Source organism: Salmo salar, chromosome 07 (assembly GCF_965601325.2).
Source record: "Salmo salar chromosome 07, fSalSal1, whole genome shotgun sequence".
In the NCBI taxonomy this organism is placed as follows: domain Eukaryota; kingdom Metazoa; phylum Chordata; class Actinopteri; order Salmoniformes; family Salmonidae; genus Salmo; species Salmo salar.
This window is the reverse complement of record NC_138297.1, coordinates 33,877,015-34,021,193: the sequence shown is the minus strand read 5'-3', so window position 1 is coordinate 34,021,193 and position 144,179 is coordinate 33,877,015. Positions and strand designations below refer to the sequence as shown.

Below are 144,179 nucleotides of genomic sequence, written 5' to 3'. Positions count from 1 at the left end.
ATTACACACACCTGGTTCCAATCCCCACTCTATCACTGTATATATACTCCCTCTGCCATTTGTCTTTGTCGGTCATTGTAGATGTTACTTGTTTTTCTGAGAGGAAGCTTGTTTACTAGTTCCTGAGTACTTTATATTTTGCACTTTGGGTTCGCCCTGTGCTTTTTTCAAAATGAAGATACATTTTGAGCACAACAGCGTTTGGGTTTCGTCGCGCTTTGATTTATGGTGCTTAAAGAAATTCAGTAGTTCTAAACCTGCGACTGCCTCCTGCCTACTCCTCTCTACACCAGTGACATTCTCTGCCCAGAGGCCTACTAGGCTTTCATGGCAATGGCCGTTAGCGCTCACTTTGCCACTTATGAGTCCTGGTTAGAGTCCCTGTTGCGGCTTTCACTTTCTTACACTACATTGGTGGCAGCTTTGGGATCACGTCTAGTTATGTGATCTAGTAGTGGAAAGCACTCTGTTTTTCAACATTATGTTGGGTGTAATTACTTTGATATATCTAGTGAACAATGGATGAGCAACAATGGGTGTGATGGATAGAAGTAGTCACTACAGGTGTGATCAAGCCTTATATCAAAGTTGCCTGAAGCGGAATGAAAAGTGCAATGCCCTGACCACTTATTCAGAATAAAGTCCTCTGTGACTAGACATTTACATAAGTTAACTTAACAATGTGGACCCAAAACAAACACATTCTACAAATTTACAAACTACCTGTTTAAAGTGTTATTACAACCATGGTGTTATTTTGTTACTGAAGATTATATATCAAATAACCTCACAATGATCCACATCATATGGGTAGACAAATAATGTAAGTGTGTTATGCAGCAAAACACATCTATCCTTTTTTTAGTAATAGGAATCACTGTAGATCCATCCTCTTCTGATCTAATGAGATGGATGTAGGATTTCTTACGGCTTAGAATCGAGGCCTTTCCCAGTCATGAACGACGAAGCTAGGCCCCTCTTGGTTGTCATTGGTGAAGACTAGAATTATATGTCAGACTCTCCTATACCACTGTGCTCAATATGTTATACTCCAGAGGTTGTAAATAAACCCTTTTTAAGGGGAAATAACTTGTATCATTATTATAGGGCTGTGAAACCCATAGCTGAATGTCTTCAGACTGAGCATTTGTCACCATTTATTTACGGAGAGCCATTTCCATTTTATAGTAGGTAGTGTCAATTTATTTACAGTAGTGTGTTGATTAATTATTGCTTTCTTCAGTGGAAATACAGAACATGTACAAAAATGCCAAATATACCAAAAGCTAAATTAGGCAGAGATTTACGACTATTTAACCATGTTAATCATTACTGAAACATGCAAACTACAAACATTTAACCAGTTAAAGGTAGATACATATATTTTCCCAAAAATATTTCATGCAAAATTCAGGGATTGGCTATAACATGAGTATAAGCAAAGTGAGTGTGTGTGTGTGTGTGTGTGTGTGTGTGTGTGTGTGTGTGTGTGTGTGTGTGTGTGTGTGTGTGTGTGTGTGTGTGTTATGGTGTGTATAGAAATTTCCCATCATTAAAATAATATATAAGAAGTCTGGATTTTTTTAAATCTGACAACCTTCATAAAATTCAACATAGCCTTGTATAAAATGCATTATCAAAGAACACGTTTGTATTTCTACATAAATAAATGTGGGACACAAAAAAGGCAGCGCAGAACACCATTGCCCATCATGTCTAATAACTTTCAAAAGATTGTTCCAATGAATGATCTCTCTGAACTTTGCTCCATTCATCTTTCCCTCGATCCTGACTAGTCTCCCAGTCCCTGCCGCTGAAAAACTTCCCCACAGCATGATGCTGCCACCACCATGCTTCACCGTAGGGATGGTGCCAGGTTTCCTCCAGATGTGACACTTGGCATTCAGGCCAAAGTGTCATCAGACCAGTTATCTTGTTTCTCATGGTCTGATAGTCTGTAAGTGCCTTTTGGCAAACTCCAAGCGGGCTGACATGTGCCTTTTACTGAGGAGTGACTTCCGTCTGGCCAATTTACAATAAATGCCTGATTGGTGTAGTTTTGCAGAGATTGTTATCCTTCTGGAAGGTTCTCCGATCTCCACAGAGGAACTCTGGAGCTCTGTCAGAGTGACCATCGGGTTCATGGTCACCTCCCTGACCAAGGCCCTTCTCCCCAGATTTCTCAGTTTGGCCGGGCAGCCAGGTCTAAGAAGAGTCTTGGTGGTTACAAACTTTTTTGGTACCCTTACCTTGATCTGTGCCTCGACACATTCCTGTCTCGGAGCAATTTCTTCGACTACATTGGTTGGTTTTTGCTCTGACATGCACTGTCAACTGTGGGACATTGTATAGACAGGTGTGTGCCTTTCCAAATCATGCCCAATCAATTTAATTTACCACAGGTGGACTCCAATCAAGTTGTAGAAACATCTCATGGATGATCAATGGAAACAGGATGCAGTGGAGCTCAATTTCGAGTCTCATAGCAAAAGGTCTGAATTCTTATGTAAATAAGGTATTTCTGTGTGGAAAAGGTCAAGCGGTCTGAAAACTTTCCGAATGCACTGTATGTATGTTGTCCATTAGTTTACTCCAATTAAGGGGAGGGGTGATAGGCTTAGTGGAAAATAATAAAGGAAAATATATGAATATATATATATTAATATATATATTAGTTTATGGGTGCATGTGTTTGTCTATATATATATATATTTATAAAAAAAATTAAAAATGGTATTGGAAATGATGCAGATAATTACATTGATAGATGCCACAATCTATTTGCAATATTAAAGCTGATCCACCCCCTAAAAAAAATATTAAAAAACAATAATTTCCTTGGTTTGCCAAAAGTATTAAAAATTATACTTTTAGTTGTATAGTAGAGGGAGGTTTTCAGTGAACTCCACCTATTTCCACTCTCTCTCTCTCACTCCCTCTCTCTTTCTTTCTCCCTCTCTCTATCTCTCTCACATTCATCTTTGAAAGCTATAAATCCACAACAGGAAACCTTTTAAATATTTATTTTCTCAGAAAGCAGGGATTCAATGAAAGAGAGAGAGAAAGGGAAGGAGAGGGCGAGATTACACATTAACGAAGAAGCGAGGGGAAGACAGGAAGAAGGGGAATAAAACAGGGAGGCAAAAAGAGGAGGGAGGGAGGAAGAGAGAGAGGGGAGAAGGAAAGGGGTGAGATGACTTAGTCAGTGTGTACTGCCACTAGAACACTTCGCCCACTCACACACAAATACACACACCCATAGCATCTTCCAATCCTTGTGTTGTAACAAGGGGGGGGGGGGGGGGGGGGGGGGGCAGTTGAAAGACCGATTGCTGGGCTGGGGACACAAGAGAGGAACGCTCCAGGCGAACATTTGGGAAGATTAGGGATTGTTATGTAGTTTTCTGGGAACGTTCCCTCCCCACCCCCCTCCTGTTCTATTGGACTTTTCCATTTTAGTTCTCCTCCGGTATGGAACAAGGACAAAAACGTTGTTTAAGGAAAAGAAAGGGTAGGTTTGAGGGTTTGCGTTATGATATGCTGCTGAAATTTCATTTGGGAACTTCTTACTGCTGACTCAGTTGTGGGTGCATTGTGTGTTAGTGTTTTAGTTTATGGGTGCATGTGTTTGTCTATGTTTTATCGGTGTGTGTTTATAGACTTTGTTCATAGCATGGGAAATGTGAAAAAGCCAGGGGCATCTTAGAACAGCCCCCTATGCAATGGTTAGGTAGAAGCTTTTGGGGGAGGTTGATTGTGGTTGGGGGGTTGGAGGGTTGGTCAGGGTGTCACTCATGTTCACCTGAGTTACCCCTGTATCACGCCCTGACCATAGAGAGCCTTTTTATTCTCTATTTTGGTTGGGTCGGGGTGTGACTAGGGTGGGTGATCTAGTGTGTTTATTTCTATGTTGGCCTGGTATGGTTCCCAATCAGAGGCAGCTGTTTATCGTTGTCTCTGATTGGGGATCATATTTAGGCAGCCATTTCCCCACTGTGTTTTGTGAGATCTTGTTTTGAGTTAGTGCATGTAGCACCTCTGATGTTACGGTTAGGTGTTTGTTTCCTTTTGTTTATGTAAGTTTCACTAAATAAAATATGTGGAACTCAGAGCACGCTGCGCCTTGGTCCATCTCTCCACACAATCATGACAGAAGATCCCACCACAATCTAGAAAAAAGAAACGCACACCTTTAAAGGCGAGGTGCTGGCTAGCGGAGTAGAACACTAGAAAATAAAGGAAAGCCGCACACTCTAAGAGCTCAGATGCAAAAATTTAATCACCAACGTTTCGACAGCGAAGCTGTCTTCATCAGGGTATCATCAAACACTGCGAGATGAGTCATTTATATAGTGTCAAGAGACACACAGGTGTTTGTAATCATGGCCAAGTATGGCCTAATATCATTGGTTAACTCAAATATTAAAAAAAATGGCATACAAAGAACATACAAAAAGACAAACAAATGGATAGCATACGATCATAGCATTTGTAGTCTAAAATGTATCTAACAAACAATTACAATGGCAAAATCACAATTATCACAAGAATGGCTTCAGATCAAAGTCTATGTTGAGACCGAAGGGAGCAAGGGTCTTTAAATTAAAGATCCAGGCAGCCTCTCGTTTCAACAATAAATTATCAAGGTCACCCCCTCTCCTCGGGAGGGTGACATGTTCGATACCAATATAACGCAGAGACGAAATCGGATGGTTTGCTTCCAAAAAGTGGGCCGCAACTGGGTAAGTTAAGTTTTTGCACCTAATGGTGCTACGATGCTCTGAGATACGTACTTTTAATTCACGCTTTGTTTTACCCACATAATTTTTACCACAAGGACAAGTTATAAGATAAATAACTGCCTTAGTGGAACACGTAATAACACCTTTAATTGGGATAGATTTCCCTGTTTGGGGGTGTTTGAAGGATCTACATTTATAAGTGCCATTGCATTGAGCACAGCCATTACACTTGTAATTTCCATCCAGTATGGGCGCAAATAGACATTGTTCAGGAATATCTTGGGGTGGTAAATCAGAGTGTACCAATTGGTCTCTGAGATTTCTTCCCCGCGAGAATACGACCAGGGGAAGATCAGAAAACACATTAACGAGACTATCATCATATTTCAGAATGTGCCAATGTTTGTGAACGATTCCTTTAATTTGTTCAGAGGATCCCACCACAACAGGACCAAGCAGCGTGCCCAGGAGGAGATGGCATCCTGGACTTACGAGGAGAGAATATCCTGGACTTGGGAGGAAATCTTGGCAAGATACGAAAGCCTGCCGTTGCAGCGGACGCAAGGAGAGAAGGGAGGACAGCGACGATGCCGGGGTTCGCGGCCACAAAGACAGCCCAAAAGACAGCCCGGATTTTGTTTGGGGGAGGGGCACACGGTGTGGTCGGCAGAGCCGAGGAATGAGCCAGAGACTGTCAGGGAGTTGAAGGAGAAACTCGATGAAAGATTCTGGAGAGAGGTGGTGGCGATGAGAGAGCTGCAGCGTGGGCGTGCTGAGGAGCATGACACCAGTCCGGTGTCATCTGCACCGGTTTCACGCATCTGGCCTCCAGTGCGCCTCCCCAGTCCGGTACGTCCTGTGTCTCCTCCACTCACTCGCCCTGAGGTGTGTCACCGTTCCGGTACAATTTGTGCCGGTTCTATGCACCAGGTCTCCAGTGCGCCTCCACAGCCCAGTACGTTCTGTGCCAGCTCCCCGCACTCGCCGTGTGGAGTGTGTCATCTGTCCGGGACAATTTGTGCCGGCTCTACGCACCAGACCTTCAGTAAGCCTCCACAGTCCGGTACGGCCTGTGCCTGCTCCTCGCACTCGCCCTGAAGAGCGTGTCACCAGTCCGGTGTAACCTGTGCCGGCTCCACGCATCAGGCCTCCAGTGCGCCTCCCCAGTCCGGTACGTCATGTGCCTGCTCCTCGCACTCGTCTTGAAGAACGTGTCACCAGTCCGGTGCAACCTGTACCAGCCCCACACATCAGGCCTCCAGTGTGCCTCCCCAGTCCGGTACGTTCTGTGCCTGCTCCTCGCACTCGCCCTGAAGTGCGTGTCCCCAGTCCAGAGCCTCCGGCGACGGTCAATGTTCCACAAGCATTGCCTTTTTCACCTCTTAGCTGTGTAACCCAAAACCTAAGTTGCATTGTGATTGGACAAAAGCAATGACTGTACAGCCCCTCCCTAGAACTTACTGTACAGCCCCTCCCTAGAACTTAAACCTAAGTTGCATTGTGATTGGACAAAAGCAATGACTGTACAGCCCCTCCCTAGAACTTAGAGCCTTCCTCTGCGCCGATGCCCAGTCCAAGCACGGCGTCCAGTCCAGCTCCAAGGCCAGTGTCTTCATCTGCGCCGGTGCCATGTCCAGGCATGGCGTCCAGTCCCGCTCCAAGGTCGGAGCCTTCCTCTGCGCCGGTGCCCAGTCCAGGCACGGCGTCCGGTCCTGCTCCATGGCTGGAGCCTTCCTCTGCGCCGGTATCCAGTCCAGGCATGGCGGCCATCTCGGCTCCATGGCTGGAGCCTTCCTTGGCGCCGGTGCCCAGTCCGGGTACGGTGTCCTACCCAGCTCCATGGCCGGATCCGTGGTCTGGGCGGGGGCAAAGTCCCGCACCAGAGCCGCCACCGATGCTGGCGGATCCACGAGCGGAGTGGGTACTTCGCCTCGCACCGGAGCCACCACCGACGCTAGACGCCCACCCGGACCCTCCCCTATTGAGTCAGGTTTTGCGGCCGGAGTCCGCACCTTTGGGGGGGTACTGTCACGCCCTGACCATAGAGAGCCTTTTTATTCTCTATTTTGGTTAGGTCGGGGTGTGACTAGGGTGGGTGATCTAGTGTGTTTATTTCTATGTTGGCCTGGTATGGTTCCCAATCAGAGGCAGCTGTTTATCATTGTCTCTGATTGGGGATCATATTTAGGCAGACATTTCCCCTCTGTGTTTTGTGGGATCTTGTTTTGAGTTAGTGCATGTAGCACCTCTGATGTTACGGTTAGTTGTTTGTTTCCTTTTGTTTTTGTAAATTTCACTAAATAAAATATGTGTAACTCAGAGCACGCTCCGCCTTGGTCCGTCTCTCCACACAATCCTGACACCCTGTCTGTCAGGGGTTAGAGATCAGGAGTCTGGAGAATTGTGGGATGTTACCATGTCCTACACCTCTCTCTATCACACTCTATCCTTGTCCATCACTTTATATTTTAAAGAAGCGTAGTCAAACCACCATTTGGCTTCTTAGGGATCTGAGCCCACATGAAAAAAATACTATAGTATACTATGGTCTAAATAATATAGTTTTACTATATTTATTCACTGTAGTGTTTCTGCAGACATGACTGTAGTAAACTATAGTATTGAATGTAGTATTTTTGAGGGCATGACTGTAGTATACTATAGTATTCATTGTAGTGTTTTGCGGACTTTGCTGTAGTATTTACTGTAGTGTTTTTGTGGAAATGACAGTAGTATACTATATTACTCACTGTAGTGTTTTTGCAGACTTTACTGTAGTATTCATTGTATTGTTTTTGTGGAACTTATCTGTAGTATTTACTGTAGTGTTTTGCAGACATGACTGTAGTATACTGCTCTATTTGACTGTAGTATTTACTGTAGTGTTTTTGCGCACGACTGTAGTATATTGTTTGTTTGATAGATAAATAACACACAATAACAAGTGTACAAAAAATTACTTTGTTTCTTCCACTAGATAGCTTTCTGAAATATAGTGCATTCACAGAGATTCAAGATGACCAAAAACAGTGGCAAACAATACTGTACATCTGATAGTAATAAATAACAGTTAACCAAATGCATTTACATAAACAGCAGATATTTTAGAAAAACAAAAGAGTTTACTTAAAGACCGCCACCTTACTGGAGGGCGCTGACAATTACTGGAAGGTGCTGCCAATAAACCGCCTGGACCTCAAACCAGCAAAGCCTCTTCAAACAAACCAACTGAAAACATAAAAGGACATTATTGCAGTGGCTTTACATAATGAACATCTTTAATATATACACTGAACAAAAATATAAACGCAACATGTAAAGTGTTGGTCCCATGTTTCCTGAGGTGAAATAAAAGGTCCCAGAAATGTTCCATACACACTAAAAGCTTATTTCTCTTAAATGTTGTTTTGAGAGAAAAAACTGTTTACACAAAAAAAGTTTAAAAAAGAAAAAAAACTGGAATGCGTAGGTGTGTCGAAACTTTTGACTGGTACCGTATGTATACACTACCGGTCAAAATTTTAGAACACCTAGTCTTAAGGGTTTTTCTTTATTTTTACTATTTTCTACATTGTAGAATAATAGTGAAGACACCAAAACTATGAAATGACACATATGGGATCATGTAGTAACCAAAAAAGTGTTAAACAAATGAATATATATTTTATATTGCGATTCTTCAAAATAGCCAACCTTTACCTTGATGACAGCTTTGCACACTCTTGGCATTCTCTCAACCAGATTCATGAAGTTTGTGGAATTTCTTTCCTTCTTAATGCGTTTGAGCCAATCAGTTGTGTTGTGACAAGGTAGGTATACAGAAGATAGCCCTATTTGGTAAAAGACCAAGTCCACATTATGGCAAGAGCAGTTCAAATAAGCAAAGAGAAACGACAGTCTATCATTACTTTAAGACATGAAGGTCAGTCAATACGGAAAAGTGTGTAACAGACACATCTCAACATCAACTGTTCAGAGGAGACTGTGTGAATCAAGCCTTCATGGTCGAATTGCTGCTACCCTCAACCCCTCCCATCTATTCTATTTGCCATATATTTTCCATCTGTGCTGTTTCACAAAAGTTCTGAAACGTTCTATTCTAAACGTTTCTAAAGATTGTAAATTAAAGATTAACATTTTTGCTAAGAGTATTATTATATTATTGATCGATTGGCTATGACTTTTCAGATCACACAGCAGGTAAAATGTTGTAGGTAATTTGGAGTTTATTTAATTTTCAAATAACCAAAGGTGTGAGAGGTTGTAATCTGAATAAATGGAAAAAGGTCATTCTTGGACATGGGGTGAGACATTACTAATCTGCTAGAGAAGCAGTTTGGATTCAAGTATGACTTTTGTATGTCTGAATTCTTTAGTGAGAGGTCTAATGCTTTAATATTTAATTATTTCTGCCCTCCGAATTCTAGTCCTTTCATGCGTGAGTTCCAAATATCTCTAACGGTCGTGATGTTAGAATGTTCTCTCCATTCCAGAATGTGATTGTTACGCAACAGTACATTTAATCCGCACTGCCCTCAAACCAAGGCACGCAGCCTGTTTTTATTTATAGGCTGTTTTCAATTGGTCACTTTCAAATTATTTTCTAACAAGTTTTTTTATTTTCTAAGAACAGTTTGAATTGAAATGTGTTCCGCCTCATTCATTCACATAAAAGTAGTCATTTTTACTTTTGCGGCCCAATTTATTTTTTGTCTGCTAAATGACTTAAATGTAAATGTAATGTAATGTATTTTTTTGACATTTCTGACCCAGACAAAATTCCCCAAACACTTCTCAATTGTTTGTGCAGTTCAAGTCTGCAGACATTTGCTCATCTCTCATCCTACACACACGTGTTCACATTTTCGGTCTGTTGCCTGCGTCGCAGTCATAGTGGTTTTCGTTACCAATAATAACTTTGGAAATGTGTGCGTTTCTATCAAAGTAAGTGCCTTATGTCGTTTCTACTGTAGCATAATATTTTTGTGTATATTCCTTACAACGGTGGACACGCGATGTAACGTTACTCATTTCATAACCTTTAAGGTGTTATACTCAATGCTTAGGTAGCTAGACCGAGGTAAAGACAGTTTCAGGTTGGATATTCGCCTGTAGTTTTCCTTACATCCACCAACAGCAGTTAGGGACCTTCAACATAGTGACAAAGCACATTTCAAATTTCAATAGCTCTTTAACCATTACTCCTAAAACTTTCTAAACTGGTTGTAGCTAACTTGACGGCATAGACACACATTGCACACACTTTTTTTTTGTCGATTTACATCTTGCACTATTTGAAATTATTTACATTTTTGAATTTCAATAGCTCATTGGTCATGTGACCTAATGATGTCAAACAAGGTTCAGCATGTCCACTGATTACCCTTCTATATTGCACACCCTTTAGTTTGTCCATTTTCATCTCATAGGAGTTTACATGAATTTTTCTACATTTAGAATTTCAATAGCTCCTTGGTCATGTGACCTACTGACTCCAAACAAGGTTCAGAATGTCCACTGAGTGGGCCTACACGTTGCACACCCTTTAGTTTGTCCATTTTCATCTCACATGATTTTACATGATTTTACATGAATTTTTCAAAATGTAAAATGTCAATAGCTCCTTGATCATGTGACCTACTGACTTCAAACATGTGCAGAATGTACACTGACTACCCTTCTATATTGCACACTCTTGTTTGTGTACTGTAAAATCACACGGTGTAATGTACATTTCATAGTTTTAAATTTCAATAGCTCCTTGGTCATGTCAATGTCACCTAAGAAGCGTGCAGTGGATATACAGATATACAGAGACAGATCAACCATAAAGGAAAAGGGCAAAGTACGAGAGTCATGCTATTAATTGTCCAAAGCAGGGATGGAGAGTGAGCTAGTGAGGTAGGCTGCAGTGGGTTTGCTGGTCAATATACTGAACATGTAACCACAATGGTGGCCAGTAAATCAATGAATAAACATGTTATATTGACAAATTAAACAGAAATTGTAGACCTTTAATCTTTAATCTTTTCCAACATGTCAACAGACACTTAACACTGTGAAATGTTTCATACTTATTTGAAGTTAACTTTCTCTTTATCCCTGGTTGATGTACATTTCAGAGCCTCTTCAGTGTGGATGGGGTATAGCATACATGTTTAACAACAAAGACTGCACTTCCAGTTTGTGTTCTTCACTCTGTTGAACTCTTTTGTCTTCATTCTTAGGCACAGCACATGGAACCACCGTTGGCATGCAAAACATTCAATCTAAAACAAAACAAAGCGTAACACATTATAAATAATCAATGCCATATGACGAATGACGAATTAGCCATCCATTGTGTTATATCATAAATTGTCTTACATGCCGTCACTGTTGTCAGAAGATTATAAACATGTTAAATAAAGTTACTAACCCAGTCAGTCTTTGGGCCACATCCAGGTTCTTTATCAGTGGCACACATGAAGCAGTTGTTGGCTTTGTTGAACTCTGAAATCATAGGCATAAACTGAACATATGGCTGTCCCACACAACTACATAAAAATAAAGAATTTACATTTACTTTGAATTAAATGTCATTACATACCAGACATTTTTAGAATATATTCAGTCATTTCTTTTCTCAGTTGCTCCATGTGTTTTTTGAAGGTTCCATATCAATTTGGGAGGGGATGTTGGGGAAGTTCTGTGCAACTTCCTTGGCCATCTTCACCATAAAATAGAGTTTTTGACCTAATTGTCACATAACAGCTAACCATTCATTACTGAAAATATAACTATCAAACCTGCATTACAAAGACCCCGCAGCTGAAGGTGTCCTGCTGCATGGTGTGAGTTATTTCCCCTCCTTTCCACTTTATGTCCACCCAGTTGTCTTTTCAATGACAGGATCTTCTCATTTTGAAGTATTCTCTTTTTTTATGTAAACATAATGGAATTCTGATTATAGGCAAATGAATACACAAGCCAAATTTGTATGCTGTTTTCCTTATTACTATCATCTAGTAGTAATTTAGTTGTAGAGGTAATTTCATTTATGCCCCATTCTACACACAGCCTAAATTATAGGCACTGAACTATTTACAGGACAATAATAAAAGTAGCATATATGATCCAACCCTATCACAGAGGGAATGAATGTAGAGCATCTGTAGACTTTAAGAAAAAAATATGAAGTGACAGTTTCATCAGTACGTGCTTAAAGAAAGTCATACCACAAAGATCACAGATGACAGTGCCCACCAACTCTATGACAATAGAGAATGAATTTTAAGCACCAAAGTTAGTTTGTCAAAATAATATCTGAAAATGTCAGTTGTTGAACATAATACTTCTATTTGCAATAGCAATTTATGATATATGCAGTTGAGGAATATTCCATGTACCAACACTACATGTAGGACGGACATAAGATATTCCCACATACAGTATTTTTTTATTCAACCAGGTAAGCCAGTTGAGAACAAGTTCTCATTTACAACTGCAACCTGGCCAAGATAAAGCAAAGCAGTGTGACACAAACAACAACAACACAGAGTTACACATGGAATAAACAAATGTACAGTCAATAACCCTTACAACAATCAACTTTTTGATCTTCTTGACTTCTTATCTGGTAAACTGCTACTGTGTGTCAAGAAAAGATCCCCAATTAGGGGTTAGTGTACTCCAGTAAAAAAGGGCTGGTTTAGATTAAAAACTATTGCCCTGTGTACCCGTTCATAGGGGCATGAGAGACTAGTCAGTGGTAGAATTGAGTTGCCATTTTATTGGCCCAAACACCCACAGACCCACAAGGTTGAGGTTACTCATGGACAGTAATTAGTAAAAAAAAAAAAAAATGTTGCATTGTCATCTAACTGTCCAAGAATAGGATCCAAAGTGTTAGGAAATATTTGTTCCCATAAATACAAAGGAGGATGTCTCTCCTCATACCTCTGGCACTTTAGTCAGACTGTGCACCACAGAGCCAATCAGGAGAGAATACGTACAGGTCAACGGTGCCAATTGAAAGTCAAGGGGTGTGTCTGTGACTTTTGGATTACTCTCTCTTTACAGAGAACCCCTGTGGTTCAAGTCAAGAGCTACCCTTCCCCTTTCAGTCTGCTCTGCGCATGTCTGAAAGTGACAGAGCCAGCAGCCAAGAGTGTTTTTCACAGTATGTCATAATAAGTTATTGCACTTATGAATGTATGTAAAATGCTAATATGATTAGATCCAGTACAATGGAATAACTAAGACCTGAATTTGAATGCAGCGTGTTCCGATTCATCCTTCTCTTTCTGTCCAGCAGGGTCAACCAAAAACACTTGGCCTGATGGTTCATGCAGATACTGGGGAAGCAATATAGAAATGTATTGATCCCTTAAATGATTTGACTATTAAATGACCCATATCACAACCCTCATACTGCTTCGCAAAAATGTACTTAAATCAATTTTGGAAAAAGGATTTTACTCACAAAAGACATAGGAATTAATTCTTCCAGTTAGAAATAGTAGTCCATGCATCAAATAACTATTTTCATCAGAAAAACGAACCCTCAAATGCACTATTGCATTTTGTAAGTTCTCTGCAGGTGGCTTGTTGTGAACGCACACAAATATCAAGTGATTATCAGGTTATGTAACTGTGTTCTAATTCTCAACGTAGAAGGATTTGTCTTAATGTACAGTATATGAAAGTGATGCTAGGAAAATTATTATTTTACGTTATTAAGCTCACTCTGACTGACAAATCACTGCCTATTACTGTGATTAAAAAGAGCATATGAAACATTGTTTTTCATGAGGCCTACCTGTGCGCCTTCCTTTAAGCACCTTTGTTCGAACACCTCTCCTGTCCTTGATCCATACCACATACAGCCGTTTGCAGATCTTTTCAGTGTCCATGTGAAAGATAGTTATTGCGCCAAAAAAAATGTAACAACCATGTAAAATGAAGGCCTGCAAAGCTTACAGATTTAACCTGTTTGGGATAGGGGGCAGTATTTTCACGGCCGAATAAAAAAACGTACCTGATTTAATCTGGTTACTACTCCTGCCCAGAAACTAGAATATGCATATAATTAGTAGATTTGGATAGAAAACACTCTAAAGTTTCTAAAACTGTTTGAATGGTGTCTGTGAGTATAACGGAACTCATATGGCAGGCCAAAACCTGAGAAGATTCTATACAGGAATTGCCCTGTCTGACCATTTGTTCTACTTCTAGGGCATCTCTATCAAAAATACAGCATCTCTGCTATAACGTGATATTTTCTAAGGCTTTCATTGGCTCTCAGAAGGCGCCAGAAAGTTGAATGAGAGCTCTCCAGTCTCTGGGCGAAAAACAGCAGGGTTTTTTGTGAGTGGTCCTTCTGGGAACAATGACACTGGTGCGCGAGTGCACGAGACGACTCCATTTTTTTCTTTCAGTGTTTGAACGAATACAACGTCGCGCGGTTGGAATATTATTGCTATTTTACGAGAAAAATCGCATACAAATGTATTTTAAACAGCGTTTGACATGCTTCGAAGTACGGTAATGGAATATTTAGAATTTTTTTGTCACGAAATGCGCCGGCGCGTCACCCTTCGGATAGTGACTTGAATGCACGAACAAAACGGAGCTATTTGGATATCACTATGGATTACTTGGAACCAAAACAACATTTGTTGTTGAAGTAGAAGTCCTGGGAGTGCATTCTGACGAAGAACAGCAAAGGTAATCCAATTTTTCTTATAGTAAATCTGAGTTTGGTGAGGGCCAAACTTGGTGGGTGTCAAATTAGCTAGCCGTGATGGCCGGGCTATCTACTCAGAATATTGCAAAATGTGCTTTCACCGAAAAGCTATTTTAAAATCTGACACCGCGATTGCATAAAGGAGTTCTTTATCTATAATTCTTAAAATAATTGTTATGTATTTTGTGAACGTTAACCTCTATGGGCTAGGTGGGACGCTAGCGTGCCACCCGTGGTGCACTCCATCAACAGCAGGTGCATTTCAAGAGCGGCAAATTTGAATCCAAATAAATGTCAAAATTCAAATTTTTCAAAAATACAACTATTTTACACCATTTGAAAGATAAACATCTCCTTAATCTAACCACATTTTACGATTTCAAAAAGGTTTTACGGCGAAAGCATAAATTTAGAGTATGTTAGGACAGTACATTTACAAGAGTTGTGTGTAATGTTTTGTCAAGTCAAAGACAGGGTCACCAAAACCATAAAACCAGCTAAAATGATGCACTAACCTTTTACAATCTCCATCAGATGACACTCCTAGGACATTATGTTAGACAATGCATGCATTTTTAGTTCTATCAAGTTCATATTTATATCCAAAAACAGCGTTTTACTATGGCATTGATGTTGAGGAAATCGTTTCCCTCCAATAACCGGCAGTCAAGTCAACACCACAAATTAAATAATTAAAATTAGAAAACATTGGTAAAATATTATATTGTCATTTAAAGAATTATAGATTTACATCTCTTGAACGCAATCAACTTGCCAGATTTAAAAATAACCTTACTGGGAAATCACACTTTGCAATAATCTGAGCACTGCGCCCAGAAAAATACGCGTTGCGATACAGACTAGACGTCATGTTGGGGAGATCTAAAATCGAAAATACAATGTAAATAATCCATTACCTTTGATTCTCTTCATCAGATGTCACTTCCAGGTATCACAGGTCCATAACGAATGTAGTTTTGTTCAAAAAAGCTCATCATTTATGTCCAAAAATCTCCGTCTTGTTAGCACATGATCTAAGCCAGCCGGACTTCTCGTCATGAACGAGGGGAAAAAATATATTTACGTTCGTTCAAACATGTCAAACGTTGTATAGCATAAATCATTAGGGCCTTTTTTAACCAGAACATGAATAATATTCAAGGTGGACGAATGCATACTCTTTTATAACGTATTGGAACGAGGGTACCCAACATGAACTCGCGCGCCAGGTGTCTAATGGGACATCATCGTTCCATGGCTCTTGTTCGGTCAGATCTCCCTCCAGAAGACTCAAAACACTTTGTAAAGGCTGGTGACATCTAGTGGAAGCAATAGGAAGTGCCAAAATATTCCTCAGCCCCTGTGTTTTTCAATGGGATAGGTTTAAAGTCAATACAACACATCAGGTATCCACTTCCTGTCAGAAAATGTCTCAGGGTTTTGCCTGCCAAATGAGTTCTGTTATACTCACAGACACCATTCAAACAGTTTTAGAAACTTTAGAGTGTTTTCTATCCATATATAATAAGTATATGCATATTCTAGTTACTGGGTAGGATTAGTAACCAGATTAAATCGGGTACATTTTTTTTATCCAGACGTGCAAATGCTGCCCCCTAGCCCTAACAGGTTAATCGTGAGTAATTTAGTAAATTCACCGGAAGTTTGCGGTGGGTATGCTAGTTCTGAACAAAACATGCTAATGTAAAAAGCTGTTTTTTGATATAAATATGAACTTGATTGAACAAAACATGCATGTATTGTATAACATAATGTCCTAGGAGTGTCATCTGATGAAGATCATCAAAGGTTAGTGCTGCATTTAGCTGTGGTTTTGGTTTTTGTGACATATATGCATGCTTTGAAAATGGCTGTGTGATTATTTTTGGGAGGGTACTCTCCTGACATAATCTAATGTTATGCTTTCGTTGTAAATCCTTTTTGAAATTGGACAATGGGGTTAAATAAAGGAGAGTCTTATCTTTCAAATGGTGTAAAATAGTCATATGTTTGAGAAATTGAAATTATAGCATTTTTAAGGTTTTTCGTATTTCGCGCCAGGCGCTACCATTGGATATTGGTGAGGCGTTCCGCTCGCGGAACGTCTGTGTTAAGTTTAATAGCATGAGATGAAAGTAGACAGACATCAGAGTGTGCGTTATGAAGGTATAGTCAGTGGACATTCTGAACCTTGTTTGAAGTCACTAGGTCACATGACCAAGGAGCTATGGAAATTTTACATTTTGAAAATTCATGTAAAATCTTGTGAGATGAAAATTGACAAACTAAAGGGTGTGCAATATAGAAGGGTAGTCAGTGGACATTCTGAACCTTGTTTGAAGTCATTAGGTCACATGACCAAGGAGCTATTGAAATTTTACATTTTGAAAATTTCATGTAAAACTATGTGAGATGAAAATGGACAAACTAAAGGGTGTGCAATGTGTAGGCCCACTCAGTGGACATTCTGAAACTTGTTTGAAGTCAGTAGGTCACATGACCAAGGAGCTATTGAAATTTGAAGGTAAAAAAAGTTTGTACTTCGTTTACGCTCCCTAACTAATTCAACTAGGAATACAAAATGCTGCTCACATTTCCAGATGTTTATTAGCTTTGGAAAGTGAATTAATGTCCACATCGAGAAAATAAGACCTGTGCAATGTTGTGCGCAATTTTTCCAACATCATGACACTTATTTTGAGTTTGTGGCTCAAGTGGTTTTAAAGCTATTGAGGTTTGAAAGCGTGAATATCCGTCAAATATCTTTACCTCGGTGGTAGCTAGCTACATTATTCTATTAGCGCTGGAAAACAATGCTAATTGCATCAGAGAATTATTAGCATGTGTTGTGTTTTGAAGCTACCCTGGCCTTATGACTCCCAAGTGGCGCAGCTGTCTATGGCACTGCATCTCAGTGCTAGAGGCGTCACAACAGACACCCTGGCTTGAATCCAGGCTGTATCACAACCGGCTGTGATTGGGAGTCCCATAGGGCGGCACACAATTGGCCTAGCGTTGTCCGAGTTTGGCCGGTGTAGGCCGTCATTGTAAATAATAATTTGTTGTTAAATGACTTTTCTAGTTAAATAAATAAAAAATATGACCTTGGTTTGTTTATTTGGTCTATTTAGCATAGCTCTGTTCTGCCCTGCCTTGCCCCTTTGTGGAGCTCAAAAGTTTGTTTCTTACTGTTATAACTCAAATTTGTGAGTTTTGTCAATGCAATATACTATTTTTATAGCAGTGTTTATTGTTACTTCTTTATAATATTGTTTTATTGCTATATCCTTATATTGTATTCTAATTAATAATTCCTCTTTATTATGTACTTTCAGAAACCACAGACAGTATTTGCCAATATCATAACTGGAACTGGAGCTGGACATCTTTCGAGCTGAAGATTGAGGCCAGCTTTTGCATGCTAGTGTACACTCCTTAACAGTTTTACTGGATGAAAACACAGCAAGAAAACACATAGGCCAATATGTAATAGTTGTCTATTTTATTGCAGTATTGGTGGTTGGTTCAACAACTTGTTTAACTAGAGGAAAAAAAACGGAACATGCATAACCCGTATTTAATATTCATGCAGCGACTGAACAACAACTGCATTTCCACCCCCACCTCTAAAGGCATAGTATCATGGCAGGTCACCAGTCAGGTCAGTCAGTCGCTAATTGCTGCAGATGTGCTCAATAGTGCTTGAGCATATGATACTCCTCAAAGCAAGGTGAAACACATAGAGGTGTATCACAAGCTAAACACATGTATTTTGTCAACTTCCTCTGCTTACTTTTCCTGGTGCCAGACAGGCTGATTTTGCAGTGCCTCTGTGTGCGACTACCTTGAGCAGCAGTTTGAGGGACTTTGCAGGGAAAATGCCATGCAGTGAGGCGTAGGGGATTGTCTGCAGCAGGACGACCCCCCAGTGGATGGGCACCGAGGGTTGTGGTGCTCCTGTACTTCATCCACTGTCGGTCTGCCTCCATCACCACCAGCATCTTCAAAGGGATCTGGGACTTCTTCAGTGGACAAGGCGATCCTCAGATTCAGGGTTCTCAATGGCTACAAGGTTGGGGGCAGCTCCTCACTGTCAGAATCTGATTCCTGACTTTCATACTCAGACTCATTGTCAGAATTTTAAAAAATCTCCAGAATTTCCACATTTGTGAGTTGTCTCCTTTTGAAAGACATTGCAATGCTACATCTTAGCTCACTAGCTATATACATAAACAACAACACTGAATGGCTCAGTGGGAGTAAGAGGTTACGCGATTGACTGCCTGCACGCGCCATTTGTATCAATAAATCACTATCAGAAAATGTTTTGTGTGGTAATTATTTATATATTCACTGTTTTATTCACATGTTTTCAATTTCCGGTGACAAATCATGCATTCCGATTCTTGCATAGATTGTAATGGGCACATATTATGTGTGTAAAATACTTTTTTGAAGGTTGTACTGATTATGATGAGCTAAGCTCATTCCAGCTGCCTGTAGCCATGTTTGTTGACATAATGCATTCTGGGTTTCACGTAATTGTCTGTTGGACCAAAGATGTTATAACACAATGAGGTGAGTAAGGGTTCACTATTTTCTTGGAGGACTCCCGGAAATGAATGATGGGATGTGAACGATGGTAGACGAACCCCCCCTTGAACATGCGTACTATAAACAGACCAAACTCATCTTGTCTTATTATCTTTGGTTTCTGTGGGGGGAAAAAAGGCATGGCAGCGCGTAGAAACTACCAATCTTCGGATTACTTTCGATTTCTAGAGAGTGTTTTACTAAATTATTTCAATCAATGGTGAGCTCTCCCGTGATGTGATTAATTATAAATAGTCATTTCTATTAGCTAATTCATATTGTAGTTTGTCAGCGAGAGTTATACAAATATGACCGCTTGTGTTATGTCAATCTTTCCTCAGCGGTAGGACAAATGTAGCCTACATTTGCGGTTTGGATGTAGCCTACATTTGCGATTTTCCGGTTTGGATGATTGTGTTATGCTGTAGATACTTCTATGAATGTCTGAACATTGCATCCAGAAATAAACGTCTCACATTCTTGACATAACTTTGTAAGGACTGTGTTTGTGCAAAATGTTTCTTAAAAAAGTGTGGACAGTTCAAATGCTGATTGGTGCGTCATTCGAAACTGGTCGTTCTAAATAAGCGTTCTAATCACACCGGTTTGATCATACACTACAGGGACCACTGTAGAATTATCACACCCGTGTGTTGGTACATGTGAAAGTGTAGATGTAGACAAGGCCATAAGCAAATAGGTAAACTGGGATATGACTAAAGAGTTAATCAGGGTGATTTGTCCACAGATAGACAGGTATTTTCCTTTCCATGTTAGCAAGATCTTATGTATTTTTGCTAACTTTCTATTAAAATGTATTGTAGTGAGATCAATTATTTATTTAGGGATATGAGATATGTCCATTTATCATAATTTGGTTGTAATCCAGAGAGGTTATAAAAATCATCAATATCCTCTATGAGAATGTGGAGGTATCCAAATTGTGGATTTACTGTTAAAAAAAACAAAAAAAAAAAACATGGATCATCAGCGTACAGTGAAATCCTTTCGAGAGACCTGAATGAACCCTAGCAACATAATTTTGAGGAAGGAGGGTTGAAGGAAGGCGGACAAGGAAAAAAAGTTGAACATATTATGAATGAATATGGAGTGGGGGATCGCAAAAGCCTTCTGGAAGATCTGGTGAAGGAGAAGCTGGGTAGTTGGGCACAACAAACAACTCACACACACAACAACCAGTATGCATCATTGAAATGTGAGTACAAGCGTTTCATCTTATAGAAGAGGACTCACTCACCATTGTTTTTGTATAGTTGATATCGGCTGCGAAATGCTAATGGTTCACTCAAACAGACATTTTTGTCTATTGTGTGTTCTCTTTTTGGTACTTGTAGCATAGAGTTTTTAAACTCAGAGGCGCAACATCGCAAGACCTCCGGGAACGCTTGCGAAACAGACCAAACAGACCAGGCCGGGGTTTGAGAAGTAATTGATGGAAGTGAAAAATCTTTAGTTTTTCTCGAAGTTTTAAGGCACAACCTAGATCCTAGCCAATGTCTTAAGTAGTTCAACTTGTTATTACTCCAACCTTGTGAGAGTGACAAACTGACACGTTTTAATTTTGTGAAAATCTACTTTATATCTAAGCCTTTGATTTGATGGCCTGCACAGGCGCAGTTCGGCACGAGACGACTGTTAGACCCGATGTGTTTCTATGCATGAGCTTTGCTAGCCAACATTGCCATAATTGGGGATTTCTATTGGAGAAGCAGTTTTAGTTTTATCCTGTACTGTCTTTGCTGGTAGTGTTAATTAATGGACACATTAATAATTGTTGCGCTTTTTGTGCATTTCCTTTGTTATGCTAACTAGGACTGCTTTATGGCTATGCTTACTATTTTTGTTAGCTTAATATTGTTTATTTATTTGTTTGCTTGCCATGCTATGTAGCCATTGATAAATTGGCCTGCTATAGCTTCAGCATACCATGTTGCATGCTACTGCACCCTCTTTCTGGTCATTGATTGTTAACTGTGGCTATATTTCTATATAACCTTAACCAATTGATATGCTTATTGTGTTTGCATAATATTGTCATTGATTATTTCCATTGACAGACGATTCATTATGTATGTTAATTGCTGTTATTGCCTGTTATTTGCACCTTTCTGTCTTCTTTTAGATAAACCATACTCCATACAAAAGCTAACCAACTGAACTGCATCTCTGCTTCCGCCGGCTCTTAACTGGAGTCCTGGGCATCACCATAAACCTCAATCAGTTAGTTTTGTATTTTAAGAAAATTGTGAGGAACCAAAGTTTTTTTATTAACAGTAACATGCAAAACATAAACATAACAGCCAGAGGGATTCCAAAAAAATGAGAAAAAAATTAAATAAAACTATTCCACATTATATCAAATCAAATACAGACATATAGCGAATGCATTTTTTTTACATTTTGTTTTGTATATGTTTTAAAGACTCTAAATAGTTTTCCACATCAGATAAAAAAAATAAGAAAAGGGGCTTTTTCTTCATAAATTTTGATTTGTGTATGAAACATTTTCCTAATAAAATAAAGAGATTTATGACATACGTTCAATTGTGGAATCAGTGTAGTAAAATAATATGTCAAACTTAGAAATGTCAATGGTTGTATGCAATTTGTGGCCAAGATATAGTTTTACATCAGTCCAGAACACTTCACTATATAAACAATTACAGAATAAGTGTTCAATGGATTCAGTTTCTAGTTCACAAAAACTGCATTCACTGGTAACATCAAGTATGTATTTAGAAATCAAGCTATTACACGGATAGAATCTATGGATTATCTTAAAGGAGATCTCCTTCACTTTATTGGTCACCATAAATTTGTGTGGAGTGAGCCAAGCACGGCGCCAGTTTACATCAAACGATGAAGCCCAACAAAATTTCGCAGAGGGAATAGACTTCCTGTAGAAAATATCCCTTAATAAACGATTGTTGAATTTTGTATCTAGTAGACCAATGCCATTCACCTGAATATTGCTTATAATCGGAGATATTCCAAAATATGTATTATTCTGAAGTAAAGTTTTTATCCCACTAGGTATAGCTTTAATAACAGTGTCATATTCCTTGCTTGAAACCTCAAAGTTGTATCTTTCCATAAATTCTCTCCATGTAAATAGATTCCCACTATTATCAACTAATTGGCTGACAAGAACAATGTTTTTTGAGAACCATTTATGGTTAAATAACATCTTGTCTCTATGTAATATCGACCCATTGTTCGATATAAAACATTTATGAGGTGAAAAGTTGTGTTTATACAACAAGCCCAGCACATTAAAGCCTGCTTGTGAAAATCCGCCAGTTTCACAGGAAGTTTACCCACAATATATGGACATTGTAGTAAAAAATTAAGCCCTCCGAACTTCTGAAAAACAAAATGAGGTATAATATTCCAGAAACTATGAGGATTTTTTATGTACCTTTTAATCCAGTTAACCTTTGATATCTGATTAAAGAGAGTGAAATCTAAGACATTTAGACCACCATCACAAACCCTGTTGGTGATAACATCTCTTTTTATCTTATGTGGCTTGTTTTTCCATATGAAGTTGTACAAAAGCCTATCTAAGGTACAGCAAGTGGATTTGGGAATGTCAATAGATGAGAAAAGATAGGATGCACGAGATAGCCCCTCAGCTTTGGATAAAAGCACCCTTCCTTGAAGACTTAAATCCCTCCCTAACCATGAGGATAATTTGTTTTTGACAGATTCAGTTACCGGGTTCAAATTAAGATCATTCACAGCCTTAAGATTTTTGGTGATCTTTACACCGAGGTAGGTTACAGTATCTTTTTCAGAGATGTTACAATCTGCTGGATTGACAGCTCATTTCAAAACAAACATCTCACATTTGGAAAGATTTAATGCCAAACCTGAGATTTTGGAGAACTGCTTCACGATATCCAACGCTAATCTAGCTTGAGACACATTTTTCACAAAAAGTGAGGTGTCATTCGCCAGTTGGGATATCTTGATCTCTCTGGCCTGGAATGTAATGCCTTCAAATGGACTTTTATGAACTAATGAGCATAACATTTGAGATACTAACAAAAACAAAAAAAGGTGAAATTGGACAACCTTGTCGTATTCCTTTGTAAATGTTAAACCTTGAGGATGTTCCACGACAGAGTTTGATACAGCTATTGCCACCATTATACAGAGTTCTGATAGCATCAACAAAAAAACGACCAAATTTCAAATGCTTAAGACAATCAAAGATAAAATTGTGACTTACTGTATCAAATGCTTTCTGAAAATCCAAAAATAGGATAACAGGGAAGTCATCTAATAGATCACAATACTCAACCAAGTCTAACACCAGCCTCAGATTATTAGATATGTGGCGCCCTTTCATAAACCCTGATTGACATTCATCAACCAGATCATTTAAGCAAGACTTTAACCTTTTTGCAAAGATTAAGGCTATAATTTTGTAGTCGTTATTTAGGAGTGTGATTGGACGCCAATTATCAATATTTAAGAGATCCTTGTGTGGTTTAGGTATAAGAGTAATAGCCCCTTGCTTCAGAGAGGCAGGTAGTTCTCCCTTCTTTATAGACTCCTTAAAGATTTAAAGTAAAAAAGGTGCTATTTCTTCAGAGAAGGTTTTGTAAAATTCAGAGGTTAATCCATCACAACCTGGAGATTTGTTCTTTTTTAACTGAGCAACCCCGTACTGGATGTCCATAATGGATAAATCTTGGCAACAAGACTGATTGAATTCTTCACTAACCGAATTAACATTCTCTATAGAATCAAGGAGATCCTTAGAGTCACTCAAATTGTTATCTAAGGAGTAAAGATTCCCATAATACTTAGTGGTAAAGTCTGATAACAACTCTCTATCCTCAGTAGTAACCCCATTAATCTTAAGTTTCCGAAGTGTGTTGTGTTCCCCTCTCCTCTTTTCCAAATTAAAAAAGTATCTACTGTTCTTTTCGCCTTTTTCAAGCCATTGTTTTCTAGATCTTATGAAAGCTCCTCTAGCCTTTTCCTCATACAATGTATCTAGTTGATTCTGTAAATCATTCAATTTAGCTTTCTCATTAAGATCAAGATGCTCAATCTCTGTGATATCGGCAATTGTTTTAGAGAGTTCAGCTACCTCACATCTCCTTCTTAAAGCAAGCCGTTTTCCATAAGTAATACAGGCTGAGCAGATTTAAAATTTCAGCAGTTCCAAATATTTCCCATATTCTGCATTAGATGTAGCTAAACTCCAGTAAACAGAGATTAGATTCTTAATCACATTTTTTTAAATCATCATGCAATAACAATGAGTTATTTAATTTCCAATAACCACCAGAGTATTTCTTATCATCATTACTGCACATTATTACAGTCAACCATATGACTTTATGATCCGTCAGGACTGCAGGCAGTATTTTTACCTCTACAGTGTTGGGCTCAAGACTAGAGGTTATCACCCACAAATCAATTCTTGATTGTAAAGAACGATCTCTATTACTCCATGTGTATTGTATCTCTCCAGGGTTTTTTACTCTCCATATGTCAATTAAGTCCAAGCTTTGGCAGGAATTCACCAACTTGTTCACAACAATGTTAGGCCTATGGGGCAATCTATCAGTCTCATTAGAATAAACCATATTAAAATCTCCACCAACTATAATCTGACTGGATGGATATTTTCTCAGAAGACTTTTAAGAATTTCTTCAATTTCCTCTAGAAGTAAGTTATTTGGAGGACTAAAACAGTATCCATATACATTACACAACACAAATAATCTGTCCATGTGGTTGATGACCGCTACTAGCCAATGTCCATTGGAGTCCATTTGAGTAAACAAAAATTTCCCTTTGAAATGATGTGCTAAAATTGCAACCCCAGCTGAATGATTAGTCCAGTGGGCCAAAACAATTACATTGCCCCACTGATTTTTCAAATAATTATAGTCCTCTTTGCATGAATGTGTTTCTTGAACGAATACAAGATCTGCGTTGCAGTCCTTACAAAAAAAAAAAAAAAGCTTTTCTCTTCAGGTTACGTATCCCCCTGGCATTGATTGACATAAACTTCAAGTCCATATCTATAGAATAGAAAGAAAAATCCTATGCAATCTCAACTTTACCCTCTCTATAAAAAGTTGCTTCATATATGTATTAACAGAAGTCTTAACCTGTAAAACAGTAACACCAAATTTCAAAACTAGAACGTTCAGTTTGCAGTGGGGAAGGAGCTACCTTGTAAACCTACCGACAGAATAAATCACCCCGGTCGTATTTATTTTCTGTTGGCGAAAAAGGCTTTGATTCCCCTGTAGTATCCACCCTTTCCTTGATTTCGGGCCTGTTGTACAAGAGGCCACAATTTTACCTTTGCTGCCTTGTCTGCTGCAGTCAAGTCCTCACCGAATCTAAGTTCTCTCTCTTTCAGAAAGGTGCTTTCCTTTGCTTTCTTCCAAACTGCATCTCTCGTTGTGCGAAAAGCAAACTGGATGATGATCGAGCGGCTGACGAAGGCATCTTGTTTCTTCCCAATACGATGAGCGACATCCACAGCCATATCCATCGGGGAAGTCCGGTGCCACACGGTTACAGATGTCTCTTACTAAGCGCTTCACATTCTCATCCTGGTCCTCGAGGACACCGTAAAGCCGTAGCCCCCACCTTCTCCGGTATCGCTCTGCTTCTGATAAGCGCTCTTGCATGTCTGCGATGGTCTTCTCAGTGCATTTCTCAGATGTAGCAGTGTTTGCAAGTTTAAGCTCTTCGATACTTTTGTATGCATGATTCAGAGAGGTCTCGAGGTCAACTATTTTTGATGTGTTTTTGCGTATCATTTTCTACAGACCATCGGCTCTTTCGTTTAACTTTGCAGAGACAGCGTCGATTATGTTGACCTGTAGTTCGCGCAAAGACAAATCTTTCTGTGTCTTTTTGGATGCAGGACTATTGACTGCATTTTCAGAATCAACCAAATGTCCAGAATCCTCCATTTCTTCTCCCGAGGAGTCAGGTGGCGGTTTTTCTCCAATGTATGAGTGCTCAGCTAGCAACTGCCTTCTCCTCCCTTTGCTCTTTCGCACATTTTTTTCTTCCATTTCTCAAAGTTTCAGATCAAATTAGCGGTCAACTAAGCGTTGTTCTCTATTGTGTTTACTATAAGCCAAGTTCTGTTACATTTAAGTAAGTTTGAGAGGGATAAAAGTTAAGGTTACTCTTAGCAAGCTGAAATCTCGTCTGCACTCACCGCCATCTTCAGCGCCTCCGAAATGTATAAAAGTACCCCTTGGTCATGTTCAGGTGAGTGCTTTGTACCTGGAAGGTCCTTTGTGTGTATAGACTTTCCGTTGTTGCTGATGGTTTATTTGTGAACAACCATTTTGTGACCATGCGGTCTTGAAGAAATGTTTGGGGTATGGTCGTTTTTTTTCTGAATGGTACAGTATGTGTTTGGCCATCAGTGAGTTTATTCTTATGACAATATTCAAGATGTTCATTATGTAAAGCCACTCCAATAATGTCCTTTTTGTTTAAGTTAGTTTATTGGCATTGCCCTCCAATAAGCGACTGTCTTTAAGTAAAATAATTTGTATTTCTAACGTAAATGCAGTGGTTAACTACAGTATTGTTTGTCACTGTTTTTGGTCTTGTGAACTTGGTCAGTGCAATATTTGTGAAAGCACTGTTGTATTTCAGAAAGCTATCTAGTGGAAGTAATAGATCTAAGATGTAATTTTCGTGTACTCTTGTTAATGTTTATGTGTCAAACAACCAAACCTTATCCTCTAAGCTTTAATAAACTTAGCTTGTTCTTTATCTACCTCTGTACTGTTTCCCTTTAATGGGCCTAGAACCTGTCCAAAGTGTAAATGTTACAATTGCAATAAAAAATGTGTATATTCTTGCAATCTGAATCTAGTGTAGGATTATACAGTATACTACCATTTACTATATAATTATATAGTAAGTACTACAGGGATTTATAGTAAACTACATTTTTTTTTTTATGTTGGAGGGTGTGGCTGTGTTACATGGCTTGAACTGTACTGTGTGTGTGTGTGTGTGTGTGTGTGTGTGTGTGTGTGTGTGTGTGTGTGTGTGTGTGTGTGTGTGTGTGTGCAATGTACTGCAATGCTCTACTTTCCGGCTACCCGGATAAAGCACTAAACAAACTTCAGTTAGTGCTAAATACGGCTGCTAGAATCCTGACTAGAACCCCAAAAAATGTGATCATATTACTCCAGTGCTAGCCTCCCTACACTGGCTTCCTGTTAAGGCAAGGGCTGATTTCAAGGTTTTACTGCTAACCTACAAAGCATTACATGGGCTTGCTCCTACCTATCTTTCCGATTTGGTCCTGCCGTACATACCTACACGTACGCTACGGTCCCTAGAATTTCTAAGCAAACGGCTGGAGGTAGGGCTTTCTCTTTTTATGGAATGGTCTGCCTACCCATGTGAGAGACGCAGACTCAGTCTCAACCTTTAAGTCTTTACTGAAGACTTATCTCTTCAGTAGGTCCTATGATTAAGTATAGTCTGGCCCAGGCGTGTGAAGGTGAACGGAAAGGCTGGAGCAACGAACCGCCCTTGCTGTCTCTGCCTTGCCGGTTCCCCTCTCTCCACTGGGATTCTCTGCCTCTAACCCTATTACAGGGGCTGAGTCACTGGCGTACTGGTGTTCTTCCATGCCGTCCATGGGAGGGGTGCGTCACTTGAGTGGGCTGAGTCACTGACGTGGTCTTCCTGTCTGGGTTGGCGCCCCCCCCCTTGGGTTGTGCCGTGGCGGAGATCTTTGTGGGCTATACTCGGCCTTGTCTTAGGACGGTAAGTTGGTGGTTGGAGACATCCCTCTAGTGGTGTGGGGGCTGTGCTTTGGCAAAGTGGGTGGGGTTATATCCTGCCTGTTTGGCCCTGTCCGGGGGTTTCATCGGATGGGGCCACAGTGTCTCCTGATCCCTCCTGTCTCAGCCTCCAGTATTTATGCTGCAGTAGTTTATGTGTCGGGGGGCTAGGGTCAGTCTGTTACATCTGGAGTATTTCTCATGTCTTATCCGGTGTCCTGTGTGAATTTAAATATGCTAATAAAATACTTATTTCCCTCATTAAAATGCAAATCAATTTATAACATTTTTGACATGCGTTTTTCTGGATTATTTTGGTGTTATTCTGTCTCTCATTGTTCAAATAAACCTACCATTAAAATTATAGACTGATCATTTCTTTGTCAGTGGGCAAACGTACAAAATCAGCAGGGGATCAAATACTTTTTTCCCTCACTGTAGCTCATGAGAGCTTTCTAGCCCATTTCCTGGTTTCTAATCTACACCTACAGTACATGGTCATCTGTGGCTGTGAAACACTAGCATTAGCTTTACCAGTTAAGAACTGGTGGCACACACTCTCTCAACAAACACACACCCTCTCTAACAACATACAGTTGAAGTTGGAAGTTTACATACACCTTAGCCAAATACATTTAAACTCAGTTTTTCACAATTCCTGACATTTAATCCTAGTAAAAATTCCGTTTTAAGTCAATTAGGATTTATTTTCTTATACACTTTATTTTAAGTATGTGAAATGTCAGAACAATAGTAGAGAAAATTATTTCTTTCAGTTTTTATTTCTTTCATCACTTTCCCAGTAGGTCAGAAGTTTACATGCACTCAGTTAGTATTTGGTAGCATTGCCTTTAAATTGTTTAACTTGGGTCAAACGTTTCAGGTAGCCTTCCACAAGCTTCCCACAATAAGTTGGGTAAATATTGGCCCATTCCTCCTGACAGAGCTGGGGTAACTGAATCAGTATTTTTAGGCCTCCTTGCTCGCACACACTTTCAGTTCTGCCCACAAATGTTCTATGGGATTGAGGTCAGGGCTTTGTGATGCCCACTCCTGTCACGTTCTTCGTAGGAAGGAGACCAAGACGCAGCGTGGGTATCGTTCCACATCATTTATTTTAATGTGAAAATTTGCCAGACAAACAATAAACTATAAACAAAACACAAACCGTGACGACAGAAGTGCTACATGCACTAACTCAAAAAAATCTCCCACAAACACAGGTGGGAAAAACAACAACTTAAATATGATCCCCAATTAGACACAACGATGACCAGCTGCCTCTAATTGGGGATCATACAAAAACCCCAATATAGAAAAAAGAAACTAGAACCAAAAAACATAGAACTAAATGAACTAGATAAACCCCCTCAGTCACACCCTGACCTACTCTACCATAGAAAATAAGAGCTCTCTATGGTCAGGATGTGACAACTCCAATACCTTGACTTTGTTGTCCTTAAGCCATTTTGCCACAACTTTGGAAGTATGCTTGGGGTCATTGTCCATTTGGAAGTCCCATTTGCACCAAGCTTTCACTTCCTGACTGATGTCTTGAGATGTTGCTTCAATATATCCACATCATTTTCCTGCCTCATGATGCCATCTATTTTGTGAAGTTCACCAGTCCCTCTTTCAGCAAAGCACCCCCACAACATGATGCTGCCACCCACGTGCTTCACGGTTGGGATGGTGTTCTTCAGCTTGCAAGCATCCCCCTTTTTCCTCCAAACATAACGATGGTCATTATGGCCAAACAGTTCTATTTTGTTTCATCAGACCAGAGGACTTTTCTCCAAAAAGTACGATCTTTGTCCCCATGTGCAGTTCCAAACCATAGTCTGGCTTTTTCATGGCGGTTTTGGAGCAGTGGCTTCTTCCTTGCTGAGCGGCTTTTCAGGTTATGTCGATATAGGACTCATTTTACTCTGGATATAGATACTTTTGTACCTGTTTCCAACAGCATCTTCACAAGGTCCTTTGCTGTTTATTCTGGGATTGATTTGCACTTTTCGCACCAAAGTACGTTCATCTCTTGGAGACAGAACGCGTATCCTCCCTGAGCGGTAGCACGGCTGCATGGTCCCATGGTGTTTATACTTGCGTACTATTGTTTGTACAGATGAACATGGTACCTTCAGGCATTTGGAAATTGAGGTCTTGGCTGATTTCTTTTGATTTTCCCATCATATATCAAGCAAAGAGGCACTGCGTTTGAAGGTAGACCTTGAAATAGATCCACAGGCACAACTCCAATTGATTTAAATGATGTCAATTAGCCTATCAGAAGCTTCTAAAGCCATGACATCATTTTCTGGAATTTTCCAAGCTGTTAAAGGCACAGTCAACTTAGTGTATGTAAACTTCTGACCACCTGGAATTGTGATACAGTGAATTATAAGTAAAATAATCTGTCTGTAAACAGTTGTTGGAAAAATGTATTTGTGTCATGCACAAAGTATATTTTATTTTACCTTTATTTAACTAGGCAAGTCAGTTAAGAACAAATTCTTATTTTCAATGACGGCCTAGGAACAGTGGGTTAACTGCCTTGTTCAGGGGCAGAATGACAGATTTGTACCTTCTCAGCTCGAGGATTCCTAAAAATCAGAGCGCCACATTCAAAACCACAAATCTAATCATTTCAATTTCTCAAACATAGGACTATGTTACACCATTTTATAGATACACTTCTCCTGAATCGAACCATGTTGTCCGATTTCAAAAAGCCTTTACAGCGAAAGCAAAACATTACATTATGTTAGGAGAGTACATCGACACAAATAACCACACAGCCATTTTCAAAGCAACTACATGCAATACAAATACCCAAAACACAGCTAAATGAAGCACTAACCTTTGACGATCTTCATCAGATGACACTCCTAGGACATCATGTTACACAATACATGCATTTTTTGTTCGATAAAGTTCATATTTATATATAAAAATAGCATTTTACATTGGCGCGTGACGTTCAGAAAATATTTTGCCTCCAATACTGCCGGTGAATCAGCACTACAATTTACAAAAATACTCGTCATAAACGTTGATAAAATATTAAACTGTCATTCAAAGAATTATAGATGAACACCTCCTTTATGCAACTGCATTGACAAATTTCCAAATAACTTTACTGGGAAAGCACACTTTGCAATAATCTGAGTACTGCGCTCAGAAAAATACACTAGGCAATACAGATAGCTGCCATTTTGGAGTCATCTAAAATATGAAATAGCATTAGAAATATTCACTTATCTTTGATGATCTTCATCAGAAGGCACTTCCAGGAATCCCAGGTCGACAATAAATGTTGTTTTGTTCGATAAACTCCATAATTTATGTGCGTTCAGTTCAGCTACTCCAAATGTAGGAAGCGCGCCAAAAATTTCACGACGAAAAGTTAAAAAAATATCTATTTACGTTCGTTCAAACATGTCAAACGTTGTAAAGCATCAATCTTTAGGGCCTTTAGAACGTTAAAATTCAGTAATATTCCAACCGGACGGTTCCAGTGTCTTGAAAAACGTTTTGGAACAGAGCTACCTCCTCACGTGAATGCGCGCCAATGAACTGATGTCCTTCCCTGGGTCTACAACTTCCCAGCCTTCTCATTTGGTCTCTGTTCATCGTAGACGCCTCAAACAACTTTCTAAAGACTGTTGACATCTAGTGGAAGCCTTAGGAAGTGCACAATGATTACCATGTCACTGTGTGTTCGATAGGCAATGACTTGAAGAGAGTCCACGCATCAGATTTCCACCTCCTGGTAGGATTTTTCGTCAGGTTTTGCCTGCCATATGAGTTCTGTTATACTCACAGACATCATTCAAACAGTTTTAGAAACTTCAGAGTGTTTCCTATCCAAATCTAATAATAATATGCATATCCTAGCTTCTGAGTTTGAGTAGGAGGCAGTTTAATATGGGCACGTATTTCATCCAAACGTGAAAATACTGCCCCCTATCCTGAAGGGGTCAGTAAGAGGTTAACAAGAAATTTGTGGAGTGGTTGAAAAACGAGTTTTAATGACTCCAACCTAAGTGTAACTTTCAACTTCAACTGTACTTTGAGGCTGGGTCAGCGCAGTGGATATTTCTAGATTCCTTCTCATTGCAAAGTTCATGAAAATTATAGGCCTAGATTTGGCAAAATCAGAGAAATCACACAGAACTATTTAATCTGAAATTCCAATGCCTCCTTACCAGCTATTCAATCAATTTAGTATTCGTAGAGAAATTAAGATGTTATAATATGATGATAGGAAGGTGTTTCGGATCTATCAGTACCAGCATACCTCACACACAATCTCCTGCTCCTCTCTCTACCCCGCTACTCTCCCTTCTCTCTCTCTATTCAGAGCCCCCCCCCCACACACACACACACACCATCATTAGTGTCTCTCTCCTTCCTCTCTCTCTCTCCAGAGACCAGAAGCCAGACTGAGGATGGCTCGTTCGTTCTCTGTAGTGGTGCCTGTAGACTTTGGAACCACCTCCAGTGGCTATCCATTCAGCTTCACTCAGGACCCAAAGGCCATTCTCATCCTCTTATCCCATCCCATCCCAAACACCTCACAACCCCCAACACTCTTCCTCCCATGACCCACGGCTGTTTCATCTACTCTCTACAGGTGCTGGGAGGGCAGGGACCTGGGCATAGCCAACCAGAAGAGCCCTACGAGCCCTACGAGCCTGTTGACCCGAGCTTAAGTTCCATAGTTTTGGGTTTGCAGTCAGAGACCGCTATCATGATCTGGACCCTGAGGAGGCTCAGCATTGGCTCTACTTTGACAAGTTTAAAATGAAGAGCCATAGTCAAAGTGTAAGAGAAGGGGAGGGAGGGAGTGATGCAGGGGGAAGGGAGGGAGCGAGGGAGTGAGTAAGGGAGGGAAAATGGGTTCATTATGAAGGAATAAAAAAAAGACAGGGAGAGATGAGATAACGTGAGGAATTTAGCAGTTGGGAATAACTGTTCCGACCTTGAGCGGGATACCAAGCCTCCAAAAAGTAAATCTGATTCTTCTAGCTTCCCAAGGCAGCCAAGGCCCCTATGGCTCAAAATTTAACACAAGAGTATCTCCAACCCACACAAGACTCAAAATGTTACAGAGTGGACTATCCAATGAAAATGACACACACGCACACACACACATTGAACAAAAATATAAACTCAACATGCAACAATTTAGAAGATTTTACCGACTTACAGTTCATATAAGGAAATTCGTGAATTGAAATACATTCATTAGGCCCTAATCTATGGATTTCACATGACTGGGAATACATATATTCATTCATCTTTTGGTCAAAGATCCCTTTAAAAAAAGGTAGGGGTGTGGATCAGAAAACCAGTCAGTATCTGGTGTGACCACTTGCTTCAGGTAGCGTGACACATCTCCTTCGCATAGAGTTGATCAGGCTGTTGATTGTGGCCTGTGGAATGTCCCAACCCTGTTCTGCCCCTCTCTTCCTTATGTTCTCTCTCTGGGCCTGTCCAGCCCTGCTGGCTGGGTTGTATATTTCCTGGTGATGATGATGTCATCACAGTGAACAATGAGGGAGACCATACAAACACAGGAAACATTCCATGTACATTTTAGTCATTTAGCAGACACACTTATCCAGAGCAACTTACAGTAGTGAATGCATACATTTCATACTTTTTAAAATGTTATTTAATTTTTTTTTGTACTGGCCCCCCGTGGGAATCGAACCCACAACCCTGGCGTTGCAAACACCATGCTCTACCAACTGAGCCACACGGGACCACTCCTGTAGCCTCAGCCCTCCCCTCTCTTGTAGCCAGCAGCAGCCCTCCCCTCAGCTATTCTCCTCTATTCTCCCAACCCACAGTCAGGCCCCCATCAGGACCCCTTCGCCCTCTTTCCATCACCTAACCAACAGTCTCATCTCCAATCTCAGCTTTCTCCCTCTCCCTTCACCAAACCCTCATTTCAGACACTTTTGCCCCAAACCCAACAATTATTGATGCTGCAACAACTTTATTTGAATCTGCAAATCACATTTCATTTATACACTACAAAGAGTACACACACTGTCAACAATTGTTTATCTAATTCTAAATGTTTGTGTTTAGCAGCTGGCTTTCTACCCCCATTAAATCTTCACTCTCCCCTCCTCTCTGCCTCTGTCCTTCCCTCTTTCTCTAGACTGGTCTGGTATCTCCTGACTCTCCAGAACAGCTCTAGACCCTGAAGCAGTTTTCATCTACTGTCAAGCTCTGCCTACACTGAGCTTCTAACCAATGAGCAACGGCCTCAATCTGGAGACCGACAGGTCCTGCCCCTTTGACTCAGGCTTCAGACAAGATAGTGGATCTAAGAGAGGGAGAGAAAGAGTGTGTGTGTGTGTGAGATCAGATGTAGGGAGATCAGATAAAGTACAGTGCCTTCAGAAAGTATTCACACCCCTTGACATTTTCCACATTTTTTGGGGTTACAGCCTGAATTTAAAATGTATTCAATTGAGATTTTGTGTCACTGGCCTACACACAATACCCATAATGTCAAAAGTGGATTTATGTTTACTAATTAATAAAAAATGAAAAGGTGAAATGTCTTGAGTCAATAAGTATTCAGCCCCTAAATAAGTTCAGGAGTGCTTAACAAGTCACATAATAAGTTGCATGGACACACTCTGTGTGCAATAATAGTGGTTAACATGATTTTTTTACGACTACCTCTCTGTACTCCACACATATCTGTAAGGTCCCTCAGTCGAGCAGTGAATTTCATACCAGAGTCAACCACAAAGACCAGGGAGGTTTTCCAATGCCTCACAAAGAAGGGCACCTAAAAAAAGCAGACATTGAATATCCCTTTGAGGATGGTGAAGTTATTAACTACACTTTGGATAGTGTATTAATACACCCAGTCACTACAAAGATACAGGCATCCTTCCTAACTCAGTTGCCGGAGAGGAAGGAAACCGCTATGGGATTTCCCCATGAGGCCAATGATGACTAAAACAGTTACATAGTTTAATGGCTGTGATAGGAAAAAACTGAGAATGGATCAACAACATTGTAGTTACTCCACAATATTAACCTAAATGACTGAGTGAAAAGTAGGAAGCGTGTACATAATACAAATATTTCAAAACATGCATCATGTTTGAAATAAGGCACTAAAGTCCACATTGACGGGGCTGAAGTGGAGAGGGTCAAGAGCTTAAAGTTCATCAGTGTCCACATCATTGGGTACTTAACATGGTCCTCTCACACCAGCACAGTTGTGATGAAGGGGAAACAACGCCTCTTCTCCCTCAGGAGACTGAAGAGATTTGGCATGGCCCCTCAGATCCTCAATAACCTGTACATCTGCAACATCAAGAGCATATTGACTGGCTGCAGCACCCCCTGGCAACTGCAACGCCCTTGACTGCAAGGCTCTACAGAGGGTGGTGTGGACAGCCCAGCATATCACTGCTCCCAGCCATGTAGGACATTCATATCAGGCAGTGTCTGAGGATGGCCCGAAAAACTTTCACAAAAAATCCAGACTCCAGCCATGGACTGTTCTCTCTGCTACCGTCCGACAGGCAGTATTGGAGCCTCAGGTTTTGGACCAACAAGCTCTGAGACAGCTTCTATCCCCAAGAAATAAAACTGTTAAACAGCTAACCAATGGCTGCCTACCCTCACACACAGACTATCTGCACTGACTCTTATCTGCACTGATTCTATGCACACTTACAGGTCTCTACCCATATGTTCACAAACACCTACAGACATTCTCACACACTCAAACACACCGTCCCACTCAAATGTTTGTGGGGATCAAGAAATTGATTCCCATTCTAAATTATATTTTCCTTAACCCCTAACCCTAAAGCTAACTCCAAACCCTAATTCTAATCCTAACCCCTAACTATAAAATATTTGTATTTTTTGGGGGACCGTCGCAATGTTCCCACCTGTCCGATTTTACTATCCAAACATGCATGCACACACTCACCATATAAGCTGCTGCTATTATTATTATTATTATTATTAATAATCCTGCTAACAGTCACTTCTTTACCCCTGCTTACATGTACATATCTACCTCACTACTCCAGTATCCCTGAACGTTGAAATGATGGTACTGATCATGTACAGTGCATTTGGAAAGGACTCAGACCATATTTTGTTACGTTACGCCTTATTCTAAAATCGATTAAAGTGTTTTTCCCCCTCATCTATCTACACACAATACCCCATAATGACGACGCAAAAACAGGTTTCTATACATTTTTGCTAATTTATAAATAAAACTACCCAGAAATATCACATTTACAGAAGTATTCAGACCCTTTACTCAGTACTTTGTTGAAGCACCTTTGGCAGCAATTACAGCCTTGCGTCTTCTTTGGTATGACGCTACAAGCTTGGCACACCTGTATTTGAGGAGTTTCTCCCAGTCTTCTTTGCAGATCCTCTCAAGCTCTGTCAGGTTAGATGTGGAGCGTCGCTGGCACAGCTATTTTCAGGTCTCCTACAGACATGTTTGATCGGATTCAAGTCCGTGCTCTGGCTGGGCCACTCAAGGTGACTCTTTGCCCCCAGTCTGAGGGCCTGAGTGCTCTGGAGCAGGTTTTCATCAAGGATCTCTTTACTTTGCTCCGTTCATCTTTCCCTTGATCCTGACTAGTCTCCCAGTCCCTGCCACTGAAAAACATCAGCACAGTGTGATGCTGTTACTACCATGCTTCACCGTAGGGATGGTGGCAGGTTACCTTCAGACGTGACGCTTGGCATTCAGGCCAAAGAGTTCAATCTTGGTTTCATCAGACCAGAGAATCTTGTGCCTTTTACTGAGGAGTGGCTTCCGTCAGGCCACTCTACCAGAAAGTCCTGATTGGTAGAGTGTTGCAGAGATGGTTGTCCTTCTGGAAGGTTCTCCCATCTCCATAGAGGAACTCTGGAGCTCTGTCAGAGTGACCACCAGGTTCTTGGTCACCTTCCTGACCAGGGCCCTTCTTCCCTGATTGCTCAGTTTTGCCGGGCAGCCAGCTCTAGGAAAAGTCTTGGTGGTTCCAAACTTCTTCCATTTAAGAATGATGGAGGCCACTGTGTTCTTGGGGACCTTCAATGCTGCAGACATTTTTTGGTACATTTCCCCAGATCTGTGCCTCGACAAAATCCTGAATACTTATCTAAATGTTTGTTTATGGGGTATTGTGTGTGTATAATAAAAATATTTTATACATTTTAGAATAAGGCTGTAACGTAACAAACTGAGGAAAAAGTCAAGGTCTGAATACTTCCCGAATGCACTGTAGTTTCAAACGCAGCATCAGCGGGGTGACTTATAAATTAATATAAAACAATCCAGTCACAACAGCCAATGAAAGTAACATTGTGAATGAGTCTGAATATTTTCCAAATGCATTGTACAGTTTTATTTTATTATAAAAAATGTGTTTTTTGGGGCAGAAATGCCTTCTTTAACATGTTAACTTTCATGTGCCTCAATAACAAACGTGTATGCCATCTGTAAATATGAATAAAATTGTTACATTTCAAGCCTAGTTTGTTTAGACATGATTGGCTGAGATAATGGATGGGCTGGACATGCTGAGATAATGGATGGGCTGGACATGCCGAGAGATGAGTTCGGATTGGTCTGCCATGTAGCACGCTCCTGTCTATAACATGAGCTGCTCAGTATGTGTAGTTAATCCTTTCTAACACAGCTTTTTATTTAAAGATATCACGTAGATCGGTGACAATCTTGCTAATGCTCTTTACTCTCTGAAGGACTGAGTTTTCAAATCAGTGGAATGTCCGCTGGAAGCAGAGTATGATAGCTAAGGAAATTGAGAAAATGCAGGTGTTTTATTGCAAATGTATGTATCGGGAGTCGAAAAGAGAACAAAGGTTGTTATATAAAATATGTCTCCGGATTACATCTTCAAACTAAGGGCCACCATGGCATCCATGATAGAAGGGGAGAAGTGTTCATCCATGTATACGGGTAAGAGTCTAGATAGGTACAATTTCAGATATCATACATCTCTAATTTTGTCAGAAAGTAATTTTCATTGCAAGTTAAAACTTCTATGGGCTAGGTGGGATGCCAGCGTCCCACCTGCGGGACACAGCCAGTGAAATATCAGGGCGGAAAATTCAAAAACAACAAAATGTCATAATTCAACTTTCTCAAACATACGACTATTTTACACCATTTTAAAGATACACTTCTCGTTAATCTAACCACATTGTCCGATTTCAAAAAGGCTTCACAGCGAAAGCAAAACATTAGATTATGTTAGGAGAGTACATAGACAAAAATAATCACACAGCCATTTTCCAAGCAAGGACATGTGTCAATAAAACCCAAAACACAGCGAAATGAAACACTAACCTTTGACGATCTTCATCAGATGACACTCCTAGGACATTATGTTACACAATACATGTATGTTTTGTTCGATAAAGTACATATTTATATCCAAAAACAGCATTTTACATTGGCGCGTGATATTCAGAAAATGTATTCCCACCAAAACGTCCGGTGAATGTGCACATCAATTTACAAAAATACTCATCATAAACATTGACAAAATACATAACAATTATTTTAAGAATTATAGATAGACTACTCCTTTATGCAACCGCTGTGTCAGATTTTAAAATAGCTTTACGGAGAAAGCACATTTTTCTATATTCTGAGTACATAGCTCAGCCATCACGGCAAGCTATTCAGACACCCACCAAATTTGGGGCAACCTAAACTCAGAATTAGTATTAGAAATATTGTATTACCTTTGCTGATCTTCGTCAGAATGCACTCCCAGGACTGCTACTTCCACAAGAAATGTTGTTTTTGTTCCAAATAATCCTTATTTATGTCCAAATACCTCCGTTTTGTTCGTGCGTACAGATCACATATCCAAAGGCATAACGCGCGAGCGCGGAACGAGAGACGAAAAGTCAACATTTTCCATTACCGTACTTAGAAGCATGTCAAACGCTGTTTAAAATCCATCTTTATGGTATTTTTTATGTAAAATTGCGATAATATTCCAACCGGACAAAAGCATATTCATTCAAGAAGAAAAAGAAGGAGGGGCGCGCTCAAGGGACCGAGCATATCCAATCCCTTTGTTGCCAGGCAGACCACTCAGTAACTGAGCTCCTATACTCTGCCCAGTTTCTGGAGGCTTTAGACAGCCAATGGAAGCCTTAGGAAGTGCAACGTCACCCCACAGACACTGGAGCTTTGATAGAGAATCAAAAGAAGAACTACAATTCTCAGACTTTTCACTTCCTGCTTGGATTTTTCTCAGGTGTTTGCCTGCCATATGAGTTCTGTTATACTCACAGACACCATTCAAACAGTTTTAGACACTTCAGAGTGTTTTCTATCCAAATCTAATATTAATATGCATATTCTAGTTTCTGGGCCAGAGTAGTAACCTGTTTAAATTGGGTACGTTTTTCATCCGGCCATGAAAATACTGCCCCCTAGCCCAGACAGGTTAAAGCGTACTGTTAGCTAGCTAACGTTAGCTGGCTGGCTTGCAAAAGTTGTGTATGATCTGTGTAGTAATATTACTCGTATTGCAGAGCCATTTGCATTGCTAGTTATAGCCAAATATTAGCTAGCTAGCTAACATTGAATCTAGTTGGTTAGCTTTAGCTACATGTAGATTCATGCAGGGTTTGATTATGGTTCATCATTTAGCTAGCTAACTACATGTCTAAACAAAAAGATTCCACTATACAAGAAACCATTTCACTGTACCGTTTACACCTTCTGTATCCTGTGCATGTGACAAATAAAAGTAGATTTTATTTGATATACGTTAGTTGTGTTTACCATAGACGGTAATGTGAAGAACATGACTTGCACCGAAGTCAAATTAGGGTATAAAGTTAGTCCAACGTGACAGTGTCCAAGGTAAAACATTCTCAGATAGAATGCCCTGCTTTTAATTTGTCACATTCACAACTAAGTTATTTTCTGTAATTAACTTGCGATTAACTTGTAAATAATGATCTTATTGTGAATTTATTTTCCTGTAATAATGAATACAAATTAGCTAAAGTTAAGACGTTGTCAGCTATATGATACTGTCATTATTTGAACTGGCTAGCAAGCTAACAAGCTATAAACAAACTAAAACATTGTTTAGAAAGTCGCTTTTAGTTGTCTGGTTTCCTAGATTTACATACTAAATTAATTCATAAACGGATGGGTTTATTGGTGTTAGATACACCAGTTATGCACAATTTTGGACAACAAGGCTGCTGATGCAGTTTGATGCAGCCTGTCATTTTTGTGTTTATACTTTTTCATAAAGACAACTACATGTTTGATGTTGGACGACAATATAATTTTCATGATGTCACTGCGACAACTGTATACAGACATGTTGATAGCTGTAGTATAAACCAGCCTTTAGTCTAGAAATCTTTGGTTGTTTAGTAAACTACCAAACTCACTCTGTTTAGCACATAGAGAGATGGGTGGGGTTAAGGATTCACATCAGGCTTAAGAGGGTGTGAAGGATGCTGAATGGGTGTAGACAAAGAGCTCTCCAGTAGCTATACCAAAACATTCAAGGGCCAAGTTTATCAACATACAAAGCAGAATTACTTTCCCATAACTCCTCAACTGTAGTGTATGATATACCATTTTCTAGCTCTGAGTCTTTACTTTTATCAAATTTTGCTACATTAGACCAGATCGGGCCGGTCCGTCACAAATGTGTAGAATTGCAGGAAACTAGCTTTAAAGCTGTAAAATGTTCTCTGCCCCATGGCAAAATTTGTAGAATTGCAGGAAACTAACTATAAAACAACAACATTTGTGACCCATTTCAGGAAACTAGACATATGTCGCGGATCACTACTTCACAGGAGGGCCGTTTGAACGCAAACTTTTTTTAAATGATCAAAATGCGTTTTTTGGCAGAAATGCCTTCTCGAACATGTGAACTTTCATGTGCCTTAATAACAAACTTGTATGCCATCTGTAAATACAAATAAAATTATAAAAAATTACGAGCCTAGTTGGTTTAGCCACAGAAAAAGCCGGCAACCTTCCCGTTAGACATTATTGTCTGAGACAGTGAGTGGGCTGGACATCCCGAGAGATGAGTTCATATTGGTCTGCCATGTAGCACTCGTCTGTCTATTTGAGCTTGTCAGTATGTTTCGGTAATCCTGTCTAATGCTGCTTTTTAACCTGTTGGGCATAGGGGGCAGTATTTGCACGGCCGGATAAAAAACGTACCCGATTTAATCTGGTTATTACTACTGCCCAGAAACTAGAATATGCATATAATTGTTTGATTTGGATAGAAAACACCCTCAAGTTTCTAAAACTGTTTGAATGGTGTCTGTGAGTATAACAGAACTCATATGGCAGGCAAAAACCTGAGAAGATTCTGAACAGGAAGTGTCCTGTCTGACAAGTTGTTGTTCATCTTGGCTCTTTTTATTGAAGACTGAGGATCTTTGCTGTAACGTGACACTTCCTACGGCTCCCATAGGCTCTCAGAGCCCGGGAAAAAGCGTTAAAAGTCTTGTCTTTAAAATGGTGTAAAATAGTCATATGTTTGAAAAATTGAAGTTTTTGCATTTTTGAGGTATTTGAATATCGCGCCATGGGATTACACTGGCTGTTGAGTAAGCAAGCGTCCCACCTAGCCCATAGAGGTTAATTCAATGATATCCTTGGGCATGCTTTAGTCTTCAAATCTGGTGGATAACCTCTATGGGCTAGGTGGGACGCTTGCGTCCCACCTACGTAACAGCCACTTGCAGCCTGTGGCGCGATTTTCAAAACCTTAAAAATCCTATTACTTCAATTTCTCAAACATATGACTATTTTACAGCTATTTAAAGACAAGACTCTCGTTAATCTAACCACACTGTCCGATTTCAAAAAGGCTTTACAACGAAAGCAAAACATTAGATTATGTCAGCAGAGTACCAAGCCAGAAATAATCAGACACCCATTTTTCAAGCCAGCATATAATGTCACCAAAACCCAGAAGACAGCTAAATGCAGCACTCACCTTTGATGATCTTCATCAGATGACAACCCTAGGACATTATGTTATACAAATACATGCATGTTTTGTTCAATCAAGTTCATATTTATATCAAAAACCAGCTTTTTACATTAGCATGTGACGTTCAGAACTAGCATACCCCCCAGAACTAACATAACTTCCGGGGAATTCGCTAACATTTTACTAAATTACTCACGATAAACGTTCACAAAAAGCATAACAATTATTTAAAGAATTATAGATACAGACCTCCTCTATGCACTCGATATGTCCGATTTTAAAATAGCTTTTTGGTGAAAGCACATTTTGCAATATTCTAAGTACATAGCCCAGGCATCACGGGCTCGCTATTTAGACACCCGGCCAAGTTTAGCACTCACCATAATCATATTTACTATTATAAAAGTATGATTACCTTTTGTTGTCTTCGTCAGAATGCACTCCCAGGACGTCTACTTCAATAACAAATGTTGGTTTGGTCCAAAATAATCCATCGTTATATCCGAATAGCGGCGTTTTGTTCGTGCGTTCCAGACACTATCCGAAATGGTAAAGAAGTGTCGCGCGCATGGCGCAATTCGTGACAATAAAATTCTAAATATTCCATTACCGTACTTTGAAGCATGTCAACCGCTGTTTAAAATCAATTTTTACGCCATTTTTCTCGTAGAAAAGCGATAATATTCCGACAGGGAATCTCCTTTTCGGCAAACAGAGGAAAAAATCACAAAGGCGGGGGCGGTCGGGTCACGCGCATAAGCCCAGAGTCCCTTGATCGGCCACTTGAGAAAGGCGATAATGTGTTTCAGCCTGGGGCTGGAATGACGACATTCTGTTTTTTCCCGGGCTCTGAGCGCCTATGGACGACGTGGGAAGTGTCACGTTAGAGCAGAGATCCTTAGTAAAAGATAGAGATGGAAATGAAGTTCAAGAAATGGTCAGACAGGCCACTTCCTGTAAAGGAATCTCTCAGGTTTTGACCTGCCATTTGAGTTCTGTTATACTCACAGACATCATTCAAACAGTTTTAGAAACTTTAGGGTGTTTTCTATCCATATGTAATAAGTATATGCATATTCTAGTTACTGGGTAGGAGTGGTAACCAGATTAAATCGGGTATGTTTTTTATCCAGCCGTGTCAATACTGCCCCCTAGCCCTAACAGGTTAACAACCGAAATTGCACTGTAACAGTAATCAAAATGCAGTCTATACATAGTATATACACACTGGATGAATTTACACAAGATATAATAATAATCTTAAAAAGTCTTAAAAACCTCATGGCAAAATGGATAGAATTGCAGGAAATTAGCTTTCGAACCAGAGTCCGGAATATAAATATATTCTCTCTCTCGCTCTCTCTCCTGCTTTCTAGGTGGTATCCTGTACACTGCCGCCACCAGTAACATTTTGGGAACGCTGTTCGATATCTCACGGGCCACCGGTCAGGAGCAGGAACGGATCCGCACCGAGAGATCCATCAACTGGCTCAGTGGTGAGAGGACACAAATACACACGCGTACACACACATACAGCACAGCGTGTGCAGACAAAACACACACACACACAGACCAAAAGCACATGCACAGACACACACACACACAGTGCTTCACAGACTTGTTTCACACGTCTCTCTTTCTTTCTCTCTCAAGTTGTTCATACCTGTGTGTGTTTCTCTCTCTCTCTCTCTCTCTCTGCAGACCCAGAGTTTGTGTCCTCAGTGTTCATAAAGCAGGATGAAGACAACAACCCAACAGGAGACGACAACAAGATCTATTTCTTCTTTACCGAGGTCGCCAAGGAATACGACCTCTACACTACAGTCAAAGTTCCCAGGGTCGCACGTGTTTGCAAGGTGAGTGTTGGGCGTGGTGGAGGGTGTGGGGGTGAAGGGAGGTGAGGCGGTTGGATGTGTGTGTGTGTGTGTGTGTTTTTGAGCTTGCATGCGTTCTTACTACTCTTTCTTCATTTATCGATCCCTCTCCTTCCCCACCCCCTTCTCTCTCTAGTCTGATGTAGGTGGTATGAAGACATTGCAGAGACGTTGGACCACCTTCATCAAGGCTCAGTTGGTGTGTGAGGACAGAGCCAGCGGACAACGCTACAACATACTGACAGATGTCTACACAACCCAACACACACCTAGCGATCCAAGCTCTACACACTTTTATGGGCTCTTTACTTCTCAGTGGTACATATGGAGGGATGGAAGAAAGGATGGAGAAAGAGGTAGGGATGGAGTCTTTGTGTACTGCTCTTGTTTACACACCTTTTTCTTTACCAAAATCAAATCCTTCTCTCTCTCTCTTTCTCCTGTGTATATACAGTGGCAAGAAAAAGTATGCGAACCCTTTGGAATTACCTGGATTTCTGCATAAATTGGTCATAAAATTTGATCTAATCTTCATCTAAGTCACAACAATAGACAAACACAGTCTGTTTAAACTAATAACATACTAACAATTATACGTTTTCATGTCTTTATTGAACACACCGTGTAAACATTCACAGTGTAGGGTGGGAAAAGTATGTGAACCATTGGATTTAATAACTGGTTGACCCTCCTTTGGCAGCATTAAACTCAACTTAACGTTTTCTGTAGTTGCGGATCAGATCTGCACAACAGTCAGCAGGAATTTTGGACCATTCATCTTTACAAAACTGTTTAATTTCAGCAATATTTTTAGGATGTCTGGTGTGAACCGCTCTCGAGGTCATGCCACAGCATTTGAAATCGGGTTGAGGTCAGGACTTTGACTGGGCTACTCCAGAAGGCGTATTTTCTTCTGTTGAAGCCATTCTGTTGATTTACTTCTGTGTTTTGGGTCGTTGTCCTGTTGAGCTTCAATTGGCGGACAGATAACCTTACATTCTTCTGCAAAATGTCTTGATAAACTTGGGAATTTATTTTTCCGTCGATGATAGCAAGTTGTCCAGGCCTTGAGGCAGCAAAGCAGCCCCAAACCATTGATGCTCCCTCCACCATACTTTACAGTTGGGATGAGGTTTTGATGTTGGTTTACTATGCCTTTTTTTCTCCACACATAGTGTTGTGTGTTCCTTCCAAACAACTCAACTTTATTTTAATCAGAATATGTTGCCAACTTCTTTTGCGAACTTCAGACGTGCAGCAATGTTTTTTTTGGACAACAGTGTCTTCTTCCGTGGTGTCCTCCCATGAACATCATTCTTGTTTAGTGTTTTACGTATCGTAGACTCGTCAACAGAGATGTTGGCATGTTCCAGAGATTTCTGTAAGTCTTTAGCTGACACTTGGATTCTTCTTAAACTCATTGAGCATTCCGCACTGTGCTTTTGTAGTCATCTTTGCAGGACTGCCCCTCCTAGTGAGAGTAGCAACAGTGCTGAACTGTCACAGAAAATGTCGTTTTGTTGAAGGGAGGACCAAGGCGAAGCGGGAATGTGGATACTCATCTTTCTTTAATGAAAAAACACGCAAAGCATCCACAGTGAAAAAACAATAAATGATACTCACGACAAGAACAGTTTTGCAGGCTAACAAACGCAGTGCAAAAACAATTACCCACAGACAAACACACCCTACTAATATAGGACTCCCAATCAAAGGCAACTCAACACACCTGCCTTCAATTGGGAGTCCCACCCCAATTAACTCTACATAGAAAACCAAAGCTAGACAGAACGTAGACACACATACCAAAACACAAAGACCTCTGCCACGCCCTGACCAAAACTAATACAATTACTCCCTCTGCTGGTCAGGACGTGACATGAACTTTCTCCATTTATAGACAATTTGTCTTACCTTGGACTGATGAACATCAAGACTTTTAGAGATACTTTTGTAACCCTTTCCTGCTTTATTTAAGTCAACAATTCTTAATCTTAGGTCTTCTGAGATCTCTTTTGTTCAAGGCATGGTTCACATCAGGCGATGCGTCTTGTGAATAGCAAACTCAAATTTTGTGAGTGTTTTTTATAGGGCAGGGCAGCTCTAAACAACATCTCCAATCTCGTCTCATTGATTACATTTACATTTATGTCATTTAGCAGACACTCTTATCCAGAGCGACTTACAAACAGGTTAGCTGACTCCTGACTCCAATTAGCTTTTGGAAAAGTCATTAGCCTAGGGGTTCACATACCCTTTCCAACCTACATTGTGAATGTTTAAACGATGTATTCAATATAGTCAAGAAAAATACAATACTTTGTGTGTTATTAGTTTAAGCACACTGTGTTTCTCTATTGTTGTGACTAAGATAGAGATGAGATAAAATGTTCTGACTAATTTATGCAGAAAACCAGGTAATTCCAAAGGGTTCACATACTTTTTCTTACCACTGTATGTGTGTGTTTGTGTGTGCATGCACATGTATTCCGGAACTCCAATTTGAGCAGCAGCAGCTGAAAAATGAGCTCCTACAAATATTGAAATTTACATGGTTTTTAGAGTGAAGTACATCGGAAAAAAGCAAAAGATAACTGCAAGACTGAATAGGAGAAAAAACAAGCAACAAACAAAGAAGATAGGCTTTTGAAAAATAACTATTTTTCATAAAATTGTAGTTATCTTAGCTAGCTGAATTGTTTACCAGTTGCTAAGCAGTTGCTAGGGACTCTTTTGGAAAAAGCTAGCTAGCTAACGAAGAACAACAAAGAATATCTAGTTAACAGAAGAAAAGAAAGAGAAAATCAGGACAGAAGAAAAAGGATATCAAAGTGAAACAGTTCTCTAAAGACACAAGAGACAATAATACAAGAAACAACACTTCTGTAGCTTGTCAACTATGTGTCTGTCTATCCCTGTTCTCTCCTCTCTGCACAGGCCATACAAACGCTTCATACCGTGTGGCCGCTGCCACTCTAACCTGGTGGTCCCAGCGCGCACGACCCACGTGGAGTTCCAGGTCCCCGGCAGCCTCTGGAACTGCCGGTCTGCAGCCAACAAGGCTGAGTTCATCTCAGCCTATGCTACCCTCCAGTCCCTAGACTTCCTGGCGCTGACGGAAACATGGATTACCACAGATAACACTGCTACTCCTACTGCTCTCTCTTCGTCTGCCCACGTGTTCTCGCATACCCCTAGAGCATCGAGCCAACGGGGTGGTGGCACTGGAATCCTCATCTCTCCCAAGTGGACATTCTCTCTTTCTCCCCTGACCCATCTGTCTATCTCCTCATTTGAATTCCATGCTGTCACAGTTACCAGCCCTTTCAAGCTTAACATCCTTATCATTTATCGCCCTCCAGATTCCCTTGGAGAGTTCATCAATGAGCTTGACGCCTTGATAAGTTCCTTTCCTGAGGATGGCTCACCTCTCACAGTTCTGGGTGACTTTAACCTCCCCACGTCTACCTTTGACTCATTCCTCTCTGCCTCCTTCTTTCCACTCCTCTCCTCTTTTGACCTCACCCTCTCACCTTCCCCCCATACTCACAAGGCAGGCAATACGCTTGACCTCATTTTTACTAGATGCTGTTCTTCCACTAATCTCATTGCAACTCCCCTCCAAATCTCCGACCACTACCTTGTATCCTTTTCCCTCTCGCTCTCATCCAACACTTCTCACTCTGCCCCTACTCGGATGGTATTGCGCCGTCCCAACCTTCGCGCTCTCTCTCCCGCTACTCTCTCCTCTTCCATCCTATCATCTCTTCCCTCTGCTCAAACCTTCTCCAACCTATCTCCTGATTCTGCCTCCTCAACCCTCCTCTCCTCCCTTTCTGCATCCTTTGATTTTCTCTGTCCCCTATCCTCCAGGCCGGCTCGGTCCTCCCCTCCTGCTCCGTGGCTCGACGACTCACTACGAGCTCACAGAACAGGGCTCCGGGCAGCCGAGCGGAAATGGAGGAAAACTCGCCTCCCTGCGGACCTGGCATCCTTTCACTCCCTCCTCTCTACATTCTCCTCTTCTGTCTCTGCTGCTAAAGCCACTTTCTACCACTCTAAATTCCAAGCATCTGCCTCTAACCCTAGGAAGCTCTTTGCTACCTTCTCCTCCCTCCTGAATCCTCCTCCCCCTCCCCCCCCTCCTCCCTCTCTGCGGATGACTTCGTCAACCATTTTGAAAAGAAGGTCGACGACATCCGATCCTCGTTTGTTAAGTCAAACGACACCGCTGGTCCTGCTCACACTGCCCTACCCTGTGCTTTGACCTCTTTCACCCCTCTCTCTCCAGATGAAATCTCGCATCTTGTGACGGCCGGCCGCCCAACAACCTGCCCGCTTGACACTATCCCCTCCTCTCTTCTCCAGACCATTTCCGGAGACCTTCTCCCTTACCTCACCTCGCTCATCAACTCATCCTTGACCGCTGGCTACGTCCCTTCCGTCTTCAAGAGAGCGAGAGTTGCACCCCTTCTGAAAAAACCTACACTCGATCCCTCCGATGTCAACAACTACAGACCAGTATCCCTTCTTTCTTTTCTCTCCAAAACTCTTGAACGTGCCGTCCTTGGCCAGCTCTCTTGCTATCTCTCTCAGAATGACCTTCTTGATCCAAATCAGTCAGGTTTCAAGACTGGTCATTCAACTGAGACTGCTCTTCTCTGTGTCACGGAGGCTCTCCGCACTGCTAAAGCTAACTCTCTCTCCTCCGCTCTCATCCTTTTAGACCTATCTGCTGCCTTTGATACTGTGAACCACCAGATCCTCCTCTCCACCCTCTCCGAGTTCGGCATCTCCCTTCCTTAGCATTATCAGCCTCCTAAAAGTTAGCGTTAGTGGGTTGTGGGGGGAAGAAGGTCTCACCAAAGTGTTTATTGTAGATGACTTGGAGATGCAAATCTATGGGATTGATGTTAAAGTGACCACCCTAGTTGTCCCTGGACAGCACAATGATTTTATCCTGGGATCAAATGTCATTAAGCATCTACTGCATGAGATAAAGGGCACTGACAAATACTGGAACTTAGTCAACATGGATGGCCAGACTCCCTCACCAGAGGGTGAGTAATTTCTATAGATGATGACAAGTGTCACAAGATGGAAGGGATGTGAAGTTGATGACAAGATTGGGACCGTGAAGCTCACTCAAGCTGTGACTCCTCTTCCCAAGACTGAGCACTTAGTCTGTGTTAAACTTCCCAACTTTGCCATTGTCTTCAGGCAGCACTGTAGTAGTTGAGGTTATGCCCAGAGACATACTTGTGGGTAGAGTTATCACGCCTATGTGGGGAGATGGCTGTGTCCCCATGAAGGTAGTAAACTGTTCAGATAAAGGTAACATGAAGCTGGCTGTCTATATGCTTGGCTGTTGAGGATGCAACAATCTTTCATGGCCTTAATGAGCTGAGGAAAACCCCAATTGAACAGAAGCACGAACAAGGCTGACTGATTTAGGATTTGGAGATATTGACATTGATGGATGTCAAGTGACTGACCAGTGGAAGGAGAAGCTAGTGAACGCCATCACTGAATGTGAAGACATCTTCTCAAGACATAATCTGGACTACCGCGAAGCAAGGCGTTATGTTCACCGTATCCACCTGATCAATAACAAACCCTTCCGCCTACCATACAGAAGGGTTCCTTCTGCCTGCTCATTACCTGAAGCTGAGGAAGGTGTTAACAGATATGGAGGAAGTAGGCCTTATACGCAAGTCGGTAAGTGAGTATGCCTCCCCTTTAGTCATGGTATGGAAGAAAAATGGGAGTTTGAGGTCATGCACTTACATCAGGTGGATGGATACACACCCTTTACCACACCATTGGACTGTGCACAATTCCTGGAAGCTGAAAATGTCCCAGTTCTTCCATGGCCTGCATACTCACCAGACATGTCCCCCCATTGAGCATGTTTGTGATGCTCTGGATTGACGTGTACGACAGCGTGTTCCAATTCCTGCCAAAATCCAGCATCTTCCCACAGCCATTGAAGAGGAGTGGACAACATTCCACAGGCCACAATCAACAGCCTGATCAACTATATGCGAAGGAGATGTGTCGTGCTGCATAAGGGAAATGGTGGTCACACCATATACTGACTGGTTTTCTGATCCACGCCCATACATTTTGTTTAAGGTATCTGTGACCAACAGATGCATATCTGTATTCCCAGTAATTTAAAATCCATAGATTAGGGCCTAATGAATTTATTTAAACTGACCGATTTCCTTATATGAACTGTAACTCAGCAAAATCTTTGAAATTGTTGACTGTTGAATGTCTATATTTTTGTTCAGTGTCTACATTTCTCAAGTCTTCTTTGCTATCTGGACAACTTGGTCTTTGCATCCACTGAGGAAATGGCTCTGCAGCACCTTGAAGTTGTGTTTAGCCGTCTACGTGCCAACAATCTCAAACTAGCACCCAAGAAATTCCACAGTGAAATTACTTGGACATATCGTTAACGAAAACAGTGTGCCGGTGGACCCTGAAAAGGTGGAGGCCATTACCAAGATGAGCCAAGCTCAGCTGATGAAAGTGGACAGATGCACTTACTCTGCGCGGAGCCTGAATTCCTTCTTGGGTATAGTATTATATTACCAGCATTTTATTCCTAACTGTTCTGCCATAGCCAAGCCCTCGTTTGCACTCAATCGGGGTCAAAAGAGAAGCAGAAGAGATGGGAAGAAGGGCAACAGTGGGATTTTCCGCAAGTTAACACAATCGGATTGGACTGAGGAGTGTGTCGTTGCATTCCAGAAGCTGAAGGATGCTCTTCTGAACTGTCATGCTGCTTCACCCTGATTTTGAGAGGCTGTTCATTTTCTTCAGGGACACCTCTTTGGATGTGCCTGGAGATGAAGTAAGTCCCATACAGTACCATTCGCAAGCAAGACCCTGAGCAAGTTGCAGAGAAGTTATCCAGTATACAGACTTGAATTTCTAGCACTGAAATGGAGTGTGTGTGAGATATTCAGTCACTGTCTTAAAACCTGTTAGGGATAGGGGGCAGTATTTTCACGACCGGATTAAAAACGTACCCGATTTAATCTGGTTACTACTCCTGCCCAGAAACTAGAATATGCATATAATTAGTAGATTTGGATAGAAAACACTAAAGTTTCTAGAACTGTTTGAATGGTGTCTGTGAGTATAACAGAACTCATATGGCAGGCCAAAACCTGAGAAGATTCTATACAGGAAGTGCCCTGTCTGACAATTTGTTCTCCTACTAGGGCATCTCTATCAAAAATACAGCATCTCTGCTGTAACGTGACATTTTCTAAGGCTTCCATTGGCTCTAGGAAGGTGCCAGAAAGTGGAATGAGAGCTCTCCAGTCTCTGGGCGAAAAACAGCAGGGGTTTTTGTGAGTGGTCCTTCTGAGAACAATGACACTGGAGCGCGCATGCACGAGACGACTCCATGTGTAACTTTCAGTGTTTGAACGAATACAACGTTGCCCGGTTGGAATATTATCGCTATTTTACGAGAAAAATCGCATAAAAATGTATTTTAAACAGCGTTTGACAAGCTTCGAAGTACGGTAATGGAATATTTTTTAAATTTTTGTCACGAAACGCGCCGGCGCGTCACCCTTCGGATAGTTACCTGAACGCACGAACAAAACGGAGCTATTTCAATATAACTATGGATTATTTCGAACCAAAACAACATTTGTTGTTGAAGTAGAATTCCTGGGAGTGCATTCTGATGAAGAACAGCAAAGGTAATCCAATTTTTCTTATAGTAAATCTGAGTTTGGTGAGGGCCAAACTTGGTGGGTGTCAAATTAGCTAGCCGAGATGGCCGGGCTATGTACTCAGAATATTGTAAAATGTGCTTTCACCGAAAAGCTATTTTAAAATCGGACACCGCGATTGCATAAAGGAGTTCTGTATCTATAATTCTTCAAATAATTGTTATGTATTTTGTGAACGTTAATCGTGAGTAATTTAGTAAATTCACGGGAAGTTTGCGGTGGGTATGCTAGTTCTGAGCATCACATGCTAATGTAAAAAGCTGTTGTTTTATATAAATATGAACTTGATTGAACAAAACATGCATGTATTGTATAACATAATGTCCTAGGAGTGTCATCTGATGAAGATCATCAAAGGTTAGTGCTGCATTTAGCTGTGGTTTCGGTTTTTGTGACATATATGCTTGCTTTGAAAATGGCTGTGTGATTATTTTTGGGAGGGTACTCTCCTGACATAATCTAATGTTTTGCTTTCGCTGTAAAGCCTTTTTGAAATCGGACAGTGTGGTTAGATTAACGAGAGTCTTATCTTTAAAATGGTGTAAAATAGTCATATGTTTGAGAAATTGAAGTTATAGCATTTTTGAGGTGTTTGTATTTCGCGCCACGCTATACTATTGGATATTGGTGAGGCGTTCCGCTAGCGGAATGTCTGTCCCTAACAGGTTTTAAGGGGCACGAGTTCACTGTCTGGACAGATAGTAAGTTGTTAACATACATCATGATGAAAAAACCCAAACTGGATGCTTTTGAGCAAACTTTGATCTGAAGCACATCCCAGGCAGCAAGAATACAGTAGCAGATGCTCTGAGCCGCGACCTCGAAGCAGGAACGGTCGCGTAGAGACTGATGAGAGAGTCGTACCAAGCACTTCTGCGTGAGGCTGTTGGAATGGTGAATGATGATGTCCAAGATGCCTTCTGGTGAGTTTCATATCCCCAACCTCCTTGACCACTGCTGAAGTGATAGCTATACTGTATGTCAGCACCGACTGGGAATGCTCAACTGAGATGCAAACAATCCAGCTTTGTTCCAACAGCTGCTTCCTCCTGGTATTGATACTTTGCCTGAACATGAGGAACTTTGAGATCTCCAGCTGCAAGACTCTGTGATATCCAAGGTTATCTCTTTCATCTTCAACAAGAAATGGCCCACTAGACGAGACCTATATGCTGTTTCTTCCAAAGAATTGTTACTGATGAAGCAGTGAGACCGCTTGATCCTAAGAGAGGGAGCTCTGTATCGTGTCATTAGGGAGAGCCACACAACCGGATACATTTCCAGTACGTCTTACCAGAGGCATTGAGACTCAAAGCAACCTTGCAGAACATCAAGGCCAAGCTAGAACTCTAGCCCAAGCCAGACAGAAGTTTTTCTGGCCTGCAATGGAGAGAGACATCAAGGAGTATGTACGATGCTGCCAGAGATGTGTTCTAACAGACTCCAGAGCCAGCGGCTAAATCCCGTCAGAGAGCATCAATACCTGCTCTCCCATGGAGTTGGTGTGTTTGGATTTTTGGACCTTGGAAGACAGTAAGAAGAACTCAGTTTACGTTCTGGTGGTGACTGACCGCTTCACTAAACTTGCCCATGCATGGCCATGCAGAAACCAAACAGCCAAGCAAATAGCTTGTAAACTGTGGGGTCATGTCGCTGTGACTATGGATTTGCTGCAAGGATCCATACAGCAATTAAATCAAATAAAATGTTATTGGTCACATACACATGGTTAGCAGATGTTAATGCGAGTGTAGCGAAATGCTTGTGCTTCTAGTTCTGACCAGTAATATCTAACAAGTAATCGAACAATTTCACAACAACTACCTTATACACACAAGTGTAAAGGAATGAATAAGAATATGTACATATAAGTATATAGATGAGCGATGGCCTTACGGCATAGGCAAGATGCAGTAGATGGTATAGAGTACAGTATATTCATATGAGATGAGTAATGTAGGGTATGTAAACATTATATAAAGTGGCATTGTTTAAAGTGACTAGTGATACATTTATTACATCAATTTTTTATTACTAAAGTGGCTAGATTTTAGTCAGTATGTTGGCAGCAGCCACTTAATGATAGTGATGGCTGTTTAACAGTCTGATGGCCTTTAGATAGAAGCTGTTTTTCAGTCTCTCGGTCCCAGCTTTGATGCACCTGTACTGACCTCGCCTTCTGGATGATAGCGGGGTGAACAGGCAGTGGCTCTGGTGGTTGTTGTCCTTGATGATCATTTTGGCCTTCCTGTGACATCGGGTGGTGTAGGTGTCATGGAGGGCAGGTAGTTTACCCCCGGTGATACGTTGTGCAGACCTCACTACCCTCTGGAGAGCCTTACGGTTGTGGGTGGAGCAGTTTCCGTACCAGGCGGTGATACAGCCCGACAGGATGCTCTCGATTCTGCATCTGTAGAAGTTTGTGAGTGTTTTAGGTGACAAGTCAAATTTCTTCAGCCTCCTGAGGTTGAAGAGGCACTGTTGCGCCTTCTTCACCACACTGTCTGTGTGGGTGGACCATTTCAGTTTGTCCGTAATGTGTACGCTGAGGAACTTAAAACTTTCCACCTTCTCCACTACTGTCTCGTCAATGTGGATAGGGGGGTGCTCCCTCTGCTGCTTCCTGAAGTCCACGATCATCTCCTTTGTTTTGTTGACGTTGAGTGTGAGGTTATTTTCCTGACACCAAACTCCGAGAGCCCTCACCTTCTCCCTGTAGGCTGTCTCGTCGTTGTTGGTAATCAAGCCTACCACTGTAGTGTCGTCTGCAAACTTGATGATTGAGTTAGTCATGGGTGAACAGGGAGTACAGGAGAGGGCTGAGAATGCACCCTTGTGGGGCCCCAGTGTTGAGGATCAGCGGGGTGGAGATGTTGTTTCCTACCCTCACCACCTGGGGGCGTCCTGTCAGAAAGTCCTGTACCAAGTTGCACAGGGCGGGGTCGAGACCCAGGTTCTCGAGCTTAATGACGAGTTTGGAGGGTACTATGGTGTTACATGCTGAGCTGTAGTCGATGAACAGCATTCGTACATAGGTATTCCTCTTGTCCAGATGGGTTAGGGCTATGTGATTGCAATTGTGTCATCTGTGGACCTATTGGGGCAGTGAGCAAATTGGAGTGGGTCTAGGGTGTCAGGTAGGATGAAGGTGATATGATCTTGACTAGTCTCTCAAAGCACTTTCATGATGACGGAGGTGCTACGGGGCGATAGTCGTTTAGCTCAGTTACCTTAGCTTTCTTGGGAACAGGAACAATGGTGGCCCTCTTGAAGCATGTGGGAACAGCAGACTGGGATAGGGATTGATTGAATATGTCAGTAAACACATCAGCCAGCTGGTCAGCGCATGCTCTGAGGACGCGGCTAGGGATGCCGTCTGGGCCGGCAGCCTTGCGAGGGTTAACACGTTTAAATGTTTTACTCACATTGGCTGCGGTGAAGGAGACCCCGCAGGTTTTGGTAGCGGGCTGTGTCGGTGGCACTGTATTGTCCTCAAAGCGAGCAAAGAAGCTGTTTAGTTTGTCTGGGAGCAAGACATCGGGGTCCGCGACGGGGCTGGTTTTCTTTTTGTAGTCCGTGATTGACTGTAGACCCTGCCACATACCACTCGTGTCTGAGCCATTAAATTGTGACTCTACTTTGTCTCTATACTGACGCTTAGCTTGTTTGATTGCCTTGCGGAGGGAATAGCTACACTGTTTGTATTCGGTCATGTTTCCGGTCGCCTTGCCCTGATTAAAAGCAGTGGTCCGTGCTTTCAGTTTTGTGCGAATGCTGCCATCCATCCACGGTTTCTGGTTGGGGAAGGTTTTAATAGTCGCCGTGGATACAACATCACCGAAGCACTTGCTAATAAACTCACTCACCGAATCAGCGTATACATCAATGTTGAAGATTGACGCTATCCGGAACATATCCCAGTCCACGTGATCGAAGCAATCTTGAAGCGTGGAATCAGATTGGTCGGACCAGCGTTGAGCAGACCTGAGCACGGGCGTTTTCTGTTTTAGTTTCTGTCTATAGGCTGGGAGCAATAAAATGGAGTCGTGGACAGATTTGCCGAAAGGAGGGTGGGGGAGGAATTTGTATGCGTCGCGGAAGTAAGTGTAACAAGGATCCAGGATTTGCCAGCCCAGGTCGCGCATTCGATATGCTAATAACATTTAGGGAGCCTAGATAAGGGCGCGAACTTCGAGAGCGAGCTAAAAGCAGAACTGATTAAGCTCTCCGATGTCCAAAAGTCAAGAACCACGGCGTATCACCCCACGGAATGCTTCAACAGGACTAGGCAGCATGCTCAGCAGTTTACCCCTGAAAGCCAAAGAACGCTGGCCTGAAAAAATCCAGTCATTGACATTTATATAAAATGCAGCTGTTCACGAGACTACAGTTTTACTCCATTCTTTCTCGTGTTTGGTAGGGCCCCTCGGTTACCAGTGGATATGATGTTTCGCAACGTTTTGGAATACTCCATTGTTGTGGATTGCAACAAGTATACATAGACTCTGATCACTGGGATGAAGGAAGCTATGAGTGTTGCCTAAAGACACACTAACGAGCAACAGATACGACAAGCTGGAGAGTACGATAACAGTGTTAGAGGCATCAGCTTGTCCAATGGGGATCGTGTTCTCATCGGCAACAAGGGTGAAAGGGGCCGCCGCAAGTTGGCTGACAAGTGGAATCCTGAGATATTCACAGTGACTTGAGTCAATCCACAAACTCACACATATAGAATCCAAGACCACGATGTCAGAGAGGTGTTCAAAGAAATCTACTGCTGCAGGTGAACTTCCTGCCATTTGAAATCAATGATTAGAGCACACTTCGATGACAGTGATTCTGCAGTACCTTTGGTCAACGTAGATGCAGTAGAGTGACTGCTCCGAGCTCTGGACATCAGATGGAAATACAGGACCAGACGAATCTCCCATGCCTGAGGAAAATAACTTGGAAAGCACCTCCGAGATCCTGGGGCTGACTCCTTCAAACCCTCTCTTGAGTACTGATCTATGCCCAGCACCACCATTAGTCACCATGGCTCCTAGTCCAGTCCACTGTAATGCACCTGATAAAGCAGTCCAGTGGCAGGGGATCACACAAGGGTGGGGAGGTAGTTAAACCAGTCAAAAGACTAATTGAGTTAATCCCCACAGAAGGTGCAAGTTTAACCTGTTATGGATAGGGGGCAGTATTTTCACGGCCGGATAAAAAAACGTACCCGATTTAATCTGATTATTACTCCTGCCCAGAAACTAGAATATGCATATAATTATTAGCTTTGGATAGAAACCACTCCAAAGTTTCTAAAACTGTTTGAATGTTGTCTGTGAGTATAACAGAACTCATTTGGCAGGCCAAAACCTGAGAAGATTCTGTACAGGAAGTACCCTGTCTGACCATTTCTTGGCCTTCTTGATCATCTCTATCCAAAACAGGGGATCTCTGCTGTTACGTGACACTTCCTACGGCTCCCATGGGCTCTCAGAAGGCGGCAAAAATCTGAATGGTGGCTTTGCAGGCCCTGGCTGAAAAATATTAGCGCGTTTGGATAGTGGTCGGTCAGAGTACTATGAAACTGAGGCGCGTGCACGAGTCGACTCCATGTTTACTTTCTCTCTCTTTGAACGAAAACAACCACTCCCGGTCGGAATATTATCGCTTTTTTACGAGAAAAATGGCATAAAAAATTATTTTAAACAGCGGTTGACATGCTTCGAAGTACGATAATGGAATATTTAGAATTTTTTGGTCACGAAACGCGTCGGGCGCGTAACCCTTCGTCACCCTTGGATAATGTCTTGAACGCACGAACAAAACGCCGCTATTTGGATATAACTATGGATTATTTGGAACCAAACCAACATTTGTTATTGAAGTAGAAGTCCTGGGAGTGCATTCTGACGAAGAACAGGAAAGGTACTTTTCTAATAGTAAATCGGAGTTTGGTGAGGGTCAAACTTGGTGGGTGTCAAAATAGCTAGCCTGTGATGGCGTGCTATCTACTCAGAATATTGAAAAATGTGCTTTCACCGAAAAGCTATTTTAAAATCGGACATAGCGAGTGCATAAAGGAGTTCTGTATCTAGAATTCTTAAAATAATTGTTATGTTTTTTGTGAAAGTTTATCGTGAATAATTTAGTAAATTCCCCGGAAGTGTTCGGTGGGAATGCTAGTTCTGAACGTCACATGCTAATGTAAAAAGCTGTTTTTTGATATAAATATGAACTTGATTGAACAAAACATGCATGTATTGTATAACATAATGTCCTAGGCGTGTCATCTGATGAAGATCATCAAAGGTTAGTGCTGCATTTAGCTGTGGTTTTATTTTTTGTGACATTATATGCTAGCTTGAAAAATGGGTGTCTGATTATTTCTGGCTGGGTACTCTGCTGACATAATCTAATGTTTTACTTTCGCTGTAAAGCCTTTTTGAAATCGGACAGTGTGGTTAGATAAAGGAGAGTCTTGTCTTTAAAATGGTGTAAAATAGTCATATGTTTGAAAAATTGAAGTGTTTGTATTTTTGAGGAATTTGTAATTCGCGCCACGCCTATCATTGGATATTGGAGCAGGTATTCCGCTAGCGGAACGTCTAGATGTAAGAGGTTAACATAGTACAGAAATACCTTATTTTTTTACATGTGGATATAGTGTAAGATGCAGAATGCATATAGGGGCAATTGAGGACCATCCTTCACTTGCCCTGAACCCTATGGGTTGCTTTGAGCTGAACTCGAATTATGCCTTCATGTCACGGCTGTCTGAAGGATCGGACCAAAACGCAGCGTGTTCGTAGTTCCACATCTTTATTTACCATGAAACTGAATGCTATACACTAAACACTAGAAATAACAAAACAACAACCGTAACGCAGAGCAGGCAACAAACACTACTCAAAAATTAACAACCCACACATGGAAAACAGGCTACCTAAGTATGGCTTCCAATCAGAGACAACGATAGACAGCTGCCTCTGATTGGAAACCATACCTGGCCAACGCATAGAAAAGGAAAACATAGAAATCTAGAAACCCCACAATGAAACAGAAACCCAAAAACACACCCAAAACACCCCCCTGTCACGCCCTGATCACTCTACTATGGAAAATGACCTCTTACAAGGGTCAGGACGTGACACTTCAGCCTGGTAGACTCTTTATGTTTTGGTTTAGAAGGTTGGTGAAATTCAAGAGCGGTGAATGTAACAGTTGTTAAAATACTTAGAATTTCACCAGGTTCATATATTCATATAGCATGTTGATTTGATAGTATGCAGCCCCAATAGGGGAGCGCGTACTTATGTTTTTACCCTGCGTGCTCATGCTCAAATCATTTTGATGCACTGTGAGAGGTAGGCATGCTTTTTCGGTTGTCTTCAGAAAAGTTAGATGTAATAAACAAAAGTCATGACACAGTGTTTTGTTCATCAGAGGACTCTGATACATTAAAACAGACTAAGTCCACGTCATCAGTCTCAATCAATCACACGCAGAGCTATAGCGGTGCAGTAGTACAGTACCGGCTGCAGCAGCACTCAGTTAGAAACAGCCATTGGTCGGCTACTTTTGAGTGACAAACAATGCCATCCAAAGGTGTTCAATCGAATCACTCGACAGTGTATTGTGAGAATATAAGGCAAGACAAAAGTACACTGAACAAAAATATTAACATAACATGTCAAGTGTTGGTCCCATTTTCCATGAGCTGAAATAAAAGATCACAGAAATTTTCCTGAGGAGTATTTCTGTTTGTAATAAAGCCCTTTTATGTGGAAAAACTCATTCTGATTGTGCGCCTGCCCAGTCATGTGAAATCCATAGATTAGGGCCTAATGAATTTATTTCAATTGACTGATTTCCTTCAATGAACTGTAACTCTGTAAAATCTTTCAAATTGTTGCATGTTGGGTTTATATCAGGGTATAGAATATAAGAACACCCAATTCTCTATTAATGAACAATTTCCTCATGAAATAGTGGAGATATGCAGTGCCCTGTACCCCACTTTCAAAAGGCTCTGAGCAGAGAAGAAGAATGTTCATCTTGTGGTCAATAAATTATGTGTAAACAACCAAATGTTCAAGGACTCGAAGATTACAATGTGGCTATGAGTGATAGCTACCTCCTGTTGAAGTATTCCCCGATACATATTTGCATCGCATTACACAGTACAAATATGGATTCATTCGTTTTTTACAAAACATTTTTTAGGCGAAGATGGGTAAGGCTAACTTTTTTCTTTATGATTTTGTATTTGAAGTTTGTACATCAGAAATACCAAGGTAATTGTTTTAGTTACAGGATCGGTGGGTCCCCCGCGGGACGGTTAGAGCTAACGTGGGTGAATGTAATTAGTATGAGGTTAAGAAAATTTCCCAGGACATAGGCATATCTGATATTGGCAGAAAGCTTAAATTCTTGTTAACATAACTGCACTGTCCTATTTACAGTAGCTATTACAGTAAAATAATACCATGCTATTGTTTGAGGAGATTGCACAGTTATGAACTTGACAATGTATTAATAAACCAATTAGGCACATTTGCGCAGTCTTGATACAGGATTTTGAACTGAAATGCAATGGTTCATTGGATCAGTCTAAAACGTTTGACATACACGGCTGCCATGTAGTGGCCAAAATCTAAATTGCGCCTGGGCTGGAATAATACATTATGGCCTTTCTCTTGCATTTCAAAGATGATGATACAAAATAAATACAAAAAACATGCTTTTTTATTTGTTTTATCTTTTAACAGATTTAATGTGTTATATTCTCCAACATTAATTTAACATTTACACTAACTTCAAAGTGTTTCCTTTCAAATGGTATCAATAATATGCATATTATTGCTTCAGGTCCTGAGCTACAGGCAGTTAGATTTGGGTATGTCATTTAAGGCAAAAATTGAAAAAAAGGGGCAGATCCTGAAGAGGTTTTAATATGATATGGCCTAATTGTAGAGGTCGGGTATATTATGACTTAAAAGCTGTTATATAGTGCGTCCCTTGTGAATTTACCTTATCATATATTTCCCTCTGGCCAACGGCAATTTGCGGCCAATGGTTTGCCTTAGGACGCAAAGGTGCGTCATGAGTCAGGGAGATGATCTGATGGTCTTAGTGACAACAGACCTAGATATGGGCGGAGGTTTTAGTGGGTGGAATATTAGGACATTTGGAGGTTTACAAAGTTGCAGCTACAGTGTGCTAAACAGTGCAAATTATTATGGTAAAGCTATATGGACACTTAATCATCACGGTGCTTTTTAATGGTAAGTTTACAAACATTGGTTGTGGTAGGTATAACTGAAACGTAGGTACCATCATGGTAAGCGGGGAAATAAGTATAGCAAGTTTTATAATTGTAATGGCTTAGCAGATCATAAAAAAGAGGAAATGTTTACATGGCAAAAAGAGAAAGCATATAATATCTATTGTTTACAGGAAACTCATTCTACAAATATAGATGAGGTTGGGTGTAAAAAGGACTGGGAGGGAGAAATATTTTTGTCATGGGCAAAGAAACTCAAAAGGGGTGATTATACTAATTAATACATATTTTCATCCGATTGTGCAAACTGTGCAAACAGATCCGCAATGAAGATGGATTATTTTAAATAATCGAGGCTGTAATCGCTGTCAAAGTTGCTTCAACAAAGTACTGCGTAAAGGATCTGAATACTTATGTAAATTTGATATTTCCGTTTTTATATTTAATTCATTTGCTACATTTGACAAAAACCTGTTGGTCATTATGGGGTATTGTTTGTAGATTAATGAGGAAAAACAACAATTTAATACATTTTATAATAAGGCTGTAACGTAACAAAATGTGTAAAAAGTGAATGGGTCTGAATACTTTCCGAATGAACTGTTTATACACTACATGACCGGAAGTATGTGGACACCTGCTCGTTGAACATCTCATTCCAAAATTATGGACATTAATATGGAGTTGGTCCCCCCCTTTGCTGCTATAACAGCCTCCACTCTTCTGGGAAGGCTTTCCACAAGATGTTGGAACATTGCTGAGGGGACTTGCTTCCATTCAGCCACAAAAGCGTTAGTGAGGTCGGGTACTGATGTTGGACGATTAGGCCTGGCTCGCTGTCGGCGTTCCAATTCATCCCAAAGGTGTTTGATGGTGTTGAGGTCAGGGCTCTGTGCAGGCCAGTCAAGTTCTTCCACACCGATCTCGACAAATCATTTCTGTATGGACCTCGCTATGTGCACGGGAGCATTGTCATGCTGAAACAGGAAATGGCCTTCCCCAAACTGTTGCCACAAAGTTAGGATCACAGAATCATCTAGAGTGTCATTGTAGGCTGTAGCGTAAAGATTTCCCTTCACTGGAACTAAGGGGCCTAGCCCAAACCATGAAAAGCAGACCCAGACCACTATTCCTCCACCAAACTTTACAGTTGGCACTATGCATTCGGGCAGGTAGCGTTCTCCTGGCATCTGCCAAACCCAGATTTGTTCGTCGGACTACCAGATGGTGAAGCATGATTCATCACTCCAGAGAATGCGTTTCCACTGCTCCAGAGTCCAATGGCGGCGAGCTTTACAGCACTCCAGTCGACGCTTAGCATTGCGCATGTTGATCTTAGGCTTGGGTGCGGCTGCTTGGCCATGGAAACCCATTTCATGAAGCTCCAGACGAACAGTTATTGTGCTGACGTTGCTTCCAGAGGCAGATTGGAACTCGGTAGTGAGTGTTGCAACTGAGGACAGGTGATTTTTACACGCTATGCGCTTCAGCACTGTGGTCCCATTCTGTGAGCTTGTGTGGCTTACCACTTCGTGGCTGAGCCGTTGTTGCTCCTAGACATTTCCACTTCACATTAACAACACTTACAGTTGAACGGGGCAGCTCTAACAGGACAGAAACTTGACGAACTGACTTGTTGGAAAGGTGGCATCCTTTGACGGTGCCACGTTTAGTCACTGAATGTCTTCAGTAAGGTCATTCTACTGACAATTCTACTGTAGGAGCGTGGATCAGAAAACCAGTCAGTATCTGGTGTGACCACAATTTGCCTCATGCAGCACGACACATCACCTTCGCAGAGTTGATCAGGCTGTTGATTGTGAGCTGTGGAACGTTGTCCCATCCTCTTTAATAGATGTTCGAAGTTGCTGGATATTATCATCATGTATTATCATGCTGAAACATGAGGTGATGGTGGCGGATGAATGGCACGACAATGGGGGATCTTGTCAAGGTATCTCTGTACATTCAAATTGCCATCGATAAAATGCAATTACGTTCGTTGTCTGTAGCTTATGCCTGCCCATACCTTAACCACACCGCCACCATGGTGCACTTTGTTCACAACGTTGACATCAGCAAACCGCTCACCCACACAACACCACACACGTAAGTCACCTGCGGTTGTGAGGCCGGTTGGACTTACTGCCAAATTCTCTAAAATGACATTGGAAGCAGCTTATGGTAGAGAAATGAGCATTCAATTCTCTGGCAAATAGCTCTGGGGGATATTCCTGCAGTCAGCATGCCAATTGCACTCTCACTCTGGCAGTGTGTTGTGTGACAAAACTGCACATTTTAGAAAGGCCTTTTATCGTCCCCAGCACAATGTGAACATTTGTAATGATCATACTGTTTAAATAAGCTTGTTGATATGCCACTCCTGTCATGTGGATGCATTTTCTTGGCAAAGGAGAAATATTTACTAACAGGGATGTAAACAAATTTATGCACAACATTTGAGAGAAATAAGCTTTTTGTGCTTATGGAACATTTCTGGGATCTTTAATTGCAGCTCATGAAACATGGAACCAACAATTTACATGTCGCCTTCATACATCCACACAGATCTATCTATCTATATACAGTACCAGTCAAAAGTTTGGACACACCTACTCATTCAAGGGTTTTTCTTAATTTTTTTTACTATTTTCTACATTGTAGAATAATAGTGAAGACATCAACTATGAAATAACACATGTGGAATCATGTTGTAACCAAAAATGTGTTAAACAAATCAAAATACATTAAAAGTAGCCACATCTTGCCTTGAAGACAGCTTTGCACTCTTGGCATTCTCTCAACCAGCATCATGAGGTAGTCACCTGGAATGCATTTCAATTAACAGGTGTGCCTTCAAAAGCAATAAGGAAAGAAATTCCACAAATTAACTTAACAAGGCACACCTGTTAATTGAAATGCATTCCAGGTGACTACCACATGATGCTGGTTGAGAGAATGCCAAGAGTGTGCAAAGCTGTCATCAAGGCAAAGGGTGGCTACTTTGAAGAATCTCAAATATATTTTGATTTAACACTTTTTTGGTTACTACATGATTCCATATGTATTATCTCTCAGGTATCTGCTGTGCGGTGGTGTCTTGTGTCTTCTCTCCCTCTGTCCACCCCCAGTGGCCGAGTGTGGGACCCTGGTGGGGTCGGCCCCGGGGTGGCTCGGAGGCGCCTCAGCTCCCTGACGTACTCCCTCTCCAGTAGGAGCTGCTGCCTCTGGGCCTGGAGCTGGTCCTGGAGGCCCCTCAGGGAGTGGGCTCTCTGGATCAATCAATCAACCAGCCAATGAATCAAATTAATCAATCAATCCATCAATGCATCCATCCATCTTTTAGCTATACCTGGATCAGCTGCTGCAGCTCTTCCCTCAGATGCTGGTTTTCCAGGGTCACAGCTCTAGTGTGGGACAGTAGGCAGCGAGATGCCTCCTAGTGGGAGGAGAAGAGAGGGGGTGGGTATGGAGGTGTGTGTGTACATGTGTTCTTGTGGACGTACGTACGCATGCGTGCATGTCTATGCATGTGTGTGTTACTCACCCTATTAGCGGCGAGGGCCAGGGCCTGTATTTTTTGTTTGGCCTGTGCTTCGTACCTATGATAATAATAATACATTTAAACAAAGGAATTTACAGTCATGCACACACACTTTTCCCATTTACCTCTCCTTCTCACTGAGGAAGCCAGCCTTCAGGGCCTGCAGGGATTCAGAGTGACGACACTGCATACTGGTCACCTCCCTCTCTAGCTCCGCTATACGCCCCAGCTGCTGCTGCTGCAGGCTCTGTTACACACACACACACAATATTAAAGCACACACATGAACAGCCATGCCAATACAGTATACACACACACTCACATACACTGGGGCAAAAAAGTATTTAGTCAGCCACCAATTGTGCAAGTTCTCCCCGCTTAAAAAGATGAGAGAGGCCTGTAATTTTCATCATAGGTACACTTCAACTATGACAGACAAAATGAGAAAAAAAATCCAGAAAATCACATTGTAGGATTTTTTATGAATTTATTTGCAAATTATGGTGGAAAATAAGTATTTGGTCAATAACAAAAGTTTATCTCAATACTTTGTTATACACCCTTTGTTGGCAATGACACAGGTCAAATGTTTTCTGCAAGTCTTCACAAGGTTTTCACACACTGTTGCTGGTATTTTGGCCCATTCCTCCATGCAGATCTCCTCTAGAGCAGTGATGTTTTGGGGCTGTCGCTGGGCAACACGGACTTTCAACTCCCTCCAAAGATTTTCTATGGGGTTGAGATCTGGAGACTGGCTAGGCCACTCCAGGACCTTGAAATGCTTCTTACGAAGCCACTCCTTCGTTGCCTGGGCGGTGTGTTTGGGATCATTGTCATGCTGAAAGACCCAGCCACGTTTCATCTTCAGTGCCCTTGCTGATGGAAGGAGGTTTTCACTCAAAATCTCACGATACATGGCCCCATTCATTCTTTCCTTTACACGGATCAGTCGTCCTGGTCCCTTTGCAGAAAAACAGCCCCAAACATGATGTTTCCACCCCCATGCTTCACAGTAGGTATGGTGTTCTTTGGATGCAACTCAGCATTCTTTGTTCTCCAAACACGACGAGTTCAGTTTTTACCAAAAAGTTATATTTTGGTTTCATCTGACCATATGACATTCTCCCAATCCTCTTCTGGATCATCCAAATGCTCTCTAGCAAACCTCAGACGGGCCTGGACATGTACTGGCTTAAGCAGGGGGACACGTCTGGCACTGCAGGATTTGAGTCCCTGGCGGCATAGTGTGTTACTGATGGTAGGCTTTGTTACTTTGGTCCCAACTCTCTGCAGGTCATTCACTAGGTCCCCCCATGTGGTTCTGGGATTTTTGCTCACCGTTCTTGTGATCATTTTGATCCCACGGGGTGAGATCTTGCGTTCGAGATCTCCCAGATCGAGGGATCAAGGGAGATTATCAGTGGTCTTGTATGTCTTCCATTTCCTAATAATTGCTCCCACAGTTGATTTCTTCAAACCAAGCTGCTTACCTATTGCAGATTCAGTCTTCCCAGCCTGGTGCAGGTCTACAATTTTGTTTCTGGTGTCCTTTGACAGCTCTTTGGTCTTGGCCATAGTGGAGTTTGGAGTGTGACTGTTTGAGGTTGTGGACAGGTGTCTTTTATACTGATAACAAGTTCAAACAGGTGCCATTAATACAGGTAACAAGTGGAGGACAGAGGAGCCTCTTAAAGAAGAAGTTACAGGTCTGTGAGAGCCAGAAATCTTGCTTGTTTGTAGGTGACCAAATACTTATTTTCCACCATAATTTGCAAATAAATTCATTAAAAATCCTACAATGTGATTTTCTGGATTTTTTTTCTCATTTTGTCTGTCATAGTTGACGTGTACCTATGATGAAAATTACAGGCCTCTCCCATCTTTTTAAGCGGGAGAACTTGCACAATTGGTGGCTGACTAAATACTTTTTTGCCCCACTGTATGCATACAGCCATGCAAAGGTACCACTAATCTAAAATAAGATTATAATAAAATGTGTAATATTAGTAGATCATATATTCTGTACACAAAGTGGTGGTGTGTGAGGAGAGGAAAGGAGAAGGAAGAGGATATAAGAAGGCAGAGGAGAGAATGAGAAGAGGGGAGGGGGGTGGGAGGAAAGGGTGAGGAAGTGTCATACTTTAAATTCTCGGAGCTCAGCAATCTCAATATTTAACAGCGCCAGTTCATTCTCCTTCTCCAGAATCTCCTTCTTTAGCTCTGTTAGGATAGGTTAGATTAGAGTTAGCTTCCTGCTCTCTCCCCATTGGCCCCTGGCACTTCCTGCTGACTCACCATTGGCCTGTTCCTGGTATTTGTCCAGAGTCTCCTCCCTCTGCCACTTCAGGGCCTCCAGCCCCTGGTGGTTTTGATCGCTAAGGGTGACGATGGCACTCTGACGCTTCTGGGTCCGCTTGGACATGTACGACATGTACTCTTGCTGAGAAGGCGAGAGATGGGGTCAGGAGGAGAGGGATAAGGAATTATTTGCAGTCACTTTACCCCTACCAACATGTACAAATTACCTCAACTAACCTGTACCCCTGCACATTGACTCGGTACCGGTACCCCCTGTATATAGCCTCGTTATTGTCATTTTATTGTGTTACTTTTTAGTTTAGTTTATTTAATAAATATTTTCTTAACTCTATTTCTTGAACTGCATTGTTGGTTAAGGGCTTGTAAGTAAGAATTTCACAGTAAGGTATACACCTGTGGTATTCGGCACATATGACAAATAAAAGTTGATTCGATTTTATAGGGAGGGAGATGGGAAAGAGAGAGATGGGGAGAAAGAGAGTGTCAGCCTGTCACTCACGCTCTCCATGCGAGTCTGGTTGGCCTCATTCTGTAGGAACTCATTCTCACGCCGTCTGGTACAGCAGCCGCAGTTAAGGGAAGTGAGGAAAGTATTCTTGAGAAGCTATCGCTATCACATGAACAGGGGTGGGTCAATTCTAATTGAAGGCAGTTCATTCAGGAAGTAAAATGAAATTCCAATTCCATTATTAAAGAAGGGCATTTTTATAATTATTTTCAATGATAACTGAAATGTAGAAGCTATTTATTTCAAGTTTTTAATTCAAACTACTTCCTGATTTAAATGCTTTCAATTCGAATTGACCCAAATCCTGGAACGGAGGGTAACTATTTTAAAGGGCCCTTCACTTAAACAAAAATGGATGCAGATTAATCCACAACAGTTTACAATTTAGCGGTCTTGTGTGTGACTGTGACAACTAAATCCTGGCTGTCTACCTGCAGTGTGCAAAGTGAAAGCTTTGGGAATCGTCCTGGACTGGGACGCCATCTGCCAGACTTTCTGAACAGGTGGTCTTGTGCGGACAACTTCCAGGGATAGTGTTCATTATGTGGCTTTATTAGTGCCTGCTCTAGTGAGGCAGAAACAGACTGGCCATAAAGGCAAATGCCACATGTTCTGGTTATCATTTGCCCAGTGGGCTTGTCAAAATTGAATTGGCAGATGTGTTAGAAATGCCTGGGCCAATTTCTGGTTCCACTCTGTCACTGTAGTGAAGTCTGGGATTTAAAGGATACAACTTTTCCACTTTCCTCTTGAGGTTGTTCAAGGTGTCGGTTAGCTTGTCGTACCTGTAGGTTACAGGAAGTGAAGTACAGTCACATGATGACAGGCAAGCAGACAGACAGGTAGGTATAGAGAGAGACAAAGACAGGCAGATAGACATGTCTCACTCTCTCTGTAGCAGAGCCTCTCTGTCAGACCCGGGGTGTTCTGAGTCCTCTACTCCTTGTCCAGCTGTATCCTGCTTAAGGGCAGACTCTCCTTTCTTCTTAGGGGGCATTCTAGTAGCCTACACACACACACACACACACACACACACACACGCGCCATCTATAGGGACCATTATTTGCAGAAACAGACATTTGATTGAATGGCATCATCATGTTCCATATCGCTGCTTTACCGCCCACCACATCTCACCAGTAGCCTATGTAACGTGAGCCAACCATGAGCCCACCATACCGCCGCCTACGCCCGTTACCAGAGAGCACTGGGGCACAGAAAACGCTGCATGTTAGTTAGCTAGCTAACCGCATCAGTAATGAACACTGATCAGTCTACACTCAACGCTGGCTGTGCTGTTCGCATTTGTTGGCTCAGCTCTCTATCAACTTTCCATTGGGTGTAAATATAGCTTTGAATACATCTAGTTATAAAGTGTAATTTGATAGCTACAAAAGTAGAAAACATCTAGTTATGTCTCACCTTCTCGTTTGTTTAAAACGCTCCCTTGTTGCCAAGACAACTACATAGACAACACATTTCTACAGGGAAGTCACGTTCCCTAAAAATGAAAATAATCAAGATCGTAAAGACCGCATTATACAATATAAAAACACGGATCAGTCCGAGCCTGGAGTTACAAATGTCCACTGACCGCATTTGCCCTGCTGCCGAACTTGACCCATCATTACCACCGTTCGGTGATCTGATTTCACATTGCATTACCGTAAAGATCCGCTCAAAAGGGCAACGGACAGACAATCGCCCTACTATCAAGTCTCCAGCGGTTTACTTAGGCAATAAACGTCGCAATTTGTATTACATACAGCTCGTATATATTAAACATATCTCCTATAAATAACAAATAGCGCGGCATTTTGAAGATTACACGTTTCATATCGACACAGATGAGGAAATAGTATCCTCCATTCCTCACACCTTGCATTTGCGTGCAGGAGGTGAGTGCGCCTGTGCGGGGGTTGAGCTAGTTGAGCAGGGAGAGCTAGCCGTGGTGGCACCGATGGAAAGGATGGAAATGGAGAACCACTCCGGCGTCTGACCTGAGACGGTACTAGGAAACGTTCGGTAGGTTAGGCTACTGCTCCAGTCGGTTGGATTGCTGGAGAGAGGCGAGGCGCACGGTGAAAGCAGGGGCGACACAGACAAATAAGATGGACGGGAGAAGCGAGTTCCTTTGCGGGGTTGTGGAAGGTAAGGACAACGGTCGTCTGGTTATCTGATCTTGTAATTTTCACGGAGAAGTTCAAATGAAATACCATGCATAAAAAAACACTATTTTCAGTGTTTGTAAAGCTTTGAGACGTGGTAGCTATTGTAGCCCTATGATCAATCAGGCATAACATCACATTCATCTTTATTCTCATCATCTTCATTTTCTCATCATCGGTGTCTCAGTTAGTTTGCCATCTATCAAGCCTGCCTGCCTGCCTGCCAGCCAGCCTGCTAGCTAGTCCAGTGGTTTACAACTCCAGTCCTCGAGTATCACCAAAAGCACACATTTTTGTTGTAGCCTCTGACAAAAAAAAACACCTGAGGTGCGTTCAGTTCGCTTGAACGTTTGCTACCTTGCAGAACGGTTTGTACTGACAGACACGTTTATCCAAAACGTTCTTGAACAGACTTTGAGGTACGTTTGGTGGGTGTGTCTTACAGCAATGAGTGACGTATTTAAAGGGCAGTGGCCATGCTGACAGCCTACCTCAACCCACAAACCAACCCCATCCCAATTTTCAGTTGATCTTTCAGTACAGCACTTTTTCCATTCAATTGAATGTTCCATAACCTAAAAATGTACTGAACGCAGCCCTGATTCAATTCATTGTGGGCCTAATGATTATTTGACAAGTTGAATCGGGTGTGCTTGTCCGGGGTTAAAAGGTGTACTGTTGGGGGTACTTGAGGACTGGTGTTGGGAACCACTGAGCTAGTCAGTCAGTCTCTCTCTTTGGTTCTAAGGCGAGAGATAACGAGACAATCTGAAAGGAGCATGGAGAAAAACATTGATAGAAAAGATAATGATGTGACTGCACACACAGCTGGATCCAGAATACCCCCTCCTCACTACAGACCAGTAGTGGTGCGTGGGTAAAATCACTGTAGAACCACAGATTCAGAACCACAGAGAGTTACTGCAAGTCGCAAAGAAAAACAGGAGCTGCTTCCACTATTCCAGCACCATTTCAATTTCAACATCATTAATATAACCTCTGCTTTTTTATTTGTTTTATTTCACCTTTATTTAACTAGGCAAGTCCGTTAAGAACACATTCTTATTTTCAATGACGGCCTAGGAATGGTGGGTTAACTGCCTTGTTCAGGGGCAGAATGACCGATTTTTTTTACCTTGTCAGCTCGGGGATTCAATCTTGCAACCTTACGGTTAACTAGTCCAACGCTCTAACCACCTGCTTTACATTGCACTCCACGAGGAGCCTGCCTGTTACGCGAATGCAGTAAGAAGCCAAGGTAAGTTGCTAGCTAGCATTAACCTCATCTTATAAAAATCAATCAATCATAATCACTAGTTAACTACACATGGTTGATGCTAGTCCAGTTTATCTAGCCTGTCCTGCGTTGCATATATGCGGTGCGCATTCGCGAAAAAGGACTGTCATTGCTCCAACGTGTACCTAACCATAAACATCAATGTCTTTCTTAAAATCAATACACATGTATATATTTTTAAACCTGCATATTTATCTAAAAGAAATCCAGGTTAGCAGGCAATATTAACCAGGTGAAATTGTGTCACTTCTCTTGCGTTCATTGCACGCAGAGTCAGGGTATATGCAACAGTTTGGGCCGCTTGGCTCGTTGCGAACTAATTTGCCATAGTTCTATGTAATTATGACATAACATTGAAGGTTGTGAAATGTAACAGGAATATTTAGACTTTGGGATGCCACCCGTTAGATAAAATACGGAACGGTTCCGTATTTCACTGAAAGAAAAAACTTTTGTTTTCGAGATGATAGTTTCCGGATTCAACCATATTAATTACCTAAGGCTCGTATTTGTGTGTTTATTATAATTAAGTGTATGATTTGATAGAGCAGTCTGACTGAGCGGTGGTAGGCACCAGCAGGCTCGTAAGCATTCATTCAAACAGCACTTTCATGCGTTTTGCCAGCAGCTCTTTGCAATGCTTCAAGTATTGCACTGTTTATGACTTCAAGCCTATCAACTCCCAAGATTAGGCTGGTGTAACCGATGTGAAATGGCTAGCTAGTTAGCGGGGTGCGCGCTAATAGCGTTTCAAACGTCACTTGCTCTGAGACTTGAAGTAGTTGTTCCCCTTGCTCTGCATGGGTAACACTGCTTCGAGGGTGGCTGTTGTCGATGTGTTCCTGGTTCGAGCCCAGGTAGGAGCGAGGAGAGGGACGGAAGCTATACTGTTACACTGGCAATACTAAAGTACCTATAAGAACATCCAATAGTCAAAGGTATATGAAATACAAATCGTATAGAGAAATAGTCCTATAATTCCTATAATAACTACAACCTAAAACTTCTTACCTGGGAATATTGAAGACTCATGTTAAGAGGAACCACCAGCTTTCATATGTTCTCATGTTCTGAGCAAGGCACTTAAACATTAGCTTTCTTACATGGCACATATTGCACTTTTACTTTCTTCTCCAACACTTGGAGAAGCACCAAATGTTTCATTATTTATTTGAGGCTAAATAGATTTTATTGATGTATTATATTAAGTTAAAATAAGTGTTTATTCAGTATTGTTGTAATTTTCATTATCACAAATAAATAAAAAAAATCGGCCGATTAATCGGTAGTGTCTTTTTTTGGTCCTCCAATAATTGGTATCGGCGTTGAAAAATCATAATCGGCCGACCTCTAGTCTAGAGTGTCTCACCCTTTTGAAGAGGGGGATGACCGCGGCAGATTTCCAATCTTTGGGGATCTCAGACGATTCGAAAGTGAGGTTGAACAGGCTAGTAATAGGGGTTGCAACAATTTGGGCAGATCATTTTAGTAAGAGAGGGTCCAGATTGTCTAGCCCGGCTGATTTGTAGGGGTCCAGATTTTGCAGCTCTTTCAGAACATCAGCCATCTGGATTTTGGTGAAGGAGAAATGGGGGAGGCTTGGGCAACTTGCTGTGGGGGGTACAGGGCTGTTGACTGTGGTAGGGGTAGCCAGGTGGAAAGCATGGCCAGCAGTAGAAAAATGCTTATTGAAATTCTCAATTATCGTGGATTTATCTGTTGTGACAGTGTTTCCTAGCCTCAGTGCAGTGGGCAGCTGGGAGGAGGTGCTCTTATTCTCCATGGACTTTACAATGTCCCAGAACTTTTTAGAGTTTGTGCTACAGGATGCACATTTCTGTTAGGAACGCTAAGGCTAGCTTTTTCAAACTGCCTGTGTATATTGGTTCCTAACTTCCCTGAAAAGTTGCATATCGCGGGGGCTATTCGATGCTAATGCAGTACGCCACAGGATGTTTTTGTGCTGGTCAAGGGCAGTCAGGTCTGGAGTGAACCAAGGGCAATATCTGTTGCTGGTTCTACATTTTTTGAATGGGGCAAGTGTATTTAAGATGGTGAGGAAAGCACTTTTAAAGAACAATCAGGCATCCTCTACTGACGGAATGAGGTCAATATCCTTCCAGGATACCCGGGCCAGGTCGATTAGAAAGGCCTGCTCGCTGAAGGGTTTTAGGGAGCGTTTGACAGTGATGAGGGGTGGTCGTTTGACCGCAGACCTATTACGGACGCAGGCAATGAGGCAGTGATCGCTGAGATCCTGGTTGAAGACAGCAGAGGTGTATTTGGAGGGCAGGCTGGTATCTATGAGGGTGCCCGTGTTTACGGATTTGGGGTTGTACCTGGTAGGTTCATTGATAATTTGTGTGAGATTGAGGGCATCAAGCTTAGATTGTAGGATGGCCGGGGTGTTAAGCATGTCCCAGTTAAGGTCACCTAACAGCACGAGCTCTGAAGATAGATGGGGGGCAATCAATGCACATATGGTGTACAGGGAGGGCACAGCTGGGGGCAGAAGGTGGTCTATAGCAAGTGGCAACGGTGAGAGACTTGTTTCTGGAAAGGTGGATTTTTAAAAGTAGAAGCTCATTGTTTGGGCACAGACCTGGATAGTAAGACAGAACTCTGCAGGCTATCTCTGCGGAAGATTGCAACTCCGCCCCCTTTGGCAGTTCTATCTTGTCGGAAAATGTTATAGTTAACGATGGAAATTTCAGGGGTTTTGGTGGCCATCCTAAGCCAGGATTCAGACAAGGCTAGGACATCCGGGTTGGCAGAGTGTGCTAAAGCAGTGAATAAAACAAACTTAGGGACGAGGCTTCTAATGTTAACATGCATGGAACCAAGGCTTTTACGGTTACAGAAGTCAACAAATGAGAGCGCCTGGGGAATGGGAGTGGAGCTAGGCACTGCAAGGCCTGGATTAACATCTACATCACCAGAGGAGGAGTAGGATAAGGGTACGGCTAAAGGCTATAAGAACTGGTCTTCTGGCACGTTCGGAGCAGAGAGTATACGTTTCTGGGTGGGGTAGAATAGATTCAAGGCATAATGTACAGAAAGGTATGGTAGGATGTGAATACAGCGGAGGTAAACCTAGGCATTGAGTGATGATGAGAGAGGTATTGTCTCTAGAGACACCATTTAAACCAGTCGAGGTCACCGCATGTGTGGGAGGTGGAACAAAAGGGTTAGCTAAGGCATATTGAGCAGGGCTGGAGGCTCTACAGTGAAATAAGACAATAATCACTAACCAAAACAGCAATGTACAAGGCATATTGACATTAGGGAGAGGCATGCGTAGCCAAGTGATCGTAGGGTCCAGTGAGTAGCTAGGCGAGCTGGAGGCACGGCGATTCGGACAGCTAGCGTGCCGGGGCTAGCAGAAGGGCCTTAGAGGGACGTTGCGACGGAAGAAGTCTGTTGTAGCCCCCTTGTGGGGTTACGTCGGCAGACCAGTTGTGATGGATCAGCAGGGCTCCGTGTAGTAAAAGGGTCCAGGCCAATTGGCAAAATAGGTATAGTAGCCCAAGAAATTGGCTGATGGACCTCTTCAGCTAACATTCCGATATGCTCTAGACAGTTAGTGGGCCGCGGCTAGCAGATGGGCATTCAGGGGACATCGCGAGGGAGGAGCCTATTGAAAAAAACCCTCGGGCGGATTACGTCGGTAGTCCAGTCGTGATGAATCGGCGGGGCTCCATTTCGGCAGTAAAAGGGGTCCAGGCTAATTGTGAAAATAGGGATTGTGACCCAAGGAGTGGCTGATGGACTGCTTCAGCTAGCCGGGAGATGGGTCTAGCATAGGCTAGCTCCAGGCTAATTGGTGCTTGCTTCGGAAGAGAGACGCTAGCCAGGAGTAGCCACTCGGATAGCAGCTAGCTAGCTGCGATGATCGAGGTGGAAAGGTTCAGAGCTTGCGGTAGGAATACGGAGATATGGAGAAGAAGTCCGATGGGTTGAATCGCACTGTGCAGACTGGCAGGAGTTGTTCGGGCTAAAGGTTAGCTGATGACCACTAGCAGTGGCTAGCTGACTACTAGCTAGTAGCTAGTTAGCTGGCTAGCTTCTTTTGGGGGTTCCGGTTCTAAAGTAAAGAAAATAGCAGATCCATATCACATTGGGTGAGGCGGGTTGCAGGAGAGTATGTTGAAGTTGAGGTTAAGAAAAAAATATATATGCGAAGAAAAAATATATATACACGGGACACGACAAGACAAAGACGCCTGACTGCTATGCCATCTTGGATTTTGCTTAGTCTAATACAGTGATAACTAAAATATACCAAAAACAATTTAGTCAATGTAAGCTAAATATGATGTGGCTGTCCATGGTTCTGATTTCTGTGTGCGTGCAAGTAGAAAAACATGTTGACTCACCCTACTTGTAGGGAAACACCAATGCCATCCTCCGCTCTTTCATTTTGACGAAACGGTCTATCACTCTGTCTTACAGTACAAGCTTACATTACATTTTGTACATCTGGCTAAAATGCTCGCTAAGCTAACTTCCATTCATGGGCAACATTAGCTAGTTACCATTGGCCTTCTACATATAGCTACATATTGAACGTCCATCCTCTCAGGCCAGCAGCACAACAATGTATGAATTTAATGGTTGGATGAGAATCGCCATTATAACCATTGGCCAGTACGGATAAGTCCAAGTCCAAATCCCTATATCCGTCCATGGCTAATTTAGGAAAGGGCTAATTTTAGCTAGCTGGCTAGCTAGCCACCGGAAGACAACAACACAATGAGATGCAACAATTGAAGTTTTTCTGTCAATGACGTATGCGCTCAATGGGATTTGATAGGAGTGACGCCAAATCCAAGCTGGCTTCCCTTGACACTATTTTGTGGGGCACCAGGACCATTCACAGTTGAGCTCAACGCTGATTGGCAAAAAAATTATAATAAATTGTCAAGGGAGGCCAGATGCTCGCTAGCTTCCCTTCAATACAACGGGCGGTAACATACTCGTAAAGGACCAGACAGCTTCAGATAGATGGCCTACACGTAGAGAGACAGAGGGGCTCTGTTTCGCTCGCTTGGATGCTTTCTCCTGTGAGATACATTCAGCCTTTTGCAAATTTTATGAAAATTCTGAAACAAAGAGACGGAAGATACGTTTAAAAAAAATCTTCTTGGTAACTTTTTGGGGGAAGCCTGGCTTCCCTTGGCATCCATGCATACACGCCACTGCTACTGACCCACTTACCTTAATACACACAAGCATGCACTCAGTCTTAAAGGTGCTGCATTGTCAATCTGCCATCTGCATTGTCCTTGCAGCATTTACTGTGATATGGCCTCTGCAGAAGTCAGGGCATTCCTACTTCTTGCGCTTCGTAGAGCAGCGCATAGCTGTTGTGAAGAAACTTGTCAAGAAAGTGAGTTTGTGTTTATACAGGACTTTCCGCCCTCACCTACCTTCAACCAATCATGTTAATGCTGAGCTATACGGTGCCCTCAGCATTGTTACAATATTTGAGAGGCGCACAGCAATGCGTTACTGAGCTCAATTTGGCCACTGCATGCCTCCGGAGGCTCCGCAATTGCGTCACACCATCCATATGGCGCCTCCGACCACAATTTTGGATCAAGCATAAATTGGCTCTTATAATCACACTACCCAGCTAGCACATTTGGTTCTTTTGAAGTTATGGAAAGGTATGTTTTTGGTTTCACATTGGTTGTGAGAACGAAGTCATACGTTTCCTGACCGGTAAAACGTAACTTTTTTTTAAACGTTACGAGAACAGAAGTGAACATTTTGTCTGTTCTGGAAACGTTTATTTTTAGGTTGCAGGGAGGTTCTGTGATCGTTTTACTCCGGTTCCTTAAGTTTTCCTGGGAGGTTTTATTAGCGCTCTGAGAACGGAAATTCTAGGTTATTTTTAATAACTTTCTTAACTTTAACTGAATGTTTCGGTAAGACTTTTAGCATGTTACTAACTTTTTTTAAACTCCAAGCACAGATGGGAAACATTCATTCGAACACATCTTTTTTATTTTGACACAGCATCAGTGAGATTCGAGCCCCTGATCTTCTGTTCACTATCCATGGAATTAGTCCACTGCGCCACCAGGTTTTCATGCATACAAAGCTGTTCATTTTTGTCTATTCACAGACCCCATTTCAAAGAAACAAGCACTCATTAAGATCAGGTATGGCTAATTAGTGGGCGTGGCAATCACACATGAACACACGTATGGCCTAAACTCACCATAGGCGAGCATGCAAGTGATTTTATTTTAGAATACATTGTTTTGAATTATAATGACCCAACCGAAGCTGGGCGGCGGGTTGTCCGCTTTGACCTATCGTTCAATTAGAACATGTCTCTATTTTTGCATTTTACTGCTGGCGCTGTAGTCACACAAAATAATCTAAATGTTGTCATAATTTTTTTATTTCTAGCTCATCTGAATTGGAAGAGGTAGCTAAGGGTTGAGGTTTTACATGCATGCTAAATTGGACTAATTCATCCACTTATGGAAACACAACATCGCTATCAGCAAAAATGATTGGAGATATGCACTATCCTTCTAGCAAAAAGTTACTGAAAATGAAAAACTCACAAGAAGTGGGCGGGCGGAGCAAGCAAAGTGAGGCAAGTGGAAAGGACCACCTGGCTGGTCCTTTCCACCTGCCTCGCTCTGCTTGCTCCGCCTGCCCGCTTCTTGTGAGTTTTTCATTTTAACAAGACAGAGGATAGACAGAGTTTTGTTGACGCTGAGAACGGAATGTATACGTTGTCAAATCACAGTCTTAGAACGTTCATGGAAAGTTTTCTTCATGTTATTAGAATGTAATTTAGAGCTTATTGATGTAATGTGTACAATTCGTTTTGTTTTTTTATTCACAGAATATTAAAGAGAACCATGCATCGATCAAGTCACACATTTTTTTTTTTGAACGTTCCCAGAATGTAATAAAAATGTGACATTAAATAAGAACCACATGGGAACTTGTGGAAGTACTGAAATTCCCACAGAAGAATGTTGTTTCTTAATGTTCTCTGAACAATTTGAGAACATTCCCAATGTCAATCTAGTTGGAGAATGTTCTTAGAACATTACCAAAATAGAAATTAAATGTAACCATGTTTGAACTTTTAGGAAACGTTCTGTTAAAGTAATGAGGTACCAAGAAAATGAAGTTATTTGTTAAAGGGCAACTTCAGGCATGAAAAACTGTCAAACTCCACCTCTTTCTCAATTCTGAAACAGAAATGGGTGTGCCTTTGGTGGTTTATGTGACGACGATAAGTTACTCCCACTTGCCAGAAAAGGCAACTGTATTAGTTGACACCGAAGGTTCTCAGAATGTTGTGTGCTAGCTGGCTTTGGACAATGGAGATGCTCCCATTTCTATATGAAGAATTGTATGGCATGCTCTGTGCTGTATTTGCAGATGAGGGGTTGCCTCATAGGCAGGAATTTGTTATTGTGCTGGAACTGGCTTGAACGCTGTGTTCACCATTCCATTTCACTTCACCAGTCTGGCATTCCTCCTCATTGAAACGGTCTGTAATGAGGGACACTATTCAAAACTAACTTATCTGCGATCGGATCACCTTTAACCAATCACAGGATAAACAACCTAATTCAAAGCACAGTGATTGGCCATGTGAGATTTTGTCCTAAGCCCATTGTTTCTGAGGATGCTGATTGGACTGGTCATTTTCTAACTTATTCCAAACGCCCATCTATTGGAGAAAGGCCAGACTGATACGTCAAGTGAAATAGAATGGTGAATGCAGCGATCAGGCTGGTTCCACCAGGGTAAGAATCTATATGGCCGCTTCACCAATGCGTGTCCGTGAACAAATACTGTGCAAGTACTAACATGAATATAGGCCTGAATGGCAGCACTGCTTAATTGTACACTAGCATTAATTTCTCTCTCTTTCGTGTGCTTGTCTGTGTCTCAGGGTTCTATGGGAGGCCCTGGTCTATGGAGCAGAGGAAGGTCCTTTTCCAGTGGTGAGTACTTGGTAACAAACAGAAAGGTAATATACAGATGTAGGATCTTAATTTGATCACCCTGTTGCAGGAGAACTTTCCTGCAATGCATGACATTTTAAATGTGCTGTGTACTAGAGGTTTAAAAAGGCTTCTGAAGATTGTAATGTCTTTTATCAACCTATACAAAAATGTCAATTTAAATTTTATCCACATAATTAACATTTCCGGTTGCTGCAGGATTATTTTCCTTCTGTAGCAAACTGGCTCAAAGTAAGATCCTAAATCTGTATGGTTGACATAGGAGGACATGGAGAGGGATAAGGAGGGAGTGAGTATGATCCGCAGTTGAAACAAAAACAAAGCGGTGGTTGACTTTGTTTTGGTAAAAAGCTGAGGGATGGGCCTGGAGAAATGTATCAACTCTCAAATGTATAGACCGAGCTATTGGTGCAAGGACTTGACTGTCCATGATATCAAAATGATTTCCAGAAACTGACACTGGATGAATAACTCTCTCCCTTTCTCTCTGTTAGGATGCAGAGGTGGGAGTTGAACACCTATCTGTACGGTCCTAAAGATGATCTGAAACACAGACTACTCTGGAGAGAGGTCTATTCCCCTGAAGAGGAGGGTAAGGGATCTCCCCATCCCTCACTCATCCATCTCTTCATCCCTTCATTTATTTGTTTACATCTCTTTTTTAGTCTATCTTCCCACCCCTCGATCTCCCCATACCCTCATCTTACCTTCTCTCCTCACTCTGTACTTTTTCCCCCATCTCTCACTTTTGCTTTAAACTAAATGTATCTCTCCTGGTGCTGTCCTGGTTCTCTCCACTCCTCCTCGCTCCTCTCTTGCAGGTCAGTTGCGTACTTTGATAGTAGAGTCAGAGAAGAGAGGTCTGAGGTTTGTGTACTCTCTCTCTCCTGGTCAAGACATTGTCTTCTCTTCTTCCTGCGACCTCTCCCTGCTTAAACGCAAGCTACGACAGGTACATACACGCACCTACACATACTTGCATGCGCACACAGGCATGCGCACGCATACCTACACCCCTGCCTTACTATCTCTCCTCTCTGTAGGTGTCAAAGTTGGGTTGCCAGGCATTTGCGATCCTTTTTGATGACATAGATCACTCCCTGTGTCAGGCTGACAGTCAAGCCTTCTCCTCATTCGCTCACGCCCAGGTTTCAGTTGCCAATGAGATCTACCGATTCCTGGGAGAGCCGCCCGTCTTCCTGTTCTGTCCAACAGGTGAGTAGTTGAGATGTGTGTAGTATCCACACACACCACACACACACACACACACACACACACACACACACACACACACACACACACACACACACACACACACACACACAAACAACAAAAAAGTTCCAAAGGAATAGAGACATTGCAAATGTCATATTATGGCCATATACAGTTTTGTAATGATGTGCAAAAAGTACACCCCTGATAACATGTAAACACAGTTAAAAACTTCTTGTGGGACGGTAGCGTATCCAAGTTTATAATTTTAAAAGGCTAATTGATCATTAGAAAACACTTTTGCAATTATGTTAGCACAGCTGAAAACTGTTGTCCTGATTAAAGAAGCAATAGAACTGGCCTTTAGACTAGTTGAGTATCTGGAGCATCAGCATTTGTGGGTTCGATTACAGGCTCAAAATGGGCAGAAACAAAGAACTTTCTTCTGAAACTCATCAGTCTATTCTTGTTCTGAGAAATGAAGGCTATTCCATGCGAGAAATTGCCAAGAAACTGAAGATCTGGTACAACGCAGTGTACTACTCCCTTCACAGAACGGCGCAAACTGGCTCTAACCAGAATAGAAAGAGGAGTGGGAGGCCCCGGTGCACAACTGACCCGCAAAACACCAGTCTCAACGTCAACAGTGAAGAGGCGACTCCGGGATGCTGGCCTTCTTGACAGAGTTCCTCTGTCCAGTGTCTGTGTTCTTTTGCCCATCTTAATCTTTTCTTTTTATTGGCCAGTCCGAGATATGGCTTTTTCTTTGCAACTCTGCATAGAAGGCCCGCATCTGTCGCCTCTTTACTGTTGACGTTGAGACTGGTGTTTTGCGGGTACTATTTAATGAAGCTGCCAGTTGAGGACTTGTGAGGCGTCTGTTTCTCAAACTAGACACTCTAATGTACTTGTCCTCTTGCTCAGTTGTGCACCGGGGCCTCCCACTCCTCTTTCTATTCTGGTTAGAGCCCGTTTGCGCTGTTCTGTGAAGGGTGTAGTACACAGCGTTGTACGAGATGTTCAGCCAATAAGAATGTTGTGATTGACAGAGTCGAAAGCCTTAGCCAGGTCGATGAATACGGCTGCACAGTAATGTCTCTTATCGATCGCGGTTATGAAATCGTTTAGGACCTTGAGCGTGGCTGAGGTGCACCCACGACCAGCTCTGAAACCAGATTGCATAGCGGAGAAGGTACGGTGGGATTCGAAATGGTCGGTAATATGTTTGTTAACTTGGCTTTCGAAGACCTTAGAAAGGCAGGATAGGATAGATCTAGGTCTGTAGCAGTTTGGGTCTAGAGTGTCTCTCCTTTGAAGAGGGGGATGACCGCGGCAGCTTTCCAATCTTTGGGAATCTCAGACGATACGAAAGAGAGGTTGAACAGGCTAGTAATAGGGGTTGCAACAACTTCAGCAGATCATTTTAGAAAGAGAGGTTCCAGATTGTCTAGCCTGGCTGATTTGTAGGAGTCCAGATTTTGCAGCTCTTTCAGAGCATCAGCTATCTGGATTTGGGTCAAGGAGAAATGGGGGAGGCTTGGGCGAGTTGCTGTGGGGGGTGGAGGGCTGTTGATCGGGGTAGGGGTAGCCAGGTGGAAAGCATGGCCAGCCGTAGAAAAATGCTTATTGAAATTCTCAATTATCGTGGATTTATCGGTGGTGACAGTGTATCCTAGCCTCAGTGCAGTGGGCAGCTGGGAGGAGGTGCTCTTATTCTCCATGGACTTTACAGTGTCCCAGAGCTTTTTTGAGTGTGTGCTACAGGATGCAAATTTCTGCTTGAAAAAGTTGCCTTAGCTTTCCTAACTGCCTGTGTATATTTGTTCCTAACTTCCCTGAAAAGTTGCATATCACGGGGGATATTCGATGCTAATGCAGTACACCACAGGATGTTTTTGTGCTGGTCAAGGGCAGTCAGGTCTGGAGTGAACCAAGGGCAATATCTGTTCCTGGTTCTACATTTTTTGAATGACCAGTTTACAGAGGAGTATAGAGTGCAGTGATGTGTCCTATATGGAGCATTGGTGGCAAATCGGATGGCTGAATGGTAAAGAACATCTAGCCGCTCGAGAGCACCCTTACCTGTCACTCTATAAATTACGTCTCCATAATCTAGCATGGGTAGGATGCTCATCTGAATCATGGTTAGTTTGGCAGCTGAGGTGAAGGAGGAGCTATTACGATAGAGGAAACCAAGTCTAGATTTAACTTTAGCCTGCAGCTTTGATATGTGCTGAGAGAAGGACAGTGTACCGTCTAGACATACTCCCAAGTACTTGTATGAGGTGGGGAGAGGGGCATTCTTCTACCAAACCACGTGACCTTTGTTTTGGAGGTGTTCAGAACAAGGTTAAGAGTAGAGAAAGCTTGTTGGACACTAAGAAAGCTTCGTTGTAGAGCATTTCACACAAAATCCGGGGAGGGGCCAGCTGAGTATAAGACTGTATCATCTGCATATAAATGGATGAGAGGGCTTCCTACTGCCAGAGCTATGTTGTTGATGTAAATTGAGAAGCGAGTGGGCCTAGGATCGAGCCTTCATGTTCTCCCTTGGTGACAGGCAGTGGCTGAGACAGCAGAGTTTCTGACTTTATACACTGCACCCTTTGAGAGAGGTTGTTAGCAAACCATGCCAAAGACCCCTCAAAGACACCAATACTACTTAGCCGGGCCCACAAGAATGGAATGGTCTACCGTATCAAAAGTTTTGGCCAAGTCAATAAAAATAGCAGCACAACATTGCTTAGAATCAAGGGCAATGGTGACATCATTGAGGACCTTTTAAGGTTGCAGTGACACATCATAACCTGAACGGAAACCAGATTGCATATCAGAGGGAATACTATAGACATCAAGAAAGCCAGTCAGTTGATTATTGACAAGTTTTTTTTCAACACATTTGATGAACAGGGCAAAATAGAAATAGGCCTATAACAGTTAGGATCAGCTTGACCTCCCCCTTTTAAATAAAAGACAAACCGTGTCTGCCTTCCAAGCAATGGGAACCTCCCCAGAAAGGAGAGACAGGTTAAAAAGGTCGGAGATAGGCTTTGGCGATGATAGGGGCAGCAACCTTAAAGAAGAAAGGGTCTAAACCAACTGGCCCAGATATTTTTTTTAGGGTCAATTTTCAGGAGCTCCTTTAGCACCTCAGACTCAGTGACTGCCTGCAGGGAGAAACTTTGCAGGGGAAAAAGAGGGAGACGCATCAGGGATAGTTGCATTAGAAGGGGTGGGAGATGAGGAAATGTTGGACGGGCAAGGAGGCATTGCTGAGTCAAATAGGAATCCTGACTTAAAGAAGTGGTGATTAAAAAGCTCAGCCATGTGCTTCTTGTCAGTAACAACCACATCATCAACTTTAAGGGACATGGGCAGCTGTGAGGAGGAGGATTTATTTTCCAGGTCTTTAACCGTTTTCCAGAACTTCTTGGGATTAGACCCACAGAGAGAGAACTGCTCCTTAAAGTAACTAACTTTTGCACTTATTTCTCATTTGTCTGAATGAGAGCCAGTCAGCCTGAGTGCCGAGCCTTTCGCCAAATGCAATTCTTGAGGTGGAGTAACTCTGATCACAGTCAAACCAGGGGCTGAACCTGTTTTTAATTCTCATTTTCTTTATGGGTCGTGTTTGTTAACAATACCACGGAAAATATCAAAAAAGAAGGTCCAAGCATCTACGACAGAGCACTGAGGCTAGGAATCAAGCTGATTCGCTACCATTTTACAGAGGCCAGTTCATGAAGGAAGGCATAGTTTTTTAGCAAGCGTCTATGACAAATCAGGACTGGGCGTTTCACTGAGCAGCCATTACGAACACAGGCTGTAAAACAGTGATCACTAAGGTCATTACAGAAAACACCAGACTGATACCTATCAGGATTATTTTTGAGGATAACATCGAGGAGAGTAGCCTTTTCTGGGAGTTTGGAGTCATACCTTGTGGGATTGGTAATAATCTGAGAAAGATTTAGGGAGTCCCATTGCTTTAGGACTTGGTCAGGTGGTTTAAGCATGTCCCAGTTTAGGTCACCTAGCAGGACAAATTCAGATTTAGTGTAAGGGGCCAGGAGAGAGCTTAGGGCAGGCCGGTGCTGATGGAGGATGATAGCACCCAGCAACAGTCAACAAAGATCTATTTGAAAGTTTAACGCTTAAAACCAGCAAATCAAATTGTTTGGGACAGACTTGGTGGAGACAACTGCGCACTGAAGGTGATCCTTGGAAGATCTGTCGTGCTGAAAAGAAATATTTTCACCAGAAAGGCTAACATCAGTATTCCAAACACTCTTTCTTAACCACGTCTCAGTAATGACCAACACATCTGGATTGGAGCTGTGAACCCACACTTTCAATTGATCCATTTTAGGTAATAAGCTTCTAGTGTAAACGTGCAGAAAGCCCAGTCTTTTACGAGAGAAGAAATCAGTGAAGCAGATATCAGAGCACAAGTCAGAATTGGGGCTAGCAACAGTAGATGTACATGCACATTTCCAGATATTATCAACAGTAATACAATCATGGTATAGGACAAGGACGGCTCTGCAGTGCTGATTTATGGCATCTGAAATGTGCATTAGATGGCAACAAGATCATATTGTACAGCAATTTCATCAGGTAATATGAATACAAAGCCAGCGAGAGGTGGATAGAATTGGATGGGAGGCCGAAAGTCTGTGTCACCAATAGAGAGTTGCAAGTTTGGGAACAAACAGTCTGTCCCACGGTTGGGTAAAGAAAGTTTGTTGTCAACAAAGCATGCAGGAGTCATGAGGCATTTCTGGAGGCAGATTTCTTATAGAAAATGCCAGTGGATGGTCTTTGAACAGCAGGAGGGGGCTTCAAAGACTCCTGCCAGTTGTTGGGCCCAAAGCCCTCAACACCTCTCACTTCAAACCTCAGTGCTAATTGAAGTTATATCTGGTCTGTCCTAGCAAGCCTGGCAGCCTTAACTCAGCATTCAGTCCCCACAAAGTAAAATATATAATTGTAATGTACTTTTATTTAAATTGTATTTTTCTTCTTGGCTTTCAAAATAGCATCAGACCAAACATTACTCACTCAGTTCCAGGTTGGATGGTGTCCTCAGGTCTCTGCTGTTTGTTTGCTAGAACACCCTCCGTATAGCTTGGAAAAAGGAAACCTTGGAGCAGTAATCCCTCTGGGTAATTTTGGCAAAAATTAGGTTGTAGGTTTGGGGTTTTGATCTGGAGCAAAGGCCATGCTGTGGAGGGTAGCATCCTGCATATGTTCCTGCCTAAAAATCCAAGTTTATCTAACTCCAAATCTCTTTGTATTCCTTCTCGCATCTATGGGCTTTTCTCCTCTCACCTTTTCCCTTCACTTTTAGACTTCAATGCACAACTCATTAGCTGTATGTGACCAGACGAAAAAACCTTTCCAAGCCAAACCATATCATAACCGCTACACACAGCCTACATCATTGTCACCACATTAGCTGAAGTAACATCATAGTCAACATAGCTAATAGAACTAACACGTTAGTAAACCCGCTATAATCATGCAGTAACGTTAGTGTACAGTCACTAAGCAGTTTAGCACTTACACCGGTGGGCCCCGTGGCAATAAGTTAGTAAAACCAAAAGGTTACCTTGACTTGGAAGAGTTCCAGTGTTGTGTTGGATAGTCATAGCCAGCTAGCTAATATAGCATGCCTCTGTTTGATCAGGGTGTTTGAGTAGGCTAAACTAGCTTGCTGCATTTGCTAGCTAAGTAAGTGAAACTGAAAGTGAAAAAAAATGACTCTCTTGCTTTTCCTTCATTTTGAAAGAAATTATTCTTTCAGTACTAGATTCATTCTCTGAACCTTTGATTGGATGGACAACATGTCAGTTCATGCTGCAAGAGCTCTGATAGGTTGGAGGACGTCCTCTGGAAGTTATCATAATTACTATGTAAGTCTATGAGAATCATGAGCCTCCTCGATTTTGTATTGAAGTCAATGTACCCAGAGGAGGATACACCATGGTGCTTCCCTACAGAGTGCTGTCGAGGCTACTGTAGACCTTCATTGCAAAACATAGTGTTTTAATCAATTATTTGCTGACCTGAATATATTAAGTATAGTTTTATCTAAAAAGGATGTTTTACAATTTAAAACATTCTGAAAATCAATGAGGAGGATGGTCCTCCTCTGAGTCTCCACTGCTTCTCTTCTAATTAAGTAATTGCATACTGATATTATGTTACTCTCCTCCTTCCATCTCTCCTTCACTCACCCTCCCTCCTCCCTTTCTCTCTCCACTCCTCTCTCAAGAGTACTGTGGATCTCTATGTTCTCCCAGTGTATCTAAGTCTCCATATTTGATGACTGTTGGAGAGGACCTGCTGCCTAACATCTCTATCATATGGACCGGTGAGACACAGACAGGCTTTCTATTCTTTAGATGTATTTTTTTTTTCTTCTATTCTGTAAATTACAATGATATGGCATGATAATTCTCAATCTCCCTCTTTCTCTCTCCCACTACCTTCCCTCTCTCGCTCTCCCTCCCTCTATGGTCAGATGACATGAAAATTGGGCTTTGGCCATGCACACCAGTGGTGGGTTTGGCGTTGAAAAACAGAAGCATATGCAGAAAAGTACCTCATACCTATGGTAAAATATGGTGGTGGATCATTGATGTTATGGGGCTATTTTGCTTCCACTGGTCCTGGGGCGCTTGTTAAGGTCAACGGTGTCATTAACTTTACCAAGTAGCAGGACATTTTAGCCAGAAAACCTGGTTTCCTCTGCAATGTGGCTGGCACTTGGCTGCAGTTGGATCTTCCAGCAAGACAATAACCCCAAGCATTCATCAAAATCCGCAAAGAAATTGTTAATTGACCACTCAGTCTCCAGACATGAACCCCATTGAAAACCTGTGTTTTGAATTGCATAAGAGCAGACAAAGGATATCAAGGATCTGGAAATATTCTGTATGGAGGAATAGTCTAAGATCCCTCACAACGTGCTCTACACATTTTACAAAAAGCCACAGGATCAGTGGAAGCAAAAAGGCCGTATAACATAAAATATCCTCCACCATATTTTACAGTAAAAATGGGCTTCCTCTCTTCTTATGCACCTTATTTCAACACTAAACCCACCTCTGGTGTGCGTGGCCAAAGAGCTCTATATTCATGTAATCTGACCATAGCACCGGTTAAAATCCATGTGCCAATGCCATTTAGCAAACCAGTCGTGGGCAGGAAATAATCTTTATGGAGGAATGATCTAAAGGATCAGACACACCAAGGATACTGAATGCCGAGAGGTACTTAGATGTAGTCTTGTCACGATACCAGAATTTAGACTTGGATACCAATACCAGGATTAGTATCGTGATTCTCGTTACCATAACGATACTCAATACCAAAATGATACCAAAACGGTACCACTGCAAGAAGACACATTAACCAAAGTCATAGAATGGCACTTGATCCAAACAGAAACTCAGCTATGGCTCTGTTCAATTGTTGGGCAGCTAATGAGTTCATTATCATTACATTTGACATTTTTTACATCAACATTTTTCAGAGACAGCCATGTATGCATTAATGAATCAATTATACAATCAGACTTTTTTTTTTACCAATCTAACAATATAACAACATAATGGTAATCATTTATGATTTTTTTTAAATAAAAGCCTTTAGTGAACTAACACTCGCACTTGAATCTTTTCCTTCTTGTTAGCTCTGACTTTGCTGATAGCTACCTTATTGAGGAACAATTTACTTACTATGACTGTGGTAGGTGGTTGTCTCACCTAGCTGTCTTCAGATGAATGCACTAACTGGAAGTCGCTCTAGATAAGTGTTTGCTATATGACTAAAATGTAATGATAAATCTCTATTGATAAAGTGGGTAAATCAAGATGTAGCCTCAGCCTATTCACATGACTGCACACGAGTGTGTGCATGCATTGAGTTATTGAGCTTGTTTTGGCTGCATAGAAGTAGCTTATTTTATAAAAGTGTGCGCTGTCTCTTTAACGAGGAATGACGTCATTACTGGGTAGTGAATTGATGATGGCTTCAGCTGTAAGCTAGCAGCAAAATCGCGCTGGAGAGGATGGATGATGTTTTACATGCTCCTAACCAACTGTGCTATTTTGAAAAAAAAATTTGCGTTGTTTTTAACTTATTTTGTACATCATGTTGCTGCTACCGTCTCTTATGACCGAAAATAACTTCTGGACATCAGAACAGCGACTACTCACCTCAAACTGGAAGAAGCTTTTTCCTTTAACGAGTCCATGAGTCCGAGTCATCTATATTATTTGTAGCCATCTATTTACCACCACAAACTGATACTGGATCTAAGACTAAACTCAACCAACTCTATAAGGCCACAAGCAAACAAGAAAATACTCATCCAGAAGCGTCACTCCTAGTGGCCGGGGACTTTAATGTAGGCAAACTTAAATCCGTTTTACCTCATTTCTACCAGCATGTCACATGTGCAACCAGAGGAGAAAAACAAACTCTAGACCACCTTACTCCACACACAGAGATCCATACAAAGCTCTCCCCTGCCCTCCATGGCAAATCTGACCATAATGCTATCCTCCTGATTCCTGCTTACAAGCAAAAACTAAAGCAGGAAGTACCAGTGACTCGCTCAATACGGAAGTGGTCAGATGACGCGGATGCTACGCTACAGGACTGTTTTGCTAGCACAGACTGGCATATGTTCCGGGATTCATCCAATGGCATTGAGGAGTATACCACCTCAGTCACCGGCTTCATCATTAAGTGCATTGACATCATCATCCCCGCAGTGACCGTACGTACATATCCCAACCAGAAGCCATGGATTACTCTTTCAAGGAGCAGGACACTAATCCAGACGCTTATAAGAAATCTTGCTATGCCCTCAGACGAACCATCAAACAAACAAAGCATCAATACAGGACTAAGATTGAAATCTACTACACCGGCTCTGACGCTCGTCGGATGTGGCAGGGCTTGAAAACTATTACGGACAACAAAAGAAAACCCAGCCACAGGCTGCCCAGTGACGCAAGGCTACCAGACGAGCTAAATGCCTTTTATGCTCGCTTCGAGGCAAGCACCACTGAAGCATGCACGAGAGCACCAGCTGTTCTAGACGATGCTATATGCTTTCGGTAGCTGATGTGAGCAAGACCTTTAAACAGGTCAACATTCACAAAGCCGTGGGGCCAGACGGATTACCAAGATGTGTACTCAAAGCATGCGCGGACCAACTGGCAAGTGTCTTCACTGTCATTTTCAACCTCTTCCTGACCGAGTCTGTAATACCGACATGTTTCAAGCAGACCACCATAGTCCCTGTGCCCAAGGAAGCGAAGGTAATCTGCCTTAATGATTACCGCCCCGTAGCACTCACATCGGTAGCCATGAAGGGCTTTGAAAGGCTGGTCATGGCTCACATCAACAGTATCCTCCCGGATACCCTAGACCCACTCCAATTCAGCTTTCAACACCATAGTGCCCTCCCAGCTCATCACTAAGTTAAGGACCATGGGACTGAACACCTCCCTCTGCAACAGGATCCTGTAATTTCCGATGTGACGCCCCCAGGTTGTGTGGGTAGGCAACAACACATTCACCACGCTGACCCTCGATACTTAGTCCACTCCTGTACTTCCTGTTCACCCATGACTGCGTGGCCGAGCATGACTCCAACACCATCATTAAGTTTGCCTGATCACCGACTACGATGGACAGCCTATAGGGAGGAGACCTGGCAGTGTGGTGCCAAAAAAACAACCTCACCCTCAACGTCAGCAAGACAAAGGAGCTGATCATGGACTACAGGTAACGGAGGCCCGAGCACGCCCCAATCTACATTGGCGGAGCTGAAGTTGAGCGGGTCGAGAGCTTCAAGATCTTTGGTGTCCACATCACTAAGGATCTATCATGTTCCAAACACACCAACGCAGTTGTGAAGAAGGCATGGCAATTCTTTTTCCCCCTTAGGAGGCAGAAAATATTTGTCATGGGCCCTCATATTCTCAAAGTTCTACAACTGCACAATTGAGAGCATCTTGACTGGATGCTTCACCGCTTGGTATGGCAACCGCTTGGCATCCGACTTCAAGGCGCTACAGAGGGTAGTGCGTACAGTGAGGAGAAAAAAGTATTTGATCCCCTGCTGATTTTGTACATTTGCCCACTGACAAAGAAATGATCAGTCTATAATTTTAATGGTAGGTTTATTTGAACAGTGAGAGACAGAATAACAACAACAAAAAAATCCAGAAGAACGCATGTCAAAAATGTTATAAATATATTTGCATTTTAATGAGGGAAATAAGTATTTCACCCCCTCTCAATCAGAAAGATTTCTGGCTCCCAGGTGTCTTTTATACAGGTAACGAGCTGAGATTAGGAGCACACGCTTAAAGGGAGTGCTCCTAACCGCAGCTTGTTACCTGTATAAAAGACACCTGTCCACAGAAGCAATCAATCAATCAGATTCCAAACTCTCCACCATGGCCAAGACCAAAGAGCTCTCCAAGGATGTCAGGGACAAGATTGTAGACCTACACAAGGCTGGAATGGGCTACAAGACCATCGCCAAGCAGCTTGGTGAGAAGGTGATAACAGTTGGTGCGATGATTCGCAAATGGAAGAAACACAAAAGAACTGTCAATCTCCCTCGGCCTGGGGCTCCATGCAAGATCTCACCTCGTGGAGTTGCAATGATCATGAGAACGGTGAGGAATCAGCCCAGAACTACACGGGAGGATCTTGACAATGATCTCAAGGCAGCTGGGACCATAGTCACCAAGAAAACAATTGGTAACACTTCGCCGTGAAGGACTGAAACCCTGCAGCGCCCGCAAGGTCCCCCTGCTCAAGAAAGCACATATACATGCCCGTCTGAAGTTTGCCAATGAACATCTGAATGATTCAGAGGACAACTGGGTGAAAGTGTTGTGGTCAGATGAGACCAAAATGGAGCTCTTTGGCATCAACTCAACTCGCCGTGTTTGGAGGAGGAGGAATGCTGCCTATGACCCCAAGACACCATCCCCACCGTCAAACATGGAGGTGGAAACATTATGCTTTGGGTGTTTTTCTGCTAAGGGGACAGGACAACTTCACCGCATCAAAGGGACGATGGACGGGGCCATGTACCGTCAAATCTTGGGTGAGAACCTCCTTCCCTCAGCCAGGGCATAGAAAATGGGTCGTGGATGGGTATTCCAGCATGACAATGACCCAAAACACACAGCCAAGGCAACAAAGGAGTGGTTCAAGAAGAAGCACATTAAGGTCCTTGAGTGGCCTAGCCAGTCTCCAGACCTTAATCCCATAGAAAATCTGGAGGGAGCTGAAGGTTCAAGTTGCCAAACATCAGCCTCGAAACCTTAATGACTTGGAGAAGATCTGCAAGGAGGAGTGGGACAAAATCCCTCCTGAGATGTGTGCAAACCTGGTGGCCAACTACAAAAAAACGTCTGACCTCTGTGATTGCCAACAAGGGTTAGCTAGATGTAAAGACTTGCTCTAGAAAAAATATATGCATTATGTAGCTTTATTGTTTTAGCAATTGTACTGAGCCCTGTCGGTGAGAAAAAACAGGCCAGGCTAATCCATTCCCTCGTTATTTTTCTTCCGTTCCCTTTTTTTTCTCAATATAAAAATGTATTCCCCCAATATAAAAACCATGCTATCAACATAAAAATGTTTTCCCTCAGTTTATTAATTCATTCCCTCGGATCTTCCTTCAAGCACATGTCCTTATCATGGATTGATCACAGTTAAATGAATTCTACTTCAATCTGGGCTTGAAATGGAAAGATTTTCTTCGTTGTTTGAATATGTTACTGAGAGAAATGTATTTCCAGTTTTAGTGTTTTCATATGCCTCTGAATCATAAGAGCAAATAATGGGTCACGGGCGTGCAAAACCACTCAATTAGGTGCAATGATGCACTTGCATCCCTGCGCTAGGCAGGTATTCTGTCTGGCTCTGCTTCATTATCTTAGCTGTTCTACAGTATATCTATACTTTGGGGGAGTTCATTAACTACCTATCCTTCTGATAAAACGGGTGGGATTACACTGAGAAAAGTGCCCTTTTTTCCACTTTTTGTTCTCACTCCTGTCGGCTCTCTCACGTGGAGGTTTCTGCTCTCTGATCGGCTCGAAGTCAATTTATCCGCCACTGACGAGCATTGCGATTCTGCAAGTAGTAACGACAGGTTCGTCGGTACCAGGTTGGTACGCAGCACAGTACATCTTTTGTTCTAGCAAGAGAAGGAACGGCCTACTGTGCTAAGTACCTATCAGCAGTGAGATTTTTCGGTGTGTCTGTCCTCTTAGATCGCTCACAATGTGTTCTCCAATCTCAAAAACATTTTAGAAAAAGTGCCATTATCCTCGCAAGGTAGGGTATTGAAAACTGTGGTGTCAATACATTTTACCTATCTTTTTTATAAACAATATAACTTTTTATTGTTTACCAATTTTTGGGGGCATACAATATAGCTCAGTATTTGTATTATTTATTTTATCATCTTTTTTGTTAATCTTTATCAAGGGTGCCACTAATTATGGACCTGGCTGTATATATTTAATATATAATATATAAAATGTCATTTTGCTTCTCTCCCCCCAGGTAGTAAGGTAATCTCTAGAGAGCTGAGTGTAGAGGGTCTGTCTGAAGTACAGTCTGTCCTACAGCGCCCTCCTCTGGTGTGGGACAACCTGCACGCAAATGACTACGACTCCAGGTAGGATAAGATGAAATAAGATGAGAAGATAATGTCTTGTATATTTTGTTTATTGTAAGATATTGTCAGCACCATTTCACCACGTGAAATTATTGGTACATGCAAATGTACTTGGTGAATAAGGTTGACTCTTATTATGATTCTGATTCCAGACGTCTCTTCCTGGGTCCCTTCAAGGGTCGCTACCCCCAGCTTGCCACCAAACTCCGGGGCTTGCTGCTTAACCCCAACTGTGAGTTCGAAGCCAACTACATACCCCTGCACACGCTGGGGACTTGGTACCGCACTGGGAGGGAGAAGAAGAAGGGTAAGAAAAGGGGTAAGGGGGGGAGTGGGTGAGGGATGGGGGAGGAAAGAGAGGAGGGGGAAGGAGGGAAAGGGATGATAGTGGGTGAGGGAGAGAGGAGGCAGGGAGGAAGGATCATTTTGGACAGATAAGTGACACACACACACACACACACACACACACACACACACACACACCTGGGTACACTGACACTATCAGAGCAGCAGACCCTTAGACTAGTGTTATCCACAGTGACAACATCATAGAGGGATTAGGGAGGGGGAGAGAGAGGAAGGAGAGAGATGGATAGTGGGTGAGGGAGGCAGGGAGGAAGGATAGATGCGAGAGAGGAGGAAGGTTGATGTCAACTAAATAGGACAGGTAAGCGGCAGGGTGTTTATAGATTAACACACACACACACACTGGGTCCACTGACACTGTCAGAGCAGTAGACCATTAGACTGATGTTATCCACAGTGACAACATCGTAGAGGGATTAGGGAGGGAAAGGGGGAGGGAAGGAAAGAGGGAGTCATTCAAGAGAGGAAAGAGAAATTAAGCGCAAAAGCATGAGATCAAAAAGACAAGTGAGGGGTGAAGAAAAGAAGACATGAAGTGAGTGAGGTCAGAAAGGAAGGATGGAAGAGCGATGGACAGTAAAGGAGAAAGAGAATGGTTAAAGAGACAATTGAGGGAGGGAGGGAGAGAGAGAGAGAGGGAGTGTGTGAGAGAGATAAAGAGAGGACTGGAGCGTGTGAGTGGGCTGAGAATCAGAACACTCAGTGCCTCCACACCCCTAGGGGTAACCACTTTCACCATGGTTACATAGAGGTTAACCGCTATCACCAGGGTTACGATATGATGTTGGGGTTCAGGCCAGTGTGATACATGATCTGACTGGGACATCATCATGTATACATTTTACTCAAGTTCTGACTGAACTACTTTTCACATACATTTTGACAAACCATGTGTGTCATATCAAATCAAATCAAAATGGTTAGCAGTGTAGCGAAATGCTTGTGATTCTAGTTCCGACAGTGCAGCAATATCTAACAAGTAATCTAACAATTCCACAACAACTACCTAACACACACAAATCTAAGTAAAGGATTTGTGTGTATCATCATATATGGATGAGCAATGACCGAGCAGCATAGGCAAGATGGTATAAAATACAGTGTATACATATGAGATGAGTAATGCAAGATATGTAAACATTATTAAAGTGGCATTATGAAAGTGACTAGTGATCCATTGGTGTTTGTTGTTTTGTGTGTGAGTGAATGTGTATTTCTCACCATAGTGTGTGTGTGTGTGTGTGTGTGTGTGTGTGTGTGTGTGTGTGTGTGTGTGTGTTCTTCACCATGGTTTGTGTGTTCCTAACCATGGTGTGTGTACATATATGTGTGTGTAGATGAGGAGTACCAGTACTGTCCAGAGATGGCGCTGTCTACTGCACTGCACGACTGGATGGAAGAGCTCAGCCAACCACTGCAGCCAGGTAGTGTGTGTGTGTGTGTGTGTGTGTGTGTGTGTGTGTGTGTGTGTGTGTGTGTGTGTGTGTGTGTGTGTGTGTGTGTGTCAGGTACTCAAGACACAGAAGCTTGATCTCAACTGTTCATCCTGATGTTGATGTGGATTCAGATCTGTGTCAATTCTAATTCTATCAATCTACTCATTCTAATTCTATAATTCTCATTTTAATTCTACTCAATTTAATTCTATACTTCTCATTGTAATTCTATAATTCCAGTTCTATATGTGTGACTTCTCCACAGGTCGCCAGAGCAGACAGGCAGACCAGAGGTCATTGGGTCAAAGGTCAGGGACCCTAGAGAGTGAAAACTGTCACCCCACCACCAGAGAAGGTCGCCCCAAACCCCCTAGAGAACCTCCGCAGGGGGACAGCCCTCCCCCCTCCAGCCCTGAGGGAGAGGAAGGGGTGAGGAGGGGGGAGAAAGAAGGGAGGAGTGAGGGAGGAGACGGAGAGGAGAGAGGGAAGAAACTCCACAACAACCAGTTCCGACAAGGGCCAGGCCAGCCAAGGGGTTCAGGGGGGGTGCTGTGTGTTGGGAAGGCTCCTCTAAGCGAGTCCCAAATCCGGCTGCTGGTAGGTCTCCACTACCTTCCCCATGAGCACGGCCCGTCAGCCCAGAGACTGTTACAGGACCTCACCTGGCTCAAAGAACACTGCCACCTGGTCAGCGCTAACGACAAGAAGGGACCGCCGCAAAAGGTCTGTGTGTTTGTGTGTGCCCATTTACTGTATCTGTGATGGCATCTCAACTTTGTGTGTGTATGTACAGTATGTCAAAAAATAACTTTGTATTTGTGGCGCAGCGGTCTAAGGCACTGCATCTCAGTGCTAGAAGCGTCACTACAGACACGGTCTGTAGGCTGTAGATACAGCCTGGTTCGGATCCAGGCTGTATCACAACTGGCCGTGATTGGGAGTCCCATAGGGCGGCACACAATTGGCCCAGCGTCGTTGTAAATAAGAACTAACTTAACTTCTTAACTGACTTGCCTGGTTAAATAAAGGATAAAAAAATCTAAAATAATTGGTCACATGCATTGCAAACAACAGGTGTAGACTAACAGTGATGCTTACTGATGGGGCGTTCCCAACAATGCAGAGAGAAAAATAGAAAATAATAGAAAGATAATAACACTGGGAATAAATACAATGAGTAACGATAACATGGCTATATACACGGTATACCAGTACCGAGTCGATGTGCAAGGGTACTAGGTAATGTGTGCACGAGTGTGTGCGCCTGCGTGTGTGTGTCTGCATGCTTGTGTGTGTGTGCATTCATGTGTGTGTGTGTGTGTGTGTGTGTGTGTGTGTGTGTGTGTGTGTGTGTGTGTGTGTGTGTGTGTGTGTGTGTGTGTGTGTGTGTGTGTGTGTGTGTGTGTGTGTTGCAGGCGGAGGAGTGGCGTGGCCGAGCGGCCGGTTTCCTAGGTGTGTGTGAGGAGATTGCAGCGCTGCACAGTAGTGTAGTGAGAGGAGTGAGCAAGGCCGTGCTGTATGACCTTTACCCTTACGTATGGGACCTCAGAAACACTGCACTGGTGGCCAAGGCCTTCATCTGCTGGCTCGGTGAGTAGTGTGTGAGTAGTGTGTGAGTAGTGTGTGAGTAGTGTGTGAGTAGTGTGTGTGTGTGTGTGTGTGTGTGTGTGTGTGTGTGTGTGTGTGTGTGTGTGTGTGTGTGTGTGTGTGGAGAGATTAAGAACAGAAAAACATTTCAACTTGGATAAAGCATACACTGTAAGATTTACATTTCTCTCCACCTCTCCCTTTATCTGTCCTCCCCCCTTTTCTCTTTCTGTCTAAGATGGGCGTGTGTTGAGTGACAGCTCTCCATTGGGTTCCTGGAGGAACTGCTTCCACTGTGAGTAGAGGTGACCCCTCAACCCTGACCCCTCCACTGCCTCTGACCCCTGATCCTTCAACCCTGAAACCTCATTGGGTCGTTATGGAATTGGGCATGGTCTTCCTTAAATGCTGTGTGATTGACAGGTGGGTTCTCATCTCTGATAGGGTGCGGGACGACCACGGGGGCAGAGTTACTGGGGGTGGAGTCAGAACCCTGGGTGTTCAAAGGGGGAGTGTCCGGAGAGTTGCAGGTAGGACAGTGTGTGTGTGTGAAACAAATCTTATGTCACATGAACGTGTTTAGCAGATGTTATTGTGGGTGTAGCAAAATGCTTGTGTTTCTAGCTCCAACAGTACAGTCATATCTAACAATACACACAATCTAAAGTAAAGGAATGGAATTAAGAATGTATAAATATTTGGATGAGCAATGTCAGAGCGGCATAGACTAAGATTCAGTGAAATAGGATACAGTTTATACATATGAGATGACTGATGCAAAATATGTAAACATTAAAGTGGCCAGTGATTTCAAGTCTATGTATATAGGTCAGCAGCCTCTAATGTGCTAGTGATGGCTATTTAACAGTCTGATGGCCTTGACATAGAAGCTGTTTTTCAGTCTCTCGGTCCCAGTTTTGATGCACCTGTACTGACCTCGCATTCTGGATGATAGCAGGGTGAACAGGTAGTGGCTCGGGTGGTTGTTGTCCTTGATGATCTTTTTGGCCTTCCTGTGACATCGGGTGCTGTAGGGCAGGTAGCTTGCCCCCGGTGATGTGTTGGGCAGACTGCACCACCCTCTGGAGAGCCCTGTGGTTGCGTGCGTTGCTTTTGCCATACCAGGTGGTGATACAGCGCGACTGGATGCTCTCAATTGTGCATCAGTAAAAGTTTTAGGGTTTTAGGTCAAAATTCTTCAGCCTCCTGTTTTATTTTATATATTTTTTTTTTACCTTTATTTAAGTAGGCAAATCAGTTAAGAACAAATTCATATTTACAATGAGGCCTACACCGGCGAAACCCGGATGACGCTGGGCCAATTGTGCGCCGCCATATGGGACTGCCAATCACAGCCGGTTGTGATACAGCCTTCTTCACCACACTGTCTGTGTGGGTGGACCATTTCAGTTTGTCAGTGATGTGTAAGCCGAGGAACTTGAAGCTTTCCACCTTCTACACTGTGGTCCCGTTGATGTGGATGGAGGGTGCTCCCTCTGCTGTTTCCGAAGTCCACGATTCACTCCTTAGTTTTGTTGCTGTTAGGTGAGAGGTCATTTTCCTGGCACCATACTCCCAGGTCTCGTCATTGTTGGTAATCAGGACTACGACTGTTGTGTCATCTGCAAACTCGATGATTGAGTTGGAGGCGTGCATGGCCACGCAGTCATGGGTGAACAGGGAGTACAGGAGAGGGCTGAGAACGCACCCTTGTGGGGCCCCAGTTTTGAGGATCAGCACAGTGGAGGTGTTGTTTCCTACCTTCACCACCTGGGAGTGGCCCGTCAGGAAGTCCAGGACCCAGTTGCACAGGGCGGGGTTCAGATCCAGTGCCTTGAGCTTAATGATGAGCTTGGAGGGTACTATGGTGTTGAATGCTGAGCTGTAGTCAATGAACAGCATTCTTACATACAGTAGGTATTCCTCTTGTCTAGATGTGATAGGGCTGTGTGCAATGCGATGGAGATTGCATCGTCTGTGGATCTATTGGGGCGGTGAGCAAATTGGGTCTAGGGTGTCAGGTAAGGTAATATGATCCTTGACTAGTCTCTCATAGCACTTCATGATGACAGAAGTGAGTGCTGCAGGCGATAGTCACTTTGTTCAGTTACCTTTGCTTTCTTGGGTACAGGAACAATGGTGGACATCTTGAAGCATGTGGGACTGGGATAGGGAGAGACTGAATATGTCCGTAAACACTCTAGCCAGCTGGTCTGCGCATGCTCTGAGGGCGTGGCTAGGGATGCTGTCTGGGTTGGCAGCCTTGCAAGGGTTTAACACGCTTAAATATCTTTCTCACGTCGGCCATGGCGAAGGAGAGCCCACATTCCTAGGTAGCAGGCCGCGTCGGTGCACTGTATTATCCTCGAAACGGGCGAAGAAGGTGTTTAGCTTCTCCGGGAAGCAAGACATCAGTGTCTGCGACGTGGCTGGTTTTCCCTTTGTAGTCTGTAATTGTCTGTAGACACTGCCACATATTTCTAGTGTCTGAGCCGTTGAATTGCGACTCCACTTTGTCTATATACTGATGTTTTGCCTGTTTGATTGCCTTACGGAGGGAATAACTACACTGTTTGTATTAGGCCATATTCCCAGTCACCTTGCCATGCGATGGTTCGCGCTTTCAGTTTTTGCAAATGCTGCCATCTATCCCCGGTTTCTGGTTAGGGTAGGTTTTAATTGTCACAGTGGGTACAACATCTCCTATACACTTTCTGATAAACTCAGTCACCATCTCAGTGTATTCGTCTATGTTGTTCTCGGAGGCTACCGGGAACATATCCCAGTCCGCGTGATCAAAACATTGCTGAAGCATGGATTCTGATTGGTCAGACCAGCGTTGAATAGTCCTTAGCACGGGTACTTCCTGTTTGAGTTTCTGCCTATAGGAAGGGAGGAGCAAAATGGAGTCGTGATTAGATTTGCCAAAGGGAGGGCGGGGGAGGGCCTTGTAGATATCCCGGAAGTTGGAGTAGCAGTGGTCAAGTGTTTTAGCAGCACGAGCACTACAGTCAATGTGTTGATAGAACTTCGGTAACGTTTTCCTCAAATTTGCTTTCTTAAAATCCCCAGCTACAATAAATGTGGCCTCAGGATGTGGTTTCCAGTTTGCAAAAAGTCCAGTCTGTGTGTATTATGTCGTTTAATGTAAGCGCATGTATAAGAACATGTATTCATTTAAAATACATTTATTTTCCATGTGTTGTGCCTTGCTTACTTTCACCAGCTTGTTTGACATTTTCTGTCTGTCCTACAGATGCTTCTCCCTATAGGCAGTAACAGTGAACTGTTCAGCCACCCTCCTCCTCTCTTCCCCACCTCACGACTCTACAACATACGACCCTACCACAACAAGGACAAGGTGAGAGGACATTTTCACACACACACACACACACACACACACACACACACACACACACACACACACACGTCGTTCTGTCAGCTGACTGACTCTGTATTGTATGGTGACTTTGTGTGTATAGATTATTTTTGTTATATTATTGTGTTATACCTCCTGTCCCCTAGGTGGAGCTGTATCGTATGGTGCGCCAGCTTCAACAGAGAGCCCAGGGGAGCCCTGATTTCAGCCCAGCACATCCTGACCTCATCGGAGACAGGTGTGTGTGTGTGTGTGTGTGTGTGTGTGTATGTGTCTGTTCCTATGCTATGCTATGAGTCGAACCAAGCTGTACTGAGCTGGCTTTGTTACGCATGGTTCAGGTCGGCAGAATAGTGTGAAAAGGATATGCGTCTCTGAGCGTGCGAGCTCGAGGACAAATAATCAACAGTTTGTGTGCCTGTGTATTTATATGCGTGTGTGTGTGTGTCTGCAGGTGTCTGGGGCCCTGCCTGGCTTTGTGTCCTGAGTACAGCATGGTGCTGGAGGATGAGCTCGGTGTGTGTGGGAGTGTGTTGGGCGTTGTAGATGTTCGTTCCTTCGCCAAGCGCTGCCAGGCCTGCTGGATGCCCGCCATGAGGGATAAATACCCACCTCGCACCGGACATGCCAACTCACAGGTTAGAACAAACACACACATGCAGGTAAGGACACAAACATAACACACACACACATTCTCTCCCCATCCCTCTCTCTATCCCTCTCCCCATCTCTCTCTCTCCATCCCGTACTCCACCCCCCTCCCCATCCCTCTTTCTTATGTATTATCTAACTCCAGTTCCCCTCCTGTCCTGTATTAGGTGTTGCAGCAGATAGAGGAGGACCAAGGGGAATACCCAGACTCTCTTCTCTACCACTTTCCCTCCCAGCTCCGTCTGGACGCTTTGCCTGACCTGGTGGACGTCAGTGTGACCCGCTGCCTGCTAACCGCACTCCTCACTGCACTTAAAGCCAATGGTGAGTGTGTGTGTGTGGCGATGGGTTGAGTGAGTGTGGTGTGTGTAAGTGGACGTCAGTGTGAACCGCTGCCTGCTGACAGCTTTATTTACTGCACTGAAAGCCCACGGGGTGGGTGTGTGTGTGTTTGTGTGGTGTGCACGTGTGTGGATGAGTGTGGTGCATGCAGACATTGCCTTTTGAGGACAAATTTCTGTCCTCGACGGTTTAGGCCCAGGTATAAAAAGTTACAAGGATTTATGAAATTATTTATTGGTTATAGACTCCCCTACGTATATATTTGGACAGTGAAGCTAAAACTTATAATTTGGCTCTTTACTCCAGCATTTTGGATTTGAGATCAAATGTTTCATTTTAGCACCTTTTTATTTTAGGATATTTTCATACAAATCTGTTTTACTATTTAGAAATGGAAGCACTTTATGTATCTAGTCCCCCTATTCGGAGGTGTCATCAGTTCAAATTCACTTATGTAAGGGATAAATGCAGACATTCTGTACATTACTTTGGAAATAATGGACGACGTAGCGGAACGAGGTCGGAGCCAAGTCCCTTTGCGGAGTAAATTTTTCCAAGGTAATGTGCATAACGGAGGCGTTTGTCCCGCTTATACCACAGTTGGCAAAGAAGATAATACTAAAGCACACATTTAGGGGTAGAAATTAACATTTTGTGTTGATATTTACATTTTTAAAAGATAATTCATACTTCTTCATATTTTGGTTGCTAGAGAAACGACCCAGTCTTTTGATATTTATGGTCGCAACCCAGTTGTTCGTTCTATGTTCTGTTGCCATGCTCGGTGGAAACGTTCTTGTCCCTTGCTTCCTAGCTAGCCAACTAGCTACGGCTAACACAGTCACCTCTGCAGCCAGAATTACAGCGAAGTAGTTGCATTTGAGTTTGTTCAAGCTGTTTTCTATTGACATTAATTTGGATACATCCATAACAATGAGCTGATGATGCTTTGATTTTGCCTGGCAAAGCTAGAAAAGTTTGTCTTCTCTTCAGGACACTCAACACTGTTCATTATGAGGAGATCACTTTGCATATCAAACACTAGGCTAGAAGCTAGCTAAATAATTTGTTGCTAGCAAACCTGCCAATATGACTGCCAAATTAAAAAAAATACTAGTTGCTGAAAACAACTGGTCATACTAGAAACATTTGGGAGTATTTGACAGCAAAGTGCCACTTGCGTCATGACTGCAACAGTAGGGACCAGAGAAATTAATGTTCATCACTCACTATCTTAGATCATCAGATGCTCAAAAACAAATAAATGCTGGCTGCTATGTTTTTCAAATCAAATTGTATTGGTCACATACACCTGGTTAGCAGATGTTATTGAGAGTGGAGCGAAATGCTTATGCTTGTAGATCTGACAGTGCAGCAGTATCTAACAGGTAATATTAACAATTTAACAACAAAACGTAATACACACAATCTAGTAAAGGAATGTGATAAGAATATATAAGTATAAAATATATGGATGAGCAGTGACATAGCAGCTAAGATGCAATAATAGTAAAGAATAGATAGTGAAGGATACAGTATATACAGTTGAAGTCGGAAGTTTACATACACCTTAGCCAAATACATTTAAACTCAGTTTTTCACAATTTCTGACATTTAATCCTAGTAAAAATTCCCTGTTTTAGGTCAGTCAGGATCAACACTTTATTTTAAGAATGTGAAATTTCAGAATAATAGTAGAGAGAATGATTTATTTCAGCTTTTATTTCTTTCATCACATTCCAAGTGGGTCAGAAGTTTACATGCACTCAATTAGTATTTGGTAGCATTGCCTTTAAATTGTTTAACTTGGGTCAAACGTTTCAGGTAGCCTTCCACAAGCTTCCCACAATAAGTTGGGTGAATTTTGGCCCATTCCTCCTGACAGAGCTGGTGTAACGGAGTCAGATTTGTTGGCCTCCTTGCTCGCACATGCTTTTTCAGTTCTGCCCACACATTTTCTATGGGATTGAGGTCAGAACCATCCCATTGATGGCCACTCCAATACCTTGACTTTGTTGTCTTTAAGCCATTTTGCCACAACTTTGGAAGTATGCTTGGTGGTCATTGTCCATTTGGAAGACCCATTTGCGACCACGCTTTAACTTCCTGACTGATGTCTTGAGATGTTGCTTCAATATATCCACATAATTTTCCTGCCTCATGATGCCATCTATTTTGTGTAGTGCACCCTCCTGCAGCAAAGCAACATGATGCTGCCACCCAAGTGCTTCACGGTTGGGTTGGTGTTCTTCAGGCTTGCAAGCCTCCCCCTTTTTCCTCCAAACATAACGATGGTGATTATGACAAACAGTTATATTTTTGTTTCATCAGATCAGACATTTCTACAAAAAGTATGATCTTTATCCCAATGTGCAGTTGCAAACCATAGTCTGGCTTTTCTATTATGTCGATATAGGACTCGTTTTACTGTGGCTATAGATACTTTTGTACCTGTACAATGTTTTTTTCTTGGCTGATTTCTTTTGATTTTCCCATGATGTCAAACAAAGAGGCACTGAGTTTGAAGGTTGGCCTTCAAATACATCCACAGGTACACCTTCTTAGCCTATCAGAAGCTTCTAAAGCGATGACATCATTTTCTGGAATTTTTAAAGCTTTTTTAAGGCACACTCAACTTAGTGTATGTAAACTTCTGACCCACTGGAATTGTGATACAGTGAATTATAAGTGAAATAATCTGTCTGTTAACAATTGTTGGAAAAAGTACTTGTGTCATGCACAAAGTAGATGTCCTAACCGACTTGCCAAAACTGTAGTTTGTTTACAAGAAATTTGTGGAGTGGTTGAAAAACGAGTTTTAATGACTCCCACCTAAGTGTATGTAAACTTCCGACTTCAACTGTACATATGAGGTGAGTAATGCGAGATATGTAAACATTCTTACAGTGGCATAATTAAAGTGACATGTGTTCCATTTATTAAAGTGGCCAATGATATCAAGTCTGTAGGTAGGCAGCCACCTCTCTGTGCTAGTGGTGGCTGTTTAACAATCTGATGGCCTTGAGATAGAAGCTGTTTTTCCATCTCTCTGTCCCAGCTTTGATGCACCTGTACTGACCTCGCCTTCTGGATGGAAGCGGGGTGAACAGGTAGTGGCTCAGGTGGTTATTGTCCTTGATACTTTTTTTTGCCTTCCTGTGACATCGGGTGTTGTAGGTGCCCTGGAGGGCAGGTAGTTTGCCCCCAGAGATGCATTGTGCAGACCGCACCACCCTCTGAAGAGCCCTGCGGTTGTGGGCATTGCAGTTGCCGTGCCAGGTGGTGATACAGCCCGACAGGATGTGGATAGGGGGGTGCTCCCTTTGCTGTTTCCTGAAGTCCACGATCATCTCTTTTGTTTTGCTGACATTGAGTGAAAGGTTATTTTCCTGACCACACTCCGAGGGCCCTCACCTCCTCCCTATAGGCTGTCTCGTCGTTGTTGGTAATCAAGTCTACCACTGTTGTGTCGTCTGCAAACTTGATGATTGAGTTGGAGACGTGCATGGCCACGCAGTCGTGGGTGAACATGGAGTACAGGAGGGGGCTGAGAACGCTCCCTTGTGGGGCCCCATTGTTGAGGATCAGCGGAGTGTAGATGTTGTTTCCTACCTTCACCACCTGGGGGTGGTCCTTCAGGATGTCCAGGACCCAGTTGCACAGGGCGGGGTCGAGACCCTGGGTCTCAAGCTTAATGATGAGTTTGCAGGGTACTATGGTGTTGAATGCTGAGCTGTAGTCAATAAATTGCATTCTTATGTAGGTATTCCTCTTGTCCAGATGAGATTGTGCAGTGTGATGACGATTGCATTGTCTGTGGACCTAATGGTGCGGTGGGCAAATTGGAGTGGGTTTAGGGTGACAGGTAGGGTGGAGGTGATATGATCCTTGACTAGTCTCTCAAAGCACTTCATGGTGACAGAAGTGAGTGCTACGGGGCGATAGTCATTTAGTTCCGTTACCTTAGCTTTCTTGTAAACAGGAGCAATGGTGGCCATCTTGAAGCATGTTGGGACAGCAGACTGGGATAGGGATTGATTGAATGTGTCCGTAAACACACCAGCCAGCTGGTCTGCGCATGCTCTGAGGACGTGGCTAGGGATGTTGTCTGGGTTGGCAGCCTTGCGAGGGTTAACGTTTAAATGTTTTACTCACGTAAGGCCACGAATCGGGTTTCCTCGTAGGACCTGCATTTCTGCAGTTGTTGGTTTAGATCTCTGTAACTTTAAAGCAAGTGCAGTCTGCATGAGTAGGCGCATATTGCATCATGATTGCAAGGTGTCCCGATATCTTTTCCAACTATCTGGTTTTAATGTCCATGGCTACAATGCATTCTAGAAATCAGAATGAGTTTTCAACAATGCTGTGTGATGGGTTCTGACTTCGAAACTAGAAATATTGTTAATCATCAGGTATCCTATGGAAATCAGAAGTGCCACACTCTTGTTTCTACACCAGAAGTTGATGGTTATGTGTAAGGATCAAGACAAGAGACCGAGGACAACCATCATCCAGTTCACCAACAGTTCTACACGGGATTTTCTCTGGAGGCGAGTGAAGAATTGTGAATTCCTCATCAAGCAAAAATTGAGGTTCATGAGGATCTGACCTCAGCGGACAAAGTGACAAGAGAGAAACTGTAGCCGATGGTGGCTGCAGCTCGAAAAGCAGGGAATTAGTTTTTAATTTTTTTAATTTAAATCGGTGCAAGAGTGATCGTCGATGGGAAAGAAATGCGGCCAAATCAGAACATTTGAGAGAGCCAGAGTCTAACTCGGACACAACTGGCAGGCCAAAAAAACTGCCTAATTGCCAGGTGAAAAGCTGCCTTTTTATTATAAAAAAATGTACACAAACACTTGAATGAGAAAAGGCTGACCTGAGAACTGGTAAACTAAACACTAACTCTAGGTGAATAACTGCTTATTGTAAAGTCTACACAATGTCTCCCCCTTGTGGGAGTAAGAATTCTTTGGTAACTTTATGACCTGTATTTGTTTGTTTTTGTTGGAGAGGATAATGGGATGGAAATCCTTTTGAGTTACATATCCTTAGGAAAAGCTTATATTAGCTTGGTTGAAGTTTGTCTTTATCTCTTTGTTCAATTAATGTCAGGGGTATTCGTAATTTACTCAAATGTAAGACTATTTTCCTGTATTGCAAACGGTTTAATGCAAACTTTTACTTTCTACAAGACTCATGCATGTTCTTCCGATCTATCTTTTTGGTAAAATCAATGGGGTAACGATATCTGGTTATCTGGCAACAACCAGTCTGCAGGTGTAGCAGTTTTAAGAGGTGCATTTAAAGGGAAGGTCATCAGTAGTAAGACTCACCACTCTGGACGTTGGTTAATTTTGACAGTGAATTTCAACAGTGAAACGTTTTTATTAGGGAATATTTATGCATCCAACAACAAACAAAACAACAGGATATTATTTCAAGAATTTGAAGAGTTATAGGTGTATTTCAGGATATCAAAATTATCTTAGGTGGAGATTTTAATTCTGTATCTAATGTGATGACTGACAGATATCCCCCTCCTAACAGATCCAGCATTGTTAATCCTGAGTTTAATAATCTATGTCTTGGTCTTGGATTAGTCATTCTGTGCTGTGCTCTTGCAGTTATCTTTGCAGGACAATCACTCTTAGGGAGAATAGCAACAGTGCTAAACTTTCTCCATTTATAGACAATTTGTCTTACCTTGGACTGATGAATATCAAGGCTTTTATCGATACTTTTATAACCCTTTGCAGCTTTATGCAAGTCAACAATTCTTAATCTTAGGTCTTCTGAGATCTCTTTTGTTCAAGGCATGGTTCACATCAGGCAATTCTTCTTGTGAATAGCATACTCAAATGTTGTGAGTTTTTTATAGGGAAAGGCAGCTCTAACCAATATCTCCAATCTCGTGTCATTGATTGGACTCCAGGTTATCTGACTCCTGACTCCAATTAGCTTTTGGAGAAGTCATTAGCCTAGGGATTCACATACTGTTTCCAACCTACACTGTGAATGTTTAAATTATATTTTCAACATAGACAAGAAAAATACAATCATTTGTGTGTTATTAGTTTAGCCTCTCTAGGGTAGGGGGCAGTATTTGCACGGCCGGATAAAAAACGTACCCGATTTAATCTGGTTATTACTACTGCCCAGAAACTAGAATATGCATATAATTGTTTGATTTGGATAGAAAACACCCTAAAGTTTCTAAAACTGTTTGAATGGTGTCTGTGAGTATAACAGAACTCATATGGCAGGCAAAAACCTGAGAAGATTCCTTACAGGAAGTGCCCCCTCTGACCATTTCTTGGCCTTCTACACTCTCTTTATTGAAAACTGAGGATCTCTGCTGTAACGTGACACTTCCTACGGCTCCCTTAGGCTCTCAGAAGGCGGCAAAACGTTGAATGATGACTTTGGAGCCCCTGGCTGAAAAACAGTAGCGCATTTGGATAGTGGTCGATCAGAGAACAATGAGACTGGGGGCGCGTGCACGAGCCGACACCATGTTTTTATTTTTTCGTCTTTGAACGAAAACAGGGTTTCCCGGTCGGAATATTATCGCTTTTTTACGAGAAAAATCGCATAAAAATTGATTTTAAACAGCGGTTGACATGCTTCGAAGTACGTTAATGGAATATTTCGATTTTTTTTTGTCACAAAACGCGTCGTGTGCGTCACCCTTCGGATAGTGTCTTGAACGCACGAACAAAACAGAGGATATTTGAACATAACTATGGATTATTTTGAACCAAACCAACATTTGTTATTGAAGTAGAAGTCCTGGGAGTGCATTCTGACGAAGAACAGCAAAGGTAATCCAATTTTTCTTATAGTAAATCGGAGTTTGTTGAGGGCCAAACTTGGTGGGTGTCAAAATAGCTAGCACGTGATGGCGAGCTATCTACTCAGAATATTGCAAAATGTGCTTTTGCCCGAAAAGCTATTTTAAAATCGGACACCGCGATTGCATAAAGGAGTTCTGTATCTATAATTCTTAAAATAATTGTTATGTTTTTTGTGAACGTTTATCGTGAGTAATTTAGTAAATTCACCGGAAGTTTGCTAGTTCTGAACGTCACATGCTAATGTAAAAAGCTGGTTTTTGATATAAATATGAACTTGATTGAACAAAACATTCATGTATAACATAATGTCCTAGGAGTGTCATCTGATGAAGATCATCAAAGGTTAGTGCTGCATTTAGCTGTGGTTTGGGTTTATGTGACATTATATGCTAGCTTGAAAAATGGGTGTCTGATTATTTCTGGCTGTGTACTCTGCTGACATAATCTAATGTTTTGCTTTCGTTGTAAAGCCTTTTTGAAATCGGACAGTGTGGTTAGATTAACGAGAGTCTTGTCTTTAAAATGGTGTAAAATAGTCATATGTTTGAGAAGTTGAAGTCATAGCATTTCTAAGGTATTTGAATATTGTGCCACGGGATTCCACTGGCTGTTGAGTAGGTGGGACGCAAGCGTCCCACCTAGCCCATAGAGGTTAAGTAGGGGTTTTTCTCTTCCTGTTTTGTGGGTTATTCATTTTGAGTAGTGTGTTTTCCTCTCTGCGTCACGGTTTGTTGTTTTCGTTATTTCAAGTTTTGGTGTTTTGCATTACGTTTCACGGTTAAATAAATAATAATGTGGAACTACGAACACGCTGCGCTTTGGTCTGATCATTCAAACAGCTGTGACACTGTAATCTATGTAAACTTCTGACCCACTGTAATTGTGATCCAGTGAATTATAAGTGAAATAATCTGTCTGTAAACAATTCTTGGAAAAATGACTTGTGTCATGCACAAAGTAGATAAAATATGGTTTTGTCAAGTCAGTTAGTCAACAAGAAATGTGTGGAGTGGTTGAAAAATTTGTTTTAATAACTTCAACCTAGGTGTATGTAAACTTCCGACTTCAACTGTATTTTCAGGTCTCTCCAGAGATGTTCGATCAGGTTCAAGTCTGGGCTCTGGCTGGGCGACTCAATGACATTCAGAGACTTGTCCCGAAGCCACTCCTGCGCTGTCTTGGCTGTGTGCTTATGGTAGTTGTTCTGTTGGAAGGTGAACCTTCGCCCCAGTATTAAGTCCTGAGCGCTCTGGAGCAGGTTTTCATCAAGATCTCTGTACTTTTCAAAACATTCCATTACCGTACTTCGAAGCATGTCAAACGCTGTTTAAAATCAATTCCGACCGGGAAACCCTGTTTTCGTTCAAAGACGAAAAAATAAAAACATGGTGTCGGCTCGTGCACGCGCCCCCAGTCTCATTGTTCTCAGATCGACCACTATCCAAATGCGCTACTGTTTTTCAGCCATGGCCTGCAAAGTCACCATTCAACGTTCTGGCGCCTTCTGAGAGCCTATGGGAGCGTTAGAAAATGTCACGTTATGCCAGAGATCCCCTGTTTTGGATAGAGATGATCAAGGCCAAGAAATAGTCAGAGAGAGCGCTTCCTGTTTGGAATCTTCTCAGGTTTTGGCCTGCCAAATGAGTTCTGTTATACTCACAGACACCATTCAAACAGTTTTAGAAACTTTAGGGTGTTTTCTATCCAAATCAAACAATTATATGCATATTCTAGTTACTGGGCAGGAGTAGTAACCAGATTAAATCGGGTACGTTTTTATCCGGCCGTGCAAATACTGCCCCCTATCCCCAACAGGTTAAATATAATCTCTAATCAGGGGCAACGAGGATCAGCTGCCTCCAATTAGAGATCAACCCAAACAATCCCAACATAGAAATAGAAATGGAAAACATAGAACAACCCAAAACACCCCCTGTCACGCCCTGCCCTACTCTACTATAGAAAATGTCATCTTACTAGGGTCAGGACATGACATACAGCTCAGTGCCTCTTTGCTTGATATCATGGGAAAATCAAAAGAAATCAGCCAAGACCTCAGAAAAGAAATGTGTAGACCTCCACAAGTCTGGTTCATCCTTGGGAGCAATTTCCAAACGCCTGAAGGTACCACGTCCATCTGTACAAACAATAGTACGCAAGTATAAACACCATGGGACCATGTAGCCGTCATACCTCTCAGGAAGGAGGCGCGTTCTGTCTCCTACAGATGAACGTACTTTGGTGCGAAAAGTGCAAATCAATCGCAGAACAACAGCAAAGGACCTTGGGAAGATGCTAGAGGAAACGGGTACAAAGTATCTATATCCACAGTAAAACGAGTCCTATATCGACATAACATGAAAGGCCGCTCAGCAAGGAAGTAGCCACTGCTCCAAAACCGCCATAAAAAAGCCAGACTACGGTTTGCAACTGCACATGAGGACAAAGATCTTACTTTTTGGAGAAATGTCCTCTGGTCAGATGAAACAAAAATAGAACTGTTTGGCCATAATGACCATCATTATATTTGGAGGAAAAAGGGGGAGGCTTGCAAGCCTGAAGAACACCATCCCAACCGTGAAGCATGGGGGTGGCAGCATCATGTTGTGGGGGTGCTTTGCTGCAGGAGGGACTGGTGCACTTCACTAAATAGATGGCATTATGAGGCAGGAAAATTATGTGGATATATTGAAGCAACATCTCAAGACATCAGTCAGGAAGTTAAAGCTTGGTTGCAAATGGGTCTTCCAAATGGACAATGACCCCAAGCATACTTCCAAAGTTGTGGCAAAATGGCTTAAGGACAACAAAGTCAAGGCCATCACAAAGCCCTGACCTCAATCCCATAGAAAATGTGTGGGCAGAACTGAAAAAGTGTGTGCGAGCAAGGAGGCCTACAAACCTGACTCCATTACACAAGCTCTGTCAGGAGGAATGGGCCAAAATTCACCCAACTCAATGTGGGAAGCTTGTGGAAGGCTACCCAAAACATTTGACCCAAGTTAAACAATTTAAAGGCAATGCTACCAAATACTAATTGAGTGTATGTAAACTTCTGTCCCACTGGGAATGTGATGAAAGAAATAAAAGCTGAAATAAGTTATTCTCTCAACTATTATTCTGACATTTCACATTCTTAATATAAAGTGGTGATCCTAACTGACCTAAGACAGGGAATTTTTACTAGGCTTGAATGTCAGGAATTGTGAAAAACTGAGTGTAAATGTATTTGGCTGAGGTGTATGTAAACTTCCGACCTCAACTGTATATACTGGTACTGTACCAGTTTCGAACAAGCTTCAGCTTTTCATAGGTTGGGAAAGTAGTTGCAGTATGTTTCCCCCGGTATTTGATACACGTTGGACAATTGCAATACTGTAGATTTTTTTTTTTTTTTTTTATTGTGTCCTTTGCTGATTTCTATGTTCTTACATGTTTTACTTTTTTTTCCTATTCCATTTTTGACCAGTATCTTAAGCTTCAATAAATTCCGCTAACGTGGAGGAAAAATGTCATTGTGTGGGTGTATCATATAGTTTCCGATTAAGCTAGTTATAACCAGTGGTGTAAAGTACTTAAGTAAAAATGTTCTGTACTTTACTTTATTTTTTATATTTTTGTCAACTTTTTCTTTTACTTCCTGACATTCTTAAAGAAAATAATGTACTTTTTGATCCATATATTTTTCCTGATACCCAAAGTACTCGTTACATTTTGACAGGAAAATGGTACAGTTCACACACTTATCAAGAGAACATCCCTGGTCATCCCTACTGCCTCTGATCTGACGGACTCACTAAACACAAATGCTTCATTTGTAAATGATGTCTCAGTGTTGGGGTGTGCCCCTGGCTATCCGTCAATTTAAAAAATGAAAAAGAAAATGGTGCCGTCTGGTTTGCTTAAGACAAGGATTTGCAATGGTTTATACTTTTACTTTTGATACTTAAACCTCTTGGGGCTATGTGGGACGCTAGCGTGCCACCCGTGGTGCACCCTATCAACAGCAGGTGCATTTCAAGAGCGGCAAATTTGAAACCAAATAAATGTCAAAATTCAAATTTTTCAAACATACAACTATCTTACACCCTTTGAAAGATAAACATCTCCTTAATCTAACCACGTTGTCCGATTTCAAAAAGGTTTTACGGCGAAAGCATAAAGTTAGATTATGTTAGGAGAGTACATTGACAATAGCTGTGTGTAATGTTTTGTCAATTCAAAGACAGGCGTCACCAAAACCATAAAACCAGCTAAAATGATGCACTAACCTTTTACAATCTCCATCAGATGACACTCCTAGGACATTATGTTAGACAATGCATGCATTTTCAGTTCTATCAAGTTCATATTTATATCCAAAAACAGCGTTTTACTATGGCGTTGATGTTCAGGAAATCGTTTCCCTTCAATAACCGGCAGTCAAGTCAGCACCAGAAATTAAATAATTAAAATTAGAAAACATTGGTAAAATATTATGTTGTCATTTAAAGAATTATAGATTTACATCTCTTGAACGCAATCGACTTGCCAGATTTAAAAATAACCTTACTGGGAAATCACACTTTGCAATAATCTGAGCACTGCGCCCAGAAAAATACGCTTTGCGATACAGACAAAGGGCCATGTTGGAGAGATCGAAAATACTATGTAAATAATCCATTACCTTTGATTCTCTTCATCAGATGTCACTTCCAGGAATCCCAGGTCCATAAACGAATGTAGTTTTGTTCAAAAAAGCTCATCATTTATGTCCAAAAAGTTCCGTGTTGTTAGCACATGATCTAAGCCCGCCGGACTTCACTTCATGAACGAGGGGAAAAAATATATTTACGTTCGTTCAAACATGTCAAACGTTGTATAGCATAAATCATTAGGGCCTTTTTTAACCAGAACATGAATAATATTCAAGGTGGACGAATGCATTCTCTTTTAAAACGTTTTGGAACGAGGGTACCCAACATGACCTCGCGTGCCAGAGTCTAATCGGCCATCACCGTTCCAAGGCTCTTGTTCGGTCAGATCTCATAGTAGAAGATTCAAAACACTTTGTAAAGGCTGGTGACATCTAGTGGAAGCAATAGGAAGTGCCAAAACATTAATCAGCCCCTGTGTGTTTCAATGGCATAGGCTTAAAGGTAATTCAACACATCAGGTATCCACTTCCTGTCAGAAAATGTCTCAGGGTTTTGCCTGCCAAATGAGTTCTGTTATACTCACAGACACCATTCAAACAGTTTTAGAAACTTTAGGGTGTTTTCTATCCATATATAATAAGTATATGCATATTCTAGTTTCTGGGTAGGATTAGTAACCAGATTAAATCGGGTACGTTTTTTTATCCAGCCGTGAAAATACTGCCCCCTAGCCCCAACAGGTTAAGTACATTTTATCAATTCCATTAACTTTTAATACTCAAGTATATTTAAAACCAAATACTTTGACTTTTACTCATGTAGTATTTTACTGGGTGACTTTCACTTTTACTTGAGTCATTTTCTATTAAGGTATCTTTACATTTACTCAAGTGTGAAAAATGGAGTACTTTTTCCACAACTGGTCATAACCTTTCAAGTCTTTACAGGGGATGGGTTAAAGAAGGATTTTTAAGCCTTGAGACAATTGAAACATGGATTGTGTATGTGTGCCATTCAGAGAGTGAATGGAGAAGACAAAATATTTAAGTGCCTTTGAACGGGCTATGGTAGTAAGTGCCAGGTGCACCAGATTGAGTGTGTCAAGAACTCAACAGTTTTCATTGTGTATCAAGAATGGTCCACCACCCAAAGGACATCCTGCCAACTTGACAGTACTGTGGGAAGCATTAGAGTCAACATGGGCTAGCATCCTTGTGGGATGCTTTCAACACCTTGTAGAGTCCATGCCCAGAGATATTGAGGCTGTTCTGAGGGCAAAAAGGGGTGCAACTCAATATTAGGAAAGTGTTCCTAATATTTTGTGCACTGTGTATATAGGCTCCGCTTGATTCAACCCAGGTCTTATCTCTCTATCAGTACTAGACAAGTTAGTCATAACAAAGCTACCTGAAGAAAGGGGTCACAAATGGAGGCTCTGCTGAGATGGTGGATAAAGACAGTAAATACACACAAGGACTGTATAGGGAAGATCAAAGTGTACTGAAGAAGTTAACAAACCTAAGAGAACACTTATTTGCTCCAGTAAGTGAATAATCAATATTAATCTAATACAGTGGTTACCAAACTTTTTATAGTCCCATACCCCTTCAAACATTGAACCTCCAGCTGCATACCCCCTCTAGGACCAGGGTCAGTGCACTCTCAAATGTTTTTTTTTTGCCATCATTGTAAGCCTGCCACACACACTATACGATACATTTATTAAACATAAGAATGAGTGTGAGTTTTTGTCACAACCCGGCTCGTGGGAAGTGACAAAGAGCTCTTTTAGGACCAGGGCACAAATAATAATGTAATAATAATCAATCATTTTGCTCTTTACATATAAAACTTTATTTGTTCATCAAATTGTGAATAACACACCACAGGTTAATGAGAAGGGTGTGCAACTCTGCAATGTTGTGTTGTATTGGAGAGAGTCTCAGTCCTAAATCATTTTCCTCACACAGTCTGTGCCTGTATTTAGTTTTCATGCTAGTGAGGGCCGAGAATCAACTCTCACATCAGTGTCTTTTAACAGCGCGATTTGCCAAGACAGGATCCTCTGAGCGCCTATCTCAAACCTTCTTGAAAGGGGGTTTTGTTGGCATTTTTTGTGGGCCACTTGTACACGCTCTGATTGTCCAGAGGTCACAATGTCCTTCTCAGTTGTCCAGTCTCCAATGGACTGTTTCCTCAGACAGCTACTTAGCTGTACTAGTGATTGTCTGAGAGGATTTTCTCCTTTCTTCCTCGAGTAGATAGTCAAATTTCCAAACTCACTTTACACATGCAGCTGCAGACTGGCGGGGTCCTGATCTGTTAACTTCTTGGGGCTATGTGGGACGCTAGCGTGCCACCCGTGGTGCACCCTATCAACAGCAGGTGCATTTCAAGAGCGGCAAATTTGAAACCAAATAAATGTCAAAATTCAAATTTTTCAAACATACAACTATCTTACACCCTTTGAAAGATAAACATCTCCTTAATCTAACCACGTTGTCCGATTTCAAAAAGGTTTTACGGCGAAAGCATAAAGTTAGATTATGTTAGGAGAGTACATTGACAATAGCTGTGTGTAATGTTTTGTCAATTCAAAGACAGGGTCACCAAAACCATAAAACCAGCTAAAATGATGCACTAACCTTTTACAATCTCCATCAGATGACACTCCTAGGACATTATGTTAGACAATGCATGCATTTTTAGTTCTATCAAGTTCATATTTATATCCAAAAACAGCGTTTTACTATGGCATTGATGTTCAGGAAATCGTTTCCCTCCAATAACCGGCAGTCAAGTCAGCACCACAAATTAAATAATTAAAATTAGAAAACATTGGTAAAATATTATATTGTCATTTAAAGAATTATAGATTTACATCTCTTGAACGCAATCAACTTGCCAGATTTAAAAATAACCTTACTGGGAAATCACACTTTGCAATAATCTGAGCACTGCGCCCAGAAAAATATGCTTTGCTATACAGACAAACAGCCATGTTGGTGAGATCTAAAATCGAAAATACTATGTAAATAATCCATTACCTTTGATTCTCTTCATCAGATGTCACTTCCAGGAATCCCAGGTCCATAACGAATGTAGTTTTGTTCAAAAAAGGTCATCATTTATATCCAAAAAGCTCCGTGTTGTTAGCACATGATCTAAGCCAGCCGGACTTCTCGTCATGAACGAGGGGAAAAAATATATTTACGTTCGTTCAAACATGTCAAACGTTGTATAGCATAAATCATTAGGGCCTTTTTTAACCAGAACATGAATAATATTCAAGGTGGACGAATGCATTCTCTTTTATAACGTATTGGAACGAGGGTACCCAACATGAACTCGCGCGCCAGAGTCTAATCGGCCATCACCGTTCCATGGCTCTTGTTCGGTCAGATCTCACAGTAAAAGACTCAAAACACTTTGTAAAGGCTGGTGACATCTAGTGGAAGCAATAGGAAGTGCCAAAACATTAATCAACCCCTGTGTGTTTCAATGGCATAGGCTTAAAGGTAATTCAACACATCAGGTATCCACTTCCTGTCAGAAAATGTCTCAGGGTTTTGCCTGCCAAATGAGTTCTGTTATACTCACAGACACCATTCAAACAGTTTTAGAAACTTTAGGGTGTTTTCTATCCATATATAATAAGTATATGCATATTCTAGTTACTGGGTAGGATTAGTAACCAGATTAAATCAGGTACGTTTTTTTATCCAGCCGTGAAAATACTGCCCCCTAGCCCCAACAGGTTAAGTTCATTTTCTTCAGCTCGTGTTGAGAGTTTCAGAGTTTCTAACCATTTCAACGTGTGGACCACGGTCTCACGTCTTTCTAGTCTAAAGGAAGGTGAGTTTATTTCTTCACCTCGTGTTGGTTCAACGCTTCAACCGTTTCCCACATGAAGCTAATGCTCCACACTTTTCTGGTCTCAAGGTGAGGTTATCCTCTTCACCTCGTGTTGAAATTGAAAGTTTCAACCATTTAACAAGGACAACACACAGGTCTTTCCATCATTGTATGCTTTTTTTGTGTGCAAATGAACAAGCGGACAATGTCAACTGGGATATAGTGAAGCACCTGAGTGAGTTGGGTGCACAATTACACAGGTACCTTCCCAAAACGGATGACACAAACAACTGGATGTTATCCCATTCATGCCCTGCTTCCAGTCCACTTACCGTTATCTGAACAAAAGAGCCTCATCGAATTTGCAACAAGAGTGCTTAACCTCTTACATCTAGATGTTCCGCTAGCGGAACGCCTCGCCAATATCCAATGGTAGAGCATGGCGCGAATTACAAACTCCTCAAAAATCCCAAAACTTCCATTTTTCAAACATATGACTATTTTACACCATTTTAAAGACAAGACTCTCCTTTATTTAACCACATTGTCCGATTTCAAAAAGGCTTTACAACAAAAGCAAAACATTAGATTATGTCAGGAGAGTACCCAGCCAGAAATAATCACACACCCATTTTCAAAGCAAGCATATATGTCACAAAAACCAAAACCACAGCTAAATGCAGCACTAACCTTTGATGATCTTCATCAGATGACACTCCTAGGACATTATGTTATACAATACATGCATGTTTTGTTCAATCAAGTTCATATTTATATAAAAAACCAGCGTTTTTACATTAGCATGTTTTGTTCAGAACTAGCATACCCACCGCAAACTTCCGGTGAATTTACTAAATTACTCACGATAAACGTTCACAAAAAACATAACAATTATTTTAAGAATTATAGATACAGAACTCCTTTATGCAATCGCGGTGTCCGATTTTAAAATAGCTTTTCGGTGAAAGCACATTTTGCAATATTCTGAGTAGATAGCCCGGCCATCATGGCTAGCTATTTTGACACCCACCAAGTTTGGCACTCACCAAACTCAGATTTACTATAAGAAAAATTGGATTACCTTTGCTGTTCTTCGTCAGAATGCACTCCCAGGACTTATACTTCAACACCCAATGTTGTTTTGGTTCCAAATAATCCATAGTTATATCCAAATAGCTGCGTTTGTTCTTGCGTTCAAGACACTATCCGAAGGGTGACGCGCCGGCGCATATCGTGACAAAAAATGTCAAAATATTCCATTTCTGTACTTCGAAGCATGTCAAACGCTGTTTAAAATCATTTTTTATGCGATTTTTCTCATAAAATAGCGATAATATTCCGACCGGGAGACCTTGTTTTCGTTCAAACACTGAAAATAGAAAATGGTGTCTTCACATGCACGCGCACCCGTATCATTGTTCTCAGAGCGACCACTTTCCAAAACCCCTACTGTTTTTCGCCCAGGGACTGCAGAGTCATCATTCCCCGTTCTGGCGCCTTCTGAGAGCCTATGGGAGCCTTAGAAAGTGTCACGTTACAGCAGAGATCCTCTATTTTCCATAAAGAGGCTATAGAAGGACAAGAAATGGTCAGAGAGGGCACTTCCTGTATGGAATCTTCTCAGATTTTGGCCTGCCATATGAGTTCTGTTATACTCACAGACACCATACAAACAGTTTTAGAAACTTTAGGGTGTTTTCTATCCACATCTACTAATTATATGCATATTCTAGTTTCTGGGCAGGAGTAATAACCAGATTAAATCGGGTACGTTTTTTTATCCGGCCGTGAAAATACTGCCCCCTATCCTAAACAGGTTAATGCAGACAGAGAAGAGCTCCAACTTCTTAATCATAGCCTCAATTTTGTCCCGCACATTTAATATACTTGTGGAGAGTCCCTGTAATCCTAGATTCAGATCATTCAGGCGAGAAAAAACATCACCCAGATAGGCCAGTCGTGTGAGAAACTCGTCATCGTGCAAGCGGTTAGACAAGTGAAAATTATGGTCAGTAAAGAAAACTTCAAGCTTGTCTCTCAATTCAAAAAACGTGTCAATACTTTGCCCCTTAACTTTTTAAGGTATAGGGGGCATCTGAATCGTCAGATGAAAAGCGTGCCCAGAGTAAACTGCCTAATACTCGGGCCCAGAGTCAAATATTTGCATATTATTAGATTTGGATAGAAAACACTCTGAAGTTTCTAAAACTGTTTGAATGATGTCTGTGAGTATAACAGAACTCATATGGCAGGCAAAAACCTGAGAAGAATCCAACCAGGAAGTGGGAAATCTGATGCTTGTAGTCTTTTCAAGTCATTGCCTATCTAACACACAGTGACTTAGGGTTCATTTTGCACTTCCTAAGGCTTCCACTAGATGTTAACAGTCTTTAGAACCTTGTTTCAGGCTTTTGCAGTGAACAGAGAGCGAACAAGAAGGCCGGGAAGTTGGTGACTCAGAAAATGACATGAGTTCATTGGCTTTTTTGAAATCTGTCACAGCGGTTGCAATGAGATGTTTATCTATAAATCTTTGAATAACAGTTTAATATTTTATCAACGTTTATGATGAGTATTTTTGTAAATTGTTGTGCTGATTCACCGACAGTTTTGGAGGCAAAATATTTTCTGAACATCATGCGCCCATAGAAGTTAACAAAGTTAACCATTTTCACTGTAGTGTCCAAAAGCTGTCAGGCATTCCCTTGGCAGCAAGAGCCTCTCGGTGGATGCTGCAGTGTACCGAAGTGGCGCGTCGGGAGCAGCTGCTTGCACGCGCGTTACCACTCCACTATGTCTCCTTATCATGGCTTTTGTACCATCAGTACAGCTATGTTTGGTACATATGGACCGTTAGTGGAATTCCCGCGAGAGAGTAACGGTTAATGCGATTGGATGATAATTATTTGACTAGGCTGCCTGTATTTTACATTGTTGTTATTTCGCTGAACTCTAGATGGTTTCATTTTATTTTTGACAGTGAAACGAGAGGCTACTCAGTCAAGAAAAAGACCGAACCCAATTGTATAGCCTCGTTGGAAAATATAAATGGACTGTTTGAAAATGTGAAGAAAACCCCCGACGGCATTGCGCGTACCCCCAGTTTGGGAATACCTGGAATCTAATACAATTGCTATAGGAAAGCACTAGACCATACTCAGAAGAGCGCCCAGTAATCATACAAAACTACTGTTTATAAATTAAATACCTGGCCGTAGACTTATAGGAGAGAATTTAAAGACTCTTATGCAATCGAACTCCATCTAAAAATAAAATAAGTCAAGGCATCTAAGAAGAGAAAGCCTACCCAAACATGGAAGTGGACAAGTTAATACAGTGGAGTAAATGGGACAATGTGGACCTCAGACATGCACTAATAGTAATCGGAGTACATGAAAAGGTTGGTCCTGCTGAAGTAGAGGAAGTATTGGATAGGAAGTTGATCTTTGGAAGGCTTAAAGTCTCAAAGAGAGAGATTTTGATTACTAACTGCTCTGGGCGGAATACATATGAATACCTCTCCCGACGATGTTAAATAGTTAACCAAAAAACTACCCGGACTATCTGCATTGACCCCAGTCCTACAAGTTATGGAAATATGCTCTTTTAGTATTTCTCCAGTAGGTTTCCTCAAGGAGAAAGCCTTCACTTCTATGTCAAAGATAATAAATCAAAAATACTATAGTAAATACTACAACATATTACAGTCCGCAAACACACTTCAGTAAATACTACAGTATACTACAATCTGCAAAAACACTACATTACTTACTGTAGTATATACTACAGTTTTATTTTACTACAGTATTTATACTATAGTTCACTGTAAATACTACAGCAAATACTACAATAGTCATCAAAAACACTACAGTGAATACTATAGTATTTATACCATAGTATACTATAGTATTTTTTCATGTGGGGTGTTAGGGTATAACTAGGCCCTCAAAGAAAGGCCTTATGATATATGTAATGTATTGTCATAAAGAGTTAAGGCTAAGGCTGGTGGAACCGTTCATAGAGGGTTCTAGGAGGTACCCTTCAAAGATTATAGGGTTCTTGGTAGAACAGTTCATAAAGGGTTCTAGGTAGAACCCTTCATAGAAGGTTCTAGGAAGAAACGTAAGATTTTAAAATGGTTCCTGGTAGAATCGTTTATAGAGGGTTCTAGGAAGAACTCTTCAAAAGGTTCTACCTAGCACCAAAAAAGGTTCCCCTATGGGGACAAACCGAAAACCTAGAGTGTAGGGCGGCAGGTAGCCTAGTGGTTAGACTGTTGGGCAGTAACTGAAAGATTGCTACTTTGAATCCCAGAGCCGACTAGGTGAAAAATATGTCGATCTGCCCTTGAGCAAGGCACTTAACCCTAATTGCTCCAGGGTCGGCGTCAATAATGGCTGATTCCTGGCCGTGACCCCACTCTCTGAGTGTGTCTCGGGGAGTGGGATATGCAAAAAACAGATTTCCATTTCACACCACACACTTGTACAGGTTACACATGTGTACATGTGTGAAACAGGACAAATGTAAGCACACTGGTTAAAAGTAGTGCACTATGTAGGGAATAGGGTGCCATTTGGGAGGTAACCTTTGTCTTTCTGGTTGTTCTAGTTCAGGGGTGTCAAACTCATTCCACAGATGGCTGAGATGCAGGTTTTTGTTTTTTCCTCCATGGAATGAGTTTGGCACGTGTTCTAGTTTCTCTTCTCTGCTCGCTCTCATATTTCTATCAACGATCATCTAATTCACTCTCTTTGTCTCTCTCTCTCTCTGTGTGTGTGTGTGTGTGTGTGTGTGTGTGTGTGTGTGTGTGTGTGTGTGTGTGTGTGTGTGTGTGTGTGTGTGTGTGTGTGTGTGTGTGTGTGTGTGTGTGTGTGTGTGTGTGTGTGTGTGTGTGTGTTACAGGTTCTCATGGTGTGTTCTGTGAGGTGCAGCCTACAGATCGCATGAGGCTGGACTTCCTGACTAAACTAGGCTTCCTGGAAATCATCAGAGGAGAGGCACGACACAGAGAGGGAGTGGTACTGGGCAGGCTGCTCTGAACACACACACATGCTCACACACACAGAAATGTACACACGTGGTGTAATGGTACACCAAACCCACGGTTCGGTACGTGTTGCAGTTTTGGGGTCACAGTTCGGTTACGGTACAGCGGGAAAATGAAATGCCAACAGTTAGCCTACTCTAGTTACTTTTTGTTTATTTATGAAAATACAAGGTGTTGGTATTCCTGATTGTGAAAACACACGATTACTCATCAAAACTACATTAAAATAAAGTGCAATATGCGTGTGAAGTGTGTGTGTAAAAATGGCTCAAACGTTGTATGCTATAATGTTTTTCTTACAAAGAGAAAAAGATGTGCACTTGTGTGACTCTCATAAAGGGAGCATGTCTGTAGCACAGTACTTCTCATCTCCCACTCCGAAGGTAATGTGATGAGCTGTCACTGTTAAGTGGCTCTGTAGACCTGGAGGTCCATTCATCTGTAGTAAGCATAACAGAGGGTGAATTGGCGAATGAATTGGTCGACCTCACCACCCGCCATTGTACAGAACTAGTTCCCGGCTGCGCCTCACAAAATGAGAGTTTTTAAATGCACCAATTAAGATCACAATTTTAATTACAACGTGGGCATAGGCTGTAGTTGTTTTAAGGGAATAGCCTGAAATGTTTTTTTCAGTACAGAATTACTCGAGGCATACATCGCAGCGTAGGCATAGCATATTTAAAAAGATAATTATTATTCATTAAAGTTCACAGTACGACCTGAGGTCCCTGTACTGCCACCGTTACACACCCATACATGCATGCGCTCACACATTCGTTTGCATGCACGCACACACACACAAAGCACATGCTCAAAAACACACATATACTCATATGCGCACTAATAAACACTGTGTAGTACAAAAGGAACAATAGAACAAAACTACTGTAAGCTTAATCACACACAGGTGATACAGGGTAATGGATGACACAGTGCTGTCTATACACACACGAAAACACATGAAAAGACAGAGAGGGCAAACACACACGCGAACACATATGAACACACACAAGGCTGAGGGTTATATGGATGATGAAGACAGACACAAAACCAATATGTGCATCAGATGGCACACAGACAAAAACACACATACACACTGATAAATCCTACTCAGCGTAGGACATATAGCATCATTCACCACGTCCTTTTCTTTCTATCTTCTAGAAGCACAAGAACAACAACGCATCCGTTAAACGTTTTATACCTGAGACATGTCTTCACTAGAAACCAAGAATGTCCTTTTCTATTGAGGAGACTTGGGCTGGGATTCAATCCGATCCTGCTTGTAGACAATGCAGCTTTTAAAGGGAATATCCCCACGTTTGCGGAGATCGCATTCAAGGGATTGGCACAGACCCTGGAACTGACCATCTATGTAGATTTATTACCTTTTTGTGTGTTTTTGTTCTACTTGACTTTTTTTTATAGTACTACTGATATTGATTACTGTACTTGTGCACGTGACAAAAACTTGACGAAAAAGCTGCAACATGGAAATTACTTTTAAATGACAACCACGCTGCAACAAGGTTTCGGATTGAATCCGACCTTGGTTGAGAAGACTATCATCAGTCTATGTCTTTGACCTTTATTCAATTTAATGAGAATAATATACTTTATTTATAGAGTTAGGTCACAGATGGAAGGAATCTTTGGCTAGGTGAGTACTTGAGAACACTACAAACATGGGACAGTCAGGTTTTTTCTCTCGATCACTTCCTAACCGTCTCCTATCTGTGTGACTACTTTTCTAGAACAGCAGTGCTTACTATTCATTGTCCTTGTATCACTGTCTCTGTCCCAAATGACACCCTATTCCATATTTAGTGCACTATGGTCAAAAGTACTGTACTATATAGGGAATAGGGGGCCATTGGGAAGGACCCTTTGTCTTTGTCTCACTATGCTTGCTTCAGTGAGCAATGGTTGTTTTGTAATGAGGTCTGTTGTTAGATGTGTATAGCCAGTGTTCATTCCTTTTAAAGGCAATATTCCCAGAGATCACATTCACGGTAAAAGCTGCAGAGGTTGGTTCAATGGGAAATTACCTTTAAATGTCAAGCGTGCTACAACGCAGTTTTGGACTGAATCCCGGCCTAACTGTTCATTCAGGGTGTGTGAGGGTTAAACTATCATGTTACTGTGTAGAAAGAAGTCTATATGTTTACAAATTACTGCAGTAATACCAATGTTTTAAAATGTAACATTTTATAAAAATACTTTTTGTGTTGACACGATTAAAATATTTTTTCCTCCTTTCCTTGTGCCTTTCAGTGTCTGTTTGTCTTCCATCATGTCATGAGGTTATATCTCTTTAAGAAATGTATTTTTTATTCATTTTCTTTCACATCTACAGTTCCTTCACAAATTCTTCATACCCCTTATTGCACATTTTGTGTGACAGTCTTTTGCAAATGTATTGAATATGAAATACAGAAATATCTCAGTATTCACACCCCTGGGTCAATACTTTGTAGAAGCACCTTTTGGCTGCGATTACAGCTATGAGTATTTTTGGCTAAGTCTCTAAGAGCTTTGCACACCTGGATTGTACAATATTTGCCCATTATTCTTAGAAAAATTCTTCAAGCTCTTTTAAATTGATTGTTGATCATTGCTAGACAGCAATTATCAAGTCTTGCCATAGATTTTCAAGCCAATTTAAGTCAAAACTGGAAAGCAGACTGAACCAGGTTTTCCTCTAAGATTTTGCATGTGCTTATAGCTGTATTCTGTTTCTTTTTATCCTGAAAAACTCCCTAGTCCTTACCGATGACAAGCATACCCATAACATGATGCAGCCACCGCAATGCTTGAAAATATGAAGTGGTATTCAGTGATGTGTAGTGTTGTATTTTCCCCAAACATAACGCTTTGTATTCAGGAAAAAATGTGTATTTCTTTGCCACATTTTTTGCAGTATTACGTAAGTGCCTTGTTGCAAACAGGATGCATGTTTTGGAATATTTTTCATTCAGTACAGGCTTCTTTCTTTTCACTCTGTCATTTAGGTTAGTATTGTGGAGTAACTACAATGTTATTGAGCCATCCTCAGTTTTATCATATCACAACCATTAAACTCTGTAACTGTTTTACAATCACCATAGACCTCATTGTGAAATCTCTGAGTAGTTTCTTTCCTCTCTGGCAACTGAGTTAAGAAAGACGCCTGTATCTTTGTAGTGACTGAGTGTATTGACACACCTTCCAAAGACCAATAACTTCCCTATTCTTAAAGGGATATTCAACGTCTGCGTTTTGAAATTTTTAACATCTACCAATTTCTGCCCTTCTTTGCGAGGCATTGAAAAACCTCCCTGGTCTTTGTGGTTGAATCTATACTTGAAATTCACTACTCGACAGTGGTGGGAAAAGTACTCAATTGTCATACTTGAGTAAAAGTAAAGATACTTTAATAGAAAATGACTCAAGTAAAAGTGAAAATCACCAGGTAAAAAGTACTTGAGTAAAAGTCTAAAAGTATTTCATTTTAAATATACTTAAGTATCAAAAATAAATGGAATTGCTAAAATGTACTTAAGAATCAAAGTATAAACCATTTCAAATTCCTTATATTAAGCAAACCAGACGGCACAATTTTTGATTTTTTTTCTGTGACGGATAGCCAGGGGCACACTCCAACACTCAACACATAATTTACAAACAAAGCATTTGGGTTTAGTGAGTCTGCAGATCAGAGGCAGTAGGAATGACCAGGGATGGTCTCTTGATAAGTGTGTGAATTGGACCATTTTCCTGTCAAAATGTAACAAGTACCTTTGGGTGTATGAGAAAATGTATGTAAAATAAGTCAAAAATACATTCTTTTCTTTAGGAATGTAGTGAAGTAAAAGTAGAAGTTGGCAGAAACCCCCAAAAACGACTTAAGTGGTACTTTAAAGTATTTTTACTTAAGTACTTACACCACTGCTACTCGATTGAGGGACCTTACAATTATCTGTATGTGTGGGGTACAGAGATGGGGTAGACATAAAAAAATATATATTATTGAACACGAAATAGAGTCCATGCAAACTATTATGCAATTTGTTAAAAATATGTTTACTCCTGAACGTATTTAGGCTTGCCATAACAAAGGGTTGAATAGTTATCGACTCGACATTTCAGCTTTTAATTTTCTATAAATGTTTTACATTTTCTACAAACAAAATTCCACTTTGACATTATGGGGTATTGTGTGTAGATCAGTGATACAAAATCAGGCTGTAACTCAAAAACATTTGGAAAAAGTAAAGGGGTATGAATACTTTCTGAAGGCACTGGGAGAGAGAGAATTCCATCCAGTGTCATTAGAAAGGCAGTTTAATTCACAAGCAAAACTGCTGGAACAGAACATGATTTAAAATGCAGGTATACAGTACAGTAAGGCTATGTTTAGACAGGCAGTTTGAAGTGATCCAAATGTAACATTTTCACATTTCCAATACAAATCTGATCTCTACTGAGAATTGGATTGTAAACAACAATAATTTTACAGCTTTGATTCACAGTAATTGAACCTCTCCTCACACATGTGTACACCATCTCTCACTTAATCACATTACAAGATCCTTCCATCAGTTATGATGCAGCTCAGTGGTTTCAGTCCTACTGTCTGTTAATCCCGTCGGACAAAACCCAACATCATAGATCTCACACTGGTGTGAATGTTCACCTAGATCAGGGTTTACAAACCTACATTTATACAGTCTCTCCACTCTGTACAGCAGCTTACTAGTCAAGCTAGACAGTCAGGTATCATATAAAATGCAGAGGAAATATTTGTTTTTATGCGACGTCCGGACCTCTGTGAAGACTGAATCTGGCCAGCGGGGGCTAAATGAGTTTGACACCACTGCCCTAAGATACCCCTCTCTCAATTCTAACCTTAACCATTAGGGGCAACTTCTTCCTACTCCTTATATCTCAGCTTCACCAAGGGTCTTGGTGGAGGTTCCAGGACCTAGATCCAACCGGTGGAGTCAGGTCCAGTTAGCTCGCAGCCAAGATGAGTCCATCCTGGGCAAAGTCCCTACAGCAGTGCCCCTGGGCCTTGAGGAAGCTCCAGACATGGAGCAGGTCAGTGGTCAGCAGCTTGTGGAGGACCATGAGGCTGCTGTAGTCACAAGATATAAGATTAAGTTTAGTGTCTACATTGTAGAATAATAGTGATAATAACATAATATGAATATGAAATAACACATATGGAATCATGTAGTAACCCCAAAAAATGTTAAACAAATCAAAATATATTTAATATTTTAGATTCTTAAAAGTAGCCACCCTTTGCCTTGATGACAGCTTTGCACACTCTTGTTTAACCCATTTGTGGTTACTACATGATTCCATATGTGTTATTTCATAGTTTTGATGTCTTCACTATTATTCTACAATGTAGAAAATAGTAAAAATAAAGAAAAAAACAGCAATGAGTAACTGTGTCCATACTTTTGACTGGTACTGTATATAAATAAATATATATTTCCTGACATTTCTTATATTTCTCACATATAGGATAGACACTTCAGGACAAACTTCCTTCAGATTATTTGGGGGGGTCTATCTGTTGTTCCGTGTAGTGAATCTGTTATTCAATGCGTTTGAATGGGCTAATAGCAGTAAGGCCAAATTACATTTTTCATCAAATATTTTTACTGATTCTTAAATTCTTAAATTCAAAATCAAATAGCTAAATGTTCCTTGGTATGACCATAAAACAATTCCATATAGCTTAGTAGAACAACCCCCTCCCCCCTGACTTAGACAGGGCTTAGGCTGTAGAGGGTAAATGTTTCACTATTTTTATTTTCAGGTAATTCATTGAGGAGGATGGTCCTCCCATTCCTCCTCTGAGGTACCTCCACTGCTCCACAGACATGAAGCCAGGGTGGTGTCTGCCTAGTAGGTTGGCTGCCAGGAGAGAAGGGAGAGGATAGAGGGGGAAGGGGAGAGGGAGGGATTGAGAGATGGAAAGAGAAAGAAGAGGGGAAGAGAAAGGGAGAGAAAGACGGAATAGGGAGAAATTAGAACATTATGGAAATAACATGGTTACATTAACTTTTGTGAGTTTATCCATAATGGGGAGCGTCCCCGTCTATCTGATAGGTTGGCTGCCTGGAGACAGACAGGAATATGTTGGCAAAAATGCAGGTTTTCCAGAAATCCCGGTTGGAAGATATTTGATTTCTGGAAAACCTGGGAAAGTTACAGAGATTGAACAACCCTAGATAAGAACATTACCAAAATAGCGTTGTTAAATTTACATTTACATTTAAATCATTTAGCAGACGCTCTTATCCAGAGCGACTTACAAATTGGTGCATTCACCTTATGATATCCAGTGGAACAACCACTTTACAATAGTGCATGTAAATCTTTTAGGGGGGGGGGGGGGTTAGAAGGAATACTTTATCCTATCCCAGGTATTCTTTAAAGAGGTGGGGTTTCAGGTGTCTCCCGAAGGTGGTGATTGACTCCGCTGTCCTGGCGTCGTGAGGGAGCTTGTTCCACCATTGGGGTGCCAGAGCAGCGAACAGTTTGGACTGGGCTGAGCGGGAACCGTGCTTCCTCAGAGGTAGGGGGGCCAGCAGGCCAGAGGTGGATGAACGCAGTGCCCTTGTTTGGGTGTAGGGCCTGATCAGAGCCTGAAGGTATGGAGGTGCCGTTCCCCTCACAGCTCCGTAGGCAAGCACCATGGTCTTGTAGCGGATGCGAGCTTCAACTGGAAGCCAGTGGAGAGAGCGGAGGAGCGGGGTGACGTGAGAGAACTTGGGAAGGTTGAACACCAGACGGGCTGCGGCGTTCTGGATGAGTTGTAGGGGTTTAATGGCACAGGCAGGGAGCCCAGCCAACAGCGAGTTGCAGTAATCCAGACGGGAGATGACAAGTGCCTGGATTAGGACCTGCGCCGCTTCCTGTGTGAGGCAGGGTCGTACTCTGCGAATGTTGTAGAGCATGAACCTACAGGATCGGGTCACCGCCTTGATGTTAGTGGAGAACGACAGGGTGTTGTCCAGGATCACGCCAAGGTTCTTAGCACCCTGGGAGGAGGACACAAGGGAGTTGTCAACCGTGATGGCGAGATCATGGAAAGGGCAGTCCTTCCCCGGGAGGAAGAGCAGCTCCGTCTTGCCGAGGTTCAGCTTAAGGTGGTGATCCGTCATCCACACTGATATGTCTGCCAGACATGCAGAGATGCGATTCGCCGCCTGGTTATCAGAAGGGGGAAAGGAGAAGATTAATTGTGTGTCGTCTGCATAGCAATGATAGGAGAGACCATGTGAGGATATGACAGAGCCAAGTGACTTGGTGTATAGCGAGAATAGGAGAGGGCCTAGAACAGAGCCCTGGGGGACACCAGTGGTGAGAGCGCGTGGTGCAGAGACAGATTCTCGCCACGCCACCTGGTAGGAGCGACCTGTCAGGTAGGACGCAATCCAAGCGTGGGCCGCGCTGGAGATGCCCAACTCGGAGAGGGTGGAGAGGAGGATCTGATGGTTCACAGTATCAAAGGCAGCAGATAGGTCTAGAAGGATGAGAGCAGAGGAGAGAGAGTTAGCTTTAGCAGTGCGGAGAGCCTCCGTGACACAGAGAAGAGCAGTCTCAGTTGAATGACCAGTCTTGAAACCTGACTGATTAGGATCAAGAAGGTCATTCTGAGAGAGATAGCAGGAGAGCTGGCCAAGGACGGCACGTTCAAGAGTTTTGGAGAGAAAAGAAAGAAGGGATACTGATCTGTAGTTGTTGACATGGGAGGGATTGAGTGTAGGTTTTTTCAGAAGGGGTGCAACTCTCGCTCTCTTGAAGACGGAAGGGACGTAGCCAGCGGTCAAGGATGAGTTGATGAGCGAGGTGAGGTAGGGGAGAAGGTCTCCGGAAATGGTCTGGAGAAGAGAGGAGGGGATAGGGTCAAGTGGGCAGGTTGTTGGGCGGCCGGCCGTCACAAGACGCGAGATTTCATCTGGAGAGAGAGGGGAGAAAGAGGTCAAAGCACAGGGTAGGGCAGTGTGAACAAGACCAGCGGTGTCGTTTGACTTAGCAAACGAGGATCGGATATCGTCAACCTTCTTTTCAAAATGGTTGACGAAGTCATCCGCAGAGAGGGAGGGGGGGAGGGGGAGGAGGATTCAGGAGGGAGGAGAAGGTAGCAAAGAGCTTCCTAGGGTTAGAGGCAGATACTTGGAATTTAGAGTGGTAGAAAGTGGCTTTAGCAGCAGAGACAGAAGAGGAGAATGTAGAGAGGAGGGAGTGAAAGGATGCCAGGTCCGCAGGGAGGCGAGTTTTCCTCCATTTCCGCTCGGCTGCCCGGAGCCCTGTTCTGTGAGCTCGCAGTGAGTCGTCGAGCCATGGAGCAGGAGGGGAGGACCGAGCCGGCCTGGAGGATAGGGGACAGAGAAAATCAAAGGATGCAGAAAGGGAGGAGAGGAGGGTTGAGGAGGCAGAATCAGGAGATAGGTTGGAGAAGGTTTGAGCAGAGGGAAGAGATGATAGGATGGAAGAGGAGAGAGTAGCGGGAGAGAGAGAGAGCGAAGGTTGGGACGGCGCAATACCATCCGAGTAGGGGCAGAGTGAGAAGTGTTGGATGAGAGCGAGAGGGAAAAGGATACAAGGTAGTGGTCGGAGATTTGGAGGGGAGTTGCAATGAGATTAGTGGAAGAACAGCATCTAGTAAAGATGAGGTCAAGCGTATTGCCTGCCTTGTGAGTAGGGGGGGAAGGTGAGAGGGTGAGGTCAAAAGAGGAGAGGAGTGGAAAGAAGGAGGCAGAGAGGAATGAGTCAAAGGTAGACGTGGGGAGGTTAAAGTCACCCAGAACTGTGAGAGGTGAGCCATCCTCAGGAAAGGAACTTATCAAGGCGTCAAGCTCATTGATGAACTCTCCAAGGGAACCTGGAGGGCGATAAATGATAAGGATGTTAAGCTTGAAAGGGCTGGTAACTGTGACAGCATGGAATTCAAATGAGGAGATAGACAGATGGGTCAGGGGAGAAAGAGAGAATGTCCACTTGGGAGAGATGAGGATTCGAGTGCCACCACCCCGCTGGCTCGATGCTCTAGGGGTATGCGAGAACACGTGGGCAGACGAGGAGAGAGCAGTAGGAGTAGCAGTGTTATCTGTGGTAATCCATGTTTCCGTCAGCGCCAGGAAGTCTAGGGACTGGAGGGTAGCATAGGCTGAGATGAACTCAGCCTTGTTGGCCGCAAACCGGCAGTTCCAGAGGCTGCCGGAGACCTGGAACTCCACGTGGGTCGTGCGCGCTGGGACCACCAGGTTAGAGTGGCAGCGGCCACGCGGTGTGAAGCGTTTGTATGGCCTGTGCAGAGAGGAGAGAACAGGGATAGACAGACACATAGTTGACAAGCTACAGAAGTGTTGTTTCTTGTATTATTGTCTCTTGTGTCTTTAGAGAACTGTTTCACTTTGATATCCTTTTTCTTCTGTCCTGATTTTCTCTTTCTTTTCTTCTGTTAACCTCTCTAGGCTAGGCGGGACGAATTCGTCCCACCTACGTAACAGCCACGGCTATCCTGTGGCGCGATTTTCAAAACCTTAAAAATCCTATTACTTCAATTTCTCAAACATATGACTATTTTACAGCCATTTAAAGATAAGACTCTCGTTAATCTAACCACACTGTCCGATTTCAAAAAGGCTTTACAACGAAAGCAAAACATTAGATTATGTCAGCAGAGTACCAAGCCAGAAATAATCAGACACCCATTTTTCAAGCCAGCATATAATGTCACCAAAACCCAGAAGACAGCTAAATGCAGCACTCACCTTTGATGATCTTCATCAGATGACAACCCTAGGACATTATGTTATACAATACATGCATGTTTTGTTCAATCAAGTTCATATTTATATCAAAAACCAGCTTTTTACATTAGCATGTGACGTTCAGAACTAGCATACCCCCCGCAAACTTCCGGGGAATTCGCTAACATTTTACTAAATTACTCACGATAAACGTTCACAAAAAGCATAACAATTATTTTAAGAATTATAGATACAGACCTCCTCTATGCACTCGATATGTCCGATTTTAAAATAGCTTTTTGGTGAAAGCACATTTTGCAATATTCTAAGTACATAGCCCAGGCATCACGGGCTCGCTATTTAGACACCCGGCAAGTTTAGCACTCACCATAATCATATTTACTATTATAAAAGTTTGATTACCTTTTGTTGTCTTCGTCAGAATGCACACCCAGGACTGCTACTTCAATAACAAATGTTGGTTTGGTCCAAAATAATCCACCGTTATATCCGAATAGCGGCGTTTTGTTCGTGCGTTCCAGACACTATCCGAAATAGTAAAGAAGTGCGCATGGCGCAATTCGTGACAATAAAATTCTAAATATTCCATTACCGTACTTCGAAGCATGTCAACCGCTGTTTAAAATCAATTTTTACGAAATTTTTCTCGTAGAAAAGAGATAATATTCCGACAGGGAATCTCCTTTTCGGCAAACAGAGGAAAAAATCCCAAAGGCGGGGGCGGTCGGGGTCACGCGCATAAGCTAGTGTCTCTTGATGGGCCACTTGAGAAAGGCGATAATGTGTTTCAGCCTGGGGCTGGAATGACGACATTCTGTTTTTTCCCGGGCTCTGAGCGCCTATGGACGACGTGGGAAGTGTCACGTTAGAGCAGAGATCCTTAGTAAATGATAGAGATGGAAAAGAAGTTTAACAAATGGTCAGACAGGCCACTTCCTGTAAAGGAATCTCTCAGGTTTTGACTTGCCATTTGAGTTCTGTTATACTCACAGACACCATTCAAACAGTTTTAGAAAATTTAGGGTGTTTTCTATCCATATGTAATAAGTATATGCATATTCTAGTTACTGAGTAGGAGTGGTAACCAGATTAAATCGGGTATGTTTTTTATCCAGCCGTGTCAATGCTGCCCCCTAGCCCTAACAGGTTAACTAGATATTCTTTGTTATTCTTCGTTAGCTAGCTAGCTTCTTCCAAAAGAGTCCCTAGCAACTGCTTAGCAACTGGTAAACAATTCAACTAGCTAAGATAACTACAATTTTATGAAAATAGTAACTTTTTTCAAAAACCTATCTTCTTTGTTTGTTGCTTGTTTTTTCTCCTATTCAGTCTTGCAGTTTTCTTTAGATTTTTTCCGATGTACTTCACTCTAAAAACCATGTAAATTTCAATATTTGTAGGAGCTCATTTTTCAGCTGCTGCTGCTCAGTGATTGGAATTCCGAAAAATGTACATGCACAGACAGCAAGGTTTGTCCCAGTTGTCTTAAAGGAAAGCTTTGATGGCAAATTTACACTGATCAGGATCAGATAAATGTACAGTGAGCTTGTCAGTGATGATTTGGAATGAATGTACTGTGAATCAATCATAGGTGAAAGTTTGGTAGATTGACAACAAGTGATATGGTTGTACTGTTTTCCTAAATAGATTCAATCAATATCAATAAATTAAGCGATCGATCAACCATCTGCAGTTATCAGGAGTTGACTGTACTGTATGTACCTACAGTTGAAGTCAGAAGTTTACATACACTTAGGTTGGAGTCATTAAAACAATTTTTTTTAACCACTCCACAAATTTCATGTTAACAAACTATAGTTTTGGCAAGTCGGTTAGGACATCTACTTATGCATGACACCAGTAATTTTTCCAACAATTGTTTACAGATTATTTCACTTATTTCACTGTATCACAATTCCAGTGGGTCAGAAGTTTACACACACTCATTTGATTGCGTCTTTAAACAGCTTGGAAAATTCCAGAAAATGATGTCATGGCTTTAGAATCTTCTGATAGGCTTATTGACATAATTTGAGTCAATTGGAGGTGTACCTGTGGATGTATTTCAAAGCCTACCTTCAAACTCAGTGTCTCTTTGCTTGACATCATGAGAAAATCCAAAGAAATCAGCCAAGACTTCAGAAAAAAAATGTCTGGTTCATCATTGGGAGCAATTTCCAAATGCCTGAAGGTACCTCGTTCATCTGTACAAACAATAGTACGCAAGTATAAACACCATGGGACCATGCAGCTGTCATATTGCTCAGGAAGGAGACACATTATGTCTCCTAGAGATGAACGTACTTTGGTGCGAAAAGTGCAGTGTGAAGATACTGGAGGAAACAGGTACAAAAGTATCTGTATCCACAGTAAAACGAGTCCTATATCAACATAACCTGAAAGGTCGCTCAGCAAGGAAGAAGCCACTGCTCCAAAACCGCCATAAAAAAGCCAGACTACGGTTTGCAACTGCACACGGGGACAAAGATTGTACTTTTTGGAGAAATGTCCTCCGTTCTGGTGAAACAAAAATAGAACTGTTTGGCCATAATGACCATCATTATGTTTGGAGGAAAAAGGGGGAGGCTTGCAAGCCTGAAGAATACCATCCCAACCGTGAAGCACGGGGGTGGCAGAATCATGTCGTGGCGGTGCTTTGCTGCAGGAGGGACTGGTGCACTTCACAAAATAGATGACATCATGATGGAGGAAAATGATGTGGATATATTGAAGCAACATCAAGACATCAGTCAAGAAGTTAAAGCTTAGTCACAAATGGGTCTTCCAAATGGATAATGACCCCAAGCATACTTCCAAAGTTGTGACAAAATGGCTTAAGGACAACAAAGTCAAGGTATTGGAGTGACCATCACAAAGCCCTGACCTCAATCCTATAGAAAATTTGTGGGCAGAACTGAAAAAGCGTGTGCAAGCAGGGAGGCCTACAAACCTGACTCAGTTACACCAGCTCTGTCAGGAGGAATGGGCAAAATTCACCCAACTTATTGTATGAAGCTTGTGGAAGGCTACCCGAAACGTTTGACCCAAGTTAAACAATTTAAAGGCAATGCTACCAAATACTAATTGAGTCTGTAAACTTCTGACCCATTGGGAATGTGATGGAAGAAATAAAAGCTGAAATAAATCATTCTCTCAACTATTATTCCGACATTTCACATTCTTAAAATAAAGTGATCGAACTGACCTAAGACAGGGAATTTTTACTAGGATTAAATGTCAGGAATTGTGAAAAACTGAGTGTAAAATGTATTTGGCAAAGGTATATGTAAACTTCCAACTTCAACTGTATATATTTCTAAATGACCAAATATGATTTCAATTACTAGCATATTGTCACAAGGAGAAGCGGACCAAAGTGCAGCGAGTGTGTCATTCCACATTTTATTTACACTGTGAAACTATGCGATACATAAACTAAAGAACACAACAACAACAACAACAACAACAACAACAACAACAACAAACCGTGACACAGAGTTGAAAGATTAAGGACCAGGTTACAGGGAGTAGGGAAAGAGAAAGAGTAGGGGATGTAATACTTATTCCACCACATACGCACAGGGTGTCCATGAAGATACGTTCCATGTAGTTCCAGAACAGAACCTCTATCAGGGTCATGTTGTAAAAGGATTCTCTGAACCCCCACTGAAGGGTGCCCCATTATCTCTCGCTCTCCTCCCCCACCTCTGGGTCTCCCCCTCCTTTCCTCCCCCGTCTCCCCCAGACCCAGTAGAAACACCCTGCTTACAGCCTGACTTCTCCACTCCTTCTCCCCGCCCCAGGTGATTCATTATGGCAGCCCGGCAGGCAGAGTTGGCAGGGTGGGAATTGATGGCTAGGAGCAGGAGGATTGGGCTGTAGCTGGGGCTGGGGCTGGGGCAGTCGCTTGGCCAGGAGATAGGGCTGGCTCCAAGGCTGGGTCCAGGGGAGAGAGGTTTGTGTGTGTGGAGGAGGCATCAGCATGGCTGTCTGAGGAGGGGGTAGGAGTGGACATGGTGGAACTGGAAGAACATCTGTTGTAGCCCAGCGGGGCTGTGGGGACTCAGCAGAGAGCTGGAAGAAGAATAAGAATAATAATAAGAATAATAATAATAAGAAGAAATGATCAAGAAGTCATTATTTACATTATGTATCTCCGTCTGTCCATTTGTCTCTCCGTCTGTATGCATCAATCAGCCAGCCAGCCAGTCAGCCAGTCAGTCAGTCAGTCAGTCAGTCAGTCAGTCAGTCAGTCAGTCAGTCAGTCAGTCAGTCAGTCAGTCAGTCAGTCTGTGTCTATCTGTCTTCTAAAGCTACGTTGTGATATAAATTCTGTGTTGGCTGTGTGGGGGAAAAATTGAAGTGTTAGTCTGGTAGATTATTGTATCTGGTAGATTTAAATAGAACTTCATGCTTTACATTGTGTGATTTAAGTCATCCCTTCCACCCCTCTTTATCACTTGTGTATCACCCACATGTAGAGGAGCAGGAGAGCCAGAGAGAATGAGCGAGTCAAAACAACCAGCCTGAGGACACGAGGCATGGGGAGGAATATCCTAATACAGCCTAAAGTGATGGAGGGGAGGGGACAGGAAAATATCATGATATATGCCATTTAGCAGATGCTTTTATCCATAGTGTCTTACAGTCATACGTGCATACATTTTACATATGGGTGGTCCCGGGAATCAAACTCACTATCTTGGTAATGTAAGCACCATGCTCTATCAACTGAATTACAGAGGACCTCACTTAGCTACAGAAGAGGGAGACAGGTATGGATTGAGGGAGAGTATTTAGGAGAGATAAGGGTTAGGGTCAATTCCATCACAATTTCCATTTAGTTCCTGAATTGAAATGGAATTGACCCTAACCTAGGGTGAGTCCGGTGAGATATCATACATTTACATTTTGATATAAAGAGAGTGGGTGTTTAGACGATAGTAAACAATAGTAGCCTCCCAGTGAGCAGCGTCCAAAGTCAGGCATGAACCAAATCTGAACCATACATAGACGTCTATAATTGGTTCTGATTTGGTCGGATCTGAACCAATCACAGACGTCTAATGTTTGGGCCAAATTGAGTGCGGACCAGACATCTGTGAAATCTGTCGACAATTAAATAAAATCTTAACCAATCATAGACATCTATGTTTCACAAGTTTGGACAGTACAGTACAGAGCACAGCATAGTACAGTAAAGTCTAATATACCCTTGCAAAAATGAATTTGTTGCTGCAAATTTTCCGCAAGTTTGTGTCAAATATGGTGCAAACTAAATAGTGTGCCACAAAATGTTGCCAGAAGTTTGCAAACATTTGCCACTAGTGGTGAATCTGCGGCAAACCTTTGGCAACAATACTATTTATTGCCACTAGTGGCAAACAGTTCGCCAGAGGTTTTTAACTGGCAGACAATTCTCTCAAGAGTCTATTTGAATCTGTGGCAGCAATATTTATTGCCAATAGTGCCAAACAGTTTATCAGAAGCCTTTTCTGGTGAGCACATGAGTTCCAAGACCAGTAGCCTTTGATGACTAATCAAGGGGATTAGAAACATCTGTTGGAAAATGGAAACCAAGCTATTTAGCTAGCTACAGCTGTCTGGTGAGTGTCTAACTTCCTGATAAACTTAACATTTTGTTGATACCAGTTTCAATCTGTCAGCGCCACTGACTGACTGACTGACTGACTGACTGACTGACTGACTGACGCTTAGCATATTTTTGCACAATTCATGTGATAGGTAGCTAGCTAACTAATGCCTTGCCTAAACACATGTTTAGGTGAATACGTTGCTGTCTTTTAATACCAATATGCATGTCAATATGCTAGAGTCACGGTTCAGTAACATGTTAGCTAACACAAGAGCTGAGGTTGGTAGGTAGTTAGCAAATATATAAGTTGATTTGACATCAAAGCAAAACTTTACTTTTGGTGTTGGAGGAGGCTGTATTGGGAGGATGCATCAACACCCTGGAAATATGTTTGGTGCACTCACTCAACACTTGTGATAAGGCAAGTAAATGCATGTATTCTCAAATGTTGCTATCCCATACATTCATTATTTTAAATAATTAGCTAAATCTTTTCCTTGCTTTAAACTAGCAGCTAGCTCATATTGATCATGTGTTCCTTCTCTCTTTCTAGAAACAATTGGTTACAAGGGAATATTACAGATTGAGTCCAATCAAACTGAGGACAGAGAAATGTGTGCACCAGACAGGTCAAGGCCTCTTGCATGCGTGGCTTCAAGATGTAAATTACACACACACAAAATGTTTGGATGACCCAATTGCTGGGTTGCAGGTTTTGGGGCAATATTTTTTTTTTGTAAATACAGCAAGGTTGAGTTATTGGTGCTGGGTTAAGGTTGGGTTATGGATATTTGACCCAGCCAGTGTGTGAAGTCCACAAGAATACTTGCAAACGTTGTAGTGCGACAGTGACTGAGTGGAAAACCGCTAACGTTATTTCGACAGACAAACACAGAACCCAAACCGCCTGCGCCATCATGCATAAATGTATTTTGTCCCCTCACACCAAACGTGAAATAACAGGCTGACTACACAGCTCACGAGCGTTGCAAAATAAATTTAGAAATCTATATTCAATTATTGCACCCACACTGCTTGGGTGCCAATGAGCGTCTGTTGCCAAGGGCTAAAATAGAAGTCAGTTTTATTTGTGACGCAGATCGTGCTCCCGTCTCCTCATTGGTTTATAGAAGCAGGTACCCATTTGCCATCTCCTCATTGGTTATACCTACGTGGGTGACAAAGACGAATGAGGTCAGTGCGGTAATGCACCTAATGTATGAAAGATGCCAATTGTAATATAAAGTCGAGAAGAAAAAGCCTAGAAGGAGGAGAGATGACTAGAAATGATTTGGTTGACTGTTTTATGTGTGGCTTAATTGTCAGAGTAGAGGACCTTGTGCATTTCAGGTAAAATAACAACTCAATGTTTATATCCAAGGACAAATGAGCTAGCAATAGCAAGCTAGCTAAATAGGACAAATTAGCTAGCAATTGCAAGCTAGCTAGCTAAATTGCCATAAATGTTTTAATGCTTTTCAACCTGTCCCCAAATTAATGTAATTGGTTCAGAGTTTGTTTTGATATTTTAACCTGCGTGTCATGACCGCGTTTGGTGTGGGGGGACAGAATACATATATGCACAATGGCGCATATGCGCAGCCGGTTTGGGTTCCGTGTTAAGGGTGATTGGCTGACTGAAAACGTTAAGTAACAAATGTTACTAATTATGAATGTGATGGTCATTCAGGTCAAATAGATTGTCCTATCATAATTAGGTATGTAGCTAATGTTAGATAGCTAGCTAACCGTTTTCTGAGGTATTATCTCTGGCTGTGGTAACGTTAGCTAGGTTACTGAAGTGTTGCGGAATATAACTAAATGTACTGTTTTAGCTAGTTGGCAAACTGTCAGTGTCTATAATGGTAACTTCTTTAGCTAAGTCTGACAACTCTTCTGGATTGTCTCTGACACCGTTTTCACTTGTTAGCTGGCTAGCTAAATTACCATTGTTTTTATTTATTCTCCATCTGGGTTAATTTAACCAAGCAATTATGCAGGCTTATCTCATGCTTGAATTGTGATTGATTGAGTTAGCTTGCGTTACTGTACTGGTTTTCAAAGGTTTCTGGCAGTGACAGCTTTAGTCGGACTTATGAAGTTGCGAAGAATGGATGCTAATTCTGTTAGTTAGCTAACGTTAGAGTTGACCTTACACTTCACCACAGCCTCTTAGAACCATGCAGCCACTTTGTTACTAGATACATTACATGCACAGCTACCATAGTCTTGCCTTAATTTTACCATACTTTCTTTATTGGTCACTTTCAAAGATTCTGTTAAAGTGACCAACCTGACGCACAACACACATCACATGCTGGGAGCAGCTCATGGGCATTTAGGGGTAAAGGGCCTTGCTCAAGGGCACAACAGCAGTAGGTGGTACTCAATTTTCTATTTTCTCTCTCCCTTGTATTTGTTCAACCATATGACAATGCTTAGAAATGTGGGTGACACTATCCCTTAAAATCTTCCTTTTAAGCTTAGTGATTAAGGTTGTTGGGCCAGTAACTGATACTTTTGGTCATATAGTGTATGTGGACACCTGCTAGTCTAACATCTCATTCCAAAATCATGGGCATTATGGAGTTGGTCCCCCCCTTTGCTGCTATAACAGCCTCCACTCTTCTGGGAAGGCTTTACATTGCTGTTGGGACTTGCTTCCATTCAGCCACAAAAGCATTAGTGAGGTCGGGCACTGATGCAGGGTTTTTAGGCCTGGCTCGCAGTCAGCATTCATATTCATCCCAAAGTTGTACAATGGGGTTGAGGTCAGGGCTCTGTGCAGGCCAGTCAAGTTCTTCCACACTGATCTCTACAAACTATATCTGAATGGAACATTTCTGTATGGACCTTGCTGTGCATGGGGCATTGTCATGCTGAAACAGGAAAGGGCCTTCCCCAAACTGTTGCCACAAAGTTGGAAGCAGAAAATCCTCTAGAAGGTAAATTTATGCTGTAGAGTTAAGATTTCCATTCAATGGATCTAAGGGGCCAAGCCATGAAAAACAGACCCAGACCATTATTCCTCCTCCAGCAAACTATACAGGTGGCACTATGCATTCGGGCAGGTAGCGTTCTCCTGGCATCTGCCAAACTTTTGTCCCTCGTACTGCCAGATGGTGAAGCGTGATTCATCAGTCCAGAGACCAGGTTTTCACTGCTCCAGTCCAATGGCAGCGAGCTTAACACCACTCCAGCCGAGGGTTGGCATTGTGCGTGGTGGTCACAGGCCTGTGTGCGGCAGCTCGGCCTTGGAAACCCATTTTATGACGCTCCCGACGAACAGTTCTTGTGCTGACGTTGTTCCAGAGGCAGTTTGGAACTCTGTAGTGAGTGTTGCAAACAAGGAGAGGCAATTTTTACGCACGATGTGCTTCTGCACTCAGGAGTCCAGTTCTGTGAACTTGTGTGGCCTACTACTTCGTGGCTGAGCCGTTGTTGCTCTTAGACATTTCCACTTCACAATAACAACAGTTGACTGGGCACGTCTAGCAGGGCAGAAATTTGACAAATGGACTTGTTGGAAAGGTGGCATGCTATGACGGTGCCATGTTGAAAGTCACTGAGCTCTTCAGTAAGGCCATTCTACTGCCAATGTTTATCTGGAGATTGCATGGCTGTGTGCTCGATTTACATTTTTTATACACCTGTCAGCAACTTGTGTGGCTGAAATAGCCGAATCCACTAATTTGAATGGGTGTCTACATTATTTTGTATGTAGATGGTGTTTGTTCCATCTTGCTGCCTTGGGGATTCTAATCAGCAATCTGCCTTTCTGCCCTTAAAGGCAGTTAACCCCCAACAGCAACTGTTCCCACACCTCGAAGATGTGGATGTTGATTTAAGGCAGCCCCCTGCACCTCTCTGATTCATATGGGTTGGGTTAAATGCAGAAGACACATTTCGGTTTAATGCATTCAGTTGTGCAACTGATTAGCTTTTCCACTGCAAAATAGAGGGTAAAAGGGAAGAGATGGACCAGAAAATTCTCTTGCTTTTGGACAACAAACTATAGTCGGAAGTTAATGAAGAACGTAAAAGCCTTGCATGCAGTGAGTATTCTGTAAACGCAACCTTTTTTTATACACGTGGGAAGGTCCTCGGGATATACATAGGAATGTGGACACACCAAGCATAGCTGTGTCTTGCCAGGTACATGTTGAAAGATTTGTGTATTTTGAAAACTGATTGTTAAAAGGAATTCATAATTGTTTGAATACTTTGTGCTCACAACAGTGTCAAATGTGAGAGGGCAGCCCAGATGACCAAGTAGCTGAACATCTGGCCGGCAAACCAGGTTGCGGAGTACATGAAGGAGACCCCGATCCAGAGGGCTCAGTCTACCAGACAGAATGGGGCCAAGAAGGTCGAGATAGTCCGAGAGTATTTACTTCGATATGATGGTTATTACAGTGGGAAGAATAAGTATGTGAACGCTTTGGAATTACCTGGACTTCAGCATAAAATGTGATTTGATCTTCATCTAAGTCACAACAACAGACAGTCTGCTTAAACTAATAACACAAACAATTATATATTTTCATGTATTTATTGAACACACCATGTAAACACTTTTCCCACCCTGCATTGTAAGTGAACCCTTCGATTTAGTAACTGGTTGACCCTTTTTTGGCAGCAATAACCTCAACCAAACATTTTCTGTAGTTGCGGATCAGACCTGCACAACGGTCAGGAGGAATTTTGGACCATTCCTCGTTACAAAACTGTTTCAGTTCAGCAATATTCTTGATGTCTGGTGTGAACCGCTCTTGAGGTCATGCCACAGCATCTCAATTGGGATGAGGTCAGGACTCTAACTGGGCTAATCAAGAAGGCATATTTTCTTCTGTTGAAGCCATTCTGTTGATTTACTTGTGTTTTGGGTCGTTGTCCTGTTGCATCACCCAACTTCTGTTAGCTTCAATTGGTAGAGAGAGAGCCTTACATTCTCCTGCAAAATGTCTTGATAAACTTGGGAATTCATTTTTCTGTCTGATAGGGCCTGGACAGCTTGCTGAGGCAGCAAAGCAGCTCCAAACCATGATGCTCCCTCCACCATACTGATGGGATGAGGTTTTGATGTTGGTGTGCTGTGCCTTTTTTTTTCTCCACACATAGTGTTGCGTGTTCCTTCCAAACAACCAAACTGTAGTTTCATGTATACAGAATATTTTGCCAGCAGTGCTGTGGAACATCCAGATGCTCTTTTGCTGACTTCAAACATGCAGCAATGTTTTTTTTTTTTTTTACAGCAATGGCTTCTTCTGTGGTGTCCTCCCATGAACACCATTCTTGTTTAGTGTTTTACGTATCGTAGACTTGTCAACAGAGATGTTAGCATGTTCCAGAGATTTCTGTAAGTCTTTAGCTGACACTCTAGGATTCTTCTTAACCTCATTGAGCATTCTGTGCTGTGCTCTTGCAGTTATCTTTGGAGGATGGACACTCCTAGGGAGAATAGCAACAGTGCTAAACTTTCTCCATTTATAGACAATTTGTCTTACTGTGGACTGATGAAAATCAAGGCTTTCAGAGATACTTTTGTAACCCTTTCCAGCTTTATGCAAATCAACAATTCTTAGGTCTTCTGAGATCTTTTGTTCGAGGCATGGTTCACATCATATGCTTCTTGTGAATAGCAAACTCATATTCTGTGTTTTTTTTTTTTTTTTGTATAGGCAAGGGCAGCTCTAACCAACATCTTGTCTCATTGACTGGACTCCAGGTTAGCTGACTCCAAGTAGCTTTTGGAAAAGTCATTAGCCTAGGAGTTACATACTTTCTCCAACCTACACAGACTGTTTAAATGACATATTCAATATAGACAAGAGAAATACAATTAGTGTGTTATTAGTTTAAGCAGACTGTCTGTGACTTCGATGAAGGTCAGATCTCATTTTATGACCAATTTATACAGAAATCCAGAATTCCAAAGGGTTCACAATTTTTCTTGCCACTGTATATCAATATTTGCACAAAGGAGTTTCCACAGCCATTTCTCGCATAAATAATTTTACCGACACAAAGATCCCACCATGTCGAACAAACACATTTTTTGTAGGCATTTATGAAATTGTACTGGTATTTCATGTTTCCATCAGCCTGGTTATGATTTTTTTTTTGTCATGCATCAGGTAATTCATGGATGGAAATGTGGTTAGTGTGGGGTAATTGAACCTATGAGCCCCAGCCCCAAATTAATGGAAGATCTAAGCTTCAAAGAGGGAATGGGTGTTTATAGATGTAAATGGGTATAAAGTATACAAAATAAATTGTGTGTGTGATTGCATTTTTCAGTGTGCCTCTGCTTTGCACAAGTCCTCATATTCTAAAATCAAATGATTTCTGTAACCAGTTGGGACCAACACCAGGTGGTGACCAGACCCTACCTATTTGTGTTGGTTCTTGGGGACTGCTCACAGGTTTTAAGTCATTATTGGAGCAAGATGCACTGGATGTGTGCTTCAAGTCCTATTATGTGTTTGATGTCAACTTTCCCACTGTGTCCCAGCATGGGAATTCCTACAGACCATGGTGTGTCAGCTGCCAGGAACAGAATCCCCTACACTAAGACTGTTGCGAGCATGTCTTTTATCAACTGAACAATAGTGGATAAGTATCTGCTCTTGTATGTAGTGTGAGAAGTGACAGGATGAATTAATAGATCAATGGATGAGCCTTGAGTGTCTCATTCCAATGCTAATATGCTCTTAACCTAAGCCCTGACTAAGACAATGGAGAGGTTCTACTAAACTATATGGAATTGTTTTAAAAAGGTCATACCAAGGATCATTTTGCTATTTTAAAACACCTTGAACTATCAAATATATAAAACAAATTTGGCCTTACTGCTATTAGCCCATACAAATGCATTGACTAACAGATTTAATGCATGGAAAACTCATATCTGAAACACTTGTAATTAAACAAAAATAATGAATTAACCCCTTTTGGCATTAAACAATCTCATATACAGTGCATTTGGAAAGTGTTCGGACCCCTTGACTTCTTCCACAGTTTGTTACGTTACAGCCTTATTCTAAAATAGATTAAATCGTTTTTTTCCCCCTCAATCTACACACAATACCCCATAATGACAAAGCAAAAACAGGTTTATAAATTTTTGCAAATGTATTACAAAGACAAAACTGAAATATCCCATTTACATAAGTATTCAGACCCTTTACTCAGTGCTTTGTTGAAGCACCTTTGGCAGCGATTCCAGCCATGAGGCTTCTTGGGCATGATGCTACAAGCTTTGCACACCTGTATTTGGGGATTTTTCTCCCATTCATCTTTGCAGATCTTCTCAAGCTCTGTCTGGTTGGATGGGGAGTGTCACTGCATAGGTATTTTCAGGTCTCTCCAGAGATGTTCGATTGGGTTCAAGTCCGGGCTCTGGCTGGGCCACTCAAGGACATTCAGAGGCTTGTGCCGAAGCCACTCCTGTCTTGTCTTGGCTGTGGCTTAGGGTCGTTGTCATGTTGGAAGGTGAGTCTTCGCCCCAGTCTGAGGTCCTGAGCACTCTGGAACAGGTTTTCATGAAGGATCTCTCTGTACTTTGCTCCTTTCATCTTTCCCTTGATCCTGACTAGTCTCCCAGTCCCTGCCGCTGGAAAACATCCCCACAGCATGATGCTGCCACCACCACCATGCTTCACCTTAAAGATGGTGCCAGGTTTCCTCCAGACATGATGCTTGGCATTCAGGTAAGAGTTCAATCTTGGTTTTATGAGACCTGAGAATCTTGTTTCTCATGGCCTGAGAGTCCTTTAGGTGCCTTTTGCCAAACTCCAACCAGGCTGTCATGTGCCTTTTACTGAGGAGTGGCTTCGGTCTGGCCACTACCATTTAAGGTCTGATCGGTGGAGTGCTACAGTGAGGGGAAAAAAGTATCCCCTGCTGATTTTGTACGTTTGCCCACTGACAAAGAAATTCAGTCTAATTTTAATGGTAGGTTTATTTGAACAGTGAGAGACAGAATGACAACAACAAAAAATCCCGAAAAACGCATGTC

General features: G+C 42.1%; 3 protein-coding genes and 1 non-coding gene across 7 annotated transcripts; 3 read left to right on the top strand and 1 right to left on the bottom strand.

Moving 5' to 3' along the window:
* Nucleotides 1-37,787: 37,787 nt before the first annotated feature.
* Nucleotides 37,788-50,598, top strand: LOC106609081 (semaphorin-4B-like). The gene is made up of 5 exons (XM_014207472.1): nucleotides 37,788-37,869; nucleotides 43,297-43,416; nucleotides 43,622-43,776; nucleotides 43,931-44,150; nucleotides 50,426-50,598. Exons 1-5 carry the CDS (start codon nucleotides 37,788-37,790, stop codon nucleotides 50,596-50,598), a joined length of 750 nt encoding a protein of 249 aa, XP_014062947.1.
* A 7,752-nt stretch (nucleotides 50,599-58,350) lies between these two features.
* Nucleotides 58,351-69,161, bottom strand: ccdc166 (coiled-coil domain containing 166). 4 transcript variants are annotated; one of them, XM_014207477.3, is made up of 11 exons: nucleotides 68,797-68,918; nucleotides 68,625-68,703; nucleotides 68,090-68,208; nucleotides 67,934-67,987; nucleotides 67,194-67,248; nucleotides 66,671-66,815; nucleotides 66,516-66,595; nucleotides 64,501-64,622; nucleotides 64,379-64,433; nucleotides 64,184-64,270; nucleotides 58,351-64,103 (listed from the first exon to the last, which is right to left on the bottom strand). In XM_014207477.3, the coding sequence occupies exons 3-11, from the start codon at nucleotides 68,197-68,199 to the stop codon at nucleotides 63,906-63,908; spliced, it is 906 nt and encodes a 301-aa protein (XP_014062952.1). In that variant the 5' UTR covers nucleotides 68,200-68,208; nucleotides 68,625-68,703; nucleotides 68,797-68,918; the 3' UTR covers nucleotides 58,351-63,905. The 4 variants fall into 4 exon arrangements, with proteins under 4 accessions (XP_014062952.1, XP_014062955.1, XP_014062951.1 ...); XM_014207480.3 differs by lacking the exons at nucleotides 68,625-68,703; nucleotides 68,797-68,918 and adding an exon at nucleotides 69,081-69,161; XM_014207476.3 differs by having other exon boundaries at nucleotides 68,625-68,918.
* si:dkey-183c6.8 (protein O-GlcNAcase) lies at nucleotides 69,113-123,044 on the top strand. The gene is made up of 18 exons (XM_045721868.2): nucleotides 69,113-69,353; nucleotides 78,604-78,655; nucleotides 79,171-79,268; nucleotides 79,498-79,628; nucleotides 79,720-79,891; nucleotides 86,166-86,264; nucleotides 92,507-92,621; nucleotides 92,774-92,928; nucleotides 94,325-94,411; nucleotides 94,689-95,146; nucleotides 95,839-96,013; nucleotides 96,249-96,305; nucleotides 96,455-96,540; nucleotides 99,267-99,371; nucleotides 99,536-99,627; nucleotides 99,844-100,027; nucleotides 100,208-100,364; nucleotides 120,637-123,044. The coding sequence occupies exons 1-18, from the start codon at nucleotides 69,314-69,316 to the stop codon at nucleotides 120,771-120,773; spliced, it is 2,400 nt and encodes a 799-aa protein (XP_045577824.1). The 5' UTR covers nucleotides 69,113-69,313; the 3' UTR covers nucleotides 120,774-123,044.
* Nucleotides 119,326-119,378, top strand: LOC123743878 (U7 small nuclear RNA). Its single transcript, XR_006770730.1, has one exon. It is a non-coding gene; the product is annotated as a U7 small nuclear RNA (small nuclear RNA).
* Nucleotides 123,045-144,179: the final 21,135 nt, after the last annotated feature.

What these genes read in the sequence shown, in the direction of transcription:
- LOC106609081 (XM_014207472.1), top strand. Translation starts at nt 37,788, where the DNA reads ATGTCTCCGGATTACATCTTCAAACTAAGGGCCACCATGGCATCCATG. An exon ending in GTGTTCATCCATGTATACGG is followed by an intron (nt 37,870 to 43,296) that starts GTAAGAGTCTAG and finishes CCTGCTTTCTAG; the next exon opens with GTGGTATCCTGTACACTGCC. An exon ending in ATCCATCAACTGGCTCAGTG is followed by an intron (nt 43,417 to 43,621) that starts GTGAGAGGACAC and finishes CTCTCTCTGCAG; the next exon opens with ACCCAGAGTTTGTGTCCTCA.
- ccdc166 (XM_014207480.3), bottom strand. Translation starts at nt 68,199, where the DNA reads ATGCCCCCTAAGAAGAAAGGAGAGTCTGCCCTTAAGCAGGATACAGCT. An exon ending in ATACCAGGAACAGGCCAATG is followed by an intron (nt 66,596 to 66,670) that starts GTGAGTCAGCAG and finishes CTATCCTAACAG; the next exon opens with AGCTAAAGAAGGAGATTCTG. An exon ending in CTGAGCTCCGAGAATTTAAA is followed by an intron (nt 64,623 to 66,515) that starts GTATGACACTTC and finishes TGTGTGTAACAG; the next exon opens with AGCCTGCAGCAGCAGCAGCT.
- si:dkey-183c6.8 (XM_045721868.2), top strand. Translation starts at nt 69,314, where the DNA reads ATGGACGGGAGAAGCGAGTTCCTTTGCGGGGTTGTGGAAG. An exon ending in CATCTCTATCATATGGACCG is followed by an intron (nt 86,265 to 92,506) that starts GTGAGACACAGA and finishes CTCTCCCCCCAG; the next exon opens with GTAGTAAGGTAATCTCTAGA. An exon ending in CACTGCACTTAAAGCCAATG is followed by an intron (nt 100,365 to 120,636) that starts GTGAGTGTGTGT and finishes TGTGTGTTACAG; the next exon opens with GTTCTCATGGTGTGTTCTGT.